General features: G+C 46.6%; 11 protein-coding genes and 7 non-coding genes across 21 annotated transcripts; 7 read left to right on the top strand and 11 right to left on the bottom strand.

Annotated features, from left to right (window-relative positions):
- Positions 1–507: 507 nt before the first annotated feature.
- Positions 508–12,081, top strand: LOC125165617 (uncharacterized). The gene is made up of 7 exons (XM_047858697.1): positions 508–549; positions 2,699–2,830; positions 2,934–3,340; positions 4,239–4,403; positions 5,653–5,748; positions 11,130–11,173; positions 11,849–12,081. Exons 1-6 carry the CDS (start codon positions 508–510, stop codon positions 11,170–11,172), a joined length of 885 nt encoding a protein of 294 aa, XP_047714653.1. The 3' UTR covers position 11,173; positions 11,849–12,081.
- Positions 3,371–3,444, top strand: TRNAI-AAU (transfer RNA isoleucine (anticodon AAU)). The gene has a single exon. It is a non-coding gene; the product is annotated as a tRNA-Ile (tRNA).
- Positions 9,745–9,818, bottom strand: TRNAT-AGU (transfer RNA threonine (anticodon AGU)). Its single transcript has one exon. It is a non-coding gene; the product is annotated as a tRNA-Thr (tRNA).
- A 2,111-nt stretch (positions 12,082–14,192) lies between the features above and the next one.
- Positions 14,193–14,265, top strand: TRNAV-UAC (transfer RNA valine (anticodon UAC)). Its single transcript has one exon. It is a non-coding gene; the product is annotated as a tRNA-Val (tRNA).
- Positions 14,266–19,497: 5,232 nt separating this feature from the next.
- Positions 19,498–19,569, bottom strand: TRNAH-GUG (transfer RNA histidin (anticodon GUG)). Its single transcript has one exon. It is a non-coding gene; the product is annotated as a tRNA-His (tRNA).
- An 8,856-nt stretch (positions 19,570–28,425) lies between these two features.
- On the bottom strand, positions 28,426–29,666 carry LOC125166601 (histone H2A type 1-E). The gene has a single exon (XM_047860521.1). The coding sequence runs from the start codon at positions 29,664–29,666 to the stop codon at positions 29,280–29,282; it is 387 nt and encodes a 128-aa protein (XP_047716477.1). The 3' UTR covers positions 28,426–29,279.
- A 296-nt stretch (positions 29,667–29,962) lies between these two features.
- On the top strand, positions 29,963–46,882 carry LOC125166610 (histone H2B type 1-K). 2 transcript variants are annotated; one of them, XM_047860533.1, is made up of 2 exons: positions 29,963–30,381; positions 46,572–46,882. In XM_047860533.1, exon 1 carries the CDS (start codon positions 29,992–29,994, stop codon positions 30,370–30,372), a length of 381 nt encoding a protein of 126 aa, XP_047716489.1. In that variant the 5' UTR covers positions 29,963–29,991; the 3' UTR covers positions 30,373–30,381; positions 46,572–46,882. The 2 variants fall into 2 exon arrangements, with proteins under 2 accessions (XP_047716489.1, XP_047716491.1); XM_047860535.1 differs by lacking the exon at positions 46,572–46,882 and adding an exon at positions 40,759–40,894.
- LOC125166620 (histone H4) lies at positions 32,802–33,115 on the bottom strand. Its single transcript, XM_047860544.1, has one exon. It carries the CDS (start codon positions 33,113–33,115, stop codon positions 32,804–32,806), a length of 312 nt encoding a protein of 103 aa, XP_047716500.1. The 3' UTR covers positions 32,802–32,803.
- Positions 37,402–39,730, bottom strand: LOC125165619 (histone H3-5-like; the record flags this gene model as incomplete). Its single annotated transcript, XM_047858698.1, has 1 exon — positions 37,402–39,730. A coding segment is annotated over one exon (381 nt), but the record flags the coding sequence as incomplete, so codon positions are not given.
- Positions 39,729–40,454, bottom strand: LOC125166596 (histone H2A type 1-H-like). The gene has a single exon (XM_047860516.1). It carries the CDS (start codon positions 40,445–40,447, stop codon positions 40,055–40,057), a length of 393 nt encoding a protein of 130 aa, XP_047716472.1. The 5' UTR covers positions 40,448–40,454; the 3' UTR covers positions 39,729–40,054.
- Positions 40,781–46,882, top strand: LOC125166607 (histone H2B type 1-J). 3 transcript variants are annotated; one of them, XM_047860531.1, is made up of 2 exons: positions 40,781–41,164; positions 46,235–46,882. In XM_047860531.1, exon 1 carries the CDS (start codon positions 40,781–40,783, stop codon positions 41,159–41,161), a length of 381 nt encoding a protein of 126 aa, XP_047716487.1. In that variant the 3' UTR covers positions 41,162–41,164; positions 46,235–46,882. The 3 variants fall into 3 exon arrangements, with proteins under 3 accessions (XP_047716487.1, XP_047716485.1, XP_047716486.1); XM_047860529.1 differs by having other exon boundaries at positions 46,572–46,882; XM_047860530.1 differs by lacking the exon at positions 46,235–46,882 and adding an exon at positions 42,681–44,494.
- A 14,940-nt stretch (positions 46,883–61,822) lies between these two features.
- On the bottom strand, positions 61,823–61,904 carry TRNAS-GCU (transfer RNA serine (anticodon GCU)). The gene has a single exon. It is a non-coding gene; the product is annotated as a tRNA-Ser (tRNA).
- A 5,833-nt stretch (positions 61,905–67,737) lies between these two features.
- Positions 67,738–67,809, bottom strand: TRNAP-CGG (transfer RNA proline (anticodon CGG)). The gene has a single exon. It is a non-coding gene; the product is annotated as a tRNA-Pro (tRNA).
- Positions 67,810–82,889: 15,080 nt separating this feature from the next.
- LOC125166580 (putative vomeronasal receptor-like protein 4) lies at positions 82,890–83,848 on the bottom strand. The gene has a single exon (XM_047860487.1). It carries the CDS (start codon positions 83,791–83,793, stop codon positions 82,891–82,893), a length of 903 nt encoding a protein of 300 aa, XP_047716443.1. The 5' UTR covers positions 83,794–83,848; the 3' UTR covers position 82,890.
- Positions 83,849–92,020: 8,172 nt separating this feature from the next.
- On the bottom strand, positions 92,021–92,942 carry LOC125165620 (putative vomeronasal receptor-like protein 4). The gene is given in 2 exon segments (XM_047858699.1): positions 92,021–92,857; positions 92,859–92,942. Coding segments are annotated over 2 exon segments (921 nt in total).
- A 14,348-nt stretch (positions 92,943–107,290) lies between these two features.
- On the top strand, positions 107,291–108,276 carry LOC125165622 (putative vomeronasal receptor-like protein 4). Its single transcript, XM_047858719.1, is given in 2 exon segments — positions 107,291–108,221; positions 108,223–108,276. Coding segments are annotated over 2 exon segments (930 nt in total). The 5' UTR covers positions 107,291–107,345.
- A 4,002-nt stretch (positions 108,277–112,278) lies between these two features.
- TRNAS-GCU (transfer RNA serine (anticodon GCU)) lies at positions 112,279–112,360 on the bottom strand. The gene has a single exon. It is a non-coding gene; the product is annotated as a tRNA-Ser (tRNA).
- An 11,102-nt stretch (positions 112,361–123,462) lies between these two features.
- On the top strand, positions 123,463–124,427 carry LOC125166579 (putative vomeronasal receptor-like protein 4). Its single transcript, XM_047860486.1, has one exon. It carries the CDS (start codon positions 123,463–123,465, stop codon positions 124,420–124,422), a length of 960 nt encoding a protein of 319 aa, XP_047716442.1. The 3' UTR covers positions 124,423–124,427.
- Positions 124,428–129,019: the final 4,592 nt, after the last annotated feature.

Consider the following 129,019-nt stretch of genomic DNA (forward strand, 5'->3'; position numbering starts at 1 on the left):
ATGCGAGTCGCCAATTTATATAAATCATACCAGATTTGTTTACTTTTCTTATTTTTCTCATGTTCCTTAGAGGTCAATGCTCACATTTGTGGGAATTTAGGCTAAGCCATGCGAAAAACCCTGTGAAGACGTACTAGAAATCTTGCCTAAAACTAATGTGAATATGTGTTCCATTTCCTTCCTTGAGGTTGAAAGAAGAAATTGGCCATTCGTTGTCCCATTTGCAAAAACTGGTTGAACAGCACCTTATTGTAGGTACAGTGGGTGCTCTGATGGTGGTAAAAGGAAGCAAGAAAAGTCAAGGAGATGAGGTAGAAATAGAATGGTAACGCAGCTGACGGCGCAGAGCCTGAAGCAGGGCTCGAACCCACAAGCCACGAGATCATGACTTGAGCCAAAATCAAGAGTCGGATGCTTAACCGACTGGGCCACCCAGGCGCCCCTCAACTTGTTCTGATGCCCGCATTCAGACTCCACTGGCCTCCGCAATTTATTAGTGGTTACAGAATGAAAATCCTGCACTCCACAGTTTCCAAGAGCAAATTGAAGGTACCTTCTTGAGGCCACACTGGGAGTGATTTTTCATACCGACTTTTACATAGACCAACCCTTCACATTAGCATTTCTCTACAGAAGACCCCACGGTCATCTCCTGACCTCAAAATCCTTCTTTCCCAGTTGACTTCAAGGTTCACATTTTCCTCCATTGCTTGACTTCTAAACTTGAGCATTCCATAGTATACTCTGTCAAGCTAATCTTCAACATCGCTGGTGACAATACTCTCCAAAATTACAGAAAGAAAGGGAGAAGGGTTCTAACACAGGATATTATTCTCTTTAACCGGATGTGCTATGAACCCAAAATACGGAAGTTTTCTGTGATGCACAGTTTAAGAGCTTTCACTGGGCAATGCTGCTAATCTGTCCTGATCATTTGCATAGAAAATACATCAGCGTCAGACCTGAAGAACAAGAGAAGATCCTTCTTAAGGTAAAACAAAGATACTGCCTATGTGGAAAAGACCTTGCCTACACTTAGACAACTAATCATATACCACGGGTGTTATTAGATTTGAAGCTCTGGGAGGTGGGGGGGAGGGACCATGTGTGTCTTTGGGCCATGTCTATGGGCTGCCATCGTGAAGACTAGACTGGATCTTGGCAGGATATCCATAAACATTTGTGAAATCAGTGAACAATATTATAGGTAACTTTCTGAAATGTATCCTAAACTCCACATGACGCAGGCCCTCCCAGGCACCCAGAAATCTCACCCAGAAGTCTAAGTAAAGCCTGGCAACGCACCTGTAAGTGGCCAGCCACTTCACTTCTGGAAGTTTCCATGGCAACATGTATATATTATTTCTAATTTTTCCCAACTTCAGTATAAGGACAATCATGGCTGTCTCTTAATATCCATTGAATAAATGATGCGTGATGGAAAGTTCACTCGAAACAACACGCAATCACGTGGCACAAAGCAGGCCCTCAAATGATTCCTTTCTTTATTGAGAGCGGCCAGGCTGTTGCCATATATATTTTAAATGAAGTAGTTTCAAGGATGACAAAGCAATTTTGGCACAGAAATCTAGGCATGTTTGGTCAAGCTATGCAAAGTTGCCACAGTGTCTCCCTCTTAAACCTGCTAATTAGAGCAAGCCCATAGTGTCTCCTTCTCAGCCTGCTTATTAAACAGGCCCATAAACTGCAGAACATCAGGTTTTCTGAGCCCGTCAGGGAGTCAACGATACAAAAGAACCTGAGGAGACTAAACTCCAGAAAGAGGCCTTTGCAGGGTAAAAAAGGCCTCTTATCCCTGGCAGATGGGCAGAGGCGCAAAAGAAAACTGTGAACACCTGACCAGGAGAGACTGGGAGAAAATCTAAGGGATTTTTAAAGTTTGTTGGTGGGCTTGCTTGACCCAAGCAGAGAATTCCACGTAGCCAAAACCACTGCCAACTGTCTCTGTGGGAGAGCAAGCCAAAAAGGGGCCGAGGGAAAAGGCTAGAAAGTGGAGAGAAATATCCACTGAGGCCCCCCACCCCCCCGCTTGGGGCAAAGTCTCTAAAGTCAGAGAGCAGGGCAGGAAAGCTAAGGGCAACAGATCTAAGGCACTTTGTATTAAACAGCCAAGAGCCACGGCTGAGAGCTGAGAGAAATCTCTCCAAGGCTCTCTGGAAGGAGAGAGATCTCCCAGGCACCTCTCAGGGTTTGGAAAGCCAGGGGTGCGGTAGTAAAGCACAAAGAGAAGAGAAGGGACCCCGGAGAGCAAAAAATCCTGGTTTTTCAATTCAACTTCCACTGATTCTTTACTACAGGACGAAGCAAATGAAGACAACTTACCAGTTCAGGTGGAGGATGCGGATTCAAAGTTAAAGAGATGCGCCAAAGATAAGGAGCATGCTCTCACAGCTCTTATTTTTAAAGTAAAACCAAGATGTATAAATTGCATGATGGAAAGTAGTTGATCCGCCTTGTTGAAAGCTACAGCTCTCCTTTCTCAAATAGAAAAAAAGAAAAAAGTGGCTTTTGAGTCTTACTCGGATACATGTGTGTATAAAGTGGGTCAATGAATTTGAGAAGCAACAGAGAGTAGGAAGTTAGAAGAGAAATGGGAGGGTTGTAGGGTCCAACAGAGAAAGGAGGACAAGCAGAGGGTGGATCTGCGGCTGCGCGGCTCCCTGACACCTGCCGGCAGGTGGATCCGGATCCAGGCGCGCGCTCCGGGGACAAAGGTTTCCCGCCTCCCTTCTCGGAGTTGATCCACGCGGGCCTGAGCTCCTCTGCTCTCTCAGGCCCAGCTAGCGGCCCAAACTACGAACTCGCCCTGGTCTCGACTTCTTTTGTCATGGATTTGGGGTGTCTGAGTTCTCTGGGGACGGAGAAGGGTCGGAGGCTCTCGAGAGGGGGCGGTGCCTTCCCGCCGACGCCAGCCCAGCACTCGGGCGCCACCGCGCGTCCCGCGGGCCGCCCTGCAGCTCCGGCTCCGGGACACCATTTCAGACTCGGGGCCGCGCGCCGCGGGGTGCGGGGTCCCGGGCCCCCAGGGTCTGGGCGGAGCCGACCTGCTCCAACCGTTCCCGGGAGCCGGGAGTGTGCGCTGCGCGGCGGCGGCTCCGCGGTCGGCCCCTCCCGGGCTGGGTAGGAGAGAGGAAGCCCCGCTCGGCGCCGTCTATGTGCTTCTGCAGTTTGGGAAGGACCGGGTTTTCCCGGGAAGGAGCCCGGCTCAGCTGTGTCGACCCTGGGACGTCTCCTTTCCCTTTCTTTCTAGAAGAAACAGCGTGTCCGAGCCTTCCGTAGGGAAAGGCGCTCGTCACCCTTGGTTCGTGGTGACTTTAAAGTACGTAAGTAAAGGGAGCGCGCCAAGGCGGGCCGGTTAGCTCAGTTGGTTAGAGCGTGGTGCTAATAACGCCAAGGTCGCGGGTTCGATCCCCGTACGGGCCACGCTGTGTGCTGTTTTTCCTTTTGCGGTTACCCCATCACGTGGAATCTGCAGCCCTTACAGCTGTTACGGAGAGTTCTACGCCGCCACTGCCGAGCGGTGCTTCTGGAAGCCTTGTTTTTGTGAAAGAAGCAATGGCGCCCGAGAGTCCGGCTGGAAGGGCTTGTAAAGGAACGGAGGGAGGGAACGCGGGGCGGTAGGGACGGTCACAGGGCCTGCGCTCCTCGGGAGAGCCTGCCCTGCGGCAGTCCGGGCTTCCGGAGGCGCTCGCCGCCGCGGCTGCTCCCTCCGTCCGGAGTGGGGGCCGCCCCGGACCCCCGGAAAGAGCAGGAGCTCGGGCCCAGGCCGCGCACGCTCGGCGGGCGCGCGGGAAGCCTCGGGCCGCCTCGGGTCCTAGCGCCCGCCCGGTCCTTTTCCGGAGGTCCTGCCCCGGGTCCTAGCGCCCGCCGATCTTTCCCGGAGTTCTTTCCACCGGCTTCTCCAGGCCGCTGGCTCTGCCCCGCTGGCCGCCCACGTGCCCTGCGCTTCCCCCTGTGGCCGAGTTCCGGGCAGCCACGAAAGTGACATGAGCCATACTGATTAAATAGCAACGTAAGCAGTGCCTGGAGCGAGGGGCCGGGGACGTTAGGAGATGCTCAGTGAATCCCAGAAAGCGGGGCTTCGTCTGTGTGGTCGGTGCTGCACCCTCTAGGTCAAGAACAGTGCCGGGCGCAAAGCTAAAGGCTGAAAAACCTATTTTAAAAAACTAACAAGGAATATTCAGTACTTCATTGTATGTGAAATACCGCACCCACAGATGTGAAGTACGAGGACTCTTCAGGCCGATGCTGAGCTGGGCGGACCTGCGCTCGCCCACAGCCTGCGAGGAGACTCAGCCCCGCGCCCACAGCACGGAGCCCGGCCCTTCTACCCCTTCCTGCGAGCCTGATGAGCCTCCCGGTTTCCGGCTGGCTCGGATAAGGTAATACCTTCTGGTATCAGTAACTACATGGGCTGCTTCTCGGGTCACTCTGCCACCTGTCACCACTGTCTCCCCTGTGGAAGGAAGTGCTACCCTCCCTTTCTTGTATATTCTCCTCTACACGTGCCTCTGTAAATATGAACATGCATTTCTCTCAGTGTGGCATAAAGTGTTACATTGTGGGCACTGTTTTGCATCCTGCTTTTTCCTACTCTCTGTGTCTTGGAGCATCTACACAGAGCCGGCACATGGCACAGCCACTGTTAGACGCTATTAGGACACAGCCCATTTTCAGTCGAGTTGGTCCAGCTGGCCAGAAGCTGAATGAGAACTTTTCAATCCATTTCCCCCCTGAGTCGGGAGGTACACAAGCAGGGCTGGAGAGAGGACGGGAAGAGGACAGCTTTCTTCCATTTTCTGTGATAATGTGGATAAAACACTTTCTGTGCGAAACCGTAGGATAGAGCTCCAAAGCACACCGTTGATCGAAGGAAATTTTGTATAGATGTGTTCAAAGGTAATTTTTTCAGGAAAAGTTAAAACGATGAGTCAGATAGATAGACAAATGAGCATGTTGCTAGACAATAGGATATTTTCAACTGTTCCAGTTCACAAAAGTGAAGTCTACTAAACTGTTACAACTCCTAGCATAGATCCTTAAGAGGAAAGAGAAAGGGCTTCTTTGTAGATCTGGAAGGTAGAATCCTATAGCAGCTGCACACTATTCCAAACAAAGACTAAGTCATCCCTCAGTCGGTCCTATGTGATTCTTGTTCCACCAGATCTTGAGTTAACAGGGTGTCAGGGTAAATGACAACGTTTTTCTCTGTTTCTGTAGGGAAAAGTGCCCTTGTCTCCCCTCCCTGTCCTATGCAGGGTCTCCGTGGACACCTAGTCAATCTGAGTCCTTACTGGAATCTTCAGAATAGAGACAGATATCTCTATGGATTAAGTCCAGTCTTCAGTGTTTACAGTGTAGAGTGTCTCTAAGGCTGTGGGCCAGATAGCCTCTAGATAGGTAAAAATGTGCCTCCAGGATCAGCTCAGGGGTCCGTCATGAGATTTCCGGGAGACCGTCATAGGGTGCAGCCACTGGCTTCTCAAGGAGATACAGAGAAGTTCCTATTCTTTCTTCAGCTTTACTATAAACAAGGAGTGAGATTCTGACATGATTTTGTTGTCACTTTGGTGCTGCCACGTACATAACGCGAACACTTAGTAAAGTGTGTTCTCTCTCTTCTCTGATCAGGAAGCATCTTTCTGCTGGCCGAGTCCCTTCATCGCCCCAGCACAGTTTCCAGAACTCAGGGGGCTTCTGGAGCAGAATTCTGGAACTCCAGGCTCGGTAGGACGGTTATGGGCGCAATGTTGTTGAAGCCACGCCATCAGGAGTCTATAACCAAGCACATCTGCTGGCGTGGTCTTCTCCTGTGAGGCTTTGAAGACTTGTGCTTTGTCGAAGATAAAGCTGGCCTGCGGCTGATTGCAGACGCTTTCGGGGAAGTGGAGTAAAACAGAATGACTCTGTGTAGATGTCAGAAGATTTAAAGGGGCCGTAATTAATTTATTACTTAACGATTTTCAAAAGCAAGAGATCTGGTGAGAATTCGTAACGAGGAGACCGCCACTAAGGAGTTTTGGTTGTTTCTGTGATACAAAAACGAGATGAGAAAGCCAATCCAAAATAAGTTTCAGACAGAATAGCTACCGACATAGTGATCTACCATAGTTTCAAAGGAGATAGAAAACACCGCATGGGATTTATAGCAGTGGATGAACGTAATTCCCACAGAGAAAAAGTCTTGAAACAGACATATAATAATCCTGAGACCTAATATGCTGCAGATATACAAATCACATAGTAAGAATAATATATCAACAATATGAGACAGTTGTGGTAAGTCTGGAGTAAGTTCTACATATTTAGACATTAATTAGACTCCATAGGCAAGTGATGTAAACCCCATTTGAAATTCAGAAGCCCAGAAGATGCTAGAGTCAAATTAAAGAAGTGGCGACCAAGTAAACGTTTAAAAAAATAGCTAAAATTCTGACTGATGACAACTTCACTACTGTTGTCTAATGTCAGAGAAAACAGCACCAGGACTTTCTATGTTGGTGGAAACATGTCATGGGCAGTAAGAGCACTGATAAGTCTCCAGGAATTTCCCATTCGGTGTACAATTTCTGAAATATTTATATTAACGTCTTAGCCATGCAAATCTGACTTAGGGAAGCCTAGGCCTTTCTCCTCCTCCTCCTCCTCCTCCTCCTCCTCCTCCTTCCTTTCCTCCCCCCCCCCCCTCCTTCTGGCATCCCTTCTGATTTTCACCTCTTCCTGTGCAACTCATCAATAATAGCCTATCAAATAGCCCTGGTTCTCTTCATTATCTGCCTTTTTGCAAGGGGACAGAAGGCATCGTTAGGATTTTCCAGGCACCTTCGGGGACGTCTCAACCACAGGTGTAGGTGGAAACAGTACCTTGAAAGTTTTAGTTGACATTTAGGATTCGATTGGGGGAAGGCAAAGGTTAAAACCGATCAGAACATTTGAACACTTAGGAGAGGAAACAAACCATGATTGCTGGAGAACTTACGTGGTTATTGGTTTCAAAGTTACAATAAAACAGTTAAAACTAAGCACAGAAGGTAACATGACTGTAAACGACATTATTCCTATGTAAGAAACCTTTGTTTTCTTCAGGAAGCACGACACAATCAGTGTAAACTATAAAGCTTATTCTGCTAAAAAACAGAATATTTGCTGTCGGAGAAGGTTACACAGGGGAAACAGAAAGAACCGGTCATATTATGGGTGAGGGCACCGAGCAGTTAACCAAAGGAACAAACACATCAAAGTGAAGCAAACCTTCCCAGATTTTGGTATATTCCGTGGCTCTTCAAACTCAGGTATTCTAAATGGGGATAAATAAAATTAACCTGCCAATTTTGCCCATCATTATGTTCTTCCACACCCTGGGACAATCTGACACTGTCCTGGCTTCAGGAGTCCACGAGGTTGGAACTGATTTCACACCATTGCTGAGATGTTACCAGCGTGGATTGTGTCCGACTGTGCGATCTCCAGATGCGCTAAGAAGTACGATTTTTTAAACTGCGTGTTGGGATTGTTTGTAACGGAACAAGCATTTCCAGTCAAGTTCGTATTTTAGATACTTAAACCTTCAAGATGTAGTTTATTCAACTGTTTACAGTGTTTTTCAACTGCAGCCTTCCAGCGTAAAGGGCCCGTGAAATCCCGGGCTTCTGACCTCCCTCCCAGGGGAACCGACTGGAACGCTGAAGAACGAAACAAGAAACAGGAGGCTCTCGCGATCTAATTGATCCTCAGCGTGAGAAGTGTTCTGCCCGTTCCAGAATGTACATGTTAGGTAAACGAACAAACAGATCCTTAAAAGCCATATTTCAGGATTTGATTCACAAGTCTGTTTAAAAACCAAGGCCGCTGCTGGTAAACGGTCAGATATTCTTACTTCCAAATATTTTTCCTTTCGTTTGAGGCCTTTTTGTTTGTTTATTTTGATCTGACTGTCTTGCTTTCTCGGATCTGTTCTAATTGTTCTCTCCCTAAGATTTCCTGTCCTCTCTAAAAAAAATCTTCACTGAATCTGTTGTCTTGCAAACCTTGAAACGTTGGCATCCTGCGTTCTGTGTCGTCTTCTGTCGTTCCTCCAGACTTCCTGCCTCCTCCTGTCCTAAATGTGGCAAGCGAGAGAGGAGAGACGATTCCATTTCCTTACCCATCAGCCAGGCCGCGAGTGGGGTCTGCCGATGAGCTAATATGGAGGAGGCCTCCCTGTAATTGTCGTGACTTTGGAGCATCGGACAGTGTCACGTGGGCAGAGTTTGGCTCTCGGTTTGTGAGTTTGACTTCCTACTTGTGACACGGATTGTTCGGGGCCACTTCCTGACATACCTGTGGCATACCTGTCCCTCCCCGCCCAAGTTTCTGGTAGGGAACAGGCAGGAGTGACACTAATATGTGATGTCTGGGTTCCCAAGGTGTTTTCAGCCTTCACTGGATCGGGTTCACAAGCAGCAATCCTGCAGAATTAGAGGTACTTGAGGCTTGTGACTGAGGTGGGAAAGATAGTGCCCCGCTGCCTCTCTGAGGTCTTCGCCGAGACCCCGGTAACGAGCGAGTAAGAAGGAAAAACCGACCGAAGTTTGTTAAACCGTTTGCCCCGGGTACAGGTGGGGACACCCGGGGAGAACAAGTAACTGTCGCCGTGGCTTAGAAGTCCAGCTTACGTGGCATCTTCAACAAAGAACAGTGGATTTGTGGTGAAGTCATGGAACAAAGGAAAGCGTGTCAGGCCAAGGGCAGAGAGACAGGCCAGTCAGTAAAGTTTGTTATTTGATTTCCAGGCTGTTGGGGTCTAAGGTTGTCTGGGGGTGAACCTCCGTCTTTCCCCGCAGAGAGGGCACAAGGGTCTCTTGTCAAACTTCTGTCCTAATTCCTCTCTCTTGCTTTCAGCTCACAATAATCCTTGTGCCCAAGTGGCATATTTGGGGGTGGCCTAGTCCTCCACCTTCGCTGTCTTGTTTGTTCACATTCCTTTGGAAGTTGGGAGGGGGGAACTGCTATGAATAAACGATGAACTCAGGGTTGCTGCGGTGTGAACGGGACGCCGGGCGCCGGGCTGGGCCGCTTGCGCTAGGTGAAGAGACAGTGACTCTCAGGGGACCCTGGTCAGAACCTTCGAGATCTCTACATAAAACAGAAAAGCCCAGTGCGCAGGCCAGGGCTCCGTAGATTCAGGAAGGCGCCAGTCTGTTTGTGGTTTATTTCCTCCCCGAGCTCCAGTCTCTCCCCTTTGCCCAGAACATGCATCTGATGCACAAAGGCGGCGGTTCCCGGGCCCGCACAAAACCAAAGTGGCGAGGGTCCAAGCCTGGCCGCTGTTCTCTTACTTGATCTCAAAAAATAAAATCGGAGTCTGACACCCTGGCTTATTCCCATGGACAACCACACTCCCTCAGCTGAAGATGTCCCAGGTTCAGAGATCTGGGACCGAACCTCCAAGCCACAGTGTGGCGCATTGCTTTCTATCTCTACTGCAAGGCACCTGTCACTCAGTTCTTAACCCAGTCTTACCTGCCATCCACAAACCCGTCACTTTCTATCAACTACAGAAACCTTCCTCATTTTCCCTTCACCCCAGGCCCTCATAATGGGATTGCAGTGGCCTGGCAAGAGACTCTCCTCGCCTGGAATAACAATTCAGCGCAGGCTTACCCACCACACAGATTCTTTAATGCCTCTCTGAGGTATTTAGTGGCACCTTCCACCATGGAAAAACAGAAAACTAAACAAAGAAGGCCCCGCTGGGATTCGAACCCAGGATCTCCTGTTTACTAGACAGGCGCTTTGACCAGCTAAGCCACAGAGCCCCTTTTTGAGTTTATGTTCAGTTATATCATATTTATACCGTTTTCTGTGAGTTGTAGCAACTTGTCAGAAACTCACTTGATTTTGTGACCAAGAGACGATATCTGTGTTTCCGAGCGTGTACTTAAACGGAAACCTCCAACATTTAAAGAAGATGCATTCTTCAATGCAAGAAAGGTTTAAAATTTTTCAAATTAAAAATGGGTTAAATTCCTATTTCATGGCGACTCTCGCCATCTAGAGGACGCGTTGGTTATTGCAACACATTTTAATTTTGTTTCTTCTTTAAATCCTTTGTCCGCAATCGGGAGTCACTAGCCGGTCAAGCCCTTTTCTAGGTATGGGCGATAGAACAGTGAACAAAAAATAGACAAAACTTCCTTTTCTGACAGAATTTGTGTTCTAGAGGGAGGCGAAGAAAACACGTTCCAACGATTTGCCCCAACCCCTACCCCCCCCCCCCCCCCACCCGCCAGAGAGATAAGGGGGGATGTAAGAACGAATCCGACTACTGCCAGGTTACAAACCCACAGGGCGACCTTCTGAGCTGATTTCCTGCACTGGAGCAAGACTGTCACGCGTCGCTCTGTTATGTCTAACTTGGCTCAGGACAGCAAGCGGAGATGAGCACACACCGAGGCAGATTTGGGGCCGCCCTGCTTCCAGCGTGCCCAGACCAGCCACTGTCAGGCCCTTTCTTTCCAAGACAGTCTGGACCCCAACAGATCTGTTGCTCGGTGGGGAGTTCCGCAGGAGGACACTTTACTCCTGGCACAGTCTCGTTCCGTTCGCGGATTGACCCGCTGGGTTAAAACCGCCTTGGTCTCTGTCAAGACAGAAGGACTGAGAAGAGGGTACGGAGAAGGAGAATCCGGGGCAGAGTGTGACAGATAACCCCCACGGGATGCTGTGGGATCTGGGCTTGGCGCAGGGTGGGGGTCTTAGCAGAGTCACACGGCCTGTCCTGCGCCAGGTGGACGACAGCAGAAGGGGACTGTGGCACCTGGGGCCCGAGTGCGGCTCAGCGTGGAGAGAGCAGGTGGGGCCGTCATCCTGAGACGTTTAGATGCTGCTTTGTGCGCTCTGAGCGACAAGGGCACGTGCGTTCCTGGGCAGCCACAAAGGGCAAGACGCTGCAGGGGTGACAGATCACTTCGGAGATCTCCTGGGGACAGGCAGATCTCTGTACACCTGCTTTCCTCTGGACACCAGCCCCGCCCCCCTGGCTCTCTTCCCAGCCAGCCTAGCCTGTACCTAACCCAGTTGGCCTTTTCTTGTGTCGCTTGAGGGTTATGCTTTCCCTTCGTCCCCAGGTCCTGCTGCCATTCCTCTCCCGGTACCAGCTCGTTTGTTTAAGGTACGGCCATTTAGAGGTGTATTTTTTGCAAAGTTGAAATTCCGTGCACATATGTTACACGTTTACATAAATGGCATATTATCTAGTTTTATGCCTTTCAAAAAGATTATGACTAGGTAAGCCAATTTGACAACAAATTATGTTTAAAAAAACATACTGACTTCAAGATCCATCAGAGTTGTCCTGTGCTCCGAAGTCGTTGCTTCTAATGCCGTATAAATTCCCATAGTGGGTGCTCCCACTGTTTCCTCTCTTCAGTCCCAGTGATGGACTCACCCAGGTTGCCTCCACTGCCCCCCACAGTTTCCCCCCCCCCACCAAGTTCCAAATAACACCGCCTTTTCATCCACCCCCTTTACATACGTGGTGCAGAGTTTCACTGGGATGTGCGTGTAGGAGCAGAATGGCTAAGTAATCCCAGCGTGCTCTCCAGCCCACACTCCACCGCTCTGCACGCCCCTTTATCCTGGTCTCGACGCTCAGCACGAGTCAGCTTTCTACTTTGTAATCTAATATGTGTAGAGCGATGCGTCTCATCACTGTTGCCTCAAAGTTTGCCTTTATGTTTTCTAACGATTTTGAGCATTTGCTTATATGTTTGTTGGCCATTGGCATGGACTCATAATCCACCTGTGTTCTTACTGAGGCTGATGTATCTTTCATGTTGATTCGCAGGGGCTGTTGGTGTATCGTGGTTATTAGACCGCTGTGAATCTGGGATCTGGAAAGATCGTCCCCCGTTATGTTACCCACTGGCCTGTTGATGGAGGAACCTAATGGCGGATCCTTACTTTTGTTAAGGGTTTGTCTCCCCCCCCACCCCCCCCACCCTCCCCACCCCCGCCCCATGGTTTGCCCTTTTGAGGTTAGGCTTAAAGGGCCTTTCTCTGTTACTAAGTTAAAAACTGTTCTCCTCTCTCAACAAAAAATGCGTCGATTTTCTTTTTCACGTTTGAGACGTCGATCCATCTACTTTTCTAGATAAGTGTGTTGGTTTTTTATGACAATCTGTTGGAATTGTGTCTTCCAGTTCTCAAGAGTTTTTTGGTTTGGTAAGGGTGCCCAGCAGGTGAACTTGCTCACTTAGCGTCCCACGTTTCCTTTCTCTTAGCTGCTTCACGTTTCTTATGCAATTACGTATTTCATAAAATTATGTGTTTTTCCTGTTACAACATATGTCTGCACACACAGTACAAGTCATAGCATGGAAAGAATCTATTTTAGTTTATTTTTATTATTTTTTAGAAGTTTATTTATTTATTTTGAGAGAGAGAGAGAGAGAGGGGGGCAGAGAGAGAGAATCCCAAGCAGGCCCTGTGCTGTCAGCACATGGCCCGATGCAGGGCTCGATCCCACATACCGTGAGATCATGGACCTGAGCCAAAATCAAGAGTGAGACGCTTAACCGACTGAGCCACCCAGGCGCCCCTGTAAAGAATATATCTTAGTAAAACACGGTTTGAATGATATTTTATGAATTTCCCAGCAGACAACCTTGCAAAGATTTGGTTTTTGTTTATATTCTTGTAAGCCTGGGCCGCAGTTGCGTAGACCTCTGACGTCAATCGCAGGCTCCCGAAACTGAAAACAAGTATTTTGGTTCCTGGAAGGAAAAGATAGGAGGATCCCAGTTCTAAGTTGCTGTGACGGATGAGTGGGTAAGGTTCTGAACTTAAAGTCTGCGGGGGTCCAATCCTTACTTGTGGCACATAATCTTGTCTTCTAATTGGTCCTTTTCAATACGGACTGGAAACCCCTCTTACTGGTTCCGGAAAACCTATGCATCTCTGGTTTTGTTCTCAGGCTCTTTGCTTATTTTTCTCTCTCCTGTAATCCTGCACCTCAGGACAAGAGCTGGGGGCAAAAATCCTGCTAGGCAGCGTTTAATGGGGGCACGACTGGATCTTTGCATCGTGGTCTTCGCCCACCACGGATTCGGCCTAACCGCCTCAAGTCCATCAGCGTCTAAGTCTGCTGTAATTTGATCCTAAGCAGAAATGAAAACTGAGAAGAGCCTGGACAACACCAAGGAACACCCGGGATTACATGGCCCACACACAGCGTCCTCAGCCTCGTGGCCCTCACCGGTGACTTGACTTTCAAAAGGCTCCCAGCCCTTCACTGAGGCTCTGGAGAGTGGGGCCTGGAGTTTGCCCGGAGACGGTCACAGCCGCATTGTGTCAGAAGAAGGGAGAGAGAGAGAGAGAGAGAGAGAGAGAAAGATTGTATAAGGGAGGTAAACTTTCTCTTCTAAGCTTTTAGGGTTTCTGGCCGGGCCTACAGATTAAACTGATATAAAACAGGTTGATAGAAACACACATTTCACGAAGGAATTTTGACATGGGGGGGGAGGGCTCACACAAAGTCTCAAAGCAGTTAGAGCCCGGTGCTCACGTGCTAGGTTGCACGCACGTTGGGAAAGCCGGGCAGGAGAAGGGGTCTGGGCCTAGGACAGTGAGCCGGGGCCAAGTGAGTAGCAGGTAAGGGTTGGTTTAACCGGGTTCGGTGCAGATTTCTCCTGGCCTGGTCTCGGTGATCAGAAGGGCCCTTCCCCCTGGGACAGGGAGGGCGCCTCTCACCTGGCTCCTTTACCTCCTGCTCTCAGGAGGAAAAAGGCAAGCGAGAGAGTTCTTCCTTCCCCTCCTGTTTTTCCAGCGCCTTTAACTCAGAATAATCAATATGCCAGACATGCGTACTTGGGGGTCGCAGCTCGAAACCAGGCGCGTCTTGAACCAGCGGAGGAACCCGGAGTAGCCCAGGCGCGCCCCGAGGGGACACCAGTCGAGAACGCTGCCGCCCCTGGTTTCTTCTCGCGTGTTCCCACGGGACTTGGCTCGAGGATGGTTCAAGCTGGGGCGCGAGCGGGACGCGCCGGGGGCGCAGTCCGGGCCGCGACTCCCTCGGCGCGGACGGGCTCGTTCTCTTTCCGGGGCGGTGGGGGGACTAGAAACGGTTTTCCTTCGACGTGTTTGCTCGGAAACTTTTGTATGCAGAGACCTGCAGGCCTCTGCCGGCTTGCGGTTCCATAGTGTAGTGGTTATCACGTCTGCTTTACACGCAGAAGGTCCTGGGTTCGATCCCCAGTGGAACCAGCTCCGGTGGCGCTTCTTTTCCGCGCCCGGTCGGACGCAAACCGAGCGGGCATGCCCTTCAGCTTCAATTTTAGCGGCTTGTTTTTTTGTTTTTTTAAACTTTAGGCTTTGACAGCGCCGATGGAAAACCAGAACCGCGGACCGCTTGGGAGATTCACCTTCATACATCGCTCAGCTGGAGGCGGGTGCAGCAGCGTCAGGGGGTCCCAGAAAAAGAGTCTCGTTTCCTGCCACGTCCAGCCGCCGTCAGAGGCAGAAAGGAACCGGCGTCCGTGAAGCCCGAGTTTTCTCCCCAAGACACCGAGCGCCCGATGTGCAGGGATTCCTAAAACCGCAACCCTGAGCGAGGGATTCAGGTCAGCAGTGCGCAGCCTGGGCCTCCGGGCCGGGGCGACCCGCCTCCCGGCCGCGAGCGCCGGACGCAGTAGGGGGGGGGGCGGTTCTGCGCTGCAAACAAGGGACACCGACCTCCCGGGGCCTCCCGGGCCGGCCCCAGCCCTTCTCCACCACAGACACCCGGAGCTGCCAGTCCCCTTGCGAGTGCTCTGCTCTTGACCAGGCACGGAGAAGCCAGCGTTGTTACGTATTTGAAGACTGTTACAGAAAGGGAATAAAAGACGGGGGAGAAGAGCCGAGAGGATCAAGGCTAGGATAGAACCATGCGGAGAACAAACGGATATGCCCAGAGAGGTGGGAGACCGCACCGAATGCCGGAACAGGCCTGTCGACACGGGGAAAGAGGCTTCTGTAAAAGAAAGGGGTAAGAGCAGAAATGAAAAATCCACAAAGCGGATCATAAAGTGTGGTAGTATCCTGGAAGATCAAAAACATAGTGCTGAAGGAGAGAGAAAAAAAATAAGTATGATAGAGGGAAAGCCGAGGATGTGCAAAATTCCAGTAATATTACTTCTAGAAATAACAGGGAAAATGCAAGGAAGAGAACCCCCCCCAATCCGGTACACATCCCAGCCCTACGCAAAAAATTCTAGGTGGTCAGGGATCACTGAATATTCAGTAAAAAGGATAAAAATAATCTGATACTTAACTACTGAGGAAATAGAAAAGAGCCTAAAATATTCCGGGGGGGGGGGGGGGAAGAAAACACAAAGTAGATCCGTTGACAGACTCACTGACTTTTCAAGATGGAGGCCAGAAGCTAGAAGACAGTGAGGCAACGGCTTCCAGTCTTCAAGAAGACCAAATCCACCCTAGATGTCACGTGAAACCCAAGTATCCGTCAAGTATGAGCGTGGGAGATGTTTTCAAAAGTGCTTTGCCCTGTGAAATTTACCTTTACTCCTGCCTTCCCCAGGATCTAGGTAAAAATGAAAATGCAAGTTGAGAAACAGGGAGACTGGGGATACAGAAAGTTCCAGATGCAAATGTGAGGCAAGAGGGGGGTGGGATTGCGGGGGTTCAGGAAGGTCTGGGGAGGAATTCTTCCCGGAGGTGCAAGGCTGAGAGAAACTGGGATGTGGAGAGACACCCTCGGAAGAGATTTCAGTAACTTGTGCGTGAATTTGGGGTTGAAATAAGACCTATAGAAAGCCGTGCAAATAAAATTAAGGTCACTCATTCCTTGTGGGAGGAGCAATCATGGTCTGTTAGGACGATTTCAAACTGGAAGGGAATATATAAGAATTGAAAAGGAATACATAAGGAATCATTAGTTGCAGATAATACGATATTATCCATAGAGAAAACAGAGGATCGAGGAACGTTTAAAGTCAATACCTGAGTTTAGCACGCTTGCTACTTTGCGTAATTTTAATTCAGAAACATACAGAAAATAAGGCCTAAAAAATTATACCCAAGAATGAATCTGACAAATTATGGATAATGTTTACACAGGAAGAGTCCTAAAATATTATGGAGAGATATGAAAAACTGCTTAAGTCACCACAGAGAAACACTGTATCAAGGGGAGAAAATGCTTTATAAGGGAAAAATACGAAGTCTCTTTAAAATTATATATATTAAATGAGAGTTCCGTCAGAACTCCAACAGATCCTAATACTTGGAAGAACCGGAGAGATTTAGCCAGCTAAATCATTTTTTAAAATGTTTACTTACCTATTTTGAGAGAGAGAGTGGGGAGGGGCAAAGAGAGAGGGAGCGCGAGAATCCCAAGCAGGCTCTGCACGGTCCGCGCAGAGCCGGACGTGGGGCTCGATCTCACGAACTGGAAGATCTGAACCAAAGTCAAGAGCCGGCTGTTCAACCGCTCAACCGACCGAACCACCCAGGCACCCACGCCAGCTAAATCATTTTTAAAAAGAAGATAAAGAAAGTAGGACGGCTTCCTCTCGTAAATACTAGATGTACCGTAAAGGATAACAATATGCACGGCATTTTCGCAGAGATCTAGAAGTAAGCCAGTGGAACAGAACGGATGGCACAATATCGAGGCCAATAATGAAACCATCATATCCGACGTGGGCGGCAGGGCGGGTCCAGAGGGCATGTCCACTCTTCATTAAGTCTTCCTGACTCCATTACACGTGTTGGGGAAAAGTCCACACTTCAAAATGTATGTCGAAGTTCATGACAGGCGGATCAAAGGTGAAATACGAAAGCTGAAATACGAAAAGCAAAGCGTTTAGGCATTTTAGCCACGGCGGTGGAGGAGGATGGCTAACAATTCTACCGAGAGCTGTGAGGCAGATCGATGTCTCTCTGTCCCTTGAGCCCGCTCTTACCTGTTCTGTTCAGCTTAGGGCCTGCTGCTGTCCCTCTCGCCTTTCAGCCTCTGTCCGGGACCGTCTGTCCTGCCCCGGGCCTCACACTTAGAGGAAAGACTGGAGGCCGGGCCTTGGGAGGCCCACGCGGGTGACGTTCGGGTCAAGTGTGGGGCGGCCTCTGATGTGTCTGGACGCGGGCCAGGAGCTCGTGCTCACTGCCCAGCTGGTCCCCAGGCGGTACCTGTATGCACGCAGCTCTCCTGCCCGGGGTTCTTTGTGAGGCCTGGCTATTCCCTTTTACGAGTCTAGCTAAAGCCTGCCTAGGGCCCTTCAGGAAAAGCCCTCCGCCTCTCCTCTTGAAAAGCTTTCCAATCTGAGCAGCCGTGTTAGCACGAAGGAGGCGCTGGTGCGGCCTACGTAGAGTCTAGAGTCGGCCTGCTGCCCTCTTGGGAGAAATGGCCCCTGCCCTGGGCGCTCCCTCTGATTTCCGCTCACAGGATAAAAAAGCTTCTTGGACGTAAATCTTTCCTTTTCCTGATTCCCTGACTTGTGGCCACGCTTCCTCTGATCTGCCTCCCCCCAGCCCCCCGACCTCGCTGCGTGCTTTCCCCGAACGTATATAACCTACTATGGCAAACGTCTTGGCCACGATCGGCTTTACCCGCGGCCTCCCCGAGATCTTGAAATAAACCTTAATCCTGAGGACGGACAAAGAGCTCTTCCTGCTCTTAGCTTCTCCCCATCAAAATGGCACGGCGCGGCAGTCAGGCCCCTTAAAAAGATGCTGACTTTGGCTCCGGTGTCCGCACCATCAGCACCGCGCGAAGCCCTTCCTCCGCGGAGGTCGCGACGCGCTTTCTTTATTTGCCAATAATGACAACGGCTCGTTGGGTCGCTTTGGGGTTTGTGCCACCACACCCGTCATGCCCTTATATCCTCAGAACAGTTGTAGGAAGTGGTAATTCTCCTTCGCTTCCCTTGAGAGAGGAGGACGATGGGGCGCAGAGAAGTTTAAAAGCCGGACCGTGAGTGCCGTCGAGGAGGGCAGTTTCCTGTCTGCAGACGTGGCTGGCACGCTGTGTAGGAGGCTCCCAGACCGATATTCACGCCTACGTAAACGGACTCCCTGGACGAGGCGGTTTTTATCACCCCCCGCCGCTCGGTTTAGACCGGATTTGCCCCTGAGGTTCATTCAACGTTACACAATAGAGCCATGAGCAGAGCATCTAATATATCTAATATAAATCCAATATACATCTAATAGAAACACGCGCGTGGTACCAGGTAAACATACGGGACACGCCAAGCGAGCTCTGGCCTTTTGAGCAAATCACAGAGCGTAGGTCTTCACCCCGCACTCACCTGGTGCTACAAGAGAGTTCGGGCCCAGACCGAGGACACTAACCCTCCTGCTACTAAGAGGTGGCCTCTGGGCCACAGCCCATGACCACCTCCTCGGGCCACTAAGAGCCGGAGAACATGTGTTCTGGAGAACTTCCGGACCAAGCCGTTTGTCTCTGTTCTCAACCAGTCTCCTCGTTCACTGGTGGCGAGAGAATCGACAGGAGCTGGTCCTTCTGGGTCAATACGCACTTGACCCCTGTCCTCACCATGTAAAACACGCGCTTGATCCCTGTCCTTGGCCCTGTAAGACTGAGTGGAAGTAACACACGTAACAGAGAAAACTGAGAAGATGCGGTACGGGTGACCCTGGGTGACTGGTATGACTGCGGTCGGGCCACTGGGGCTGCCCGTGAGGTGACCCCGGCAGTACAAGAAGCCTCAGTCACAACGTCTCAGAAGCTTTGTGGGTGCGAGCGTCAGATCCTCCGTCACCTAGACAGTTGGGGAAGGAACGGGGGCCACTGAAGCCTTAGGAAGGGAAAGCTTTTGGAAATCGGAGATCTTCATGCGGAAATTGCTAAAAGCTGCTACAAAAGTATGACAAAATAGACAGCAAATAGTATTTTTTTGAGCGTTCAAAATCCACAAGGCCCAGGAGAGAGGAGATGCCATTTGTGGGTTGTCGAGCTCCTGGGAGTTCTTGGGGGCTTGGGGGTCTCCTTCCAGACACCTCCACCTCAGCTCAGCTCTCCCCACACCCGCCTGACCTGTCCACCTGCCCCTTTCTAAATCATTCTGGAAACGGGAGAGGCTAGAGGTAGGGGTTATTCTTCTGAGCCGTATTCCCCCCCTCCCCAATTTTCTCCAGATGATCAGAAGGTCACAGTTTTTCAGCCCTGGCCCAGCCACCATACTCAGCAGGCGTGATTCATAATCAGACCTTTGTCCCTAGGGAAGACTGCCATCATCAACCTGGGTCTGCGTTTGGACAGTCATTTCCTCCTGTTGAAAAGGAAAAGGTTTCTATGTGTATTTTTGTCACTTCTTGGGACTTGCAGCCAGTGCCCACAGGGCCATGGGACTTGGGCATGGTTGGGGAGAACAGCGCTAAAAAGAGACAGGGATGCCCGAGGCCGGGCTGGTGGTGAAGGACACGGGTCTCAGGCGTCCCCTGGTCGCGACGAAAAAGGCGGGCTCCACACGCTCCTGCCGTGACTCGGATTCGAACCGAGGTTGCTGCGGCCACAACGCAGAGTACTAACCACTATACGATCACGGCGCGCCACCGCGGGCCACCAGCTCCCGGCCCGAGCTTCCTCCTTTGTCAGCAACGCCTACCTGTGTCGTCGGGAGACACCTGCACTGGGCCGTCCGTCCTTTTTTTTTTTTGAATTGCTCACCCCGATGACTGCTCCGCCCTCCCCGCTCGGATACTGTGCTCTTGGCGAGCAAACCGAAGGGGAGGAACATTAAGTTCCGCCACATGGACGTGGCCGACCCTGGCCCCTCGCCGGCGGCGGGAACGCTCGCGAACGCACCACTCCCACGTCCCCGCCCACGCGGGTCTCTGCCCGAGTTTTACGACGCGTGGTCCTCTGCGCTCTGGCCGCAGGCTGGAGACGTGCTGCCTCGGAGAGAGGCATCCTGGGGCCCCTTTGTGCCCCAACCGGCCAGAATCTGCGGGGCCCGGCGCGCAGTCCGGGTCTGGGGTCCCCGGAGCGCGCGGCTGGGTGCCGCCCGGTGCACCTGCCGGAGATCGGGAGGGCCCGGCCGGCCTGGGCCCGCACCCCGCGCTGCCCGCAGGGGCTCCGGCCTCGTTCCGGCCTCTTCCTCCTGCCTGCCCGGCTGCCAGAACCGGGACCCGACTGCGCGCTGCCGGCGTGGACCGGAAGCCCCTCGAGACGGCCCTGCCCCCTGGCGGGCTGCCCTGCCCTCTGCCTGCTCTTCACCCGGTTGGCTCCAGTAGCTTCAGTTCGTCCGGGAAGCTTTCCTGACCTCCCCTCTCCTCGCGACACATTCCTCCCAGTGCAGGTTATCCGTGGCGCACGGGGATGCTCCAAGAGACTCTTGCAAACCTCATGAAGAGTACTACACCCGGGGACTTAGAGTAAGGCCATGGCTTCTTCTAATGACAACGATTCTTTATGTAAAAGTAGCCTCTGACACCTACTGAGCCATTATAGTCACTGAATGCGTGACATTGGGACACAAAGTAGATATGTGTCCACAGATATTCCCCAGGTGTTCTATGATCTACTGAATCATACAACTGGGTACTCACAGTAGCATCTTATTTGAAGGTGAAATTCTATAGATAAGACCAGAACTGAGATGGTCTGGGGTGCGTGTGTGATGCAGTCTGAACTCCTTTGGTATCTGTTCCTACTGCCGGGCTACGTCTCCTTCAACCTCCTTCAATAAGGTCGTGGTGAACTCCTTAAGACCAGTTAACAGAGGATTGGCAGTCATGGCCCGTTTCGATTGGCTTTGCAGAGCATTCTAGCACCAGTAGGATTGGATGGCTGTGCATTGTAAGTTACAACTCAGCCCAAGGGTAAGGGAAATCCTGTCAGCACAGCACTGGGTGTGCATCCAAATGCATTCGAGTCACCCCAAAGTGATTACCAGAGGGCTCCTCCCATGAAGGCTGTTAACCATCAGGTGGAAACGGTGACCTCTCTGTGGGCATCAGTTAACCTCTTTCCCCGGCCAAACAGCGGAGGCAAGATTCTCCCTGTACAGAGTTGGGCAGGTTCAAATCAAACGCTCACCAACACCCAGCTGAGTGGGCCACCATCACTGCTGACTGTCCTGCTTGCCAACGGCAGAGGTCGCTGCTGAGCGTCCTTACCGGGTCACTTTCGGGGCTCCATCAAGTGGCCACTAGTTAGCAATTTGATTACACCAGACTCTTCTTTCACAGAGGAAGCACTGATTTTTCCTTACAAGGTAGACACCTATTTGGGGCCTGAATTTGCTTTCCTTGTTTATATGTTTCAGCTCCTACCGCCCACAGGATACCCTTCCCGTCATCACCGAACCCCAAACAGTGCCTCTAAGTCGGGCACATACTTTGAGTCAATGGCCTTGTACCCATGGTATTCACCGGTCATAACGTGCACGCATCACCCAGAAGCTAGTGGCTTGATAGAACTGTGAAATGGCCTTCTGGAAGCTCATTATGCCACTAACTGAGATGAGAATCTTCAAGTTTTTGTCCTACAGGGTGTTCCTTCCAACCGTGCCTTAAGACAACGGGCAACACAGAAAGCCATGCCCTCTGTATTCAGAATACACGGATCTGGGAATCAAGGGGTCAAGGTGAGAATGGCCCCTCTCATTGTTACACCCGGTAATCCATTAGGAGAATTTTGTATCCTACCCCTGTGAACTTCAGCTCTGAGGGCTTGAAGGTCTTCATGCCCAATAGAGAAATGTGTCCAGGAGGGAGCATTGTCAGTTTTCAAATTAATTGATTAGTCAATTCCAACAAATTTAAAGGCTGAGAACGGCCTCTGCGCATTTTAGTCTCTCCATGCCACTGAACCAATAGGCAGAGGAAAGAGTTCCTCTTCTCGCTGGGATGATTCATCCCAATTTCCAGGAAGTAATTGGGTGTCTGTTATCCAATGGGGGCAAAAAAGATACTACTGGAACCGAGAGAAGCTTCTAAGTATTGTTTGCCACCAGCCCTGGGCACTAAAAACATTGTGGCGGAACAATTAAAAAAAAAAAAAAGACTTCCAAGGACATGGGTCCCACGGGAATAAAGGCGTAGATTTTACCCCATGTGTGTAAGAATGCGGCTAAGGTGCTCGCCGGGTGATAAGGAATGAGTTTTTAGAAGGAAGTGAGATGGCTAATTTAAGCCTCCTGATCAGAAGCAGGATCCCTAGTAGCTTTGTATGATGTCAGCTGATTATTTCTCACTTTTTACCCCAACACCTTCTAAGAAGGTGGTAACATGTTAAATTTAAGGTGGGTCTCTGAACAAACTGAAACTATCCGGTGAGCAGGCTGCCAGTTCACCCTCCCATGTTGGAAATACAGAGTTTTCATGTGGGAAAGGACAAGACGAAATGCCGGGGAACAAGGGGAAGGGCTGGGCCAGACAGTTGCTCTCCCCTCCTTCACCGGCAGGGAGGCTGACCTCTGAATCGGCCAATTCAATCTTTGCCCTCCGGCTTCCCGGCTGGATTTGGCAGTTTAGACAGAGGAAGGAGCACCCTTTGTCTCCAGATTCCCTTTCCTCCCATTGCCCTCTGGGGCTGGGAGGGTGGGGGGTGGTGACGGCCTCCATGGATCAGCTTCTCTGTCCCTTGTGACTTCTTAACACCTTGCTCCCTGCTCTTCACACGCCAATGAGACGATATCAAAGTATTCAGTCTGAGTGTCCTTTTTCTGGTGAAACACTAGCTGCCATACTGACCACTTTCGGCTTACATGCTAGTGAAGTTTACAGACATTAAACACAAATACAAATAAGATATGTGTTTGTAAAATATGGTAATTGATAAGGAGTTTAAGAATCTGGTCTAGTAACAGCGAATGGCTGCAGAACGCGTAATGTGGATCAGGATTCGGGGAATACGTCACCAAGAGATGAATTTTTTATGAAAAATGACATAAAATAATAGTAGGAAAATAGGAGGTTGGGGCGCCTGGGTGGCTCAGTCGGTTGAGTGTCCGACTTCGGCTCAGGTCATGATCTTGCAGTCCGTGGGTTCGAGCTCCGCGTTGGGCTCTGTGCTGACAGCTCAGAGCCCGGAGCCTGTTTCAGATTCTGTGTCTCTCTCTTTCTCTGACCCTCCCCTGTTCATGCTCTCTTTCTCTCTCTGTCTGTCTCAAAAATAAATAAATGTTAAAAAAAAAAATAGGAGGTTATGCAAAGAGTGACCGGATGGACAAACACTCTGGGCCTTGAAAACAGCACATGTAAAGGTCCTGAGGCAGGAAGAGCCATCACCTATTTTAGAAGCTGTAAACAATCCCTTGTGATTAGAGTGTTATGAGAAAGAAATAAAGCAGAACAGAAGTCGTGGATGTAGAGAAGGCCATGCATGGTGAACCCTTTGCTTTATGAGTGTGTGTCTGTTGTGTCTTTGTTCCCACCTCATGCTTTTCTTTGTATCCCGAGGGCTAGAAGACTAGAGATTATATTTTTTTCGATTCCTTTGTCAGCAGAGTTCTGGGTAGTTTCTGCCAGGGGGAGGCAATGGGAGGGAAAGAAGCCAGGAAGAAAGGAGAATCTAGTTGCTTCTGGCAATGGTGCTGGTTAGGTCTTGAGTAGGGAGGTTGAGGGGGTTGGGGGGACAAGATCACTGTAACACAGCATTCCTTCCCTTGGGAAAGGGACGGAACAAGCAGAATACGATCTCTTTGTGCAAACTGATCTCCTGAAAGGACATTTTGGAAACTGACTAGAATGTTCAGAGAGGCTTCTGATTTATTTAGCGACAGTGCCAGGCCAAGTCAGAAGGGCCCGTCCCTGACGGGGCTTTCTAATTCTGATCTGATAGTTTTATTAATTCATAAATGTTTCAAGCAAGCAGAGTATGGGATGCAATGATTTCTCCATAAAGATACCAATTCGTTTAGCAATCCTACCATGAGTATAATGCGGTTAGCTTTTGAGGGGTCAAACGATATTAATCTGCCCAAGCAGTTTTGCCCTCAGAGTTCTTTTGGTATTTTCCTTTGTGTTATTCCAAGGGAGATCTGGGATCTTAAATTTATATGCCGATGGCCGGTTGTGAGTGTAGGTATCATTCTTGTAAATGTCAGAACTCCTATCAGGTGCTGAAAATAGCACACATGGGGGGCGCCTGGGTGGCTCAGTCTACTGAGCGTCTGATCAGCTGAGGTCGTGATCTCACGGTTCATGAGTTCAAGCCCCACATCAGGTTATGAGCTAATAGTGCAGAGCCTGCTTTGGATTCTGTCTCTCTCTCTGTGCCCCTCCCCTGCTGGTGGGCGCTCTCTCTCTCTCAAAAACAAATAAACATTAAAAAAATTAACAGCACACATAGGGTTTAGATTCCCCGATAAGTGAAGCAACGTCAACAAAGTCAGCCTGGTATAAAGTTATATTCTTTTGTCCTTAGTCAGGCATCCCCATTATCCATAACCACGTAGATCTCTGAGATTTTGTCATTATTAATTGTCTGAATCATGTAGTTACTTTGGGGGATAAATATTAGATATTTTGCTTTGATATTAAACATTAGATCTGACCTTACAATTGTTCCCTATACCCCATGTGTTACAACAACTCCATCTAGTAATAGGTGTGATGAAGGAATAAAGAATAGAACGAGGAAAAGGATGTATTAACTGTGATCCTCGTTTTCAGGAAACTACTACTGTAAACATGACTTGAATAATGAAATCTAGTTTGATTCTTCCTCATTTAAAAACATATATTTATGAAGCCTGTTTATTTATTTTGAGAGAGAGCGGGTGCGAGCCCAAGCAGGGAAGGGGCAGAGAGGAGAGACAGAATCCCAAGCAGGCTCCGTGCTGTCGGTGCAGGACTTGAACCCACGGACTGTGGGATCACGACCCTCTGGGCCAAGATCAAGAGTCGGACGCTTAACCAACTGTGCCTCCCAGGCGCCCCTCATGTGGTGTTTGTTAATGCAAATCTGACCATCTACACGCTACTCCTCTGCTAAAATCTTTCAACATGTCCCTTCGAACCTTCTCAACCAAGGTTTGCACACTTTAGACCAAAGTACATAAGACCAGGTAGTTACGAGAAGAGCAGTTACATACCGGTTCTGTGTTGAGGTAGATGATATCTTGATTTACAGATTTATCTTTTACCAATTGAGAATCTGATTGAATCACACTGTACTTTCTTGGCTTACGCTGTGGGAGCCTACACCGTAGGCTGGCGGCTTAAATAACAATGTCAGAGCAGGCATTTAGTTCGGCTGTTACAGGAAGCCTGGAGGCCAGCACGGAGGAGGCCGTGCCCAGCTGTGGGGAAGGTCAGAGGCCTGTCCGGGCCGCACTCCTGAGAAGCCCCATCCCACCAGACGGGCCCACGATGGCGGCGCCATGACAGGAAGCCCCTGGGCAAGTGAAGAGGAAAGAGTGGGAAACCAGCGTGTCTGTCCTTGAATTCCTTCTGACGAGACCAGGAACCTTCCGGGACTCCTTTGGGTCTGGCTTGAGTCGAGGCCTCAGAGCCCAGGGTCTCCCCAGTTTCCCCAGCAATACATTTATTTGTCGCAGTTCTGGAGTCTAGGAACCACAAGATCAAGGTGCCGGTAGAATCAGTGTGGCTGAGGGCTGACTTCCTGGCTGGTAGAGGCCATCCTCTCACTGTGTGCTCACTGTGTGCTCACGTGGGCTGCGGGGAGGCAGGTGTCCTGGTCTCTCGCTCTTTTTTTTTTTTTTTTAACGTTTATTTATTTTTGAGACAGAGAGAGACAGAGCATGAACAGGGGAGGAGCAGAAAGAGAGGGAGACACAGAATCTGAAACAGGCTCCAGGCTCTGAGCCATCAGCACAGAGCCCGACGCGGGGCTCGAATTCACAGACCGTGAGATCACGACCTGAGCCGAAGTCGGACGCTTAACCGACCAAGCCACCCAGGTGCCCAGGCACCCCCCTCTCGCTCTTATAAGAGCAGTAATCCCATCCTGGGGATTCTACCCTCATGACCTCATGGGAAACCAGTCACCTCCCAAAGGCCCCACCTCCTAGTACCATCCCATTGGAGTTTAGGGTTTTAGCCTAAGAACTAGGGGGTGAGGGTGAGATACAAACACTCAGCCCATAGCATTTCTTTTCTGGGTTGGAATTAGAACAATACCCACCTCATCTGTACCCCAGAGTGGTCTGTATGGAATCTCCCTTCCATGTTCTCTTGAAAGGCTCCCTCTCCTCCCCTTTGGGCCTCAACTGTTCATTCTGAAGCTTCCACATCATGGTGTGAGGCTGGATTATTTCCCAGTACCGGGAGAGCGAGGTGATTGGCTGGATCTGGAGGAAGGAGGGAGGGCCAGTGGAAGATCCTCCGTAGTCCTTATAATTGTTTTTTTTTTTTTTAAGTTTATTTATTTAATTTTAAGAGAGACAGGGAGGGAGGGGCAGAGAGAGAGAGAGACAGAATTCCAAGCAGACTTTCTGCTGTCAGTGTAGAGCCTGACATGGGGCTCGATCTCACAAACCATGAGATCGTGACCTGAGCCAAAGAGTCAGATTCTCAAGCACTCAACCAACTGAGCCCCCCAGGTGCCTGCCCCCCCCCCCCCGCCTCCCCCCACCCGGTAGTCCTTATAACTGTTTTATATCACTTTCCCTTTGCGGTGAATCAAGCATCTAATACAATCTTACGGGAGTAGACAACATTAGTAAAGATTTTTTTAGAAAGTCTGTAGATTTTCTCATTTCTCTAAGAAGAAACCACATCCCTTTTGAATTCCCCAATGAAAGTAAAGAGGTGATACCAGCCATATGTGTTAAAAAGTAAGTTTTACAAACACCATCACAGACATTACTCACCGTCAGAGTTTACATGCATGTTAACGTATGTCAGAGACATACAAATGCGGGGCGCAGACCCCCTCCGGGGAAGCCTTGCTGTCCAGCTGCAGAGCGAGTGCGGTTACAACAGCCTCCGAGCAACTTCAGGGTTTGCCCGAGTGACAGGACCTGACCCGGCTCAAGGCCGCGCCCTCGTCCAGGGCAGCCTGCAGCCCGCACAGAGCAAAGCGGGGCCATGCAGACTGGGCCGGGGGGATCTTTGCCCAGTGCAGGACATCGCTGACGGGCGGCTCGGGGGTCTGTGCCCCCACGTTTGTCTGGCCCGCGGCACGGTCTGACCCTCTGTCGGGTCCTAGTTCCTCTTCCTCCTGTCACAGCTGTTGGTCCTTAATAACATCTTGTACCCAGACTCCACCTGGGCATCCGCTCCCGGAGAACCTCACCTGCGTTGCTCTGTCACCATAATCTTTGTCCTGGGCCTCTGGCATTTTATTATTGCTTTATTCAGTAGGGCTTCCACGAGCCAAGACCAGGACCAGTGTGGGGGCCCCGGGAGGCCGCCCCAAATGGACCTCTATGGCGTATTGATTATTTTGAATGGGAGCTTCTTGGGAAGCAGCAGGTGCGAGGACCTCACACCATCTTCGGTCCCCCGGGAAGCAGGGAACATCTCCCTTAGGAAAGGTCACCTCCCAGGACGGAAAAGTAAAAGACCACTTATCACCAGAGAAAGTGAATTGAGAGTAACAAGCCTTGTGACGTCTCTCACCAATCGACTACCTCAGCCCAACTTTTACTTAAAATTTCTTACTAATTATAAGATTCCCAAACATCTGTTTTCTTTACCCTGTCAAATCCTCACTTTTTGTTTTTTGTTTTGTCTGTCTCAAGTGGATAAAAACTGCCCGCTTTACTGTCTGTTCAAGTGTCAATTTCATTATTGGGTCTCCCCGCGCACGTCACAAAACATTTTTTTCCTCCTCCTAATCCGTCTCATGTCAATCGAGTTCTTAGCCCAGCTCGAAGAAATCTGGACAGAGGAATATTTCTTCCTTCCATTCAGCAGCAAACAAATCTGTGTGTACTGAATTATCAACTGTGCGCTCTTAACATCGCTGTTTGTGACCACACGACAAATTAATACTTTTATGGTATCTCTCTTTTTTTTTTTTAAGTGGGTTGGGGTCCACAGATTTTGACAACTTTGATTTGTATTATCAAATTGATTACCTCAGAGATCAGGATTGCTACTGCTTTTGATGACTCATCCACATTAATCCACATACTCCAAAGTCCTACGTTATGCTCCCCCCGCTTGCTTTAACACGGTAGTCTTCTGGGCCTGCTGGCTGTTCCCAACTAATGCCACACACGTGTTCTGTCTTAAGGCCTCTGCATGTTCAGTTCCCTCCACTTGTAATTCTCTTCCTCTAATATCTACCTGGCTCATCTCTTTTTTAGATCAACGTAGGTCTCTGATCAGATACACCTTTTTTTTTTTTTTTAATTTTTTTTTTCCAACGTTTATTTATTTTTGGGACAGAGAGAGACAGAGCATGAACGGGGGAGGGGCAGAGAGAGAGGGAGACACAGGATCGGAAACAGGCTCCAGGCTCCGAGCCATCAGCCCAGAGCCTGACGCGGGGCTCGAACTCACGGACCGCGAGATCGTGACCTGGCTGAAGTCGGACGCTTAACCGACTGTGCCACCCAGGCACCCCCAGATACACCTTTAAAGAAGTTATCTACACTTACCTTCGATCTAAAATAGGGGTCCCCATTATGCTGTGTAGCTGCTCTATTTTCTGCACAAGATACTTGACACCTAACCTATTGTATAATTGTTTGTCTCTCTTACTGGAGTAATTTCCACGGAGGCAGATTTTCTAGGTTGCCTCCGCTATTGGGTCCTGAGCTGCTGGAAGAGTGAATCAAATGAACACATGGGCTCCAAAGAAATAGGACCAAGGATTTACCAATGTGGGATTCAGTAAGTTCTGTGTACTTTCAACCAGTAAGTCAGACTATCTTCGGAATGAAATCTTAAAAGGGGAAGACCACTAAGAATTCCATCACCTGATAATTTAGAGCACCTAAGAATCAGAGTGTCCTTTTCCAGAACTCTTCTAGTACACTCATACAGCTAAATTTCTTCTGGAAAAGTGGTCACTGCATCCCGCACTTTTGGCCGCCTAAAACTGGTAACGGATAACGTAATCAAAACGGGTTCAGGAATTTGCCCGACTGGCTCCATCTGAAACTTCTAGACAAGCCTGTCCTAAACCCGCTACCCCTTATCTCCAGCTTGTCCTTTCTGTAGGTCAGACTACATGTAGTTATCGCCCGTAGAAAGGACACTTTGTCTCCCACGATTAACGAGGCCTTACAACAGTCACCAAAAAACACAGCAGATAGTGTGCACCAGCTTTCTCTTTGATGGCTTAAGTGGCTCTGAAAAGAGCCTTTGTTTGGCAACTTCCCTAACCTTACTCCTTATTTGGCCTTGTGGTGGCTCTCGGTCTTCTTGGGCAGCAGCACGGCCTGGATGTTGGGCAAGACGCCGCCCTGCGCGATGGTGACGCGGCCCAGCAGCTTGTTGAGCTCCTCGTCGTTGCGGATGGCCAGCTGCAGGTGACGCGGGATGATGCGCGTCTTCTTGTTGTCGCGGGCCGCGTTGCCCGCCAGCTCCAGGATCTCGGCCGTCAGGTACTCCAGCACGGCCGCCAGGTACACCGGCGCGCCGGCCCCCACCCGCTCGGCGTAGTTGCCCTTGCGGAGCAGGCGGTGCACGCGGCCCACCGGGAACTGCAGCCCGGCCCGCGACGAGCGCGTCTTGGCCTTGGCGCGAGCCTTGCCGCCCTGCTTCCCGCGTCCAGACATGACGGCCCCAGATGCACAGAGGGTACCTGATACAGCCAACACCAGGCCGGCACTTTTTATAACCCTATTGAGCGCGAAAAAGAAGACCTTGCATTGGCTAAGCTGGTGGCTTTATTTCATCCAATGAGAATGAAGCTTTGGGAGTCTCGCGTTGCGATTGGGCAGAACTAACTGCTGACGTCAAGTTGACTAGTCACCAATCAGACCCAGGACTGTAACTTGCACCTTATTTGCATAAGGGCTTCTACATAAAAAGGACAAGTTGCGCTTTGCCCCCAGTATAGTTTTCACTTCTCTTCTCAGCGCGTCAGGTTTTCTCTCGGCCATGCCTGAGCCAGCCAAGTCCGCTCCCGCCCCGAAGAAGGGCTCGAAGAAGGCGGTGACCAAGGCGCAGAAGAAGGACGGCAAGAAGCGCAAGCGCAGCCGCAAGGAGAGCTACTCGGTGTACGTGTACAAGGTGCTGAAGCAGGTGCACCCCGACACCGGCATCTCGTCCAAGGCCATGGGCATCATGAACTCGTTCGTCAACGACATCTTCGAGCGCATCGCGGGCGAGGCGTCGCGCCTGGCGCATTACAACAAGCGCTCGACCATCACGTCCCGGGAGATCCAGACGGCCGTGCGCCTGCTGCTGCCCGGCGAGCTGGCCAAGCACGCCGTGTCCGAGGGCACCAAGGCCGTCACCAAGTACACCAGCGCGAAGTAAAGTTGCCAAGTAAGAGTATTTAACCCAAAGGCTCTTTTAAGAGCCACTAACCTGTCAATATCAGAGCTGTAACTACATGTTTAGAATCTAGGCTCGAGTTCAGGCGGTTTCTTTGAGGCAACCATGAGGATTCCATTGCAGTGAGTAATGCTTACTGTGCCCGTAACCGCCTCTGGCAGGAAGGAAACCGGATGTGCTGTGAGTTGGCTCTTGCAGGTTTGCAGCAAACATCCTAGTATGCCCCTTAACGGGAGAGTAACACAAGTTTGTATACGTGTGTTGTGTGAACTAAAAATGATTCCTGGCTGTAGCGCGAATGTGGATCCTTTGGTTGTGAGCAAGAGTGGCTTCCTGTCGATCCTAACAGCCTATTGTCTTGTGACTTTTCTCCGTTAGGCGTTCTAATCTTTTATCGGTAAGTTCAGTCCCCACTGGTCTTCCAAAGCCAGCCTTTTACCTCCGGTTATCGCATGTCCTAGGCGGTACGATATAATTAGAAAGATACTGTGTGCCGGAGGGGACGTTAGATTCGTAGAGCAGCGCTCTCATCCAGCTTAGGGGAAAAAAAGTTGGCCTCTCCGGCGCATTTGGGGCCGGGACAGTGCCAGACCACCCTGGGGGAGAGGTATGCAAGGCAAAGATAAGCTTACCTTTTCTCCTGAGTAAAGAAATGGAATACAAGGACTCGCAATAATGTGGCTAGCTTACTGGTTTGTCATACTGCCAGAGAGAGAAGGGACAGGTAAGGGCATATAAGTAACCGTTGGAATCTCGTGCCTCTACTGATTTGAGTAAATTAAAGTCTGTGCATCTGTTCGCCTATCTGTATGAGAGCATTGATCTGAACTTCGTGAGTTATGTGCTCTCCAGGGAGAACATGAAGTCTGTGAATAGAGATGATAAAAGTGACTTTCTTAGGCCCACAATCGGATCTACTGTAGAAGAGATCGGAATAACGATCAGATGGGGATAGTCACGAGCTGTCCCTGTACTTGTCCTGATACACGTCTGCCGTTTCTTCATCATGGGACTAGGACTACAGCCGACTCTTGGTGATGGCTTCTCTAGCCGCGCTAAGCAGAGAAGAATGGTTAAAAACATTATAGGTTCGTGTTATAGAATATATTTGTGACTTGGTTATTTGACTTGGCTGGCAGTGCCTTTATTTTGCCATTTTAAAATGAGAATAATAAAACCGACCAAGATTACGTGAGAGAGTCCACGGAAAGTGTTTACCACAAATTGAAACAAATTATAGGCAGGATTTCTTCTCTTTCACTCTACCTTTTGTCTTTCATAATGGCTTGCAAATTTTAGGCATTCGGGCCATCAATCATGGCTTACTAAGAGAGTAGGACGATCAGTTGCCAGTAATTTCAAAAGTTTCCATCTCCAAGCCCAATAATGCCATGAGCAGCCTAAATTTCGTCCACTTGTGCCTGCAGTTCTTTGAGGAACCGAGGGAAATAACTCCTGTACGAACAGGCATCATTTGCAAGAACTCCTAAGAGTATAAACTCAACATTATTAGACCTGACTCCAAAATAGCCCAAAATCTTGTAAGAAAGTAAACAACTTTATTACGATCAGAGAAATGCAATTTAAATACATGAGATACAATTTAGCAAATGCGGACAGGCAAAAATCTGGTCTGCCGTTAGCAAAATGTTGCGGGGGGGGGGGAGGGGGGGGTTTAGCAGGATTTGCAGGGGGGGGGGGTAGCAGGAACTCTCCTACTTGTGGAATATGGTAATGTAGCCCAAACTACAACCTTGAGAAGCAAGCTGCGCATTTCTTGTCAAGTTGAATATGCACAGATCTTGGTGAGCAATCCCACTCCTAGATAAGCAAGGAGAGAAGGCGTACAGCTGAGTACAATGCCCATTGCCGTGCTAGGTCATGGAGGCAAACACAGCAATTTAAATTTCCAACAGAGAAAGGAATGGATAAATCATGAATGTGGTCTACAGTGCAAGAGGACAGATAGATTCTCTTCTAGAGCTCTCTGCAAACAAGTTTCCTGTTAAGGGGAACATTACTTTGCTTGGCCTCTTCACGATCGGACATGAAGGAATGTATTTAAAAGATCGGTGTTAGGTTAGGTTAGTGTGGGCCTGGCTCTTAAGGCCGGACGCTTCCAGATTTCTCAAAATCTTTGGACTAAGCTAATGATCCAAAAATAACCAGATGCCGTGCAATGCCACCACGCAGTGAAAAGGGGTCGGGGGGCCTGCCCAGGTCCTGTCCCGCTGGGTCTCAACTCCCATCCTCCGGCCACGTTTAAATCCCCGGGCAGTAATAACCATTAAGCCGCATTTAAAAACGGCTCTACCGAGACCCGTTTATAGACGAGCGCTAAAGCTCTTTTAACGAAAACTTGGGGGCCCTAAAAAGGGCCTTTTTGGTAAGCGACGGGAACCTTTAAAAAACTTTAGCCCCCGAAGCCGTAGAGGGTGCGGCCCTGGCGCTTGAGCGCGTACACCACGTCCATGGCCGTGACCGTCTTGCGCTTGGCGTGCTCCGTGTAGGTGACGGCGTCCCGGATCACGTTCTCCAGGAACACCTTGAGCACCCCGCGGGTCTCCTCGTAGATGAGGCCGGAGATGCGCTTGACGCCGCCGCGCCGGGCCAGCCGCCGGATGGCGGGCTTCGTGATGCCCTGGATGTTGTCGCGCAGCACCTTGCGGTGGCGCTTGGCGCCCCCCTTGCCCAGGCCCTTCCCGCCTTTGCCGCGACCTGACATCTTCGCGAAGTCTGAGAGCAAGCAGAAGAATGCAGGCAGAGCGCGCAGCTCTCTTTTATAGGCAACCTCTGCGGACCGGAGTGAGAACCGGAAGGGCAGCGGCGGGAAGTCCGCCTGGGTTGGAGGAGGGACCTAAACCCGAGCCTCCTTTGTTCTCGGAGCGCTTTACACCCAGGACCCGGGCGATTTCCCCTCGTTCTCGTGTAGCGTGTTCCGTACCCCATCCTCATTAAGCAACGAAACTTTAACACTGCAGAGGATACACTTTAAAGAGCACAGGGAAGAAAATACTCCGTTTATGTCTCTACAAATATGCATGCCTTTGCTAACTATGTGTGTAAGACTGTGCATTTTGTAAGGTTATACGGGGGGAATAATGCTGCAAATGCTAACTTCCTAGATGTTGAACAAGATGTGCTAGTAAAACAGAATTTTAAGATCTTGCAGGTGTATTGCTAAATTCTCTTCCAGCAAAGGTGTAGCAGTTTTCAGTTTCAACAGCAGCTCCTACTTCGTCTTACTCATAATGAAGAGAGCCATTAAGATAATCTTAACTATAATAATCCAGACTTGGTTTCTTGTATAGAGAATTAACTTTTAAAAAGTTAACCAGCTAGCTAACCAGTAGAACATAGTATTTTCCCCACTGATTCGAGGGAATTAGTTGCTCATATATTGAGTACTTCACTTAAAATTATTTCTTGAGTTTTCATTGTTCCTCTGATCAGTCCACTGGCAGTGCTGAAGGTTTTATTTGTAACATTGAAAAATAGCATTTCGCTATACATTTATTATGGCAAATACTGTGTTTTCCTAACCTGAAAAATACTGAATCTCTCCATCCATCTAGGTCTTTAAGTGTATCTCAGTAGAGGTTTTTTTTTTTCCTAGATAATATATCATTTGAAAAATTTTTAAAAGCTCTCATTAATTATAAGAGCAATTAATTTGTCATTAGTGAACAAGTAACAATTCTAATGCAGGGGGAAAAAAGTACACTTTGGTCTTTCTACGAAAATCTTTATGAAAATATACTTAGCTGAAAAAATATATATACAACTTTACTATTGCTTAAATTCTGCGAAATTTTAACACTTTTTTCAGCATTAGCATGTAATCCCCTTGGTATCCAATGATTTTATTGCTATCCTTTATATCAATGAATTACTTTTAGCAAATGTTGCATTACAGTATTTCCAAAGTATTCCATTTAAATTTTATAAAAGAAATACACATAATTTTAAAATGTCATTAAGATATTTAAATTTCTTTTCTGCGTTTATGCGGCAATAAAAGAACACTTGCCCAACACTTGAAGAAACAAAACCCATTCAGCCAGGGGGGGTATATTCTATATATTTTATAAAGGGACGGATAGCATAGGTTAGTTCAAGGGCAAATGCAAATAGGAAATAAGAGGCTTAATTCTCCCTGAAGGTCCTTCTATTTTCCTTTTTCTGTTTCAGAATTTCTTGCCTTTTTATGGCTAAATAAGTCTTTTGCTGGCCCCTTAACTCAGGGACTTTCCTCAAGGATCTTACTCTCTTTGAAAGGTATCATCAGGGGAAACAGTCCTCTACTTGCCAGCTTCTTGAGAAGGAAAGGGACCCAAGTTCAGCTGTTACCTGCGTCCACACTGCAAAACCTATCTAATGTAAAGGGATGTACCCACTTAGCTACTAAATCTCACTAACAAAGTGAGGTTTCTCTGTGCCTTTGCGGTCTCTTTAGAAGATTACCTATGATGAGCATAGTATTCTGGCTTAAGGTGTGTTCAATAAAAAGATTGTTTTCTTTTCCTTCTTTTTAAATTTATTTATTTATTCATGTATTTGTTTATTTATTTAGAAAGCGAGAGCCGGAAGATAGGGTCAGGGAGAGAGAGAAAGACAGAGAGCAAGAATCCCAAGCAGGTTCCATGCTGTCAGCGCTGAGAGAGACGTGAGAACCATGAGATGATAACCTGAGTGGCAATCAAGAATGCTTAACCGACTGAGCCCCCCAGCACCCCACCCCTTTTGCTTTTAATTGTATTTCTCCAACATGAGTTAATTGGAATACATTTTACAGACCCTACTTTGTCTACTTTAAGAATCGGTCAAATTCCCACCAACCTGCAGCCTCCCTCTTTGACTTCACGGATTTTTGCCTGGCAACGCATCCTGTTAAAGTTGCCAGTGGGCAGCGATCTGAAAAGTTGGTCAGGCTCTTTATAGTTTCTGAAAGTGAGAGCGGAAGGTATTTATTTTTCTATAAACCTACAGTGTATTAGTTCATGAAAATATAATGCCATTTGGGCCGTTTTCTCATACTCACTGACTTTTATAGATCGAGATAAACTTCATTCAAATCAAGGTATTTTCCCTGTACCTTTCACAGCTGAAGGGTAGCTGAGTGTGCCTCTTTCTCGTAAGGATTATTCTGAACTGATTATTTTTGCGAAACAGCAGATACAGGAGAATGTCTGAAAATAGAAGTTACTTTATTGTGAGAGATATTTACATTTTTAAAGGAAATCTTCGTTTGTAAGTACCAGGAAGGAAGACTGGTACCTAACAAGACAATTTTAATGGAAAAGACACGTACTTTAATGTGCATAACGAACCTCGGCAGCAAACTCAGTTAGTTACACTTGCCAAATACAGCCTATGCCTAATGACTCTGTCCTGTTTCCTTTAGGCCAAATCTCTTGAGCAGACGACAGCAATGGTTTCCCAACTTCTAGCCTTACTTCTGAACTTTGTATTCACAATACATTTGTGTTAGTGAACTTCCGGAAAAAATGCAGGTCGGGTTGTGCTACTCCCACGTTCGAAGCTTCGAATGGTAATTTCGGATGATTTATACAACTCAGCTTGGCGTGATCTGACCTCTGCCCGTGACCTCTGCCTGTGACCTCTGACCACTCTGTGAACTCGCTTTCACCCCTTGGCCCCTCTGCTCTTGATCGTCCTTAAACATTCTTGATCTTAGACTTGATCTTTAAATTCCTTATCCTTTTTTGATCTTGCTTAAACATTTCGTGTATGTGACTGCCTTAGGTATTTGCATCATCTTCTTAGAATACTTTCCCAAACGCACCTGTCAGAATGGCTAAAATTAACATGAATTAATTTCTGATAAGCACCAAAGAGGTATAATCTGTCTCAGGGGCCTGTTCATCCTCCAAAGGAAGGTGAGGTAATCGGCATAATCAGACCCCCTGACTTTACCCTTAAGGGAAGGTGCTCCGGCCAGAAACAATCTTTTCTTTTCTTTTGTTTATAACTTTCTTGCCCCACCCTTCTTCCTATAAAAACTTTCCATTTTATACAGTTCCTCAGATGCTGCCCAATTCACAAATCTTCATTTAACGAAGCCAATTAGATCTTCAGATTTACTTGGTTGAATTTTGCTTTTTAACAGGTTATTGGCACATAATGGGCTATTTAACTTACAACAGTGAGTGTTTTAGGTTTGATGAAATTTGGTACGAAAACAATGTTGCAATCACCTTGAATATATATGTCTTTGTGCACTTGACCAAATATTCGGGACAAATCCATAAAGGTTCATCTAAACCAAATTTTTTTTTTTTTAATTTTTTTTTTTAACGTTTATTTATTTTTGGGACAGAGAGAGACAGAGCATGAACGGGGGAGGGGCAGAGAGAGAGGGAGACACAGAATCGGAAACAGGCTCCAGGCTCTGAGCCATCAGCCCAGAGCCTGACACGGGAGCCCAGAGCCTGACGCGGGAGCCCAGAGCCTGACGCGGGGCTCGAACTCACGGACCGCGAGATCGTGACCTGGCTGAAGTCGGACGCTTAACCGACTGCGCCACCCAGGCACCCCTAAACCAGATTTTTGACAGAGAATTTGGTCTTCTCATTCCTTACCAGATGAAAACTCAGCAGGTAAGTGGTGCAGTACTGGAGGAAAGTGACAATGTCACCAGCGAGGCCCCAAGACCTGACCTTTACTGCTCACCTGCTCGTACTGACGTTCGTCCCACGTTTTCCTTAAGCTCTTTTTTCCAGTGTGTGTCTTAATTTAGGCCAAAGACCCGAGGGGCATAGTAGCCTGTGATGGAGTTAAGATACAATACTGAGAAGTATTGTAAAGAGACAGCTTTAGTTTGCCTTAAAATTTTTAGACGCGTTCTCTGTGTATTACTTAGAAATACAATGCAGATTTAAAGTTTTTTTTAATTAAAAAAACCCCTTTTTGTTATTATTTTTCAGACAGGGAGAGACAGCGTGAGTGGGAGACGGGCAGAGACAGGGAGACCCCGAATCTGAAGCAGGCTCCAAGCTCTGAGCTGACAGCGCAGGGTCTGACGTGGGACTCAAACTCACAAACTGTGAGATCATGATCATGACCTGAGCCAGAGTCAGATGCTTAACCAGCTGAGCCACCCAGGCGCTCCTCAGGTTTTTTATGAACACTGACCTAATTCTGTACTAACAAGTACCGACAAAATATTAGCATTAGGTATTGAAAGGTGGCAGAATAGGCCACCCCAGAATATTCCACTCTGGCATAAGGTTGATTTTCAGCTGAAGGCAGTTGAGGTGAAGCAGAGACCAGAACAGCTCTTGGTCTTTCCCCCCTACCTCTAAAAACAGGAAGTAGATTTATCAAGCTGTCTCTCCTTCCCTTTCCACCAGGAAGGGGAAAGGTTAATTCCAGTGTCACAGCAGGCAGTTGGGTAGGCTCTAAGAGGATGCCTGGAGGCCAGGGCGGAGGAGGCCGTGCCCAGCTGCAGGGTGGGTCAGAGGCCTGTCTGGCCACACTCCCCTGAAAGCCCCAGCACACTGGAGGGGCCCAAGATGGCGGCGCCAGGACAGGAAGCCCCCCCAGCAAGTGAGGAGGAAAAGGCCCAAAACCCTGCTTCCAAGAAATCCCCGCCCCCAGGTAATCAATATTCCTCCTCCTAGTTAACAACTGTCAATAACTGATAGAAACCTCAACCCTGGTTCACACGTGCTCTCTCTCTCCCTTGAGCTCACCGGCTCTCACATCTCGAGTGTACCTCTCATCTACTGTGTTGTGTCTGCCCTTGAGTTCTTTCTCGGGAGGCGACCAAGAGTCTTCGGTGACATCTTTGTTCTGGGCTTGGTGGAGGTCTTAGGGCTCAGGGTCTCCCCAGTTCACCCGGCCACACCAGTAGACAGCATTCGACCCTTATCAACGGAGAAGGCAGCAACTTAAATCTGCCTGACGGACTTCATTCTTGTTCTCCTGGTGACCTTCCCATAACTGACTTCCCCTCACCTTTTGTCTTCGGCTCATGGGGGCCAAGGGCAGACCGCTCCAAGATGCGCCACTGGGCATGAAGATTATTCTGAGCTGAAGGCAGTGAAGACCCCACGGGCTCAGAGAAACTCTTGGTACTAACTACATAGAGCAACCTGAATTGGGGGTCTTTCCCAGAATAGGGTCATTGGCGGCGATAAAGTTGATCTGAGTGACCCATCCATATGGCAGGACAAACATGGAATTAGCATGCTCCTATGGCCCCCCTCCTACCAAATTTATTACTTTTTAAAATTTGGATAAGAAGTGGAATAAACATTTTTTTTGCAATGTTTGCATTTTATACCCTTGAAATATTATCCTAAGCAGAATTTCCGTAAGTGTCATCAGGCGGCCAACGTCGTCCGTGACATTCAAGAAAAAAAGCGAAGAACGTTTTTCTCCCCGTTTTTGAGATGACATCCGTGACAGGGGTCCAGTGCACAGAAAGTAGGAGGCAAGATTGTGCCCTGGGCAATCAAAACCATTGAGGGAGTTTTCCTTATTTGGTGACAACAGCAACAAAAGTAAGTCACGTCAATCAACCTCCTTCCACACCTAACCGGTCGGCTGGGCGGAGAGACCTGGGTCGTCGGGAGCCACAGCACACTCCACCTCTCCATTCAGAAGCATTCCTTGGTCAAACCATACAATCCTCTATTGATAGGATTTTCCTTACTCTACGTAGACCTTGAAGCCTGTAAGGCGGAACAGCCAGTGCGATTAACTACACTTTACATTTCAATGGCAATAGTTGTGGGAACTAACTTAAAGTGGGACAGAAATAACTACCCGGAAGCAACCAAGGGCACTGACGATTTTAGGCTCCTCCCAAACGGGAGAAACATTTCTCGGGCTCCAGAACGGTGTCCTACCTACCAGCGTAATCGCAGTATTTCATTCATTTGCCAACACGGAGGTGGTCTGGCGAGGGCAGTGCCTCAAAACTTAGGTACTGTTAGGAAGACTGGACGTGGCGGCCAGCTTTGGGATGGCGCACGACAATCGGGCCCTGAAGCTCTCCGTTCGCCTGTAGGCGAACTGCATGTCCTTTGGGCATGACGGTGACGCGCTTGGCGCGGATGGCGCACAGGTTGGTGTCCTGGAAGAGCCCCACCAGGTAGGCCTCGCACGCCTCCTGCAGCGCCATCACGGCCGAACTCTGGAAGCGCAGGTCGGTCTTGAAGTCCTGCGCGATCTCGCGCACCAGCCGCTGGAACGGCAGCTTGCGGATCAGCAGCTCGGTGGACTTCTGGTAGCGGCGGATCTCGCGCAGGGCCACCGTGCCGGGCCGGTAGCGGTGCGGCTTGCCGGCTGCTCGCTGCGCCGTCCGCCCAAGTCAGGGAGGGCAACTTTTTTTGCGCCAAATTTCATTACCCGAAAAGCTACGTAAACAATGAAGAAATCGAAAAAGTCTATCCCCAATCACCGCCATGGGCTGAAATCTACCCCGCTTTGCACGTTAGGGTCTCATCTACGGTGTCCTGCTTTCAACCCAGGACGGAGGTTCGTGAAGAGTGACCCAATTTCCCTACATCTCACTTTCCTTCCTTAGTGTCAAAGAAATGTTAAGTTCTTTTCCAGAAAAAATAGGTGGCCCTGAAAAGAGCCTTTGGGTTTGGACTCGACTTACTCGAGCTACTGTAAACTATCATATAGGCCACTACTTGCTCTTAGCCTTGTGGTGGCTCTCGGTCTTCTTGGGCAGCAGCACGGCCTGGATGTTGGGCAGGACGCCGCCCTGCGCGATGGTGACGCGGCCCAGCAGCTTGTTGAGCTCCTCGTCGTTGCGGATGGCCAGCTGCAGGTGGCGCGGGATGATGCGCGTCTTCTTGTTGTCGCGGGCCGCGTTGCCCGCCAGCTCCAGGATCTCGGCCGTCAGGTACTCCAGCACGGCCGCCAGGTACACCGGCGCGCCGGCCCCCACCCGCTCGGCGTAGTTGCCCTTGCGGAGCAGGCGGTGCACGCGGCCCACCGGGAACTGCAGCCCGGCCCGCGACGAGCGCGTCTTGGCCTTGGCGCGAGCCTTGCCGCCCTGCTTCCCGCGTCCAGACATTGCGGCTCACAAAAGCTACGCTGCGATAAACTGCCAAAACGAAACCGAACGGGGTAGCAGTTTTTATAACCCTTATTGGGCTTGAAAAACAAAAGTTTTCATTGGTTAACATTGCAGCTTCATCTTAACCAATGGAAATGCAACTTTGGGATCCTTGTATTCCGATTGGGCAGAACTCACTCCTGACGTTGCCCTGAGCGGCCACCTATCAGACACAGCACTCTAATTTACGCCTTATTTGCATATGTGGTTCTATATAAAAGGGGCGCATCACTCCCTTCTTCTAGTTTCTCTTTTGTTTTTTCCTTTAGGAGTCTTGGGCTGTTCTGAATTATGCCTGAACCAGCCAAATCCGCCCCGGCCCCGAAAAAGGGCTCCAAGAAGGCGGTGACCAAGGCGCAGAAGAAGGATGGCAAGAAGCGCAAGCGCAGCCGCAAGGAGAGCTATTCCATCTACGTGTACAAGGTACTGAAGCAGGTGCACCCCGACACCGGCATCTCGTCCAAGGCCATGGGCATCATGAACTCGTTCGTCAACGACATCTTCGAGCGCATCGCGGGCGAGGCGTCGCGCCTGGCGCATTACAACAAGCGCTCGACCATCACGTCCCGGGAGATCCAGACGGCCGTGCGCCTGCTGCTGCCCGGGGAGCTGGCCAAGCACGCCGTGTCCGAGGGCACCAAGGCCGTCACCAAGTACACCAGCGCCAAGTGAACAGTGAGTTGGCTGCAAACTGAACCCTAACGGCTCTTTTAAGAGCCACCCATATTCTCAGAGAGAGAGCTGCCACTTGCTTATTCTGTGCTGATCCTGTGGCTCATTACAGTAGTTAGTCTGAACAATCTCCAGCTTTACCTATTACAGTAACTAAGCGGCAAAACTAATACTGGGTCTTAGCCAAGCTCTGGGACTCCTGTGCAAAGTAGCAAAGGCTCTGAGCTTGTCCCTCACTTAGGAGCTAGCTACTTTCAAAAGGGCTCTGTCACCAGTTCGAATAACCTTTAGAATTAAACGATGGAAGAGAAAAAATAAGCTGGAAGCAAATTCACATACTCCCCAGTCACCCCTTGAGAACAGAGCTGGACCCGTGCCCAGGTTTCGGGGGTTGCGCCTACAGTTTGAATTTGCCGCCCTTCCTCTCTGCGCCCTGATTGGTTCTGGCATCTGAGACCCCCCCCCCCCCCCCCCCCAGCACACTCCGGCACCTAGAGTAAATATTCTCCGGCTGTCTATCCTGTTTTCATCCTCTTAAGCTTTCTAAACTTGTCAGGAGTGAGGTTTAGTATTTCCTCTTGGAATTTTCGTTGGAGAGAGGAATCTAGAAGATGTTTTCAGGCTGAGAAGTACCAATGCTGTATTTCCAATTAGGCTGCCGCTTTCCTTCTGCCATATACCCATATAATGGAAAATGTTACCATGACGAGACAGGGCTATTTGGGGGTTCGGTGAAGGCAAAGAAGCTTGATAGCATCCATCCCAGACTCTTGTAAAACGAGAATCAGTTTTTCTTTTAAAGTTCCTTTGGTTGGCGCTTAAAGCTGCTGTTTGACATTGTTGGGAACCAGTAAGGAAAAAGCACGCTCCGCGTCGGTTAGGTTGCCACAAGTAAGAACCAGCCAGCCAACAATGTGTCTCTAGATTATAATTCTTCAATATCTTGTGTCTCTTAGCTAAACAGCCATGATCTGTAAAGCAATTGGAAGCCTCCAGTCCGGCTGGTTTGGGGTTTAGGTAGTAATTTTAAATGCATTTAATTGATATAAATAAATTACCCAATTTATCTAAAACGGATCTAAACTTAACACAGCGATAATGTCTAAAACAATGTTTTGTTAGATCCAATGTCAAATATAGGCTTCTCCTTTGTTGACTCGAATCCTACTCCTGGTTCAGTGCCCACGTCAATCTGGCCTGCTCTCCGAAATTCCCTTTCCTTGTCCAGCATTTGGGAACTGCCTCCGTATAGTATAGTTAGTGAATTGCTACTAAGTGGTTTGCTGTGTGTTTCCCCACAGAAAATGTGCAGTCAAGACAGGAAAAATAAAGAAGGAAGAAAAGAGAAAGTTCTTTCCTTCATCTCCACCCCACACTATTGATAACCGAGTACCTGGAAACAACATAATTTTTGTCACTTCTTCTGCCATATGAGCCCCCTGATCCTCTCCATTAATCCGAATAATCAGATGATAATGTTCAAGCTAAATACTTTTTGTTCTTGTTGTTTGTGCTATAGGATATAGAAATGAGAATACAAAGCCCGAATTCGTGGAAAATGCAGAGGGATTGGGACAGAGGATGAGTCGTAGGCAATAGTCCATTCTCAGATGAAACTTTGTGAAAACTAAGTTTTTTTTGGAAACAACAAAGTTGAAAAGATAACCAGCCAATTTACCCTATTGCTCAAAATTAAACTGCTTAAGCCATACACAAATGAGGAAAATAAATCAAATTTTCATCTGTGGAGTTATTTGCACCTGGATGGGGTCCCCTTATAAATAAGGCAAGAGTTTAATCTTTTGCTTGAAAAACTGTTACACTTTATTTATGTATTTATATGTATTTATGTATTTATTTATTTATGTTTATTTATTTTTGAGAGAGACTGAGCACAAGTGGGAGAGGGGCAGGGAGAGAGGGAGACACAGAATCCGGAGCAGGTTCCAGGCTCCGAGCTGTCACCACAGAGCCCGATGCGGGGCTTGAGTCGTGACTGGGGCCAAAGTCAGACGCTTAACTGAGGGAGCCGCTCAGGCTCCCCTAAACTGTTATCACTTTAACCTACTTCTAACCAGCTTCAGAAGAATTGGTTCAAAGCTAACCTAATACAGTATGTCATTTACAAAAGTGTACATTGTACATGGTGTTATATCTTATCCCAAAATACACACATTTGTTGCTCAAATACTTACGGCTATTTGGCCCATCTTCCCCAGAGATCATAAACCACAATGATGCCTTGAACATTGTGTTAGATGAACCGGCTGTTTGTAAGAAATCTTTTTTCAAGCTATACTATATCAAATGATATTTCATGTTTCTACCGTGCACATATTTCTTTGTAAGCTAATCTACATCGGCTGTGGAAATCAAGACACCCATTCCCCAGGGGGTTAATAGGGACACGCTGACAAAGTCCATTGAAAGATGCATGACCCTATATCTAGATACCTATGCGGATATCTGTTCTTCAACTCTATCTTTGGTATGTTAAAGCTCATTCCATTATAACGTTTGTCAATTTTATGTTCAAGTTTTAATGATACATGGCAAATACCCAGTTCATAATAACCATATTTCCAAACTATTGATTTGAACGACTTATGCTAAGCTTTAATTTCGAAGAACCACTTTTCCTGATATTGTCCCCAAATGTTGGATATGCAACCCTGTTTAGAGTCTGCATTCCATGAAGGCCTATGCCTTCTGCCCATAAGTCTAGAACGGAATTTTTGAATTTTAAGAGCACTGTTTGGCATACCTGAAGCATTTGTTTTGCACATTACTAGGATTTTCTCCAGTCTTTGCAAATGTATTGCTTCACCCTCACTGTGGAAACGATACCATTTATTTGACATCGGGACACCAGAAGAACACGTTGTTTGTTCTTCTGCTATTACTTGTACACCATCAGATCGACAAAACTTGACGTATACATCGGTACTTGATCGTCAGGAGGAAGTGATACACGCAAGGCTCGGCCTGAGCAAGTGCTGAAGGAGGAAAACAATTTTGAGAGCAAGTAGCTCACACCCCAATCATTTCTACTTCTGAAACATAGCTATGCTTTTTGCTATTTTTCAATAGCATGAGGACTTTTCCTATCAACACCTGATTGAGAAACACTACCTAGGTTTGAAACTAGGCCCTGCCACTTGAAATTTGCATTTACACATGACTTTAATTTCTGTCGCTTTCTTCCTCATTTCCAAAGGGGGATTTGGTCGTGCTTCTCGTGAATTAATAACTTCAAAAAAAATTTTTTTTTCCGTTTATTTATTATTGAGAGATGGAGAGACACAGAGCATGAGCAGGGGAGAGGCCAAGAGATGCAGACACAGAATCTGAAGCAGGCTCCAGGCTCTGAGCCGTCAGCACAGAGCCCAACGCGGGGCTTGAACCCACAAACCGTGAGATCATGACCCAAGCCAAAGTCGGACGCTTAACCAACCGAGCCATCCAGGCGCCCCTTGTGAATTACTATGTTAACAACGTCTTGCATATAGTAAGCCTTCAACATATTTGAGCTAATACCACTGCTGACACCAGTCAAAAGGGCAGTATTAGAACGAGTAATAACAATGTCCCGCTCAAAAGTACCCATGAAAGACAACAGAAAAGAGAGGAGAGTGGCATCTCATTGTTTAGTTTTGCTGGAAAGAGAAATGATCTAAGATATCGAGCTAAACCGATGCATGTGTGTCTGGCTGGGCAAGGGTTTGAAGGGGACAAAAGTGGAGGTTTGTGGACAAGTTTGGGGGATGAGTGATATGGATGAACTCAGAATGGTCCCAGAGTGTAAGAATGACGTTGGCCCTTGTGGATGCGAACCAACAGGTCTGTCCTTCCGAGGAGGCTATTGGTACTCAGGCATACGACAGCCACCATGTGCACGTCACAAAGTTTATTTTTCTCAACACCCTTCCTACTGCCCAAGCAAGGTGGCCGGGGTGATGCTGCTGGAGGTTACCCACAAGCTCTTTGGTATAGACTTAGCTCGCCAGAGTTGACCTGGATCCTGGCACTGCTAAGTGTCCCATATGCCGGGACCGCTCTTCTTGGATCCATGTTGTCATGGAGGAGGCAGCTATTGGACTTCACTGACACAGACACTTACTCTAGATTTGGTGTGTTTCACCTTCTCTCATGCCGTCGCTGGCAAGATTATCCATGAACTTCCTGAATACTTTGTGCCTCTATCTCACAGCATTCAGGTCATTTTAGAAAAAGGGTAAGGCAATGAGAAGATGGTTTGGGACTCACCAGTCTTCAGGGGCACCACATCCTTCATGAGCACAGCCTTACCAATTACTGGGAGACTCTGTTAAAGTGGCATCTAGGAGTTTGGCAAGTTATCGGAGTCCCATTCAACTGGATAATGTATAGGTACCGAAGAGTGACAAATAGGCATAATTTCTGCCATTGCCAGAACACATTGGCCAAAGAACAAAGAGGCAGAAAGGGGGTAGTCCCTCTGCTCTTAGGGTTAATCACCAGCTCAAAAAACACCCACTTTCCATCCTTGCATCTCAGGGCTCTCTCTGTTGCGTTCATTGGATTTTCGGTTTTTTTGTTCTTAAAAGCTTTAGTACTCAAAGGAGGAATATGTCTGCCAGCGGAGACTGAGATCACACTGTTAAATTTTATGGATTTACAAAAAATGAGCCATTTCTGATATAAAGTTAAAACAATTTTAATTAGATTCACGGACTGGCTTAAGAGACATATGGGAAGGGGGCACCTGGGTGGCTCAGTTGGTTAAGCATCCGACTTTGGCTCGGGTCATGATCTCACGGTTTGTGGATTCGAGGCCCGCGTCGGGCTCTGTGCTGACGGCTCAGAGCCTGGAGCCTGCTTTGGATTCTGTGTCTCCCTCCCTCTCTCTCTGCCCCTCCCCTGCTTGCGCTCTGTATCTCTCTCTCCAAAAAATAAACATTTAAAAAAATTAAAAAAAGAGAATGAGAGAGACATGTGGGAAGTCTTGAGGACTTTGGGCTTTCGGATTCCTCTGTTTCTCAATCTTGTATAAGTTTTGTTTTCCTTCTTCCCTCCCACACCCTCTGTTTTTAGGAGGGACAGGCAGGCACCTGGAACAGAGAACGTTGGAGTGTTCTTTAAAAGGCCGTCATAAAAAAGATACAATGAAAGCCAGTCGACTTAGTCTCAGAAACCTTCAAGTACAAGTTAAACTACACTGATCTAAGTTACTACAACATTCATAAGTACACAAATAAAGTTTTAATAATTCTTACGAATGGGTCACTTGGTGAAACGGTTTTCAGATAACCGAGCTGAAAAAAAAATTGTGCTGTCTACCCGGTTTCCTCCTGTGAGATTTCACGTGTGTAGCTGGCTATTTAACCTAATCTCTGGTGTTTCTTTCCTTCTCCTTTACTGTTTTATTCAGGGTGTCTTGGTGCCACATAACTCTACAGGTGACACAGTATACCTATGGCCTCACCGTGGAACCAAAAGAACAGTGGATTCGGGATTACGAGCTATTTTCTATAACTGAACTGATTCTGCCTCTGCTCTTAGGATATGACTGAGACATGCAAAACGAGAACATCGTCACTGTCATGGAAAAGCAATATGCGGAAAAGAGTGTATTTTGGTCTTTGGTCTTTGGCCAAGGTTTACTTCTCAATTTACACGAATTAATTGAATTTCTATGTAACCATATAATAGCTGCTGTAAATATAATGGGTCAAGAAGAAATCCAATGATATCAGACCCTTATTTAAAGGCATTAAATGAAAAGATATAATACATTCATGGGCACGAAATATTAAAGATGTCAGGTCTTCTAAAATTGGCATTCACGGTAATTCCCGTCAAAATCCTAATGTCAGTTTTGGAATTTGGAAGCTAATCCTAGCATTTATTTAAAGAGCAAAATGGTAAGAACAAATCAAAACAAGACAAAAACAAACCCAAGAAGCTCTCGATGAGAGGTAGAACCTGATGTAGTGATAAAACACCTGATACTGGGTGGCAATGCACAGAGATGAACACATTTACCAACGGAATTAGATAGAAAGCCAAGGATCGCATCTAATTTTTTGTTGAACTTTCACGTTAGTGAGGAAACGATAGGCTGCTCAAAAAAAACTGATGAGTGCAGTTGGTTATGGGTGATTGTAGGAAGACCCCCTAAGTGTAAATCTTCTTTTAGAAGATCAGCTAGGAAAATATGATCTCACTATAGAGAAGGACTTCTTAAACAGGAAACAAAAGTACTAACCACGAAGAAAAGAGTATTACATTATACCCCCTTAGAGGAGGCACTTTCTCTTAAGCTATTTTGCAACATCCACGCTTCTAGGCTCTTTCTTCCTTAATTTGGGAAGGAGAAAATATTAGTGAATGTCAACTTAAAATGAAAAAGGGGTTGAAAAGTCTGTGCTGAAATCTGACCTCGATCTCACCTGAGGTCAGATTTTTAGCTTCAGACCTTCTTTTCTTCTCTCTTTCCTTCTAGTTCCTAAGTGAGCATAATAAAAGTGTTAAGGTACCTTTTCCCATTTTATCTATGGATATAGAAAACAAGTTTGTTTATTGTGTTAAAAAACTACGATTTTCAGAGGTGTTTCAATTATAAACTTAAGGATTTAACTTTTTTTCTTCTCAGATTTTTATTTAAATTCTAGTTAGTTAACATGCAGTGCAACATTGGTTTCAGGAGCAGGATTCAGTGATTCATCAATTGCATACAGTACCCAGGGCTCATCACAACAGGTGCCCTCCTGATACCCATCACCCATCCAGCCCATCCCCCACCCTCAGTTTATTCTAGATCTTTAAGGGTCTCTTAAGGTTTGTTTCCCTCTTTTTCCTTTTTTTTCCCCACTTTCCATATGCTAATTTATTTTGTTTCTTAAATTCCACATGTGAGTGAACACATAGGATATTTGTCTTTCTCTGACTTATTTCACTTAGCATAACACACTCTAGCTCCATCCATGTCATTGCAAATGGCAAGCTTTCATTCTTTTTGATGGCCGAGTAATACTCCATTGTGTATATATACCATACCCTCTTCATCCATTCATCAGTCGATGGACATTTGGGAAAGATGTTAACTTTTCACATGAAAACGTCAGTATTTCTTCGTATCAAATAACTTTTCTCCCCAGCACTTTTCGCAGAAAATGTCTACAAGCAATGACAATCCATGAGCAGTGAGAATTGCCATCACCCAGATTGTTTCTCAACCCTGTTCCAAAGAGCCAACTCGGCTAATTTGGACATTTGGTTAAGGGTTACGCTTTAAAATAGATTTGAGAGACATAGCGACCAATCGAATCCTACTTCAGTTAAAATAAATTATTGTAAAAAAGTATTTGAGGCAATTGAGGGGTTTTCTTTGTAAGCAACTAGATATTGGATGATGTTACAGATCATCACTTCTAAATTTAGGTGCGAAGATCTTGTGTTCTGTTCAACTCTGCATCTGTTGGGACTTTTGTGACAATATTCATGATTGACGTAATACGTGGTTTCTTTACACTGTCCCCCTTCCGCCCAATGTAGGCGCGGAGAGTGACACCCTGTGGGCGAGACTCTGTAACTGACGAGGACTTGTGTAGCTTCCATCCCGCCTCAGTCCCTTCCCTGCCTGCCTCCCCGACTTTTGTAAGAAGTCAGCCCGGTTAACGAAGCTATTTCTCTTTGGGACAAAGGGTGACACAGAGAGCGACTCCAGCGACTGAACCGCAGGAACAGGCAGAGGGGTAGGCAAATGGGAGGGCCTCCCGGCCAGGTCTCCTCCTCCCACCCCTCCCCCAACCACCCCCGCCCGCGCCCGGGGAGAGCGTTGGACTCTGTCGGCACCTTGTGGCCATTTTGGGTAATGCAGCTAGAGCTTTGTTTTATTTCCGGTTTCTATCCGTCCGCTGCGAAGGTTTAATAATTGCTTATATAAAGAGCACAAGAAAGAGCCCTGCTCCCACCGTCCTCCTCGACCGCCGAGCTCCCCCATCGATAACAAAGAAGCACGGTCACCAGTTTGGGGTGCAGACATCTGGAACTTCTTTATACAAACAGAAACATCAACGTGTACTCTCAGCCCCCACCCCCAACCCCCCACTTTAACTCAAATGGCCAGCGGTGATGTTCTTCTCACCGTTCTCCTGCCTACTTTTCTCATTATCTAGCTTGGAACTCTTTCCTTACTAACTAGCGCGGCTGAAACTTCTCGGCAGGTGCATCCTAGTGACCTGAGGCAGGTAACCTGAGACCAGACCTGTTCCTACACGGGAGCCCCTGCATGTGAGCCTCTCCTTCAGTTCCAATTTCTCAGGAAGTCACTCATTCTCCTGGAGCGCTAATGTCACCCTCCCTCCACAGGAACCCCCTCCTGTCCTAAGGGACAAGCTTAGCTTGATAACAGAAAGGCCTCTGGTATTTTAGGAGTCCTCTGTAGCACATCGCAGTCCCTCTGGGGGCCTCCCTAATCAGTCACTCCTTCTGACCCCAGCGCAGCTCTTTCTGTCCTGTCCCCGTGCTTTAATGAAATCACCTTTTGGCACCAAAGACGTCTACAAGAATTCTTTCTTGCCCGTGGGCTCCGGACCCACCACCACTCCAAAACTCCATCGTTCTGGGAAGCAGAGAGGAGTCAGACATCACCCCTGCTCTCAGTCTAATAGAAGAGACCAGAGGTGCCATATTCAATTCATATTTGAATTTATGAATTTGTATGTGAATTTAATATATTTTCATTAATTATGCTACGAAGTCAATACTTTAGGGGTTTTTTTTTGGTGTTTTTATTTATTTTTGAGACAGAGAAAGCAGGAGCCAAGGAGGGGCAGAGAGAGAAGGAGACATGATCTGAAGTGGGCTCCACACTGACTGCAGAGAGCCTGATATGGGGCTCAGACTCATAAACTGTGAGATCATGACCTGAGCCGAAGTCAGATGCTTAACTGACTGAGCCACCCAGGCGCCCACAAAGTCAGTACTTTAAAGTTTGTAATTTGAATTCTTAGATTTCTTTATTGATTAAAAATAATATACACATGATAAAATATTTGATTGAATCCTAGTGGCCTGGAAGAAATGGTGACAATTTAGGGCTGAAGTTGTTAATTTGTGCTTTAAGAATGCTTACAAGACGATTTCAGGAATTGCTAACAATTTAAATTTCATACGCTTGGTTACTTTTCAGAGGCTTTTAGTTTGTTTGGGTATTATGAATATAAGCTCTGTGAATATTTTTGTGTATGTATTTTGGTGAGCTTATGCATCCATTCATTTCAGGCATATAATTAGGAGCAGAATCGACAGTTTATAAGGTAGTCATATGTTCGCTTGTCAGAAACGCTGACAAATATTTTTCCAAAATAGATAATAGAGACCAACTCAGTCTTCTGTGAGCAATATAAAATGATTTTAATTACTTCCTATTTTTGCCTTTATCTTGTCAGGCTTGTTAATTTTTGTCCTTCTGGGAAGATGTACAGCGCTATTCTGTTATTTTAATTTTCAGTTCCTTCATGAGTAATGATGTGATGTACCCTTTCATATGCTTACTGTACATCGAATACTATTTAGTGGAGATTATTAATATCTTTGACCATTTTTTATTGGGTTATTTATCATTTACTTATTGATTTGTAAGGGTCTTTTCCATATGGATGTTTCCATAACGTATCATTGACCCAATGCAGTTTATTAAAAAGACAACCCTTAGACCATTTGCACATTGTTGCAGATCGGGTGACTATATACGTGTGGGTATATTTTTAGCCCAATACCAATCACCCTTATTACCATAGCTTAAGATAGGGGTTGATATCCAGTAGTCCCCCAAACTTGTTCTTCTTTTATGATGGTCTTTACCTTTTCATAAGTGTTAGATTCGGGGAGAAAAACTTCCTAATTCAGGGGTTGGCAAACAGTGGTCTGTAGACTAAATCCAGCCCTTCGGCTGATTTTGGTAATAGCGTGTTATTAGAGCACAGCTACACCATTCATTTGTGTAGAATCTGTGGTTACTTTTTCACTTCACCAGCAGAGGAGTGACAGAGATTCTACGGCCTGCACAGCCTAAAATACTTATTATTTGGCATCTTCAAGAAAATGTTTGCAAACACCTATCCTAACCCATTCTATGATGGGGGTATCATTTTGATGCTAAAACGAAGCAAATACATTACAAACAAAGAAAACTACTGACCAATATCCTTCATGAACATAGATGCAAAAATTCTAAGCGAGATTTTAGAAATTAAAATCAATTAATATATTAAAAGAATCATACATCATGATCAAACACCCCCGGTTAATCCCTAAAAATGTAAGGCTGGTTGAACATTAGAAAATCAATCAGTGTGGGGCGCCTGGGTGGCTCAGTCGGTTGAGCGTCCGACTTCGCTCAGGTCACGATCTCACAGTCCGTGAGTTCGAGCCCCGCATCAGGCTCTGTGCTGACAGCTCAGAGCCTGGAGCCTGCTTCAGATTCTGTGTCTCCCTCTCACTCTGGCCCTCCCCCCGTTCATGCTCTGTCTCTCTCTGTCTCAAAAATAAATAAATGTTAAAAAAAATTTAAAAAAAAAAATAAAAAAAAATCAATCAGTGTAATACACTGCATTAACAAACTAAAAAAGAAAATACATATGATCATCTCAATAGATGCAGAAACTCATTTGACAATATCCATCTCTGATAAAACTTCTCAGCAAACTCTGGAACGGATGTTTTCACCCTGATAAAGGGCATCTACCAAAAAACTCAACTAACTACATTCTTAAAAAGAATGATGGTTTCTCGCTAAGACTGTGAATAAGATTGCTATGTCTGCTCTCATTACTTCTATTTAATGTTTTATTGGAAATTCTAGTCAGTGAAATCAAGAAAAAGGAAAAAGAATAAGATAGAGAGAGACAGAGAGGGGGAAAGGCGGAGGGAGAGAAAGAAAGAAAGAGTCATCCAAATTGAAAAGGAAGCATTTGTACTGAATCTACAAAAACCTACTAGAACTAATGAGTGAGTTCAGAAAGGTTACAGGACGCAAAGTTAATATACAAAACTCAACTGTATTTTACTATACTGACAACAATCAGAAATTGAAATTTAAATAAATTTCATTTATTGTTTAAAAGAGGCCCAAAGGCAAACTGGTAGAAAAAGGATATCTTTTTTAATAAATGGAAAAATTCAATACACACACACACACACACACGGACAACTTGGGTCCATAATTTGCAAAAACTACCTCAAAATGTATTACAGACTTAAACATAAAGCTAAAAACTACAAAAATCCAAGAAGAAAATGTAGGAGAAAATTTTGTGACCTTGGGTTAGGCAAAGAGTTGTAGACATGACGTCAGAAATATGATCCAAAAAGGAACAAATTGACAAATTAGGCTTCTTTAACATGAAAAAACTTTGTTCTTCAAAAGACAAGAGAATCCCACTGGGAGAAAGTCAAGTCACAAACTGGGACAAATCGTTGCAAATTCACTTATTTGATAAAGGACTGTATTTAAAGCATGCTCAACATTTCAACACTGAGAGAATAAGGGACTCAGTTAAATAAATGGGCAAAAGAGATGAACAGATACTTTATAAGAAAATATGGGGCTGCAAATAACCACAGGGAAAAGGTACTGCATATCATTAGCTCTCAGGGAAATGCAAATTAAAATCACAACCAAATACCACTACACCTATTTGAAAAGCTAAAGGTAAAAAGATTAATCATGCAAAGTGTTGGGAAGGACACGAGGGAACCAGAACTCTCGTAGACTTGTGCTATAAATCGAAAATGGAAAATAATTTGACAGGGTCTTAAAAATTTCATCATATAATCTATGACATGATTCAACTATTGCACCCCTAGGTTCGTACCCAAAAGAAAATGAAACATATGATCATTGTAAGCATGGAAAGATTTTCCTTCTTTCCTTCTAGCTTCTTGGTCTCGTCTGACAATTAAATTGACATGAGACAGATTAACGGGAGAAAAACAAATTTAGTTTCATATGTGTGGGGGCCCCATAAAAACATGAGACTCAAAGACATGAGCAAAGCAGGCAGCTTTTATACCTTGTAGACAAACAATACATCTGTGAAGAATTGACAAGACAGTTTGGGTTTAGGGTGGTTAAATTCGTGAAGTCACAAGATTTGTCTATACAGCCTCCTTGACCCTAAAGTCCCATCCCTGGGTCTTCTGCCCTTCTGGTACGGGGAGGGTATCTTTCACATGGGAGATTTATTTCCTGCTTTCTGGGGGGGGGAAATGAAGGTCAGAGTGATGAAGTTTCGGAGTGGTGAGGGATTTGTGGGATCTGGAGCCGAAGGCCAAGAAAGAATTCTCGAGACGTCTTTGGTGCAAAAAGGTGATTTTATTAAAGCATGGGGACAGGACCCATGGGCAGAAAGAGCTGCACTGGGGTCGTGACGGGTAACTCATTATGTACCCGCAGGTTGGGAGGGGGTCAGGGATAGAGTAAGTCTCTAAAGGAATTTTGGAAGCAAGGGTTCCAGGACCTTGAGGGGCTAGCTGTTGCTAAGGAAACACCATTTATTACCATGTAATAAAACTTGTCTTAAGACCCTTCAGATGCATATCAGGGGGCCATAAGCTCAGAGTACGATTGCCAGCATGGATCTTGGGGCAGCTGAGATAAAGGAAATTGACTTGCAGGCTCCTCAAGGTTGGGATACTATTAAGCTAAGGTTCTCTCTTTGCCCCCAGCAAAGTGTCATCGTCAAGGCAGCTGAGCTCCTAGAGGAGGTCACTCTGCCGGTTTCAAGGACTTGTCCATGGCTGTAGTCAGTGAGGGAATTTAATTTTTCATTTGCCTTAGTTTCCCCCATCACCGTGGCCAGCAATGAAACCCCTTTCCTTCATTCTTGGGCGGCCAGGAGTGTCCGAGGAACATCACATATGTCCCACCTGCAGGCGGGGGTGCTGTAACCTGTACTTGGCCCTCAGCTCGCCCCGCGCTCCCCCATCAGTGTTCTTCTTGAACCAGCGGCTTCTCAAGTAACTTTACTCAAAACAACCGATATGCCAAAGTGGCCTATTCTGCGACGGAATATTCCACTACCCTTCACCGTACAAAGATCTGCACACACATGTTCGTAGAAGCCCTATTTGTATTAGCCCAAATCTGGAAATTGTCGAAATGGTCATCAATAGATAAATAGCTAATAAGTGAAAGAAGTCAGTCAGGGAAAAACAAGTACCATATGATTTTTACTCGTATGTGGAGTTTAAGAAACAAAACAGATGAACATACGGGGGAGGGGGCGGGGAGAAAAGAGAAAAGAGGGAAAGAAACAAACCGTAGGAGACTCTGAAGACAGAGAACAAACTGAAGGTTGATGAGGGGAGGTGGGTGGGGGCTGGGCTAGATGGGTGATGGGTACTAAGGAGGGAACCTGTTGGAATCAGCCCTGGGTGTTGGATGCAAGCGACGAATCACTGAATTCTACTCCCGAGACCGACATTGCCCTGTATGTTAACGAACCAGAACTTAAATACGATTTTCAAAATAAATAAAAAAATAAATAAATAAAAGATTCCTTACCTACCCTCCCCCAAAGTGATCAATAGCTTCCGTGTGTGCTACATTCATGTCGTGGAATTCTGCTCGGCAACGAAAAGGAATGAACAGTTGGCCAACAAAAGTGTTAGTTTCCTGCTGCGCCTGGGCGGGATACATGAGCCTTGTTAAGACAATAGGCCCCAGATGGAGTTTATGCTCAGCCTCGGATCACCGAACTGATAATTACAGTTCTAGCTCTCTCAGAGAATGGAATCGTAAACCAGTCCATCAGAAATCACCCGGTCAGCACTAGGTAGGTAGGTAATCCGCCTGACGGACCCCAGGCTTTTCTGCAAAGGAAAGTAACCTTTGCAAACCAACCTGCTCTTCTGGTAGAACTTCCTTCTTCGCCCCGCTTTCTGCCTATAAGAGCCTTTCACTCCGTGTAGCTCCTTGGAAGTCCTAGAACTTCTGTCTGCTAGACTGGGTTTATGAATCCGATTTATGAATCGTTGAGTAACACCGACAAGATCTTTAGAATTTACTTGGTGGAATTTTGTGTGACACCACGAGCTTAGTGTCTATAGATAATACACGTTTATTATCTCAGGATAGTGAATGCTCAGCTCCGGGAAAGACTTAGCCGCAGCGTCGGCTTAGCGGCTCCCAGGGCTTCCGTCCAGACCCCTGCCAGCCTGCATTCTCATCCGGGAGCTTACGTAGCGGATGAAAAACAGTTTCCCCTCTGCCCTCCTAGGTGCTGTGGCTGAGACCCCACCTGTAACAAAAGGCAGATTCACAGGAGGAAAACAGAAGCTTAATAATATGTCTACCTCATGTATGCATGGGACAGGCCCAGGAAAACTGAGCGAAACTCCCTGAAATGGCACCACCTTAAATATCATCTTCAGCTCAAGACAGAAGAAAGCAGTTGGGGGTTAGGAAGGCCAGTGAGGCGAGGTTCCCAGGAAAAACTGTAAAGGAGGGTAAGGTCGTTATGCAGATTTAAGTCGGCACCTTTTTCATGGCTGAGAGTTCTCTTCCTGGGACAGAGAGTGAGACATCCTTACAAATGGAGACCCATCAGGTCCCTTGGAGATGGAGTCAGAGGGGGCAGGAGAACAGTATTCTAGAAGGGGACAAGGAGACTTTAGGGGTGAGGGGAGAAGTTCACTATCTTTTTTTTTTTTTTTTTCAACTTTTTTTATTTATTTTTGGGACAGAGAGAGACAGAGCATGAACGGGGGAGGGGCAGAGAGAGAGGGAGACACAGAATCGGAAGCAGGCTCCAGACTCCGAGCCATCAGCCCAGAGCCTGACGCGGGGCTCGAACTCAAGAACCGCGAGATCGTGACCTGGCTGAAGTCGGACGCTCAACCGACTGCGCCACCCAGGCGCCCCGAGAAGTTCACTATCTTGATGGCGGTAATGGTTCATGTGTATACATCTATCAAAGCTCATTAAATGTATGCTTTAAATATGTGCAGTGTGGGGGGTCTGGGTGGCTCGGTTGAGCTTCCGACTTCGGCTCAGGTCATGATCTCAAGGTTCATGGGTTCGAGCCCTGCGTGCTGACAGCTCAGAGCCTGGAGCCTGCTTCAGATTCTGTGTCTCCCACTCTCTCTGCCCCTCCCCTGCTTGCTCTCTCTCTCTGTCTCTCAAACGTGAGATAAAACATTAAAAAAATTAAAACAAATAAATATCCACAGTTTGTCACATGCCAAAAACGCTTTAATAAAGATGTTTTAAACAAGTAAAAATGTCATTTCTCAGTCATAGTAAAAATATCATAGGATAGATCAAGTCTGTAATACACCTTTTGAAATTCAATCTGAAAAGCCCACAAATAAGGGACAAGAACTCTAGTTCACATATGGAAACGATGTTCTTGTGGGATTCTTTACCTCAGTGCCGGGATTTTTTGTCTCGCCGCTTCGAAGAATGAAAAGGGGGAAACAAAATGGATGAGGGAGCGCGGGGCGAGCTGAAGGCCAAGTACAGGTTACAGCACCCCCGCCTGCAGGTGGGATATGTGTGATGTTCCTCGGACACTCCTGGCCGCCCAAGAATGAAGGAAAGGGGTGTCAGTGCTGGCCATGGTGATGGGGGAAACTAAGGCAAATGAAAAACTAAATTCCCTTACTGACTACAGCCATGGACAAGTCCTTGAAACCGGCAGAGTGACCTCCCTCTAGGAGTTCAGCCGCCTCCATGATGGCACTTTGCTGGGGGCAAAAGGGAACCTTGGCTCAACATTATCCTCTTGTGAGTCTGCTTTAACATATAAAAATTCCATTGGAAACTTCCTTGATCTCAACTGCCCCAAGTATATGCTGGCAATCATACTCTAAGCATATGGCCCCCCTGATATACATCTGAAGGGTCTCACGACTGGGGTTTTACTAACTGGTAATAAATGGTGTTTTTCTCACAACACCAGCCCCTCAAGGTCCCGGAAACCTTGCTTCCAAAATTCCTTAGAGACTTATCTATCCCTGACCCCCTCCCAACTTGAAGGTATATAATGAGTTACCCGTCACGACCCCGTGAAGCTCTTCCTGCCCACGGGTCCCGTCCCCATGCTTTAATAATATCACCTTTTTTTTTTTTTTTTTTTTTGCACCAAAGACGTCTTCAAGAACTCTTTCTTGGCCATCGGCTCCGGACCACCCCACTATCACCCCTAAAACTCCATCAAAATGAGCAGCAGACAAAAGTTTATTAGACTATAAGATGAGAAAGGGAGAATAGTAGGAAAGCTGTCTTTGCAGAGAGGGGACATTTGAAAGTGAATGCCCACGGTCTATAGGGGAGGGTCCTTGTTCTATAAGGTTCTGGCTGTCCCCTTCCTTTCCCCCTCGCTCCTTCTCAGGTCCTACCCTTATCGGCTTGCTCTTCAGTAGTACATTCATGGTACCATCCAGAAGCAGCCGAATGCTACCTCTTGGAAAGATGCCAGAGAAAGAAACAAACCCACCCTTGAACTGTGGCTTCTGGGGTCTGGTTCAGCTCCATGTTGAGCAAAACCTAGTATTTAGAATTAAGTCAGGCTTTTAAATCACTGATTTATTTTTGCAGTTCTAATCTGAAGTCTTCCTTATCAGAAAAACAAATTAGAGGCGCGCCTGGGTGCCTCAGTTGGTTAAGCATCTGACTCTTGATTTAAGCTCAGGTCGTGGTCTCATGGCCATGATCTCATGGTTGTGAGATCAAGCCCTGCGTCGCCCCCCACCTTGGGGTTCTCTCTCTCTCTCTCTCTCTCCCTCTCTCTCAACCTCCCTCTGCCCCTCCCCTGCTCATGCTTGCTCTCTCTCTCTCTCTCTGAAAGACAGAAGAAAGAAAGAAAGAAAGAAAGAAAGAGAAAGAAAGAAAGAGATTTGATCATTTTCTCAACCTTATAAACTCTTGACAATATCAGAGAAAACTGGGAGTGTATGATCCAGCATTTTCGTCAATATCAATATGCTTTTCTTTTTGAACAGAGATGACACCATCTCCTGGACAGGACCGTGGTCAAATTGCAACACCCGTAGTTTCTTCGGCACACATCTCCATGGCTCGAATGTTCCCACCCTCTGCTGGGATTGCAGGCGGAAAGAGTAGATACAGAGGATCTGAGGTAGATGTGTTTGTGAAGGTGAATAAGGGGAAACCATCAAAGGCATTGAAAAGTGAAATTTCTCAGATCAAAGTCCAGAACAATATCTACTTACCACATGTTGGGGGGTCACGCGGCGAACAGTCCCGGTTTCTGTGCTAGCCCAGAAGGTGACCTCATGTCCTTCCCCCGGGGAGAACCCAGGTCTGAAGACACCAGGAAAGGTCCTTGATGGTATGTAGGCGCACTGCAAACTCCCACAGCCCACTCTGCTGTCCCTCCCACTGGAACCGCCTAGCGGAGGGGACCAGAGGTGACCAGCGGACCCGGGGCCACGAGGAGCTGAGATGAATGTCTGTGGTGGGCGCGTCTGGATGAACCCACGCCAGAGGCTCCAACGATCGCTGACTGTAGCCGGATCCAGACTCCTTCACCATAAAGAGGTAATAGACTCAAGCAAAGTAGAAAACAGTTTGATAATGACACTAATAATAGGAGTAAAACAGCATGTAAACAATCTATCATTGGCTCCGGTTCCTGTACTCATAACTTTACAGATACTAACATGTTTAATTCTGAAAAGGGCTTTTCTACTTTCCCCCCATTTACAGAGGACGAACCTGAAAGACAGAGGTGGCGGCAAAGAGCTCAAGGTCCTGCAGGCAGTAACGACCGCAGAGGTTATTAAAAGGCAGCTCAAATAGCTTCACAGTCTCCGTCTGAAGCCCTCGTTTCGTGTTAAATCCTGTTCAGTTTCATGTGCGCCACAACACAAGATTTTTAAGACTTGAACTCAACTGAAGGTTTATTATACGTTGAAGGGTCTTTACAAGGGGTTGGAACAGACGTTCGGGCGAAGAGCTTCTTGTTGGATTAATGCTTTTTTGCAGAAACATTTTCCGGTTCTGCCGAATCGACCCGACTCCCTGAAGCTCACGGTTCTTGGAGGCAACAAGGCAACGTGGGAGTTTTAAAGACAGGGGTGTGTGTGGGGGGGGGTCTTGGAAGGCCTCTTAGATCCAATACCAGAAGGAGAAGAAGGAACCAGCCTCCTGAGACCCTCAGGGAAAAGGATAGCTTAGAAGCATGGGTAAGGCAGACACTAGATTTCAGACCAGATGGCTAAAAATCCTAACCCCCCCAGCCCAGTTTATCAGCTGGTGACCTTGGGAAAGTTGAAGTTCTTTGTGCCTTGGATTTATGAAATTTTACACGGAGACCACGATTGTATCAGATACTTTTTAATGAGAATGTTATCCCCATTTGATTAGGAAGGGCTTAGCCCCGTGTTTGGCACACTTTGACCCTCGCTGCCTTATTTAGTGCGTGTGGGGGTGATTGTGTCATTTTGAATACACGTCTGCTTCTCAGACTCTGTGTCTCTGGCGTTCATCTGTCTCTGTGCCGCTCCAGGTCTATGCTAGAGTTTTTGGCTTTGAGTAGCTGTATGTGTGGTTCATGTTGTGTCTCAATAGCATGAGCTTGTGCCTGTGTTGTGGCCTGTGGGGGTCACTGTCTGTATCACCTACCGGAATGGACTTCCTTAAGACCCAGGACAGGGTTCTTACTATATTTTACTCAGGGTTCTTATGATATTATAATACATATGTGTGTGCATTATGTTAATCTCTATCACAACATATCAGGACTTCTCAACCTTGATGTTAGTAACACTTCGTGCTGGAAATTATTTGGCAGCACCTCTGGCCTTTCCCCGCCAGATGGTCCCTCTCTAGTTGTGACAACCAAACACGTCTCCAGACATGGCCGAATGTCCCCCGATGGGGAGAAATCACCTGTCACTGAGAACCACTTCCGCCCACCCTCCAGTCACCAGGGCCACGCCGGGTGAGCGGAAGCCTCAGCCACAATTGGAAAAAACGGACATATGGGCCAGAGACCAGCAGCCCCTTGGGTTTTGTTCTGCTAAAGTTCCAAGAAGTTTGCAATGAGCTTTGGGGGATGAGAATCTCCATGAGCAAGATGCTCGCAGATGTTCATATCGAAGCAGCAACGAAAGTCCACTAATTAAAACATAAGGCTCATGTCATATACTTTTGTATCATCAATGTTCAGTGAACTGGTCCATACTTTCTAATCAATTTTATATCCGCAGTAAAGTGCATGTGTCACAGGAAACCTACCTAGTGAGTGGATCATTAAGTCCTGGAGGGGGAGAGGGTGCTCTCGGATGCTGTCAACAGATTTACTCAAAAGACAGCTTCTATGCGTAAAGCAAAGGTGGGTCCTCTGTTGTACCTGGCAACTGTCCTCCCTCCTCGACCCACTTCAGGGAGCCAGAAATTAACTAAGCGGTGACTCCTGTCCAGAATGTTCACCCGCACAGTAAGAGTGCCTTTCAGTAGAACATTTTCTCTCTCCAATACAAAAAGCCTATCTCAGTTTCAACTGCCCCCACCCCGCTATTTCTTCCCCGAAAATTGTGTGCTGCGACGTACCCAGTGCGGACTGCGCATTCCCTGGGGTCCGATGGCCTGTATGCATCTCCTGATGGGGCCTCGGCTTTTCCTAATATGGCATTTCCCATAGCAAGACCATCTGCCTGTGATGTCGTCTTTTCAACTCAGCGCCCGCGTGATGAGCTATTATCAGGCTTTCCGTGACTGGTATATAAAAATCCACTGGATTTCAATGCTTTAATAAACAATAAAATTTCAAAACCTAATAGCATATACAACAACATATTCATATACGCCATATTTTACAGCCTGATTCAGATACTTAAATACAAATACCTAAAACATATCTAGTGAAATACGGGCTATATTTCTACGTAGACAAATCAGACAAGCCACTATTGAGATAAATTCAAGAAGACATACATAATTGAGGGGTCTAATATGTATTGTAAGATTCAATATTTTAAAGATGTCTATTGTATTCACACTGCTCTATAGATTCAAACATTATTAGCCAAAATTATATCAGCCTTCCCCTCCCCCCCCTTTTTTGGGGGCAGACATTTACATAACGATTCTAAAATGTGTAGGGAACTACAAAAAGGCAATTTAGAACAGGCAAATCTGGAATAGGAACAAGGGGTTGAGACTTGTTACAAAGGTCTAGAAATAAGACAGCGGAGTATGTAAATCAGACAAGTCAAGAGTAGATACCTGAAAAGAACCACACAGACAGGGCCATTCGATGTCCACGGTAAAGGTGATCTGTTTGAATAGCAATATGACTGTATTTATCTACAGGTGGATGATAGATCAATGAATAAATACTCCAATTGATTTTTCCTTCCACTGTGAATCGATATTAGTTCCCGGAGAGTTGCAGATCTAAATATAAGCGGTAAAACAGTACAGCCTTCAAGTGTTAATAAAGGGCCATCCATATCTTTGTGATTTCTAGGGAGCAGAATTTTTCACGGGTGTTTCCTCCTCTCCTTCCTCAGGGACCCGAAAGGATGCCTTCCGCGGGCACTTTATTACTCACATAAAGTATCCACACAGACAATATTGACAACCAAAGCCAAGGTGAAATTGCACGCACTCCTTCCCGCTCCCCCTCGCTAAAATACCTTCGCCGACGAGGGTGGGATTCGAACCCACGCGTGCAGAGCACAATGGATTAGCAGTCCATCGCCTTAACCACTCGGCCACCTCGTCCCGACATACCACGGTCTCCAAGTACTTTATTTCAGAGTTGACACTCGGGCGCTTCCCGGCTGTCCTGGACGCAGGGGATCCAGGAGGCGGCTCGGGGACGCCCGGGAGACCAGCTCCGGCTCCCACGCGAATGGACCACGACCGGACTGGAAAAGTCGCGACGCGAAAAGCAGGCTCAGCTCCCCCAGGAGTCGCGACGGGGGCGGAGCCGGGACGGAAGCACCTCGGCCTGGGCCTGGGCTCCCCCCGCGCGGCTGCCTGGCACCGGGCTGCGGTCCCCCAGTCCCTGCGGTCCGAGGGCGCCACCCGCCCGAGCCAGCCGCGGGCGGGGGCTCCCAGAGCCGGTCCCCCTGGTGTGGACCTCAGGGAGCCTGGCGAGTCCGGACTCCGAATTCGCGGCTAAGAAGACAGTCCGGAAGCTTAGACGACGGGCCCCAGCGGGGCCGCGCTGCAACTCTACCCCGTGTCGTCACCGCCTCGACCCTGCAGGGTGGAACTGCGCAGGGCAGAGCCCTTCACTCGCGGGGCTCTCTCCCCGCTCATCCCAGCAGACGGGCCGCGACTTCCGATTCCCCCCAAATCCCCGTGTGCTTCTTGGGTGATCTTAGGGGGGACAGGTGGCCCGACTTGCGCCTGATTTCCAAAGGCTGCGGTGCAAAAAAAAAAAAAAAAAAAAAAAAAAGTTACAAGAGTCACTCCCAGCGGGAAGATTATTTGGGGAAGCGTGCAAAAAGCTTTTTCAACTGCTTTTTAAAAATTTGTTTCACAGAATGAATACAATGCACATAAGGGAACATGGGTAGGGCTTGATTATGACTAATCAGAATGAATCATAAATGCCTGGGGAAAGAAGGCTGTATTAAAGGCGAGTCTTGCCGAGGAAGTTTTCTAGAGCTGGCCAGGAGAGAGGGTGTCCTTCACTGAGGACAGGGCCTGAGCAAAGGCCGGGGGGCCGACAGTGTCTGGACGAGTGTTGAGAAATCACTGTGGCCGGAGCGCTGAAGCATGTGTGTGACCCAGCAGGGAGAATCCTGAAATCTGAGCAGGAGGGTGGTCATGAAGATATTTTTTGTTTGTTTGTTTTCCGAGCCCAAGCAAATCAATCATAGGAAGCACAACAGGGAGTGTGGGGGGATCCTGCGGGAATGGATCCCCGCCGATTCTCAGGCTCTTAGTGTCAGGACACTCTACCTTGGGTCCCACTAACCTCTTCTTGAGTCAAGACCACTCTGCTTGCGACAGAGAAGCCTTCTCTCTTCTTACTTGAAAACAACCTTCTATTTTAGTGTTTGCAGTGCTGACCTGCTTGGATCTTCATGCTTAACTTCACCCACTTCCCTCTGCCTTGTTTTCTCCGCCTGGTCCAATTCCCGATTCGGTATCAAGAAGGATCGATTTCCCCTCTTTCCAACAAGACCTTTTTCCCTCATGGGGTATTCCTCCCCTGCCCCATTTGAACCCGGATGGATTTTTTTTTTTAATCCACACCTTTGTTCTCGGCTTCAGGCTTATTTTTATTTTTTTAATATATGAAATTTCTTGTCAAATTGGTTTCCATACAACACCCAGTGCTCATCCCAAAAGGTGCTCTCCTCCATACCCGCCACCCACCCTCCCCTCCTTCCCACCCCCATCAACCCTCAGTTTGTTCTCAGTTTTTAACAGTCTCTTATGCTTTGGCTCTCTCCCACTCTAACCTCTTTTGTTTTTTTTTTCCTTCCCCTCCCCCATGGGTTTCTGTTAAGTGTCTCAGGATCCACATAAGAGTGAAACCATATGGTATCTGTCTTTCTCTGTATGACTTATTTCACTTAGCATCACACTCTCCACTTCCATCCACGTTGCTACAAAGGCCATATTTCATTTTTTCTCATTGCCACGTAGTATTCCATTGTGTATATAAACCACAATTTCTTTATCCATTCATCAGTTGATGGACATTTAGGCTCTTTCCATAATTTGGCTATTGTTGAGAGTGCTGCTATGAACATTGGGGTACAAGTGGCCCTATGCATCAGTACTCCTGTATCCCTTGGATAAATTCCTAGCAGTGCTATTGCTGGGTCATAGGGTAGGTGTATTTTTAATTTTCTGAGGAACCTCCACACTGCTTTCCAGAGCGGCTGCACCAATTTGCATTCCCACCAACAGTGCAAGAGGGTTCCCGTTTCTCCACATCCTCACCAGCATCTATAGTCTCCTGATTTGTTCATTTTGGCCACTCTGACTGGCATGAAGTGATATCTGAGTGTGGTTTTGATTTGTATTTCCCTGATAAGGAGCGACGTTGAGCATCTTTTCATGTGCCTGTTGGCCATCCAGGCTTATTTTTTAAGTTCACATCTTTTCCCATCAAAGTTAACCACACGTTTAAAAATCTTAAGTACTTCAAAAATACGTGGCCTTCTTCCTCATCTTCCCCCCTGGGAGAGGGAAAGATTTTCAGCCATTTGGCTTTCAGTTCGTGGTGGTGTTTGCTTTTCCCGGCGTATCTCCAAATCGGATGCTACGGCAGAGATGGCTGGTTGGACATTTAGTAGGGCTCAGAGCCACCCACGAGAAGTCCGCAATGCACAACTTTCCTTGATGCTAAGCGGGGTCATGTGGCCAGTTTCGAAACCAGTGCATTCGAGAGTCGGTGTATGTGAAACGTGCAGGTTATGCCCAGCAGAGGAAAGGAACACCCTCCACTTCTCTCTTCCTACCGTGTGTGCTTGCTGGACGTGGCAACACCGCGGGAAAGAAGGAATCACGAAACACGAAGCAACCCCGTAGGAAGGAGGGAGCCACGAGGCACAATACTGGAACCAACACCGTGGGGCCAGAGCGTCAGCCTCCATTGTACCTTCCGACGATCATGTGAGAGATGAGTAACATCTGCCTCCCTCCTTTAAGCTACAGTAGGTTGAGGTCTTTGTCATAAAGCCAGAATTGTATTCTGACTGATACGGATGCTTCCTCTACTTACTGATTTTTCAAGTTTAGAATTTTCGATTGACTACTCACCACACAAAAAGGCTCATCTTGTTTCTTCTCCTTAAACACCACCGTATAGGGACAGGCTTCCGATCTATCTTTCTTCCAATTATATCATAGTCTTTTTGAATTGGTCTTCACTGCTTGTTTGTGATGACTGGTAAATATTGTCCACTGTTCTCTTATGATATTTAGATTTTTTAAATATTTGGGTATTGGAGAATATCTTTTATGTTTCTCTAACGTTCGATTGAGTGTTGGTTGGGTATGGATGCTAGGTTGGGGAAGTTTTTCTTTCCGGATTTTGAAAGCGTTCTCTGATTTCTTCTAGCTTCCTGTATTGCTTTAGAGAAGTAAGAAGTCATTTTAATTACTGATACTTCATTTGCAATTAGCTTTTTTCTCTTTCAGGATTATTTCTCTGTCCCCAGTGTTCCTAAATGTCTGAAAAATATGCCTTTGTGTGTTTCTATTTTCATTCATTGTTCTCAGAGCTCTATTACAGCATTAAATTTGCAAAATCATGTATTTCAGTTTGGGAAATTAGCTTGACTTTTTCTGTTTTGATTTTCTCACTTATGTGTTCTCTAGTTTCTTTCTTTTTCTTTTTTTTTTCTGGGACTTCTTTTACCTTGGATTTTAAACTTCCAGGGTGTTTCGTCTCCCTTTTTCCTTTTCCCCCACTTTTTAAAAATTATTATTTACACTCTGCTTATTGTTATTTAAAAAATTTTTTAATGTTTATTTATTTTTGAGACAGAGAGAGACAGAGCATGAACGGGGGAGGGTCAGAGAGAAAGGGAGACACAGAATCTGAAGCAGGCTCCAGGCTCTGAGCCGTCAGCACAGAGCCCGATGCGGGGCTCAATCCCCCCCCCCCCCATGACACCGTGAAGTCATGACCTGAACCGAAGTCAGACGCTTAACCAACTGAGCCACCCAGGCGCCCCCAAGGCTTACTACTTTTTATCACTAAATAATATTCCATTGTATGGATGTACCGCAGCTTGTTAATTCACTTATTGAAGGGCATTTTGGTTGCTTCCAAGTTTCCACAATTGTGAATAAAGCTGCTATAAGCATTGCGTGCAGGTTTTTGTATAGGCAGCAGTTTCAACTAATTTGGGGGTCTCCTAGGGAACATGACTGCTGGAGTTTCCCTTTACATATTTTACTCCGTCTTCTGGAAGAAAATTATTCCAGCTACTCCATTAAGTTTTTCATTTCTATGCTCACAATTTCAATTTTAAGAGGCTTCTGTAGCCAAGCTACTGTTTTGTACAGCATTCTTTCTCCCTGTAATAACTTTCCTGAGAAAGTTTCTTCTCTCTGCATTACATTAGCCTTTATTTTTTCTAAGTTCACTTTTATCCCTCTCATATTAGACACTTAAGTTTAGACGTCAGGTGATCTTTGGTTGCTGGGTATTGTTATAATGAGGCCCTAAAAATAAATGGAAACAGATTATGAGTCCAGCTTATTGACGATAGACTTCACTGTAAAATGACTTGCCTGTGCCGTTTAGTACCAGACAGTATCTTTAACTCACCCTTCTTGGGATAATAAAATCCCTCGAAAGAAGATTATTCAATCTCTGGTTTAGATGGCATAAAATTGACTTCCTGAATCCTGAGAACATTCTTGAAGGGCAAAGGCTGGAGGAAGTTCCTTTTGAATTGCAAACTTAATGCATGACACCATCTACTTCAAATTATAAAATTATTTTAAATTACAAATAAATTTTAAATTCATGTTTCATGTGTAAAAAGAGAATATGTTACGCACCACTTCTGAACGATGAGCTGCGTCTTCAAGCCTATTGGGTCTTCAACTGATCAGAAAGGTAACAAAAGGCCCAGTCTTTCAGAATACTGAGATGAGCTGGGCCAGTTGGGCCTTGAAAGAAATTGGAGTGGTGTGTGTGTGTGTGTGTGTGTGTGTGTGTTCACTTTCAGTTTGGGTCACAACACGGTTATTAGAAAGAAATAACTTAATTCAGCTAGCACGAGTAAAGTATCATCAATGTACCCGAGCGTTTCAACAGTTCAGAAGTGAGCGCCTCTCCTGGGGCAGAGGAGAAAGTACTGGTTAAGTTTCGGGCATGGGGCAGCGGTTGCTCCTTCTGGTTTCTCTTTCCTGGCGGACAAACCCTGGCGGGCAACATTCCCTGGAGCGGACAGGTCGGCCCTGGTTCTCCACGCTTCTATGGGAATGCTGTGCTTCGTCCCAGGAAGCGTGAACATGGTAAATATTTAGCTACTTGTGATGTGAAATTCCGTAGATACAAAAACTAGTTTATTTCTTGTCCACCACTGCGCCCCCGGCACCCAGCACAGTTGACCTGCAGTATTCGCTGAAAATTCACTCGCGGAACGAATAAACGAATGAACAACCGCGACAACGCAGGAAAAGAGCGGCAGGCGTCTCACGCCAGCAGCGGACCGGGGCGCCTCTTTGCTCCGCGCCCTGGGAGCCGCGGATGCAGCGCGTCGTGGACGCTCATCCCGTTGCCAGGCGACAACGTAAGTCAGGAATTCGCGACTGCGCGCGCGCACGGGAGCTCCGAGGGGACGCTACTCGCGCCTCCCGAGCCGCGCCAGGTGTGCGCACGCGCGTGCGCGCCCGCCGCGGCCCCGGGCTCCCTCGGTGGCGGCGGAGGGACCCACAGGCGCTGGCGGCCGGGTACCGCGTCAACGATTCGGGTGCCTCGCGTCCGGGAGATCCGGGATTCAGAGCCCAGCTCCTCCGAGAACAGTGCCACTGTTCGCAAGGTGAGAGCCCGGTCTTTTTGGCAAGAATATTTGGGAAAATACTTCTTTTCCTTGATTCTCTGAATCCAATTGGTTGAAAAGGAAGCGGGCTCGTCCGGGATTTGAACCCGGGACCTCTCGCACCCGAAGCGAGAATCATACCCCTAGACCAACGAGCCGCCTACGTGCAGGGCCTCTCCATATTTTCAGATAAGAAGAAATAGATTCCAATTACCCTCATTCTGTTTACAGAGAATTTGTTCCCCGAAACTTAATTCCCCGCCAATCACCTACATGAATGAACAGTTGGAAAGGCTGTTTGTGTGAAAGGTCTGTTGACAGTTGCAATCACCATGACGTCACTTGGTGGTAAGGCTGGTCTGTAGGAAATTTGGACATTTTCTTTTTCCTTTGCTCTACTTCGCTAAACTATTCTAAGTCGTTTAACTCATTTCCATCTAACTTTGAATTAAGTTAGGTTAGAAAAATTCTTGTTCTGGAGTTTTCCTCTTCTCACTTACTTCCTTTTTGAAAGTTGGATATTATCATTACCGAGGGGCTCCTAGACCAAAGCGTGTTTTCAAAAGCTCCCAGAAGTTCCACTGATCCGAGGTAGATTTCTTAACATTAGTGTCTCACGGGCACCAAGACGTTAGTGTTAGATGCGTTTATTAACTTACCAAAAACTTCTGGTTAAAGTCAAAGTTTACACTAGCTGGTGTATCTAAGCCACATCTTAAATCCATGTGAACCAACACGCATGCCTGGAACTAATACACATTTTCAATTTTATTTTGCTGCACTGAGTGTGATACCTTCAGAATTAAAAACAGTTCCCCTCATTAGGTTCATCCTTCCCGTTATTCTATAATTATTAGATTGGAAAAAGAAACGATCATGGTACCAAGTAAGTAAGCGTCAGAGGGAATTTTTCTGTCTTCACACTTTCAGAGTCAAAAAGATGAGCCACAGTCTTCTTGGCTATTTAATCAATGCAACTATCTTTCGATGACAACTAATATACATTTTGGGGCCTTATGATCACTTCTTTTTTTTTTTTCAACGTTTATTTATTTATTTTTTGGGGGACAGAGAGAGACAGAGCATGAACGGGGGAGGGGCAGAGAGAGAGGGAGACACAGAATCGGAAACAGGCTCCAGGCTCTGAGCCATCAGCCCAGAGCCTGATGCGGGGCTCAAACTCACGGACCGCGAGATCGTGACCTGGCTGAAGTCGGACGCTTAACCGACTGCGCCACCCAGGCGCCCCGGTCACTTCTTAACTTAGGCTCATGTTACTAAATTTTTCATCCTTTTTCCCATCTGTTATATGAGAACCACTCCGACGTGAGTTCTGTCTGTAGATTAATCTGTGACTCACTGAACCCAATTAAGTTTACATTAGGAAAGTAATCTAGTTTTGATCGGTATTCTTATCTAAACAATACATTTGGACTCTTCTAAATTTCATGATATGCTGTAGGGTATGACAAATGATTTGAGGGGACATCCATCTTAATTTTCTATGGTTTACTTTTACAGAGGTAGTTGTTTGACATGTTCTCTAACAAGTCCCCTAAAAACTTGCTTTCTCAGAAGTAAGACGGAGTGAGGACTGGACTTGGGTCCCCTCACCCCAACCACAAAATCCAGCATTTCTTGGCTGACTTCACAGAGAGAAAAAGATATGCCCTTGAGTAGCGTATCTTGCAGGAACGCAGAGGCAGCATGCTCATTGAAAGGGATGTCCGGACTGTGAAGACTGGTAAAGGTGGGGCCAAACCAGTGCGCCCCAAGATGGACCACGGTGCTAATGTTTCACCCCCGTTTCCCCCTCATTATAATACTAAAAAAAAGTACTGCCCGAGGGTGGAGATTTAACATGCTAGAAGACGCATGAAGAAGCATGACCTTGACGTGTGCAGGAGCCAAGAAATCCCCTCCTCTATGGGATTAGAAGTCATTCTTTTCCCACCTACGCCTCTTTATAAAGCTCTCTCTGAGCTCTCCTCAGAGACCCAGCCTCCCTTGTGCTCCAGCACAAGCCCCAACCAAACCCTGCCTGGATGGCCCCTTCCGCCTCTTGTCAATTTCTATTGTCTGGGGGGCGCGAGGGCCCAGTTAGGCACCATGAGTAGGCATGTTGGTCAAGGTATTGATTGTAATATTCGGTGCCCTAAAACCAGATTGTACCCCAAGCACAGGTCATTATGACTTCATCTGGTTTATGACTTTGAAACCTCTGTATTCTGCTAGAACTAAGCACAGAGCCCTTCAAAGATTTAACCATTCAGTGCAAGTAGCTGTCTCCAAATTCTTTATAGACTGGCATCCCTGCTTGCTGAATGTCTCACAAAATTTCCTCCTCTGAAAAAGGCAATGCAGGCGGATGAATGCTTAGTTTGTCTCCCTCTTGTGTCTGTCCTTAGCTTTAGAAGGTTTCGGCTTTTCAGTAGGATTGAGAGAGAGACATTTGAAATGTCAGCTCCTCGGAAAGATGGTGCATCAACCCATCTTTCTTATCAGTGTTTTTCTGAACATTTGTCTCTAATCAAAGACAAGACCCAGGACATGGCTGATATTCTTGTCAACTCTCACTCTTTATCTTCATCAGTTTTCCTGTCTTCTGTCTCCCGAGGGTTCCATCTGATTTGGTAATCTCACCCTTTATTTCTGTTTGTCTACTCCAGTTCTTCCTAAAGACCCACTAACAGGACAGATCTGGAGACAACGACAGGGTACTGATTCACCCCCTGGCCTGTTGTGCACACAGACTCCTCAGAGCTAGAACACTGCGCTGACCTCATTTTCTCCTGTGGACATGTGTCATAATTGTCCTTGGGGTTGCATTTCTTTCTAGAGTGAACTGGAACATACTTATGACTCTTGGCCGTCTGGAATTACTCACGCCTTGCAAGGGGAGGGCACAGGATGTGGCATTCATGGCTGTCCCGGACAGCCCTGAAATCAGGCACTACATACCACCCAGATTCCAAGATTACCCCAGGCAAGGAGCGAGGCTACCTCCAGGTCCAGGGCCACCAGCTACCATAGACCCAAGGACCAGAGCACTGTTTCTGTAAATGCTGTCTCTCCACTTACTTTGTTCTATCCTTCTGGGCCTCGTTTGTTCTTGTGTTTCGTAAAGTTATCTTAGTTTCTACCTTTTGATGCCTCTGTAATGCTTGCTAAGATTGTTCTTTGACTTAATGTTCTAGCTCACTCATTTGATCTTTGGGTATACTGCCCACTGTCTTATCTGATAGTCTACCGAGTTGTCGAAAAACTCATTCATTTCCCATCCATAGCCAGTGTCTCTGGCTGTTTCTTCTTCGTAACTGTTTATTCCAGCGTCAGGTTTCCATTTTCTTCCTTTGTGACTTACAGAATTTGTATCGTGTTTATTTCAAATCCTTATGCTGACGTCGCCCACACATTCTGTCACCTCTACCATAGATTTCCTCATTATTGTCATTCTAAAATAGGTCTGGCACCCTGCAGATATCTCCTGCCTAGCCTCTGGACCCATGGTCACCCTTCGTTGATAATGTTTGTATCTGGTAATAGGGGCAAAACTCCCTCCCTGATTGTGCCGATCCCAACGATACAAGGTGAGAATGCCCACCCTGCACGGTTTACCATGTAGACCACACTACCTCCCATTTGCCCCCTCCGCACAAGGAAGCCATCCACCTCTGCCTAGAAAGTTTCCTGTACCATCTGCTATGACACTGGTTTTTCTAAACTGTGTCCCAGTCTTTCCTGGGATGTATGGGAGGAGATATTGTTTGGGTTGAGAGCATGGAGTTAATCTCCTCAGAGGTTACTTTGTCTGCCTTTTAAACATGGGGTTCTTTTTTCCACTGGATACTTTTTCCTGCGCTGTCGAAGATTAGTTGGCCATGTATTTGTGGGTCCGTTTCTGGGTTCTCTATTCTATTCCATGGATCTATGTGTCTATTTTTGTGCCAGTACCATACTGTCTGGAAAATTACAGCTTTGTAATGTACCTTAAAGTCCGGAATTATGATGCTTCCAGCTTTGGTTTTCTTTTTCAACATTTAGTTATTTGGGGTCTTTTGTGGTCCCATACAAATGTTAGGATTGTTTGTTTTAGCTCTGTGAAGAATGCTGGTGCTATTTTGATAGGGATTGCATTGAATATGTAGATTGCTTTGGGTAGTATCGACATTTTAACAATATTCGTTCTTCCAATCCATGAGCATTTAATGTTTTTCCATTTCTTTATGGCTTCTTCAATTTCTTTTGTAAGCTTTCTATAGTTTTCAGTGCATAAATCTTTTACCTCTTTCGTTAGGTTTATTTATTCCTAGGTATTTTATGGTATTTGGTGCAATTGTTAATGGGATCGATTCCTTGAGATCTCTTTCTGGTGCTTCATTATTGGTGTATAAAAAGGCAACTGGTTTCTGTACATTGATTTTATATCCTGTGACTTTGCTGAATTCCTGTATCAGGTCTAGCAGTTTTTTGATAGAGTCTTTCGGGTTTTCCATGTAGAGAATCATGTCGTCTGCGAAGAGTGAAAGTTTGACTTCTTCCTTGCCAATTTCTATGCCTTTTATTTCATTTTGTTGTCTGATTACTGAGGCTAGAACTTCCAGCACTATGTAGAACAACAGTGGCGAGTGTGGACATCCCTGTCGTGTTCATGACCTTAGGAGGAAAGCCCTTAATTTTTGCCCATTGAGGATGATATTAGCTGTGGGCCTATCGTATATGGTTTTTATTATGTTAAGATATGTTCCTTCTATCCCAACTTCCTTGAGGGTTTTTATCAGGAAGGCACACTGTATTTTGTCAAGTGCTTTTTCTATATCTATTGACAGGATCATACGGTCTTATCCTTTCTTCTGTTAACATGGTGTATCACGTTGATTGATTTGCGAATATTGAACCAGCCCTGCAGCCCAGGAATGAATCCCACTTGATCATGGTGAATAATTCTTTTAATATACTGTTGAATTCGATTTGCTAGTGTCTTGTTGAGAATTTTTTCATCCAGGTTCATTAGAGATATTGGCCTTTACTTCTCCTATTTAGTGGTGTGTTTGGTTTTGGAATCAACGTGATGCTGGCTTCATAGAATGAGTCTGGAAGCTTTCCTTCCATTTCCATTTTTTTGGAATAGCTTGAGAAGAATAGGTATTATCTCTGCTTTCAATGTCTGGTAGTATTCCCCTGGGAAGCCATGTGGCCCAGGACACTTATTTGTTGGGAGATTTTTGATAACAGATTCAATTTCTTTGCTGGTTATGGGCCTGTTCAAATTTTCTGTTTCTTCCTGTTTGAGTTTTGGAAGTATGTGGGTGTCTAGAAATTTGTCCGTTTCTTCCAGGTTGTCCAATTTGTTGGCATATAATTTTTCATAGGATTCTCTAGTAATTGTTTGTATTTCTGTGGTGTTAGTTGTGATCTCTCCTGTTTCTATCATGATTGTATCTATTTGGGTCCTCTCTCTTTTCTGTTTGAGAACTCTGGCTAGTGGTTTATCAATTTTGTTTATTCTTTCAAAAACCCAGCTCTTAGATTCATTGATCTGTTCTACTATTTTTGTGGATTCTATATTGTTTATCTCTGCTCTAATCTTTATTTCTCTTCTTTTACTGGCTTTGGGCTTTCTCTGCTGCCATATTTCTAGTTCCTTTAGGTGTGAGGTTAGGTTCTGTATTTGGGACCTTTTTTGCTTCTTGAGATAGGCCTGGATTGCAATGTATTTTCCTCTTAGGACTGACTTGGCTGCATCCCAAAGGGTTTGGACGGTTGTGTTTTCATTTTCATTTGCTTCCATGTATTTTTAAATTTTTTCTTTAATTTCCTGGTTAACCCAGTCATTCTTTAGTAAGATGTTCTTTAACCTCCATATGTTTGGAGGCTTTCTAAATTTTTTTCTTGTGGTTGATTTGAAGTTTCAGAGAGTTGTGATCTAGAAATGTGCATAGTGTGATCACAATCTTTTTGTACCTGTTGAGGGCTGATTTGTGACCCAAAGACAGTCTCTTCAGCAAATAGTGTTGGGAAAACTGGACAGCAACGTGCAGAAGAATGAACCTGGACCACTTTCTTACACCATACACAAAAATAAATTCAAAATGGATGAAAGACCTAAATGTGACAGGAAACCAGCAAAATCCTGCAGGAGAAAATAGGCAGCAACCTCTTTGACCTAGTCTGCAGCAACTTCTTACTTCACATGTCTCCAGAGGCAAGGGAAATAAAAGCAAAAATGAACTGTTGGGACCTCATCAAGATAAAAACTTCTGCACAGCAAAGGAAACAACAAAACTAAAAGGCATCTGACGGAATGGAAGAAGATATTTACAAATGACATATTGGATAAATGGTTAGTATCCAAAATCTATAAAGAACTTACCAAACTTAACACCCAAAAACAAGTAATCCAGTGAAGAAATGGGCAGAAGTCATGAATAGACACTTTTCCAAAGAAGACATCCAGATGGCTAGCAGACACAGGAAAAGATACTCAACATCACTCATCATCAGGGAAATACAAATCAAAAACACAATGAGATATCACCTCACACTGGTCAGAGTGGCTAAAATTAACAACTCAGGAAACAACGGATGTTGGCAAGGATGCGGACAAAGGGGAGAACACTCTTGCACTGTTGGTGGGAATGCAAACTGGTGCAGCCACTCTGGAAAACAGTATGGAGGTTCCTCAAAAAATTTTAAAGCAGAACTATCCTATGACCCAGCAATTGCACTACTAGGTATTTATCCAAAGGATACAAAAATGCTGGTTCAAAAGGGCACATGCACCCCAATGTTTACAACAGCACTATCAACAATAGCTAAATTGTGGAAAAAGCCTAAATGTCCATCGACTGATGAGTGGATAAAGAAGATGTGGTGTATATATACAATGGACTTTACTCAACAATCAAAAAGAATGAAATGTTGCCATTTGCAACAGCATGGATGGAACTGGAGGGTATTATGCTAAGTGAAATAAGTCAGTCAGAGAAAGACAGATAGCATATGATTTCACTCATATGTGGAATTTGAGAAACTTAGCATAAGACCAGAGGGAAAGGGAAGGAAAAATAAGTTACAAACAGAGAGGGAGGCAAACCATGAGAGACTCTTAAATACAGAGAACAAACTAAGGGTTGCTGGGGGGGGGAGAGGGGCAGGTGGAGATAGATTAAATGGGTGATGGGCATTAAGGAGGGCACTTTTTGGGATGCGCCCTAAGTGTTATATGTAAGTGATGAATCACTGGGTTCTACTCCTGAAACCAAGACTACACTGTATGTCAACTAACTTGAATTTTAATTAATTAATCACAGAGTTCAAGTCCTAGACGGAGTGATAGCAGGTACCTCAATTACAACTTTGAATTGTTTTCCACCACTGAACATTCGAAGAGTTTTTTGAGACACATAGTGACTACAACATCATAAAACTCCAAGGAAGTGGTTTTCTTTCTATCCCTACTTCACTTTGTATTTCTTGATTTTCATTTTGGGTATTCTTCAAGAAATGTACCCAGTCTCCTCTTGTCTCCAGCCTACTGTGTTACCACATAGCTTCCGAAAGTGGGTGATAAAGGTGAGAGGCAACAATGGAAAAACTCAAATCTCCCAAATGTATATATTAAGGAATATCTTTAGAATTTTAATACTTTGCAATAATGGAGGCACCTGGGTGGCTCAATCGGTTAAGCATCCACCTCTTGATTTCTGCTCAGATCATGATCTTGAAGTTCGTGTGTTGGAGTCCCACGTTGGGCTCTAGGCTGACAGCATGGAGCCCGCTTGGGATTTTCTCTCTCTCTCCCTCTCTTTCTGCCCCTCCCTTGCTCACGTTCTCTCTCACTCTCTTTCTCTCTCCCCTCAAAGTGTATGAAAAGAATAAATACTTTGCAGTAATGAATTGAGTGTTCCCATTAATGAACTTGGTGTCACAAAACTGTCCTTTCTCTTAATTACAAGTCCCAGCCTCTTTATTCACACTGATTTCATCTGTTCCAAGTTTCATGTGCATTTTGCTCTCTGGCACATAGTTTTACCTTAATTGTCCCTGGGCTGGCAGGGAACCAGGGACAAGGGTAGTCACTGCTAACCCTGTGTTTAGTTTGCCATGAAGTCAGGTATGCAGAATTCATGCATGTTTCAGGGAAACAGCAGTTCATCTGGAATCAAACACGTGTGTTGGTGTTAGTTGGCAACCTCAAGAACTTCCTGGGGATAATCTGAAACAGGGCCCTCTGAGGAGGGCAGGGAGAGACTGAAGAGAGAGGCAGTCCACTCCAGGTTGGTAGGTAGCAGTTCTAGTTAGCAAGAGAATTTACATACTAGGCTTGTCTTCAGTGGTCTACGACAAGAAGATCCCTGCACCTGCCTGCCAAATCTTAAAAGTTTATATAGAAGTCCTAACTGGGTTCAGTCACATATAGTGTCTAGGTGGCCTCAACACCACATCACTGTCTCAAAGCTGTGTCCTTGAGGCAGCTTCTGGAAACAGGGAAGGCAAACAGAACACATATTCCAAGGACAGGGGAAGGAGTAAGGAGCTCCCATCGCCAGGGTCCCAGCTCACAAATCAACCAGTGGTCACATCCTCTCAGTGACCTGCCCAACATTTGGGAAGAATCCATTTAGAGACAGCAGTGGTTCAACTTTCAGCTCATTGTCAGAATAGGGGTCCAGAGTTCTAATTAGTAAATCATGGAGTGGTCTTTATTCATTTCCATAAAATTAATGAGTGATTACGGGGTACCAGACTGTGAACTATGTGCTCCTGTTTTCCTTTGTAAAGGTCATGATGTCATTAGTATCATCCCCATTTTTCTGAGATCTAGTGTATTTTACTGGCAACTTGGCTAAATTTTACCACTCAGGTTTTTATAACAGCCTGATATGGGTTATAATGCACTGAAGAAAAAGTAACATTAAAAAAAAATCTTTAAATGTTTATATTTGAGAGAGAGAAAGAGACAGAGGGCAGGTGGGGGAAGGACAGAGAGAGAGGGAGACACAGAATCTGAAGCAGGCTCCAGGCTCTGAGCTGTCAACACAGAGCCCTACACGGGGCTTGAACTCAACAAGCCATGAGATCTGACCTGAGCCAAAGTCGGACGCTTAACCGACTGAGCCACCCAGGTGCCCCAAGAAAAAGTAACATTAAAGAGAGGCAGAATTTTATTATTTTTAAGTGTATTTATTTTTAGAGAGAGAGAGTGTGTGTGTGTGTGTGTGTGTGTGTGTGTGTGTGTGCATGCGTGTGAGCAGGGGAGGGGAAAAGAGAGAGAAAAGTATGAGCAGAGGAGAGGCAAAGAGAGAGGGAGAAAGAATCCCAAGCAGGTTCTTGTGCTGCCAGCACAGAGCCAGACCCGGGGCTCAAAGTCATGAAACCATGAGATCACAACCTGAGCCAAAACCAAGAGTTAGATGCTCAATGGAATGAGCCACCCAGGCACGCCCAGAATTTTGTTATTTTGATAAAAACACTTACGTGATACATAGCATCTTCAGTCAGCAGCAATAGTCTCCAGGCATATGAATATGCTCAGAAAGAATTTCCATAGTCCAGGCATTTTAAGTTTTATTTTCACTGAGGTAAAATATACATAAAGAAAACCACATATAGCTTACTTATATAGCCCAATGAATCTTTACAAACTGTACATGTCTATAAAACCACCCCCCAGATGACAATGTAAAACATTACCAGACATAAGCCAGGAGTGTCTCCCATTTCTCCATTCTACTCGCTCCCAGAGAACTGACTGTCCTGACTGAACAGCACAGATTAGTTTTTCCGTCCACTGCCTGATTGCCCTCATTCTTCTTCCCTTCCAGCCATGCTCTCATCTAACTTCTTTCAGTGGGAAAATGTACAACCAGCCCCTCTTCTGTATCTCTCATGTTTCCAGCACTGCTACCAAAATAAATTTTGAGATTTAGATTATTTGATTTGAAAACAGTAAACTAGTGGAAGGGGAGATGGGCAGGATTCTGTGATGAGTCCCATGATTCTTTTCTCTCTGGTGTGCAGACCTGGTGTAATCCTCTTTCCTAGAATCCGGGCAAGACCTCTGGATATGGTGGGATTTCACTACTGTGGGGAAGGAAAAATTCTTCCTCTACCCTTCAAGGTCTTCTGGCTGGCTTAAGAGTTAAGTTGACGTGAGACAGATTAATAGGAGAAACCAACCACAGTTATTACATGTGCCTGGACTACCAATAATAAAATTAAGACCTAAAGAAATGGCCAAGGCAGGCAGTGTTTATACTTTTTAGACAAAGAAATAATACATTTTTGAGTAATTGACAGGATAAAACAGATGTTTGGGAACTTTACTTAGTAAGGAATTCTAAGTGGAATTTGGGCTGAGATAGTAGATTAGTAAAAACCTAACAGCTTTCTCTGCCGTTTCTACAGCTTTCTCCACTCTTAAATTTTCCATCTCTGGTGACAGGAATTTCTTTTTACTTCTTAGTATATGGTGGGTATTTTTCATATGAAAGATTTATTTCCTGCTTTCAGGGAGAGAGCAGAAGGTCTGAGGCCTATGCACTGTCTGTTTCTCTAATAGCTTTAATTCAGAATAATCAGTCTGCCATTGTGGTACATTTTGGGACAAGCTGGCCTTGGCCCCTACACTACCATGATTGAATTATATAACAAAATGGAAGTGATTTTTTCAGATGTAGTTAAGGTCCCTAATCAATTGGCTTTGAGTTAATAATAAAAAACGAGAGACCAAGCCTTGCAGATGCTACCACCTTGGAGCCATCTGTGTGGCCCAGCCCATGGTCAACTCCACTGTGTTCTTCAACATCACCCCGGATGGCAAGCCCTTTGGCCATATCTCCTTCGATCTGTTTGCAGACAAAGTTCCAAAGACAACGGAAAATTGTTGTGTTCTGTACACTGGGGAGAATGGACTTGGTCATAAAGTTTCCTGCTTTCACGGGATTGGTTCACGATTAACGTGCCAAGGTGGTGACTTCACACGCTATAATAGCACTGGCAGCAAGCCCACTTATGGGGAGAAACTTGATGAGAATGTCATCCTGAAGCATAGCGATCCTGGCATCTCATCCGTGGTCGGCTGGACCCAACACGAATGGTTCCCAGGTTTCGTCTGCGCTGCCAGCAGTGAGTGTGATGGTGAGCAGGTGGTCTTTGGCAAGACGAAAGAGGGCACGAATGTTGTGGAAGCCAGGGAACACTTTGGGTCCAGGAATGGCAAGAGCAGCAAGATCACCATTGCCGACTGCGGACAAATCTTGTGCATTTGACTCGCATTACATCTAAACTGCCAGGCTGTTCCTTCTGTCACTCAGGGGAGCAGTCCTTCACCCCCATCTGCTCAAAACATCCTACAATCTTTGTGCTCTGGCTGCAGTTCCGTGGGTCCCCTAGTTTCCTGATTCCCCTCCAAGTCTAGCTGGATTGCAGAGCTACATTTATAATTACAAAATAAAAACTAAACAACAACAACAAAAGAGAGAGTGACAGATTATCCTGGGTGACTCTGACCTAATCAGGTGAGCCTTTCGGAAGAGGGTCCAAAAGAGACATATTCAGAGTAGGAGAGGCTCTCCTGCTAGCTTTAAAGAAGTAAACAGATATGATGTGAACGGCTTATGAAGAGGGTCACGTGGCAGGGGGTGTCCTCTAGGAACTGAGGGTCTGCATTCTAAAACAACAGGGAACTGAGGTTTGCCAGCCATCAAGCGAGCTAGGAAGACCTCATATGAGACCGCAACCTTAGCTGACATTGTGAATTGTGTCTGGTAAGACACTAATCAGAAGAGGCAGCTAGGCCATATTCCTGACCCTCTGAAACTATGAGGTAATACATTTGTGTTACTTTAAGTCGTTAAATGTGTGTTCATTTGTTATGCAGCAATAGAATACTAATATACCAGACTACATGGATGTGGTGTTTCTTGACTGAAAGTCATTCAAGTAGGTATTTCATTTCCCCTTCTGGAGAAAGAATCATCACCATATGTGACGCTCTTGATATGTCCAGTATGAACAAAAAGTGGGGAAATGAACAGTGGTTTGTTATGGTGGCTCAATCAGTTGAGCCAGTTGTGAAATACTAGTTTTTAAGCTGTCACGGATACTTAAATATTTGTTCTTGGCAATCTAGCCAAAGTGGCCCATAGCTCTCATTTAAAACTTCTCTCACTTTCCAAGATCCTTCTTTCAGTTTAGTATCTGACTCTATTCTCTTCTCCTCTGTCCATGCTTGCACATTACTTGCGTTTCTTTACGTTTGCTCTATTGAGCATTATGGATAAGAATCATTCTTCTCACTTACTTGCTACACCTTATTTGATAATTGGACATTCATTCATTTATACATGTGTTCAATAATTATGAACTTTTACTTTATTCATTCAAGGAAATAAGACGGGATGAAAATAAATAAATAAAAGGGGTGCTTGGGTGGCTCAGTTGGTTAAGCGTCCGACTCCTGATTTTGACTCAGGTCACGATCTCACTCAATTGTGAGATCAAGCCCTGCGCTGGGCTCCACACTGACAGTGTGGAGCCTGCTTGGGATTCTCTCTCGTTCGCCTTCCCTCTCTCTCCGCTCCTCCCCTGATCACACTCTTTCTCAAAATAAACATTTTTTTTAAAAAAGAAAATAAGTAGACAAGAAATAAGATCTTATACTGTGTTCTTTTAAAATATCTAAGTCTCTTGTTAGCTATCAAGTTTTCACTCCTCTCTTTTTATTTCTTTCAATTTATTTTCTCAAGAAAGAAGCACATTTGTGTAATAGAAGTTTTCACATCTCAATTTTAGTCATTTCCACAGTGTCCTTGAATATGCTGTTATCCCCCATATTTATTGTAAATTCATAACTACCTTTATAGCCTTCATTAAATTTGGTATGACACGAAGGGTCAGATTTTCCATTAGGGGCTGATGGTAGAGATGATCCAAATACGGTGAACATGACTATGGCAGTCCAAAATCCTATACGGAGCAATGAAAATCTTGGAATAGATTTTAGAGCAAGATAGGTTTTAGGGCAAAGCCACATGTATTTCAGAAAACATTTCATCTGTATTTTGGAAACAGTCCCAAGATAATTTGTGGCCCAAGCTGGAGATAGGTATATGGAAATGGATCTGAAGGGTGTAGGATCAAGGTGAAAAGAGTGTAAAGATGGATAAAGCCAAATGTATTGAGATAGACTCACTCAGCAGAAATTATGAATTGAATATTTTAGCCTAAGTGGCTAGGAATGGCTCAAACAGTTTGAAAGCTTGGATGACTGAAAGATGAACCCAAACGTGGCCCACACTAAATGAAGCTGAAATGCCAAGAACTTCTTAGTATGCTGTAGAGGAAGTTAACCCAAGATTTGGGATTATTGGAATTCTAAAGTATTTATTATGTAAGATCTGCTCATCCAAACCAGGAGGGTTCCAGAGAATATGCCTTTCACTAGAGCTGTGACAAATAAATTCATGAGTATAGCCCCAGCATCCTAGAAGAGCTGTGTTGACGTTCTTCCCTACAAATAAGAAATTACATCAGAAGTTATTGTCACTGAACTGAAATGCCTAAATATAGTGTGAATAATTTGAATGCAGAATGACAGGTATGGACATTAATCAAATAGTCTGACTCACAGAGATCTTTGCCATTGACTAGTTGATTATGGTTCTCTAGAACCAATGTATATAAGAGGTCAACTCAAGTCTTTCTTGATCTGAAAAAGGAGAAAAACTCCAGGCCTTGTGAGTACAAATCTGACTTGAATCCCTTGCACATCATGAATGGTCATGGATCCTTAACCATTCCCAGACTGGAACCAGTTCAGTCACCCATGGCACCTAAATGATGGGAGAGACAGATCCCCAGGAAGAAACCCTGCTACATTGCCAAAGAAATACACTGATAATCTTCCCGCCGGCCATCCTGAAAGGAACATTCAGTCATATACTATGGTAACTGTGTAGTAGATGAGGGATATAATCATCTTTTCAGAGATTCATGATCATTGGGTCTCAACTGACAATAATTCCCGGAGCTCCAAAGTCTCACTGGGGATCGCCAGTTAGAGAAGGAGTTTAGTAGGGTGACATGATCAATGAAGTTTTGTCTCAGGTGCACGGTTTCTTCTAAGAAATCCACTGTCATTTAAGAATCGTTGCTTTCCAGTGGGTAATCCATCATGTAACTCTGGTTACTTTCAAGACACTTCCTTTGTTTTAATTTTTACAAAAAAAAATCTACAAATAGATATGTGGTATCTTATTGATTTCCTATGTAAATTAATGTAGAACCACATTATTTTGTGACTCTTTCATGGCATACTAGGATGAGGCTGGTTTTATTGTGGCAGTGTAAGGGCACTAACCAATGTGTCTTGCAACAAGTCACAAATTATTTTCAAAACAAATTATAATTCATTTTTTAAAAATACATACTCAAAGATTTAACAACTCCGAAAATATAGAAAGATGTAAAAGGAAGTTCCAGTTTTTGCTTCACTTACCCAGTTTCTCTGAAACCAGGTAACACTCTTTTAAGTGTCTTTTGAACTCTTGTAAAAGATGGAGATAAGGGCGAGTAAAAATATTACAGTCCATTTTTTAATACCATTGCTCTTGAATTACTATCTCTTATTAATTACAAATACACTTTGAATATTATTCCATAACAATACATTTTGAACTCACCTGTTCTTTCACAAGCTCAACAAAAATTCCTTTGTATGGCTGGATCCTCTAGGATATTTTCACATACCCAGCAAAACAGCCCTTTTTGGCTAGATATTTTAGTTGATGTGTTTAAAAAATTGCTGCAGTTTGTAATAGTTTTTAGGCTACAAATCTCCTACGAGCAATATTTATCTGCTCGATCCTCCTAGAAGCTTATAAGTCAAAGAGTAAGTACACAAGCTTTTTGATGGAATTTGACAGATTCTTTTCCTTCCTACAGGAAGCGTGATAGTTAAAGAGACATCTTATAAGAAAGAAAGTGGAATTGGCTAACTCTTCCCGAGGGTGGCAGGATGGACATGAGAAGAAGGCTGAGTCCCCAGAGGTTATTATAATCTCCTTCTTTGTCAGCTCATGGCTACTAGTCACCAGCTTTGTTGTATAATACGATACTTTAATTTGTTTAAGCCAGGCTTCATTTTTTTTTTTTTTTTAATGCTCAGCCATAACATGTCTTCTTTCAAACTTGCTACCCAAGGGATCTGTGAAAAACCAGGCATTTTTCAGGATTTATTGAGTATGCCAACATCCACCCTGATGTCCGTCTCTGTGAATCAGCACAAACGGGCTGAGAATTGCATAGCCAAGAGTTAGAAATTCTTGAATATTTAATACGAAAGAAGCATTCTCTAAGGAGAAATTTAAGCCCAGAGAAAGAATACAATCTGTCCAATAAAATAAAAGAAAACAAAGCATCAGAAGGAGAACACTGTGAGCGGCTCTTCTCTCGGCGGGGGGGGTCTGGTGGAGGATCTTGGATTTCTGAAGGTAGAGGACGTGTCTGTGGTGCTTGTGGAGAAGAAGCACCAGATAGGTGCTGGCCCAGCCCATGAGACTCAGAAACAAGAAATCCCGCAGGGCCATGAGGATGGGAAACGTCCACTTCATGATCTGGCTTCTTGGGAGGACGTAAGAGCAGCTATTTCCGTGGCTAGCTTGTGACCTGTTTAGGCTGCTCGTGTTTCTGACGTAGTAGAGTAAGTTCATGCTGACCAAGGAGTTGAGGACCCAGAAGAAGAGGCAGAAGGGAAGGATGTGCCTTGCGGATGCTGGCTTGAAGCCGGCGGGCACGGGGGCTCTGGGGCTGATGGTGGTGGCCTGGACCACGGCGAGGAAGCTGCTGGTGGAGATCGAAAGGCCCCGGGCCACCCTCTCCAGAAACACAAACGCTTTACAGCCCGTGTCGCCCAGGACGTTTCTCACACCAAACATCGCTATTGTTTTCAGCGTTACCTTGGACAAAAGTATCACGGTATTTGTAAAAACCAAGTGGATGCTAAGAAGGTGTACAGATTTCGTCGCAGTGCCCGAAAAGAAAGCGCACGTATACTTGACAAACACAGAGATGTTCCCCACGATGCCGGGTCCGGTGAGAAAGAGAAAAATGGTTGCCCGGATAGTGTTCAAAACCATGTTTTTGCTTCAAGGGCAGAGAAATTTGAATCCAGCAAGAGGCTTTCGAAGAAAGCTGTGGGCCCAGGTGGATCTGCGAAGAAAAATGCACATCAAAGGGCTCCTCCGGTGCACAGAAGACAGTCACGGTGTATGTGACAGAGCAGATTTCTGTCCAAAGAACTCTCTTCCTTTCCCCATGAGTGCTCTCGGCGGGTCATTCTATGTGGCTTCGGATGCGATCCTGAGAATCAGAATACAGAATCTGAAGCGGCAATCCGGATTTTGTTGTCTGGCTCCACACCGGCGAAGACAAACTACGTGCTCCAGAGTTTATGTGTCCCCGATACGTTCGATCCCAGCGTGTGCTGAGCGGAACTAAAATTTGCCCCAACCGGACGTCCCCCTGTGCTTTCCAGTTCTTCGCGTGACATCACCATCAGCCACCCCCAGGAAATCTGGGTCTTGCTCACCGCCCCACGTCCCCACACGAGAGCCTGAAAACCTCCCGTTGCATCAGTGTCTTCTCTAGCTCCCACATTCAGCCTGTCTCATCTGAACCCCTGAGGTTCAGCAGGCATGACGAATCTCATTCTGACGAGGATAACAATTTCCTGGTGTGCCTCCCGATGCCAATCTTTATACCTCTGATACACAGCCCTGAATACTTCCAGAGTTGTCTTTGAAAACCCAAACTGAGTCTGTGACTTCACTGCTTGCAAGTTTTCACCGGGTTTTCCTAGTTTCAACACCAAATCAGACGGCGTAGCCTTTGGAGATGGGACCCCAACTTTTAAAGCCGGATCAGCCAGAGACGTGCAGACATGGTCCGTGGGCTGGACGAGCTCTGATGGGACCTGATGCAGTCTGGGCAGGGCCCGGGGGGTGGGGGGGTGGGGGGACCTTGGAATGCTGCCCGGCAGAGGGGCAGGGGTCTGCACAGGAGGTCTGAGTCCCGCTGAGGACACGGAGGAGACCCCAGGGGAGGCCTGGGTCCCTTCAGGGCGTGTTACTGGCGCCCGGGAGGGGGCGGTTAGGAGAAGCCAGCTAACGAGGAACTGGGTGCTGTCCTGAGACAGGGGCGGTTAGGAAGTAGGGACTCCCAGGGGTGGGCAGGGTAGCCAAGTGGGCTGGGGCCGCTTGGGTAGGAAAAAGGAAGCACAGCCACGAAGGGTGATGGCGCCGGTCACACTCGCTCAAGAGCCCTGGGGGAATCCGTGTTTGCAGGGAATTGAGCGGTCAGCTGTCCCGCGGCTGTCCTCCCGCCCCGGTTGACAAGGGAACTGAGGCGCCTGCTGTCAGTCCCAGCCCGCCGGCCCCCTTCGCGCCTGGGTGAAAATGCACGCTCTCGCCCCCAACCTCTCCCACCTCCCTTTTCACCCAGAAGTGGCTAGAACACTGCTGACAGCTTCCCCAGACAACATAAACCAGGAGGTCTGACTGAACCGCGGGGCTTGCACGGGCCCTGTGTGCTTGGAAAGGCGGCCCGCAGGCCTTCACCCCGCTCCCTACGCTCCCAGTCCTTAAGGGCTCGGACGACCGTGGCCCGGAAGGCGTCTGGCGGCACGAGCTGCATGAACTTAGGCTTGTGTCCGGGTTTGGCACCAGGAGGCGTCACGACCCGGGGACCTCGGTCGTGGCCTTTGGGCCCCCGCGTCCTCCCCCCCACGGACACGTGGGCAGACCGAGGCCTGCGCCACGTTGTCGGAGAAAGCGTGGCAGGATCCCAACTGCCTCGCACCTCGTGAAATAAACGGCCCGCCTGATGGCAGGAACAGCACCTGAGCCAACCTTCTGGAGTCAGAACAGATTCACTGTTTAGTCCAAGCCCTGGAATCTGTTACAGTGACTGCACTCAGCACAGCTCAGTGCCCCGCCGTGTCCTCATCAAATAGGTTCCCGTTTGGTTTTGCTTCTCTCGACCCAGAGTCTCCCAAGTTTGCAGCCTTCTTTTCATCTTCCCCAAATTTCAAAGCTCTGAATCAGAGTTGGGACCGGTGTCTGTGTCACCCAATCAGCCGCTTCTCTTCGTTTCCGACCGAACCCTGGCAGAGGAGGGAGGGACGGTGTCCCCCCAGATTCGTTTTGGGAAATGTCTAAGGAAACGATTTTCCCAGACACCTTTTCCCTTCAGACAGGTGCGTAGAGCCCCTTCTGGACCTAACACCTACCCGCTGAACCAAGGAGGCGCATCCCTGTCGGCTGGTGTTCTCAACTAACAGATGAGATCAGCGCTTTCGGCTACAGACCTCTAGGGTCCAATTGCAGGGGATTGCCTCGGACCCCCACCTCACCACTTGGCAACCTGGCAATGAAGAAGTGGGATTTCGCCAACAGCCACTGCAACGGCCACCCTGGTGGCTGTTAAGAGTTGCCCCCCGCAAGCCGGCGCCCAGGGGCGAAGCAGTATTCCGAATTAAGCCCGGTGTTTCCCCATCGTTAAGATCCCACAGCAGTGTTTCCCTGTACATCCCACCGTGGTCCTGAATAGTCTGCCTTAGCGCCTTGAACAAGCGTCATTGAATATTCTCTTCTTTCACATTACCTATAGGTGTACCAGGAACCTGCTAAAAATACTTATGTAACATGTGATTTACATGTGATAAAAAGCCTTTTGAGATAAGCACTATTTTCGTCCCCAATTTTGAATGAGGACACGCAGGCACACATAGATTGCATAAGTTGCGGGGCACCTGGACGGCTCAGTCAGTTAAGCGTCTGACTCTTGATTTCCGCTCAAGTCATGATCTCCCAGTTTGTGGGATTGAGCCCCGCATCTGGCTCCTTGCTGATAGCAAAGGAGCCTTCTTGGAACTCTCTCTCTCTCTCTCTCTCTGCTCCTCCCCTGATCTCTCTCTCAAAATACATAAATAAACTTTAAAAATGTCGCACACAAAAAAGACTGCATACGTTGCCCACTGAGACTTCTAAGGGCAAAAGAAAAAATAATAATTTTCGCTGGTGCAAAAGAGAGACCCCACCCTTCCCTTCTCTTAAGAGTGTTTTCTTAAAAAAAAAAAAAACTTATAAATTTTTCCTCAGCCCCTTTGAGATGTATGTAAATTTTTTAAAAAGCTAAATAAAAAGCTTACCAGTTTTCCAACCCAAGAATGTTTTTGTCAAGGACCTGTGAGCCACCTTTTGAAACATAAGCCTGAAAGAAGACAGTGCCCTTGTCACCCAGTTGCTATGGGACATTAGGAGCCCAACTTCTGGGAGGACCTTATCCCAAATTGCAAAACTACACCCTGTCATCAGAATTGAGAAATTTATTTATTTTCTCTTCAGATGAAGCCAATTAATTTACACAGCATCATCCAAATCACCAGGTGACTTTAGGACGAACTATGTGTGACAAATGGTGCTGGCCAGGCTTCTCACTGGAGGGCAAGCTATCACTTACCTTGAGATAAGATGTATGTGATGGGTTGCACCTGCTTGGCTCTATAAAAAGTGACCTTTTGTTTTCTCCCATCCAAGTACCAACCAGACCCGACTTTTGTTTTCTGTTCCTGCAGTCTCTTTAGTGGATTGTCTGTGGTGCACAGCACATTATGGTTTCCTGTTTTCTCAACAATGAAATTGTTTTCCTTCCCTTTTACTTTTTATAGAGAAGTCTTGTGGTTGGCTGGAGATTTTGTGGCTAATTCTCTTTCTCCAACACCCATAGATAGTAAGTAGCTGAACCAAGGATTGAACCCAGGACTCTAACACAAGAGCACAAGCTCTTAACTCCCGCCATAGTTCCACTGGAGTCAGATGCTTAACTGACTGAGCCACCCAGGTGCCCTGGAAAATAAAGGCTTAAGAAGAGAACATCTTCAGGACCCAGGGCTTAATAGAGACTATAACAAAAATAAAGAGGGGTGCCTGGGTGGCTCAGTCAGCTAAGTGTTGGACTCTAGATTCAGCTCAGGTCATAAACTCATGGTTTGTAAGTTTGAGCCTTGCATCAGGCTCCATGCACACAGACAGTGTGGAGCCTGCTTCGGATTCATTCTCTCTCTCTCTCTCTCTCTCTCTCTCCCTCCCCCCACCTTTCTAAGTAAATAAATAAATTTTTTTAAAAAATAAAGACTTTTGCTCTGTGAAAGACTCTGCTGAGAAGATGGAAAGACATGCCTTAGACTGGGAGAAATATTTACGAAGTGTGTATTAAACAAAGGATTGTTCTAGAATGTAGAAATAACACTCAAAACTCAAAAGGGGAAAGATGAGCAATCCAATTATAAAATGTGCAAAAGGCATGAAATATTTCAATGAAGAGGACAGACAGATGGAAAGCTAGCATGTGACAAGATGTGCAACGTCACCAGTTTCCAGAGAAATACACATTAAGATGAGATATGTCAGAGAAATGAAAATGTACGTGCACAAACGCTCGTACACAAATGTTCACAGCCAGTTTGCCTTGAATGGCGAAAAGCTGGAAACAACCTGGAAACACCCGGAATGCGCCTCAATGGGTGAATGGTTACACAAAATGAGGTACATCCATACTATACAATAGGATTCAGCAATAAAATTAATTACCTGCAGCCCGTGGCTGGCTCACTCGGTGGAGCGTGGGACTCTTGATCTTGGGGTTGTAGCTTCGAGACCCCTGTGCTGGGTGTAGAGATTCCTTTTTTAAAACTCTTTAAAAAAATTAATTAACTATTGATGCATGCCACAATTTAGATAGATCTCAAGGGTACTATACTGAGTGGAAAAAAAAAACCTCTAAAGGTCAATAATCCGTCATCTATCTATCTATCTACCCTTCCACAACTTTGTTTTGTACGTTTGAATAAGCAATGCATTTGCTAGGGTTTAAAGCTGCATCTATAAAGAAATAAAATAAACAATCCTCCCCCACCCCAGTCCCAAGCTACCCCTTCCCCCACTAACATCAACCTTTCACCTTTATCCCGTGGGCCCACCTGGAATTTCTTCATACAAATGGAACATACAAGTACAAACGTGTAACTCAAAAGGCCTGTGGTCGCCCCTTCTGCGCATGTTTACGTCCATCGCCCCGCCCCCCGCTGGTGAGTCCCGGGGCACAGTTGGCTTGGCCCCCAGGCTGCGTCCCCCGGCCACGCCCACTCCTGCACCGGGAGCCCCAGGTGAGCTGAAGGTGTGTGTTGTCTGTTGTGCCCACGTGGCCTCCCTTCTCCACATCCCCCCTTCTAACCCGGCACGTGGGATGCAGACCCCACCGTGTTCGTTGGATTGAGCCAGGTAGAGTGGGAAGGTCTGGGTTATCTCGAATAGCAGAGCTTAGAACAGCTTTTTTTGTAGTTACGGAGCCAAGAAACACTGGGGGAAAGAAAAAAAAAAAAAAAAAGAGGAATTAGAACAGGGATAATGTGTATGATACTGGAGATTTCCATAAGGGGCGGTCTCCTCTGCCTACGCCTTGTATCAAGGAGTTCTCCCTGGTTTGGGCCAGAAAAGATCTTTCCTTTCTCAAGTGGATGCAGTTTCTCATAAAGATGTATATAATTAACATCATTAAATGTTTCCTATATTATGTATTTCAAATAACATTGACGATAGTGTAGCTTTGTTGTTCGATTTATCTGTTAAAGTGAGAGGTCTTGGGTTCAAGACCTTATGAGATTCAAGTTGTATTTAATGGGATTTTCTTTGCTCCTGCCTCCTTTCCACTCTGGCTCGGGTTCTCGCTCGCTTGCTTGCTTTCCTTCTTTCTTGACGAGTCTTCACTGCCTTCATTAGGTGGTTCCACAAGGGACTTGCCAGCATTCAGATAATCAACAAGCTCAGTAGTGTCTCCAGGGGTCTCTCATAAGATGAATCAGAATGAGTGGTAGGTTAGGGCAGCGGTTTCCAAGTTCTGTTTGTGTTTCCCCTCTTCGATTCAATACTATTAGAATGTTTTTAAAAGTTCATAAAGCTAATGAACAAAATATGTATGTATGCCAGCGCTTTGTCTTGTTGATGTTTTTGTTTCATGCCTTCAGGTGTGTGTGCAGTGATATAATTCATTGTAGTTTTGATCTGCGGTTCCTTCAGGATTAATGATGTGGTGCACCTTTTCATACATTTACTGGACATTGAATACCATTTAGTGGAGGTGGCTGTTCAAGCCTTTGCCCATTTTTATTGGGTTGTTTATTTTTCTTTATTGACATCTAAGAGTCTGCATATATTTGAATCTTTTGTCAGTTATGTGTATTGTGCATATCTTGTCCCAATCTGTGGTTTCTCTACTCAGCTTCTTAATGATGACTATTGATGGATCGAAAATCCTAATTTTAATATTGTCCAAATTATAATTCTTTTTAGGGTTAGCCTGTTTGACATCCTGTTCTTTAAAAAAATATCTGTCTACTCTGTCGTCATAAAGATATTCTTTTACACTTTCTTCTAAAAGCTTTATTATTCTACATATTAAAATCTTTATTCCATCTCTGTTTGTTTGGGTTATGTAGGTTAGGAGGTCAGGTGCATTTTTCCATGTGGATATTTCAGAAACCCAACATAATTCACTTAAAGTCCATTTTTGACCCACTGCACTGAAGTGTTGCCCTTATAATAAATCAGATTATTATAAATATGTAGTCTGGGCTTAGTCTCTTGTTCTATTGATCAGTTTTCTCATTCTAGTAGGTCCTTTATATTTTCACATAAACTTAAGATAAGCATACGAGTTTATACACACACACACACACACACACACACATTTTGGAATATTAATCCAAATTGCACTGCAACTTAAAGAGTGATTATGGGGGGAGGGTGCCTGGGTGGCTCAGTTGCTTAAGCGTCCAACTCTTGATTTTGGCTCAGGGCATGATCTCATGGTTCGTAAGACTGAGCCCTGCGCCAGACTCTACCCTGCCTGCTTGGGATTCTCTCTCTCCCTCTCTCTCTCTGCCCCACCCCCCCTTCTCAAAATAAATAAATGAACTTAAAAAATTTAAAAAATTTTGGGAGAATTGACACCTTAAACATATTGAGTTTTACTTTCCACGAACGTAGGATTCTTATTTATTTATGTAGCTTTAATGTATCAATGGTTCATAGTTTTCAGTGGAGAAATAGCATAAGTGATTTGCTTGTTTTCCCTTATATAGTTGAGGTTTAAATTTTTAGTAAAATTTTCAATTATGTATTGCTAATAGGTAGAAAGCAATTATTTTTCTATTGACCTTCAATCTATTGAACTTACTAGTTTCACTTCTTTTTCATTCTTTCCTGTTTCCTACACACACAATTTTATTAATGGTGAGTAAAAAAAAATTTTACTTATTCCATTTTCTTTTCTTTTCTCTTCTCTTCGTTGTTTTTTTTTTTGTTTGTTTTTGTTTCTTGTTTTGTTTTTACCTTCTCACAGGGTCTAGAGTCTCCAGAACAATGCTGAGGGGAAATGATGATAATAAACATCTGCCTCATTCCTAACCTCGGAGATAAGCATTTAAAATTTCCATATTGAATATGACGTTAACTGTGGTTTTCCTGTAGCTAATGTCTATCAATTTAAGAAACTTGCTTTCCCTTATAATTTCCCTGAGAAGTTTTATTTATATTTTTCATGACTGGGTGTTGATTTTTGTCAAGTGTGTTTATGGCTCTACTAAAACGAATGCATGTTTTCTTTGTCCTTTGATGTCTGTATGAGATTCATTATTTTCCTCGGTTTATTGAATGTTAATCCCTTCTTGTATCTCGGGAATAAATTACACTGGAGCATAATATATTATCCTTTTTATGTATTGTTGGGTTCTGATTGCCAATATTTTGTTTACAATTGCTGCATTTATATGCATAAGCAATGTTAACCTATGATTTTGTTACCTTGCAATGTCCTTTTTCAGATTTTTGTATCAAAATCGTGCTGGTCCCTTCAAATGAGTTTGGAGGTATTCCTGGGATTTTGCTGATGGCCAAATAACTCCCTCGTTTAACTCTATGTAGGCTGGAAGTTGGCCTAGGATGTTTCCATCCAATCTTTTCTCCTCTGTCCTTCACTCAGAATCATACTTGCATCTTGATTGGATAGCTCTTGGGCCTCCTGGGCTCCCTCCACGTTTTCTCTCCCAGTCTGTTTGCCCTGGCAACTTCCCTGCATATTTAATTTGGTCTTGGTGTTTGCTTCTCGGAAAACCCAGGCCAACACACTATTTTTATAATACGCTTCTAGTTTAGGCTGCACAGAATTTTTGCCATGCAAAAAATTTCACCACATCATCTACCTGTAGCTACTAACAGAATCAGTATAGAAAGCAGGTTTCCCCACATCTCAGCGGGCACTCCGGCGGGGAGGCTGGCGGGAGGCCCTGCTGATCAGCACAAAGGGGCTGAGACTGGCGTAACCGAGCGTTAGAAACAGTTTCGTATTTAACGCTGTGTGGTCATGGGTCAAGAAGGAGCCGATGCAGAAGGAGAAAATGAAGTCTGCCCAATAAAAGAGAAGGAAGCAGGCCATGAGGAGGAGGGCACTCCGCGTAGCTCTCGTCTCTGGGCTGGAATTTCGCTGGAATCCGGAGCTCCGCAGGTGGAGCACACTCTGGCGATGCTTGCACAGACGGAAAGCCATGTACCCGCTGCTCCAGCCCATGAGGCTCTGGGAGATGATGTCCCGCAGCGCCATGAGAGTCAGGAAGAGCCACCTGACGATCAGCCCCGAGGGCAGCATGTGGCAATAGGGGTGGGAGCCAGACGGTGTGATCCCGGACCCGTTCGTGCTCTGGGAGGCTGTGATGTAGGAAAGCAAGTTGGAGCTTATCAGGGAATTCACGATCCAGAAGAGGAGGAGAGAGGGGAGCACTTGCCGCGCGTCGTGGGGCTTGAGCTTTCTCCACGAGGAGGTCCTGGGGCTGATGGCGATGGCCTGGACCACGCTGAGGAGACAGGTGGTGCACATGGACAGGCCACGGGCCACTCTCCCCAGATAAAACACAGTTTTGCAACTGGCACTATCTAGAAAGTTACTGACATGAAAAGCTGCTGTTACATCGAAAATGCCTCTGGCACAAAGTGTCATGGTATTGCTAAAAGCCAGGTGGACGAGGAGAAGGTCTGTGGACTTTTTCTTAGGACCCATGACAAAAACGTACACATGGCTCGCAAACAAAAAGAAGCTTCCCCGCACAGCCAGGTCCAGTAAGAGAAAGCAAGATTGTTCCCCGGATGCAGTCAATCCAGTTTATCTTCCACCTCATGGACAGTACAGGAAAAACCTTTTGAGGAAGACAAACAAGTGAGGACGGCGAAGACAAATATGTTTTACGGCCATGGCCTCTCTCCGGTTGACTGAAGGGGACAGAGAAGCGGAAATACCGCAGTGCGTGCATGGTCCTGCCTATGCGTTCTGCTCAATCCACGCTTTCTCTGCCCTTTACGCTTCTGCAGCAGCATTTGATTTGTAGAAGGGATGACTGTAAAGTCTGCATGTCCCACATCACACACGGTCCACCCGATTCCCTAACTTTACCTTCTGAACGCTCCACCTGTCCGTGCGCCTGCGACAGTGTTCCCCAACCCGCGGTCAATTCCTGCTTTGTGACGCTGCCTTTCACCGTCCCTCACGTCCGATATCCAGCCAGCTTCACGTTGTAGGGCGCATCGTGGGTCCTCCCCACCCCCTCTGGTAGCCTGTGCCTTCGTGACTCTACTGCTATGAGCCCTGGCTGGAAACAGTTGACCTTGTCTGGAGAATTGCCTCTGGCAAGAGAAAGCAACCTCTACCAGGAGGATACACACTGCCCCCACCCCTGTCCGGGCCTTATTCAGAGAACCTAGGCCGGTTACCGCCTGCGGGAAGGAGCTCGGCCACCTCCACATGTGGGGTGCTCCGTTAGGCAGATTCATTCCGTGGTCTCGTAGGCTGGACGTGGCTGATATGTTCTGATAACTAAGACCACATCTGGAACTTGTTTTCACCGGTTCACCCCTCCTTTATCTTCACTTCCTCCAACCTCCCACCCCCACCCCCGCAATAAACCCTGTGAACAGAATTAAACTTTCAGAATCTGCTTTGAGGAGATCCAGTTATGGCTAATGTCGTACTGATTATGTTTCTTTTTTTTTTTTTAATTTTTTAAATTTAAATTCCAATTAGTTAACCTAAGTGTAGTCTTGGCTTCAGGAATAGAACCCGGTGATTCATCTCTTACGTATGACACCCAGGGCTCATCCCAACAAGGGCCCTCCTCAATGCCCATCCCCCAGTTAGCCCATCCCCCCACTCACCCTGCTCCAGCAACCCTCAGTTTGTTCTCTGTATTTAAGAGTCTCTTATGGTTTGCCTCCCCCTCTGTTTGAATCTTATTTTTCCTTCCCTTCCCCTATGTTCATCTGTTGAGTTTCTCAAATTCCACATATGAGTGAAATCACATGGAATCTGTCTTTCTCTGACTGACTTATTTTGCTTAGCATAATACCCTCCAGGTACATCCACGTTGTTGCAAAAAGCAAGATTTAAATCTTTTTCATTGCTGAGGAGTATTCCATTGTGTGTGTGTGTGTGTGTGTGTGTGTGTGTGTGTGTGTGTATGTGTTTATATACACACCACATCTTCTTTACCCACTCATCAATAGATGGACATTTGGGCTCTTTCCATAATTTAGCTATTGTTGATAGCGCTGTTGTAAACATTGGGGTGCATGTGCCCCCTTTGAACCAGCATTTGTGTATCCTTTGGATAAATACCTAATAGTGCAATTACTGAGTTGTAGGGTAATTTTATGTTTAACTTTTTGGGGAACCTCCATACTGTTTTCCAGAGTGGCTGCATCAGCTTGCATTCCCACCAACAGTGCAAGAGTGTTCTCCCCTTTCTCCACATCCTTGCCAACATCTGTTGTTTCCCGAGTTGTTAATTTTAGTGATTCTGACTGGCTTGAGGTAATATCTCATTGTGGTTTTGATTTGTATTTCCCTGATGATGAGTGTTGTTGAGCATCTTTTCATGTGTCTGCTGGCCCTCTGGATGTCTTTTTTGGAAAAGTGTCTATTCATGTTTTTGTACACTTCTTCACTGGATTATTTGGTTTTTAGGTGTTGAGCTGGGTAAATTCTTTACAGATTTTGGATACTAACGCTTTATCTGATATGTCGTTTGCAAATATCTTCTCCCATTCCGTCCGTTGCCTTTTAGTTTTTGTTGATTGCTTCCTTCCTTGTGCAGAAGCTTTTTATCTTGACGAAGTCCTAATTGTTCACTTTTGCTTTTATTTCCCTTGCCTCAGCGACACATCCAGTAAGAAGTTGCTTGGCCGGGCCAAAGACATTGCCGCCTGTTTTCTCCTGCAGGATTTTGATGGTTTCTTGTATCACATTTAGGTATTTTATCCATTTTGAATTTACTTTTGTGTAACGTAACATTTGTCTAACCTGACCATTTTCTCCGTCAGAAGTGCTACCCTGATATCTCATACTGTGGTTAGTATATTTTCCTAGCTCCTGACTCTTCCCTAAAAATAGGATTTTCCCTATTCATTTTGTGCCAGTTGAGATTTCAAATCAGAAGTCTGTTTCTTTGAATCTCTATCTTACAGTCCCTTGATGGCTTTGCATTTAGTCCAAGCTCAATTGCCTTCTCTTGATCTGTGCAAAGCTACCTGCTTGACATCCTTGCTTTCGGATCCATCTTGTAGGAAAGTGCTAGCGTACATTTAACTCCTGCAAACAAACTGAATCTTGGCACTTATCTGACCCACAGGAATATGCACAAAGTCCCTGTGCCTCACCTGCTACCACCCTTCTTATCTCTCACTCCTGTCTATTCATCAGAAACCAGCTGCTATGGACTGAATGTTTGCGTCCCCCACAATTCAACCTAAGAATGTGATGTGATGTGATGTGATGTGATGTGATGTGTTATTAGGAAGGGTGGGGGGACTTGGGAGTTGATTAGGTTTAGATGAGGTCATAACAATGGACAGGATTAATGCCCTTGTACCAGCATTCTTTACATTTGTAAAATTATGAAGATATTTCAAAATTTCTAGAAGAATATCTTTTTTAAATTAAATTAAATATTAAACAATTTAAGTCAACATATCTAAATATCTTTTCGTTTTTCTGTAAAAGAAGCCCAAAGTAGATAAAACTGTATTTAGTAATTACTGTTGGAATATTTTGTCTTGTTTGGAAACGATCTAGCTTTCTAATGGATTTCACTTAATTTACCATTTAACCTAATCCAGCAAAATTTTAAAGTTTTAGGTTACCAAAAAGACTTAGAAAAATCAAGTGGACATAAATGTTACTGGAAGGCTTATTTATAACAATGTATCTTCCATTTACTTGCTTTTAAAAGTTATATGTAGATTACGTGCAAAAACCTCACTAAACATTAGGCAAAATCAGCCATTATCTTAAGCTATCACATTCTGTTTGTGGTTCACAGGTCTCCTAGGAGACATGAACTTACTTGGCTAGTAAACTCAGAATAAATTTTTTACATTTAATGTCAACAATTCTAAAGACACGTCTGTTTTAAAGAAACCATCAGCCTTAAACTAGCTTTTTTAAATGGTAGTTTATTTTTTATTTTCATTTCTTGAGGTAGAGAGAGAGAACAAGCAGGAGAGTGGGGCAGAGGGAAAGAGAGAATCCGGAGCAGGCTCCACATTGCATGGAGCCTGACTCAGAGCTCGATCTTGAGACCGTGAGATCGTGACCTGAGCCGAAATCAAGAGTCGGACGCTTAACGGACTAGGCCACCCAGGTGCCCCTAAACTAGCTTTTATATCAAGTATTTTATTAGATCACGTGAACTTGCATAGCATTTGGGTTAGTTTCTACCTTTCTGAGTTTTAGAATGCCCAATTTTTATGAGCACCTGACTTTAAATCAACTAAATAGAGCTCTTTTACAAATCAATTTTAGCAATACCATTCGGGGATAGAAAAATATCTCACATAGACAACAACGGTCCTACCGTCATTGGATTGCTTAATATTGAAAGGAAAAAGAGGCATCTGCCTGAGTTGAGATCAAAGAATAAAGAACAGTAGGAAACAAAACTAGAATTACCTTCATTATTCCAACCATAAGATTTACAATGTTAAGGTATCAGTGTTTTCAAGATTTATTTCCTTTATAAGCCTGAGACCCAAGGGCTGTGCCAGGCTCAGCGGTGGGAAATGATAAAAGCAGCATCCCGGAGACTGCATTTAAACCCTGGGTGTGCACCCCAATCTGGCTGTGTCTAGCTCTATGATTTGGGGAGCCCGGGTTTTCTCTCTCTTATATAGTACTTGCTAAATGGTTCAGTAATTGGCGACTCGCCGCTATAACAAATATAACACTGTAGCAAATAAATAGGATGAAACCATGGATATGTTGAAGCGTTTGGTCAGGACCTGGGACACGTTCGTCAGGCGCATCTCGGTTCACGTTAGTGACTTGGTCTTGCTTCCAGGCGCTGCTCCCCTTTCCCTCACTCTTTGTGACCATCCCCACTCTGCTCCCCTGATCTCTCCTTTCCAGGCCGGCCCGTCCATTTCTACCTCCCACCTGACGGACCTGCCCAGTCTCCCGGAGACTGGGGCCTGGATCCCCCGGCGGCCTACCCGGCCTCGTTGATCCGGGACGCACACTCGTGCCCGGACTCACACCCGCTAGCTTTGCGGTCCGCCGCTCCCACCTTCAAACCCTGGTTCCTCCGCTCTCCCTCTACATGTTCCGTGAGCTCCCTAGGGCCCCACGACCCCCATCTGTAAAATGGGACCGATGCTTTGTATCGGACTGGTCTGTTGGGAGGACTGAGTGAGCGTCACTGCCTGGAAACGACTAAAGAGCAATTCCCTAAAAGACACCCATTAGGGTCATGCGCGCTTTCCTTCCACCCTTTGTGTCAGTGTCTCAGCAATTCTAAGAGTCTACTGTGTTAGGTTTTGAAGCTACTGTGCTGTTTAAAAGAAAAATGCAGAATACATGTGACAACACTTGGAATTCTAAATCTTAGTAGAGCAGGCAAGCGTGCCCAGTGCCGAAAAGGCAGAACTAACGGGCACAGAGCCCCTCTGCCGGGAGGGGACGTGCACACAAGCTGAGAGAAAACCCCAGAGAGAGTCAGTGCGTGCGCGCACACCCGGGTGAGCCGCCCTGGGCGTCCATCTGACGCCCCCCCCCCCACCCCGGGAGGAAGGGGCAGCTTCGGGCACAGCGTGGACCCCCGGGCTCACCTCCTGTGCAGCACAGAGAAGCCGCGTCTCCCGAAGGGCTGGGAGGCGGCCAGCTGTCCTCCCCCTGGGTCTCGGCCGCTCCTGCCGCACAACCGACCCAGCAGAGAGGCTCCGACTCTCCTCTCCTCTCGAGCCTGTCCGGCCCCGCCCTGCCCCCCAAGGGCCTGTGTCCGAAGCCAAGGCCGGCGCCCACCCGTGGCCGCCAGGGGTACCCACCTCGTCAGCTGCACGCGGCCCTGCTCGGGGAGAGGGTGTTCTGGCCGCAGCGCCAGCCGGGCCCTGTTATACCTCCCCGGGTCCCCGTGCCCCTGGCTCAGGCGCTGAGATCACGATGTCAGTGTCAAGGGCTCCTTGTGCACCAGGTGGGTCCCCGGGGCCCACTTCTCCCCTCTCCCTGATGCTCTGTAATTTGCGGAGCCGGGAACCGTCCTCATGCAATTAGAGTGAACGCACTGCAGGCTGAGCGCTGGTGCAGCTGGGGCCCTGGTGGGGGGGCTCGGGGTCCCCGGACCTCATTAGGGCCTCCTGCCACCCCCACCCATATCCCACTGGTCTCCACAGCTCAGGAACAGACACCTGAGAATCACAAGTGCTCACTTCGTGAATAGTTTAAACTGCACCCACACTGATAACAGAAGATCACTGAGGGGTAGGGTCAGAATCCCCACTGCCCCCCCCCACCTCGTGATAGACGGGGTCCAGAAGGGAGCAGGAGGGGGACTCCTGGGGTGCTGGCTTCCTGATCTGGGGGCTGGTCGTGGGCTCTGAGTCAGTCCATACAGCTCACTGAGGTGCTCCCTTCTGAGTGGGTTCATTTCTTTTGCAAGTTTGCCTCCAAATGGTGTCGGTGGCCCAGAAGGTCAGGTCCTGCGGTCATGGTCCAGACCCGGGTCTGAGTGGGATGAGCGTACCCCCCACCCAGAGTTGTTCGGGTCCCTAGTGCCACTTACAGAGATGGCTCCTTTCTAGCTGGTCCATTCAAGCAGGGGAGGGAAGCTGATGTGACATTCACCCCCGCCTCGTGGCACAGACGGGCTTACATAGTCCTTCTCCGCAGGACCTGGCCGTGAAGGAAGGCCCGGGACTGACAGGTGCTGGCTGGGCCCCGGAGTGAGCTGGGTTCCCGTCAGCTGGGTGAGGTGGGGGTTAGTGGAAGGAGGGGAGAGGTGAGGGCGCAGAGGACACTGGGGGTTTTCCATCCCTTTGGGGAGGACAACCCTGGGAGCACCTCCCGTCCTGCTGGGCGCTGCTGATGACACACGCTTTGCTCGCTTACGTTGCTTTTCATCTCACTTACACGGCTTTTATTCAGTCCTTCGGGTCCCTTAGTGTAACCTTTGTGCTCCCTCCAAAGTGGGGTGCGCGTGAGTGTCTGAATATCTTCTCGCAGACCGTGTCTGCTGTTCGCAGAGCTCCCGTCGGCACAAGGATGCAGACGGGAGGCACTCTTTGGAGAAAACGCCAGATTGCTGCAATTTTCGCTCAGCGCCTGTAAAGAGAGGCACATGGTAATGAATTATACATCAGAGTACTTTATATAAGTTATTTGACCTTCATGAAAATGGGAGAAATAAGTTGGATGCTGAGGCTGGAGGGCTTAAGTAACTCCCAGAGGGCAGCCAGTAGGACTCCTACCCAGATCTCTCATAACTCATGCTCGTCCAAAAGCCCCCTAAGTAGGGCGCCTGGGTGGCTCAGTCAGTTGAGCGTCCGACTTCGGCTCAGGTCGTGATCTCACAGTTTGTGAGTTGGAGCCCCTCGTGGCTCTGTGCTGACAGCTTGAGCCTGGAGCCTGCTTCCGATTCTGTGTCTCCCTCTCTCTCGGCCCCTCCCCTGCCCATGCTCTGTCTCTTTCTCTCTGTCTCTCAAAAAATAAATATTAAAAAAAAATTTTTTTAAAGCCCCCTAAGTAAGGAAAACAGCAAGCTACAGACTGGTAAACCGTATCTACAACCAACTATGCTGAATCAGTATTCAGAATATATATGAAGCCTTGCTAAAATAAACAGGAAAAAGACAAAAGAAAAAAATGGGGGCGGGGAGGAAGAGCCATTCTGCAGAAGAGTAAAAACCTGAATGGAATATATAAAGATGAGGACACACTCGGGCTCAGTAGTTTTATGGCAATGTAAATTAAAACCACACACAAAAATAATATTTTTCTCAAATTTAAAGGGACCGAAGACCAAGTGTTAGTGAGCATGTGGGACACTGGGGATTTAGGGCTGGTGGCTTGCTGATTGGAACATGTGTGGAAATAGTTCGGGATTATTCCTTTTTTAATGTTCATTTATTTTTGACAGAGAGAGGGACAGAGCATGAGCGGGGGAGGGTCAGAGAGAGAGGGAGACACAGAATGTGAAGCAGGCTCCAGGCTCTGAACTGTCAGCACAGAGCCCGACGTAGGGCTCGAACTCACGAACCATGAGATCATGGCCTGAGCCGAAGTCGGACGCTTAACCGACTGAGCCACCCAGGCACCCCTGAAATTATTAACCAGGAAGTGTGAATAACTCATGGCCTATGACTCAGCTGTTAAACGACCACTGCCATATCTCACTGTTACCAGATACCTTACTACTCTACGACGTATACCTTAGAATACTAGTTTTTGAAGTGTGGTCCTGACGTGGGGTTCAGAGATCTGAGCATCACTTGGGAACTGGTTAGAGATGAAAATTCTACGGCCCGTCCCAGACCTACTGAGTCCGAAACTCTTGGGAGTGTTTCCCAATGATTTGTGTTTTAACAGGCCGTCCAGGGAGCGCTGAGGCACTTGGTACTTTGAGAGCCACTTCTGTAGGGTGCGTCTGGCACGTTTGTGCAGGACACAAGGCAGTTAGTAGAGTTGCTTTTAGGGCAAATGAATAACAACCAACAAGAACTAGAAATAAATCTAAGCCAGTAAGAGAATGAATAAAGACGTCGTGATACATTCGTACAACTGAATATTTGACAGCACGGGGTATAACGAATTGCGCCTACAACCACAAGACGAACAAGCGGGAGAAAGTTAGGTAAGTTAAGGTACAATTTTAATAGAGTTTCAAACAAGGGAAACTCCATGTGTATTGTTTTGGGATCCATGCATATGTAACAAATGAAAATAAGCAGGGAAATATTATGTCTTACCTTTTGATATTTATTTCTAACCTAACTATATTTTTCAGAAAATACAGTTTTAACTATACTGTTAAAATATTTTTTGAGACCTTAGGGCCCCGTAATGTTTTGCACACCTTCTTTTTTTTATGTTTATTTAGTTTTGAGAGAGAGAGAGAGAGAGAGAGAGAGAGAGGCAGGGAGTGGATGGGGAAGGGCAGAGAGACAGGGAGACACAGAATCCGAAGCAGGCTCCAGGCTGTGAGCTGTCAGCACAGAGCCCAACGTGGGGCTTGAACTCGCGGACCTCGAGATCATGACCTGAGCGAAAGTCGGATGCCCAACTGACTGAGCCATCAAGGCGCCCCTACACCATCTTAATAATACACATTCTCTTTAATTTTAGGATGTAAGAGTCTAAATATGTTTTAAATTATTATGTTGTTCTAAATGTTTACTAATTTCTGGTCTTATTTACCTATCAATAAGTGAAAAAGGTATGTTGAAATTTTATAGTGGTGAATATGTAAATTTCTCCCTGTGGTTCTATCACTTCTGTTTTCTATATTTTAAGATTATTTTAATAACTATATACAGTTGGGAATTCTTTTATTATATGATTTGGAACTTTTATCACTATATGGAAACCCTCTATGGTCAGCAGGAATGCTCTCTTGCCTTCATTGTTTTGTGTCGTGTTAATATAGGTCCTCTTACATTCTTACTATTTTCATTAGTCAAGGTATCTTCTTCCACAATTTTACTCTTAACCTGATCTGTCATTATGTGTTGGATAGGCCTCTTAAAGAGGGAAAAGGGCAGTATTTGATATCTAATTTCCCCTAATGCAATAGTCATAGGCAGCAAAGAATAACGTCTTGATCTACGGCCTCTGGAATTACTTTTCCTGAGTTTGATGTCGGCTTCCGCCAGCGGCCAGCTCTGAGACCTTGGGAAGGTGATTTACTGACTCGTTGCTTTCTCAAGAATAAGTCAATGAGAGCAAATTAAATTGTTGAATGTTTGTGAAACATATAAATGTTTGATGTTTCGGAGAGTAAAATCTCTCCCAGACCGAGAGAATCAAAGTCAGCTCATGCTGAAAAAAGAGAAGAGCACTCATCAGGCTTTGAGGACGCATGTAGGCAAATCAGGCTGCAAAGTGTACAGGCAGGACCATTTCTTCCAAGGTCACAGAGCAGCTGAACAACACTGTAAATGCCCCCTCTTGAAATCCCTACTGCTTTCATACCAATGAGGCCCCAAACCAGTTTTTTAATTTTTTTTTTAATGTTTATTTATCTTAGAGAGAGAGAGAGAGAGGCAGAGCGTGAGTGGGGGAGGAGCAGAGAGAGAGGGAGACGCGGCATCCGAAGCAGGCTCCAGGCTCTGAGCGGTCAGCACAGAGCCCCACGTGGGGCTCGAACTCACGAACAGTGAGATCACGGCCTGAGCGGAAGTCAGCCGCCTAACCGAGGGAGCCACCCAGGCGCCCCACCCCAAAGCACTTTTGATATATCTGTTTGTTACTGGGGATCCCCCATTGCTAACCCACCTTAGATACATGACTGCACCCAATTCTTACCTACTGCTGGCTTCTCCGAATTACTAATCCCATCTCAGAAACAGGAACTGATCCTGCTTCCCCAAGCCCCTGCTCGGACTCCTTTAGCCGAAACCCAAACCTGCCCAGAGATCCTTCCCATATGAGAGACCATTCCATGGTTGGGCGTTAACATGTTGTTATGGTACGCAGTGATCTACTTGGATTTCTTTGATTTGTACTCTTCCCGTATTTGTGTTTATCATTCCTTCTGCTCTGTCTTTTCTTCTTTCATTTCCCCTGTTATTCTACTCTTCTTTTCCTCCACCCACCCACGTGGTATACATTTTGTTCAGTTTTTTTTTTTGCGTGCTTATTACTGAAATGTCATCCCGCATGGTTGACTTTACAGAGCCTGAAGTCACGGTACTCCGTAAGGTTCTCTAAGCATTACAACACTTTGAAACACTGGAAATCTAATTGCTTCTTTCTGCGAAACTATTCCTATCCAGTACTTTAATTCCCATCTTTTCAGTCAAAAAGGAGACATTATTTATCTGATTCACCATCATCTTATACTGGCAATATTTGCTTATGTTTATCTATTTAACGGTTTCTTTTCCTTTTTTTTTTTTTTACTTACACTTTAGCTCTCCTAGGTTTTTTTTTTTTAATAATTCCTCAAGTATGAGCTTGAAGATTCCTTAATAAATCTTTCTTAGTGGCAGTATCGCCCTATTTTGCTTCATCTCACATTATATTTATTTGATCCTTATATGTGAGAGACACATTTACTTTGTATAACCCTGCCAGTTGACAGCATTTTTTTCCCCCAACAGTGTCAAAATATATCTTCTCACTTCAGACTTTTGAGAAATCTATGCCAATCTGCACATCCTTTCCTCAGAAATCTTTTTTTCTGGCTGCTTTAAAAATCTTTTCACTTCTGTGCTATGAATTGCCCTACAATGTGTCTGATGCGATCACTTTCTGTTTAACTCGCTAAGAATCTGTATTTGTGGGCTCCTAACTTCTCTAACTTCTGAAAAATGATCAGTCATCTCCCTTCCCCCTCCCTTAAGTCAGTGGTGTTTAGCCAGAATTCTCCGCCCCCACGGAGAGGTACTCAATTTTTTCTGGTTATCTTCAAGTGCACAGGAGGTAGATGTGCTAATAAATGCCTGCTTGTTTCCTCTTGTTTGTCTTGTTTTCTTTTGTTTGTCTGGACGTCTTCCACGACAGACGTCTTAGCTTGGATCTCAGAGAGGTGGAAGGAAACTCACCTCCCCACTAAAACACAGTGTGCCTAGGCGGAGCGTGGTGACTCCTGTCCTCTCCGGATCATGCTTGTGACGCGCGCAGAAAACAGAATCTCCATCCCAGCCACCCTTTGTTAGATCCCTGTGCATAAAGGACACCGCGAGAAAGAAAGGAAAGAGACTTCTATGTGTCCAGGAGCCGGTCCCCATTCTGATTCACAGCCTTGGAACGTAGGGGAGGCGAGGAGGGGGCCAGAAAAATGGGAAAGGCTGGATACAGAAGCCTGGCTGTTGTTCATTTTCCCGCGGCACAACCTTCCTATTAATACAATTAAGCCTCATTAAGACTGAGAACATTTCTGAGCCACACACTTGTAATTGTGGAGGGAGACGCACAGCTATACTTCAGGGACCGAGATTCCGCCGAGGGATTTCTCCGCCCGAGCGGGCTGACAACTTTGGAAATTGAGGCCTCGGTCAGGCTGTAGGTTTGCCAAGAGCTCCTCAAACCCAGAGGGTACAAATATGGCTTCGCGGGTTCACCTGCCAGAAGGACCGACCTAGAACTTGACCGCACAGCGGGTGCGGGTGAGCACAGCCGACCGGTTCCTCCAGTTCGCCCTGCGCCCTACAGAGTCCGCCTCGGAGGCAGGGACGTCGCTTCTCTCTGCGACCAAGTGAGGGAGCTCCCGAGAGGGCTCCGGGAGCCTGACCGCCCTGACCCGTCAGACCTTTCCCAGGTACGTTCCGGGGCCAGAAAGCGGGTGGGGCCGCCTTCCGCAAAGGTGCCTCCAGACGCTTTTGAGTTCGGGGTCTGGTACCACAGGACACTCCGCGGTGGGCCCCCACATCGGGCTCCCGCTCTCTTTTAGCCAGAAAGCAAGCAGGTGTGAGGGTAGTTCGGGTTTCCAGGAACAACTCTTTCTTCGGCCTCCACGCTCACCCGTGTTACGACTCTGTCCGCCCCGTCAGCGTTTACAACATCTGTACCCGCGTCTGGTGCATCTGTGTTCGGCAGCTGAGCCGGCCTTGTCTCGGCCAGCGTGCTGCTAATCCCCAAGAGCATGCGTTTCACTGCGAGCTTGTCTTCCCGCCTGCACCCTGCGGCCTCCCCATCTATCATACGTTCTACCGCAGGTGTATGTCAGCTTCGCCCCTGGGCTTGCGGGGACACCTCTTAACAGCCACCAGGGTGGCCGTTGCAGTGGCTGTTGGCGAAGTCCCACCTCTTCGTTGCCAGGTTGCCGGGTCATGACGTGGGGGCCCGAGGCAATCTCCTGCAATTGGACCCTAGAGGTCTGTAGCCGAAAGCGCTGATCTCATCTGTTAGTTGAGAACACCAGCCGACAGGGATGCGCCTCCTTGGTTCAGCGGGTAGGTGTTAGGTCCAGAAGGGGCTCTACGCACCTGTCTGAAGGGAAAAGGTGTCTGGGAAAATCGTTTCCTTAGACATTTCCCAAAACGAATCTGGGGGGACACCGTCCCTCCCTCCTCTGCCAGGGTTCGGTCGGAAACGAAGAGAAGCGGCTGATTGGGTGACACAGACACCGGTCCCAACTCTGATTCAGAGCTTTGAAATTTGGGGAAGATGAAAAGAAGGCTGCAAACTTGGGAGACTCTGGGTCGAGAGAAGCAAAACCAAACGGGAACCTATTTGATGAGGACACGGCGGGGCACTGAGCTGTGCTGAGTGCAGTCACTGTAACAGATTCCAGGGCTTGGACTAAACAGTGAATCTGTTCTGACTCCAGAAGGTTGGCTCAGGTGCTGTTCCTGCCATCAGGCGGGCCGTTTATTTCACGAGGTGCGAGGCAGTTGGGATCCTGCCACGCTTTCTCCGACAACGTGGCGCAGGCCTCGGTCTGCCCACGTGTCCGTGGGGGGGAGGACGCGGGGGCCCAAAGGCCACGACCGAGGTCCCCGGGTCGTGACGCCTCCTGGTGCCAAACCCGGACACAAGCCTAAGTTCATGCAGCTCGTGCCGCCAGACGCCTTCCGGGCCACGGTCGTCCGAGCCCTTAAGGACTGGGAGCGTAGGGAGCGGGGTGAAGGCCTGCGGGCCGCCTTTCCAAGCACACAGGGCCCGTGCAAGCCCCGCGGTTCAGTCAGACCTCCTGGTTTATGTTGTCTGGGGAAGCTGTCAGCAGTGTTCTAGCCACTTCTGGGTGAAAAGGGAGGTGGGAGAGGTTGGGGGCGAGAGCATGCATTTTCACCCAGGCGCGAAGGGGGCCGGCGGTCTGGGACTGACAGCAGGCGCCTCAGTTCCCTTGTCAACCGGGGCGGGAGGACAGCCGCGGGACAGCTGACCGCTCAATTCCCTGCAAACACGGATTCCCCCAGGGCTCTTGAGCGAGTGTGACCGGCGCCATCACCCTTCGTGGCTGTGCTTCCTTTTTCCTACCCAAGCGGCCCCAGCCCACTTGGCTACCCTGCCCACCCCTGGGAGTCCCTACTTCCTAACCGCCCCTGTCTCAGGACAGCACCCAGTTCCTCGTTAGCTGGCTTCTCCTAACCGCCCCCTCCCGGGCGCCAGTAACACGCCCTGAAGGGACCCAGGCCTCCCCTGGGGTCTCCTCCGTGTCCTCAGCGGGACTCAGACCTCCTGTGCAGACCCCTGCCCCCCTGCCGGGCAGCATTCCAAGGTCCCCCCACCCCCCCACCCCCCGGGCCCTGCCCAGACTGCATCAGGTCCCATCAGAGCTCGTCCAGCCCACGGACCATGTCTGCACGTCTCTGGCTGATCCGGCTTTAAAAGTTGGGGTCCCATCTCCAAAGGCTACGCCGTCTGATTTGGTGTTGAAACTAGGAAAACCCGGTGAAAACTTGCAAGCAGTGAAGTCACAGACTCAGTTTGGGTTTTCAAAGACAACTCTGGAAGTATTCAGGGCTGTGTATCAGAGGTATAAAGATTGGCATCGGGAGGCACACCAGGAAATTGTTATCCTCGTCAGAATGAGATTCGTCATGCCTGCTGAACCTCAGGGGTTCAGATGAGACAGGCTGAATGTGGGAGCTAGAGAAGACACTGATGCAACGGGAGGTTTTCAGGCTCTCGTGTGGGGACGTGGGGCGGTGAGCAAGACCCAGATTTCCTGGGGGTGGCTGATGGTGATGTCACGCGAAGAACTGGAAAGCACAGGGGGACGTCCGGTTGGGGCAAATTTTAGTTCCGCTCAGCACACGCTGGGATCGAACGTATCGGGGACACATAAACTCTGGAGCACGTAGTTTGTCTTCGCCGGTGTGGAGCCAGACAACAAAATCCGGATTGCCACTTCAGATTCTGTATTCTGATTCTCAGGATCGCATCCGAAGCCACATAGAATGACCCGCCGAGAGCACTCATGGGGAAAGGAAGAGAGTTCTTTGGACAGAAATCTGCTCTGTCACATACACCGTGACTGTCTTCTGTGCACCGGAGGAGCCCTTTGATGTGCATTTTTCTTCGCAGATCCACCTGGGCCCACAGCTTTCTTCGAAAGCCTCTTGCTGGATTCAAATTTCTCTGCCCTTGAAGCAAAAACATGGTTTTGAACACTATCCGGGCAACCATTTTTCTCTTTCTCACCGGACCCGGCATCGTGGGGAACATCTCTGTGTTTGTCAAGTATACGTGCGCTTTCTTTTCGGGCACTGCGACGAAATCTGTACACCTTCTTAGCATCCACTTGGTTTTTACAAATACCGTGATACTTTTGTCCAAGGTAACGCTGAAAACAATAGCGATGTTTGGTGTGAGAAACGTCCTGGGCGACACGGGCTGTAAAGCGTTTGTGTTTCTGGAGAGGGTGGCCCGGGGCCTTTCGATCTCCACCAGCAGCTTCCTCGCCGTGGTCCAGGCCACCACCATCAGCCCCAGAGCCCCCGTGCCCGCCGGCTTCAAGCCAGCATCCGCAAGGCACATCCTTCCCTTCTGCCTCTTCTTCTGGGTCCTCAACTCCTTGGTCAGCATGAACTTACTCTACTACGTCAGAAACACGAGCAGCCTAAACAGGTCACAAGCTAGCCACGGAAATAGCTGCTCTTACGTCCTCCCAAGAAGCCAGATCATGAAGTGGACGTTTCCCATCCTCATGGCCCTGCGGGATTTCTTGTTTCTGAGTCTCATGGGCTGGGCCAGCACCTATCTGGTGCTTCTTCTCCACAAGCACCACAGACACGTCCTCTACCTTCAGAAATCCAAGATCCTCCACCAGACCCCCCCCGCCGAGAGAAGAGCCGCTCACAGTGTTCTCCTTCTGATGCTTTGTTTTCTTTTATTTTATTGGACAGATTGTATTCTTTCTCTGGGCTTAAATTTCTCCTTAGAGAATGCTTCTTTCGTATTAAATATTCAAGAATTTCTAACTCTTGGCTATGCAATTCTCAGCCCATTTGTGCTGATTCACAGAGACCAACGTCAGGGTGGACGTTGGCACTCTAAATAAAGCTGGGACAACTCTGTTTTTTCACTGATGCCTTCAGTAGGTAGGGTCATTTGAAATAACCATTAGTCTTCCTGTGCTGTGTTTAAAGATAAAACGGAACATCGCTTCTGGGCCTTTTGGCTAAGATCAAGCGTAAAAATACAACGGACGTGGGGAACTTGAACGTATAACAGATATATTAAAGACATAATGGAAGTTATTCTATTCGCATACAAGAAACCGGAACCTTCGGTCCTGAGCTGACACAGAAGCCTGTACGACAGGGACTGAATCATTTTCTCATTTTCCATCTTGTCACCCTCAAGAAGTCACTTCAAGTCTTATGTTGGCAGGGCACCTGCGTGGCTCAGTCAGTTAAGCGTCTGACTATTCGGCTTGGGTCATGATCTAGCGGGTCATGGGTTCGAGCCCCACGTCGGGCTCTGTGCTGTCAGCACGGAGCCTGTTTGGGACTCTCTCTCTCCCTCTCTCCCTCCCCTGCTCTCTTTCTGTCTCAAAATGAATAAATAAACATTACCAAAAAATTCTCATGTTTGTTAGATGGCTCTTTCACCACGACCACTCCAGGAGTAAGAACCGAGCAAAGAAAGCAATTTGGCAAATTTAATCATAATTACCAGGTAATGTACCCTTTGTCCCAATAATTTCTCTTTAGCATCTGATCCTATAAATATAATTGTCTGCGTGAGGATTACACTAAGAAAAATAGACATCCCAGAGCTGTTTTTAAAAAAACAACTTAAATATGCAACCAAAGATTCTATGTTTCTAGTCAGTTGAAAGCATTCATACATCCATAAATATCCATCCTTCCAAAGGGATGGAATTTTATGAAATTCATGAAAAAGTGAGCAAGTGCTAAATGTGCTGATAGAGTTTGACATCTATGGTAGATTTTAATCAATAAAAGAAAAGCAATTTCAGGGCAATAGCATTCACATGGGAGTAAAATGTATTTAATTTGGTGTTACACACACGAAATATCTCTGGAAGAATAAAAAGTAAACTATAAGAGTGGTTACCTGTTTTGAGAGAAAGCAGGTAAGTGGAGGCATAGTATGAAGAGTTTCATTTTATATGTTTCTGTGCTCTCTGATTTGCTACTCGTGGGAATGTATCTTTTTACAGGAATAAAGAAACTAAGTTTGAAAACAATTTGCGGTTTTAGTCCTAGACATCATTTGTTAGCGGCCTGGTGCCCTCACGACGCAATCCGTCTCTTTATTACCAAAGGGCACAAAGTAATCTGGCTTTCCATTAATTAATTTATTTAAAAAAATTTTTTTAATGTTTATTTATTTCTGAAGGAGAGAGGGACAGAGCATGAGGGGGGGAGAGGCAGAGAGAGGGAGACACACACACACACACACACACACACACAGAATCTGAAGCAGGCTCCAGGCTCCGAGCTGTCAGCACAGAGCCCGACGCGGGGCTCGAACCCACGAGCCGTGAGATGGTGACCTGAGCCGAAGTAGGACGCTCGACCAACCGAGCCCCCCAGGCGCCCCTGGCATTCCACGAACTCAGATGAAGAACTTAGTTCTTGATTTCTCAAACTGGAATTAAATATACATATCTGGGTACAATGCGTAGGTCTGGCAATAAGATTTCCGATGAAGCCACTTTGAAAAATATCTGGTATTTTTTATTTCTCATATATGTGTAGAGTGCAAAATCTTCGAATTGATATAAACAGGCTCTCACTCCATGTTAAAGACTTCTGTTTACCATATTTCAATATTGTTTACGTATGCATGTGGTTATTTTATTCCCATACTAAATAATGGCGATTGCCTATGCCTACTTCTTTGGGGCTTCATTACACCACGTCCACACAGCTTCAATAACTTACTTCTGTTATTATGTTACACTGCAATTTTTTTTTTTTGAGCTTACGTTCCTGACAGTATTGTGAGTGCTGGAAGGCTTCTGTGCGGAGCACTTGCTAAACTTCCATGCTTCCCAGATCTGTGTAGAACAGAGGAAGCTTAGAGCCTTGACCAGCTCTCCAAGGACAAGCGTGTGGGCCACGACGGATGACACGGCGTGGCAGTGAGAGACGAGCCGGGGTCCCCGCTCAGAGAGGTGTCTGTGATGCCCGGTCGCCTCTGGTGCATTCGGCCTGAGCCCCAGAACCTCTTTCGTCCGTTCCCTCCCTGTCTTTCCTTGGATCCCGTCCATTGTGACTTGGCCACCACTTCCCGCTCCCTCGGCGATGCCCCTAGCACTTCCAGTGGCTGGTTTTGTGGACGTAAGCCCCAGGCCAGCCTCTGAGACTGGCCAGACAGGAGCACTTTGCTCAACTAGCCAGAGCCAGCCAACCCTCGGCCTTCCAGAAGTATGCACACCAGAGAATGAGTGGGTGAGCCAAAATGGTACGTCCCACAGGACGGGCAAGTGCGTAAGATAAAGTTCTCTTCCACTTGCTCTCTGGGACAAGCATTAAGAGAACTCAGAGGATAAGAATCACTTGTATGAGGTTGAGGGATGAAGGACGAAAACCAAGGGGAAACAGGAAAGGAAGGTCGCAGTCGGCAGGTGCCGCCACCTCTGGGTGGAAAAACCCACGGCTTCACGGCGACACGGTCACAGCGCACCCGGATGCTATGTTCACTCACAGTGCTACCGTGCAGTGGAGTACCTTAATTTGAGAGGAAAGACTTTTCTTCGGATCGGTTTTCCAGAGACGACTGGATTCTCTGAAGCCTAGTGTTTCATCAGAGAGTCCTAAGATCAGATTTCCTTTCCCATTGATGCATTTTCTTCTTCTCTTTGCTGTAAAGAACCAAAGGCTCTCAATGTAGTCACAGACAGGCCAATGAAGGTTTAGGTGGTAACTTACCAGGGGACGTGGAAGAGATATTGGCGAGTTTGTTTCCTGATGATAGAATAGTTGCCCGTAAGACAAATTGGAAGGAGCAGACAGAGAGGAGGCTACGGGCAAGGCTAGACGATAGAGGGGACTTTTGAAGATCTGAGATAAGCCTGCAAATATTTTTACATTATTATTTCCAATCATCGATGTGTTTTTAAATGGCTATAATCAAATGTCTTTAAAAAAAGAAGAAGAAGAAGAAGAATTATTACTTCAGGGGGCTTGGGTGGCTCAGTACATTAAGCATCAGACTCTTGATTTCGGCTGAGGGCGTGATCTCACGGTTGGCGAGTTCAAGCCCCGAGTCAGGCTCTGCACTGACAGCAGAGAGCCTGTTTGGGGTTCTCTCCCTCTCTCTCCCCCTCCCATGTTCTCTCTCTCTCTCTCTCAAAAAAAAAAAATTAAACATAAAAAGATTTTGGAAAATTCTTGAAGATAATAGTTTTTAAACAGAAGGCAATGTAATTGTAAAAACGAGTTGAAATTTGAGGGGGAAACATTTTCCTAAATGGATACACCTCAAACGTCTATCTAGAACCTATATTCTATCGTTCTCTAAACATAAAATACTAAAATAATACTAGATTTCCATTGTATTGAGAATCTGGCTTACTCAAGTATGAGCACTAACACTGTAAAATGAAACAAATTTGGAAACTGGTCCATTTGGAAATTGGTCAATGGCCAAAAAAGATTCATAAGGTTCAAGCCTTTGACCAATCAATTCTCCTAATTATGAATGGGCTAAAAACAAGAGCTCTTCAAGGAATATGGCTAAATATCAAGAGAATATATTAGACAGGGTGAAAATGAAGAATAATGTCCGCTCTAAAGAATTAAGGTCACAAATGCAGGAATACTCCCTTAAAGAAGAAAGGGGTAAGTGGCAGAATTTATACAGTAAGGGTAAAGACAACCTTCTCCAGGGGAAGCTCAAGAACAGCGGGCAGATTGCTTTCTTTTCAGGCTTATTTATTTAAGTAATCTCTACACCAACGTGGGGCTTGAACCCACGACCCCAAGGCCTGCAGCCCCCTGCTCTGCCACTGAGCCAACCAGGCACTCCTCGGACTGGCACTCGAAGGGAGCTGGCCCCAAGCTGGAAACGCCAGAAGGAGACTCAAAAATAATCGTAAATCAAAAGCACGCAACCGACGAAGGTGGGACTTGAACCCACGCGTGCAGAGCACAATGGATTAGCAGTCCATCGCCTTAACCACTCGGCCACTTCGTCCCCACGCGCTGCCGTCTGGGGGGCTTTACCGCAGAGTTGATACTCAGGCGCTCCCGGCTGTCCTGGACGCAGGGGATCCAGGACGCGGCTCGGGGACGCCCGGGAGACCAGCTCCGGCTCCCACGCGAATGGACCACGACCGGACTGGAAAAGTCGCGACGCGAAAAGCAGGCTCAGCTCCCCCAGGAGTCGCGACGGGGGCGGAGCCGGGACGGAAGCACCTCGGCCTGGGCCTGGGCTCCCCCCGCGCGGCTGCCTGGCACCGGGCTGCGCCCCACCCCCACTGCGGTCCGAGGGCGCCACCCGCCCGAGCCAGCCGCGGGCGGGGGCTCCCAGAGCCGGTCCCCCTGGTGTGGACCTCAGGGAGCCTGGCGAGTCCGGACTCCGAATTCGCGGCTAAGAAGACAGTCCGGAAGCTTAGACGACGGGCCCCAGCGGGGCCGCGCTGCAACTCTACCCCGTGTCGTCACCGCCTCGACCCTGCAGGGTGGAACTGCGCAGGGCAGAGCCCTTCACTCGCGGGGCTCTCTCCCCGCTCATCCCAGCAGACGGGCCGCGACTTCCGATTCCCCCCAAATCCCCGTGTGCTTCTTGGGTGATCTTAGGGGGGACAGGTGGCCCGACTTGCGCCTGATTTCCAAAGGCTGCGGTGCAAAAAATGTTGAGACTCATCCCTAGCGAGTTCAAGCAAAGGGTCGGGGTGGGGGAGATTTTTCAGCTGCTTGTTTCCTAAGCGCGGGTGAAGGAACAAAATAGGAATTAATTCTGACTAATCAGAATGAATCATAAATGCCTGGAAAAGGAAGACAATATCGAAGGTTAGTATTTATTTTTCTTTCCAAGTTTTTACTTAAATTCCAGTTGGTTAACAGTGTGAAATAGTTTCAGGTGTAGAATTTAGTGATTCAACAGGCACATACAGTACCCAGTGTTCCTCACAAGTGCCCTCCTAAATCCGAATCACCTATTTAACCCATCCCCGCCCCCAACCTCCCTTCTGGTAACTATTGGTTTGTTCCCTTTAGTGAAGAGTCTGTTGTTCATTTTTTTCCTCTCTTCCCTGCACCCCATGGCCATTGGTTTTATTTCTTAAATCCCACATATGAGTGATATCATATGGTATTTGTCTTTCTCTGATTGACTTATTTTGCTTAGCATAATACTCTGTCTAGCTCCATCCACGCCATGGCAATGGCAAGATTTTATTCTTCTTTATGGCTGAATAATAGTTCATTGTGTGTGTGTATATACATATATATATATATACATTCATCAGTCCATTCATCAGTCAATGGACACTTGGGCCATTTCCACAATATGGCTGTTGTAGACAATGCCGTAAACATTGGGGTGCATGTGTACCCTTGAATTTTTGTATCCTTTGGGTAAACACCTAGTAGTGCAGTTGCTGGATTGCTCAAGACTAACCTTCAGAAAATAGAGTTACCTTGCAGCCTCTCTGGAAAACAGTAGGGAGGTTCCTCAAAAAAACTAAAAATAGAACTACTCTATGACCTAGCATTACACTATTAGGTATTTATCCAAGGGATACAGGTGTGCTGTTTCGAAGGGATACATGCACCCCAATGTTTATAGCAGCCCTACTGACAATAGCCAAAGTATGGAAAGAGCCCAAATGTCCATCGATGGATGAATGGATAAAGAAAATGTGGTGTGTGTGTGTGTGTGTGTGTGTGTGTGTGTGTGTATATATATATATATATATATATAAAATGGAGTATTACTTGGCAATCAAAATGAATGAAATCTTGCCCTTTGCAACTACGTGGATGTAACTGGAGGGTATTATGCTAAGCGAAATTAGTCGGAGAAAGACAAATATCATATGACTTCACTCATATGAGGACTTTAAGAGACAGAACAGAGAAGGGAAATAAAAATAATATAAAAACAGGGAGGGGGACAAAACAGAAGAGACTCATAAGTATGGGAAACAAACTGAGGGTTCCTGGAGGGGGTGTGGGAGGGGGATGGGCTAAATGGGGAAGGGGCACTAAGGAATCTACCCCTGAAATCCTGTTGCACTATAGGCTAACTAATTTGGATGTAAATTAAAAAAAATAAAATTAATAAAAAAATAGAACTACCCTATGAAGGTTAGTCTTGAGCAACTTTTCTAGAGGTGGCCAAGAGAGAGGGTGTCCCAGACTGAGGAAGGGTCCTGAGCAAAGGCAGGGAGATTTGCAGTACGTAGGGGACTGGCGAGGAACCCCAGGGAGTTCATGCTCTTGGGTCACACCTCCTCCAGTCCAGTATTTGCCTTGGGGACTACTCATTCGTATTGAATTGTTTTTTATTTAGAGATTATTTCAAACAGAGGAAAGTTATGAGGATATGGTTGGAGGAATAGATCTAATTTTATCTTTTTTCCAAATAATTATAGCATTGATTCAAAGGCCTCTATTAAAACCTTTTTCTCTGCGATTTGAAATACCAGTTTTATTTTATAGTGAATTTGTGTATGTAATTGTATCTATTTGTGAAATTTCTATTCAGCCCATTGTCTGCCTATCCAGGCCCCAGTACCACACTGTTGAATATAGATGTTTCATTGTATACCTTAATGAAGAGAGCCAGTTTCCTTTAAAGGTTTTCTTTTGGGTATTTTCCTAGATATTCCTGTGTCTTTATTTTTCCTCATTAACTTTATGATAAACTTTTCTAGCTGCATTGGTAAGTTCATTGGACTTTTTAAGTGGGGTCACAATAAAGTGACAGATAGCCTTCCTCGAACTTTCTGTGCTGCCGTCATGGTGCCCCCGAATGTCCTGGCAAATGCTCACAAGACAATCTCGAAAGGAGAGGCAGACACCAGGTCCTTACTAGGCCCTGCCCCAAAGTCATTGTCCAGTTTCTAACTGTGATGGGTAGTTACACTGGCGAACTTGAGATCACTGATGCGTCACAGAGCTGCGTGGAGAGCCTGCGAGGGTCCTGGAGCCCTGTGCCCTGGGGTCTCCTCTCCACCCCCCACCCCCAGATTCCTCGAGGGCGGGAGAGACGCGGCCCCAGCACAGTCAGTGGGGAGTGGAAGGGGGATTGGGGGCAGGGGATGCCAGCTTCAGTTGCCGCCCCAGAGGGAAGCCAGAAGGTCGCAGCCCCGGGAGCTGTCACCGCGCATCCCCAGCCTCCTCGTCACGTGTGTTCAGGTGCCTTCTCCTCAAGGCCGAAGGAAGGTGGGTGTTGTGGCCGCGGGCAGGGCTCCTCTCCACCCTCGCACCAGCCTCCCTGGTCTTCACTCTTAGGATGCGAAGACCTTATCCAGGCTTTTCCACCTGTCCCGCTGGAGCTTAAACTCTCCCCACACTACAAACCTCAGCCTGCGACTTAGCCTGTGTCAGGTTCCAGGCAAAATAATTTCCTGGACGAGGAGCCCCTAGTCCCCTTCCAGAGACTTGCAAGTCCAGGGATAAAGGTGTTAGACCCTCAGTAACTGCAAACAGGGCAACAACTCGCTGAGCCATGTGACCTGTTGAGCCCTTGTTGAGATAAGGTCAAAGTCAGGTCCTCGCGGATCGCAGCTCTGTGTACACCCCTGTGAACTCCCAGTGGTACCCCCAGCTTAACCCAGCTTTGGGAAACCACCCGGGGGCCCCTGCATGATGTACTTAACACGCAATCTTCTCTCAGCCTCAGGTGTACAACATAGTGATTCAACACACAGCATTAACTGATTACGTTCACCATGGTCTCGGGGCACGGTTCTCGGAACCCCGAAACAATTACAGTGGTGACATCATTGATCACAGATCACCACAATAAATATAATAATAATGAAACGTTTAAAATATTGTGGGAATTATGAGGATGAGACACAGAAACGCAAAGTGGGCAAACGCTGTTGGAAAAATGGCACCCACAGACTTGCTCCACAGCGGGTTGACACAAACCTGCAATTTGTAAGAAATGTAACAAAGTGAAGGTCAATCAATGAGATGGGCCTGCAAATAGGACAGCTCCACCATATTGTGATCTAACTACTGCTGAATGTCCACCGCAAGTACTTTTTAGTCACCCCCATTTTTTATATCATAAATATACGATATTTTGTTTGACTAGTAAGAATCTTGAAATCTGAAAATCATGAAAATTTTCTTAATGTTTATTTATTTTTTGAGAGCGAGACAGAGACAGAGTGTGAGTGGGGGAGGGGCAGAGAGAGAGAGGGAGACACACAATCTGAAGCAGGCTCCAGGCTCCGAGCTGTCGGCCCAGGGCCCGATGCGGGGCTCGAACTCACAAGTTGTGAGATCATGACCTAAGAAGTCAGACACTTAACTGACTGAGCCACCCAGGCACCCCAAAATCTGAAAATCATTTAGATGTGTAAGATATCTTCAGCTCATTTTTATTCTCAGCCTGGCCAGCAAAAAGGATGAGAGAGGAACAAGATATAACCATAAAGCTTGAGAATCTGTAGGCAAGGTATGCTTCAGGCAATATGTTTCAAATATAGTACAAAGAAGCAGTAATGAGCTTTACCAGTTTTTTTTTTTAATAAGAAGCTTTTGATAAAAATCATTTGAGAGTATGTCAAGACCCAGAGAGTTAATAAGAATCTTTAGTGATAAAAAAGAGCTTTTCATTTCTGGGCAGAAAATAATTTATCTATTTTAACAGGAATACAACCTATAAAGTAACTTTACTCTTTCTCTCACTCTCTTTTTTTATATTGTCCTTGTACAATTTGCAGTGAAAGATTTATAAGCTTTTTTAAAAACTAAACTTCTCAACATTGAGTCAACTTTGATATCTTAACATGCTCTATTGCTTTTAAAAATTAGTATTATTTGGGGTGCCTGAGTGGCTCAGTTAAATCTTGATTTCCGCTCAGGTCATGATCTCACAGTTCCTGAGATCTAGCCCAGAGATGAGCCCTGCATCAATCCCAGCAGTGTGACAGTGTGAAGCCTGCTTGGGATTCTCTCTCTCCTTCTCTCTCTTCCCCTCCCTCACACGCACACACACTCTCTGTCAAAATGAATAAAATTTTTAAAAATAATAAAAAATAAAAATTAGTGTTATTTGTATGCATTATAGACGCAGACAAATAAGGTTCACGTCAATCAAAATGTCCTTACATACGGTATATCCTGACATTTTTCTTTTATTATCTTTTTTTATGCCGGCACAAGAAAAAAAATTCCTTTAACATAAATTTAGCACAAAATGAAGGATGAAAAGACCACACGTCCCTCTCAATTCACACAGAAAAGACATTTGACAAAATTCAATACTCTAGAATGATAAAAAAAAAAAAAGCACCTTAACAAACTAGAAATAGGAGGAAACTACTTTAGCATAATAAAGGTCATATATGAAAAACTCACAACAAACAACATACTCAATGGGGAAAGACTGAAAGCTTAACCTATGAGATTAGGAACCAGATAAACATGTCTGCTTTCATCACTTTTATTCAACACAGTGCTGGAAGTACTAGTTAGGCAACAAAAAGAAATAAAAAGCATCTAAATTGCAAAGGAAGAAATAAAAGTATCCCTGGGAACAGACTATAAAGTTTTATTTGTGAAAAACTCAAAAGACCCCACAAATAATCCTGTTAGAACTAATGGGTATGGCAAAGTTGCAAGACACAAAATCAACACACCAAAATCAGTTATTTCTATATACCAACAATGGACAATACAAAAAAAAGAATTTAAAAACACAATTGCATTTCAAAGACCATCAAAAAGAACAAAAATACTTAAGAATAATCTTAACCAAAGAGGCAAAAAGTTCATACACTGAACATACAAACAATGCTGAAAGAAATTAAGGAGACATAAATAAGTGGAAAGACATCCCATGTTCATGGATGGGAAAACTTAATATTGTTAAGTTGTCAATACTACCGTGAAACCAACAGATTTAACGCAAACCACATCAAACTTCCAATGATGTTTTTCACAGAAACAGCAAAGTACAACCTAAATTTCGTATGGAATTTCTAAGTACTCCGAATAGGGAAAAGCTATTTTGGAAAAAGGAAAAAGACAAAGTTAGAGATGTCAGACTTCCTGATTTCAAAACTGATTACAAAGCTATGGCAATCAAACAGTATGGTACTGGACTAAAGACAGACATATAAACCAATGGAATAGAATAGAATAGAGAAGGCAGAAATGCACTTTCACATATTTGATCAAAAGATTTCCAACAAGAGTGCCAAGATCATTCAATGGGGAAAGGACAGTTTTTTCGGCAAGTGGTGTTGGGAACACTGGATATCCACATGCAAAAGAAGGAAATGAGACTTATCTCACACCACAAACAAAAATTAACTCAAAATGGACCTAAGACCTAACTTTAAGGGCTAACACTACAAAACTTACCAAAAAAATAAAATAAGACAAAACTCCATGACACTGGATTTTGCAATGATTTCTGGGATGTGACTCCAAAAACACAGACAACAAAGAAGACATGGAAAAGATGGACATTTCTCCAAAGAAGACACACAAATGGCCAATAAGCACGAAAAGAGGCTCAACATCACTCAGCAACAGGGAAAAGTAAATAAAAAGCATCCTAGCATACCATTTCACACCCATGAGGATGAGCATTACTAGAGAAAGAAAAATTAAAGCAAAATAGTAAGTGTTACACTCAGACCCGGGTCTGGACCATGACCGCAGGACCTGACCTTCTGGGCCACCGACACCATTTGGAGGCAAACTTGCAAAAGAAATGAACCCACTCAGAAGGGAGCACCTCAGTGAGCTGTATGGACTGACTCAGAGCCCACGACCAGCCCCCAGATCAGGAAGCCAGCACCCCAGGAGTCCCCCTCCTGCTCCCTTCTGGACCCCGTCTATCACGAGGTGGGGGGGGGGGGGCAGTGGGGATTCTGACCCTGCCCCTCAGTGATCTTCTGTTATCAGTGTGGGTGCAGTTTAAACTATTCACGAAGTGAGCACTTGTGATTCTCAGGTGTCTGTTCCTGAGCTGTGGAGACCAGTGGGGCGGGGGTGGGGGTGGCAGGAGGCCCTAATGAGGTCCGGGGACCCCCAGCCCCCCCACCAGGGCCCCAGCTGCACCAGCGCTCAGCCTGCAGTGCGTTTACTCTAATTGCATGAGGACGGTTCCCGGCTCCGCAAATTACAGAGCATCAGGGAGAGGGGAGAAGTGGGCCCCGGGGACCCACCTGGTGCACAAGGAGCCCTTGACACTGACATCGTGACCTCAGCGCCTGAGCCAGGGGCACGGGGACCCGGGGAGGTATAACAGGGCCCGGCTGGCGCTGCGGCCAGAACACCCTCTCCCCGAGCAGGGCCGCGTGCAGCTGACGAGGTGGGTACCCCTGGCGGCCACGGGTGGGCGCCGGCCTTGGCTTCGGACACAGGCCCTTGGGGGGCAGGGCGGGGCCGGACAGGCTAGAGAGGAGAGGAGAGTCGGAGCCTCTCTGCTGGGTCGGTTGTGCGGCAGGAGCGGCCGAGACCCAGGGGGAGGACAGCTGGCCGCCTCCCAGCCCATCGGGAGACGCGGCTTCTCTGTGCTGCACAGGAGGTGAGCCCGGGGGTCCACGCTGTGCCCGAAGCTGCCCCTTCCTCCCGGGGGGGGGGGGGGGGGGCGTCAGATGGACGCCCAGGGCGGCTCACCCGGGTGTGCGCGCACACACTGACTCTCTCTGGAGTTTTCTCTCAGCTCGTGTGCACGTCCCCTCCCGGCAGAGGGGCTCTGTGCCCGTTAGTTCTGCCTTTTCGGCACTGGGCACGCTTGCCTGCTCTATTAAGATTTTATTTATTCTGATGTTTTCCTTTTCCAGCCCCCCCCCCAAATGATACAGTACATTATTATAAAGAATTTTTTTTTCTGAAGTGTGGGGACACATAGGAATACTAATAGTCATTTTTAGAAAATGATTCTTTAATACTTTCTGGGCACTGACATAGCACCAAATCCTGAGCTCGTTTACTCCTCAACTACAGAGTACAAAGGATCATCCCTAGTTTTTACGGGTGAGAGTTCTTGGGCTTGGAGAGGCCAAATTACATGCCCCAAGTCACCCAGACAGGAGCTGGGAAGGCCGTAGTAAACTCAGATCGCAAAGCTTGTTCTTGTGACCAGCGGTTGCCCTACTCGGATGGAACCGTACTTCTCCGGCATCTGGAACGTGCATAAGCGTCCCTACCATTTTCTACAAAACACAAAACAGAGCCAACCTTGACTTAACTAAAGTCACACAGACTGCATTTTGTTCATTCGCAAATGATACAAGTAAGAAGCGGGTGAAAGCTGATTCACAGCTGTTTGTGCAGAAGCGGTGAGGAGGACATTCACGTCTTTGCCTAATCAATGTACAGCGTGGCTGGACTTTCGTCCACTCAGTGACAATGTCCACAGTGATAAGGGACCATTAAAGTCTACTGAGCTTGGAAAGATTAGAAATCTGAGTCTCCTGTAAAATGTTAAAGCCGATCTTCTTGTGTGGGGGGAGAAAAAAAATCTTAAGACGTTCATTCTTTTTTTAAAAAAATTTTTTTAGGGGCGCCTGGGTGGCTCAGTCAGTTGAGCGTCCGACTTCAGCTCAGGCCACGATCTCACGGTCCGTGAGTTCGAGCCCCGCGTCGGGCTCTGGGCTGATGGCTCAGAGCCCGGAGCCCGCTTCTGATTCTGTGTCTCCCTCTCTCTCTGTCCCTCCCCCGTTCATGCTCTGTCTCTCTCTGTCTCTAAAATAAATAAAAACGTTAAAAAAATTTTTAAAAACAATTTTTTTTAACATTTATTTATTTTTGAGAGACAGAGAGAGACAGCGTGTGAGCGGGGGAGGGGCAGAGAGCGAGGGAGACACAGAATCTGAAGCGGGCTCCAGGCTCTGAGACGTCAGCCCAGAGCCCGACGCGGGGCTTGACCCCATGAACCGTGAGATCGTGACCGGAGCTGAAGTCGGACGCCCAACCGACTGAGCCTCCCAGGCGCCCCTAAGTCATTCATTCTATTCATTAACAGTGTGTTTTTGAATTAGTAAACAAACAAATGTTCTTGTCATCCAAAGCTCTATTATGTAATGTACCTTTCATTTATGAAGCTGCAAGCCGTGTTGACTTAACTGAGGCAGGGGAACAAATAAATTAATCTTTAAGGAAAAAAGAAGCTTGTGAGAGCTTATTAAAAAATATATATGTAACCTCCGTCTCCAGTACCCTCCAGATCATATATGTGTGCAGCTTTTCCAGTCTACTTGGGATGCCCTTCAGCAAAGCCAAGACAAATTCTTTCTTTCAAAATCTGTTATCGGTGTTTCAGAGAGTAGAGAGGTGTATCGAGGCGGGGCGGGGGGGGGGGGGGGTTGGAATCCAGGCAGAAGTAGGTAGACACAGAGATGCGGGAAGGAGAAATGTATCATAATGTACAGGTCTCCCAAAGGATGACGGATGTCATTCACTAAATCAAGGGAGGCTCTGACATTCAACTCGCCCATCTGAGGACACACTGAAGTCCCTTCTGTACGTGCTATCCGACGTGGGTTGACTTCTCCATCTCAGCCATCTCTCCAAAGTGGCTCATGAAGCCGTCTGTGCGATTACCAGGCAGTTTTACAAGCATAACCATACGCCTCATTTCATCCTATTTTCATAAACGACTTTTTGAGCGGTTGATAGCCGATACCGTGCTGGGTCCCGTAGGGACTCAGTGCGCAGACAGCACCCTCTCAAGTGCTCCGCTCCCCAGTGAAGGAAAGAAACAGGTAAACAGGCCAGGGCAGCGGGCCCCGGCGAATTCAGGCAAAGGCACCAGGCGATAAAATTCCAAGCTGCTGTGTGACAGACGGGCGGCAGTGAGCTGGGTGAAGGGGGTGGCCGAGGGCAGGAGGGCCTCGGCATCGGAGTTTACGCACACTTGTGGGGGAGGGTCGAAGGCAGTTCAGAAGTGAATTTGGTGAGAAGGACAGGAGGCCAGATTGTGGAGGGCAGACACGTTTAGAAGGAGGTTGACAGGTGAAGCCACGTACGGTTTGCAAGAAGTGAAGCAGAAGGAAGATTGATGTTTCAAGATCTCATTTCGACTACGATGTAGAAAGAGAATAAACAGAGAGAGTGATGAGCGGGTTCTGTAAATCACAACGTGAGACAGTGGTGGAACCTAGGCCCGCAGGGTGGGGGCATTTCTGATTGAGAAAATCACCACGTTTGACAAAGGGGAAGAGGCTGAGTCCGCACGACGTGAGCCTTTGGCTGGATCCCATGGGGCCAAACCTCTTCCTCTGATGAATTGCTGGGAGAATTTTCCTGATTTTTGATTTTGATTTGCTTTTTGATTTTGCCCTCAGGAGAAGTGGAGAGTGGGACCAGCACAGGCAGGGAGGGGGGCAGGGGGGTATCCCACCCATCTGGAAAGTCCAGAACACCAAGGTCACCAGAGTTAGCCCCCCTTGAGGAAAGGGGACCGGGCTTTCCTACCGCCCTTGGAGGAAGTGAACAAGCCGCTAGACTCCCCTGTGTAAACACTCTCATTTAGCCAAGTACAATTCTTTGGAGACACTGCCACTATTCGCCCAGTATTCACAGTATCAGAGCAGCGGTGAGTGTGCTCGGGAAGAGCACCTGGGGGGTGGCGAGGCGGGGCAGGGGGTGGGGGAGGGAGCACCAGCACACTCCTAAACAGTGAGATCATTTCTTGGGAAGGAGTAGTGAAGGAGGAGGCATCCAAATGATGCTCAGCATTACGGCTTGGAAATTGACTGAGTGCTGTGGCCCTTCGCTGAGCTATTGCCCGGGAAGCATATCGCCACGGCCATTTGATACACGAGGGGTACGTGTACAGGGATAGAAGGACCTCTGGGAATGGCAGGGGGACGCTCTAGCGTGGGTTATACGAGAGATGTTCAGGCTGGATGTTTAAATTATAGGTGTCACCATCTTCATATCAACGGACACAGGAGAAAAAAGAAGAGAGAGCGGAGAATGAGACCGGAGACGTGCGAGTGACAGAACCATATACATCTACACCCTTCGGAACTGAAAGTGTCCTTTTCGCTGGAGTAGACCCAGAAAAGCCCCGGACCTAAACTATGTCATCTTCACTTCTTCGTGTCTCTCCCAAGTCCTTCCTAGTTTTGTGCGTGAAGTCAGAAGATGATTTGGAGTAAGGTCATCCGGGGAATTACCTTGCTTTCTCTTACTGGACCCGGAATTGTGGGGAACCTCTTTCTACTTGCGGGACATGCGTCCGCTTTTCTCACGAGACCCGAGAAAAAACCCATACACCTTATCCTCGCCCAACTGGCCTTTGCAAACACGATCATTCTTTGTACCAAAGGGAGCAAAGATATCACCGTATCTTTTCATCTCAGAAATGGCCTAGGCACTGCTACTTGCAAAACTGTGTTTTATCTGGGGAGAGTGGCCCGTGGCCTGTCCATGTGCACCACCTGTCTCCTCAGCGTGGTCCAGGCCATCGCCATCAGCCCCAGGACCTCCTCGTGGAGAAAGCTCAAGCCCCACACCGCGCGGCAAGTGCTCCCCTCTCTCCTCCTCTTCTGGATCGTGAATTCCCTGATAAGCTCCAACTTGCTCTCCTACATCACAGCCTCCCAGAGCACGAACGGGTCCGGGATCACACCGTCTGGCTCCCACCCCTATTGCCACATGCTGCCCTCGGGGCTGATCGTCAGGTGGCTCTTCCTGACTCTCATGGCGCTGCGGGACATCATCTCCCAGAGCCTCATGGGCTGGAGCAGCGGGTACATGGCTTTCCGTCTGTGCAAGCATCGCCAGAGTGTGCTCCACCTGCGGAGCTCCGGATTCCAGCGAAATTCCAGCCCAGAGACGAGAGCTACGCGGAGTGCCCTCCTCCTCATGGCCTGCTTCCTTCTCTTTTATTGGGCAGACTTCATTTTCTCCTTCTGCATCGGCTCCTTCTTGACCCATGACCACACGGCGTTAAATACGAAACTGTTTCTAACGCTCGGTTACGCCAGTCTCAGCCCGTTTGTGCTGATCAGCAGGGCCTCCCGCCAGCCTCCCCGCCGGAGTGCCCGCCGAGATGTGGGGAAAGTACACCGTGCACCACCTCCTCCAGGAGCGGAGCGTTAGATTCGCGTTAGGGATCGCTTCTGCCTTCGTGCATCAGAGCATCAGATCACTCGAGGCTTCTACGAGCACATTTACTTTTTGCTCTAAAGAGAGGCCCCGTACTGGGCAATCGGGGGCTTGTTCGGGTGTTGCAGGAAGTGGGAAAGAGATTTCTTTCCAGCCTTCGATTCTGCCAGCCCTGTCACGTGGCTCTGACGTTCTTGCCTGAGCAATTATTGCCGTTGCTTCAATATGTAGTCAGCACGCAAAGCACGGTGCGCACACACACACGCACACACGCACACGCACCCCCTCAGGGGCTGTGTTCCCCAAAGCCCTGGCCCCCAGTGCTGCGCTACGTGTACGGCGTGTGTGTGTGTGTGTGTGTGTGTGAACGTGAATAAAGGAAACCCCAGTTTAGAATGCAGCACGCCCCTCCTGCTCGCCAAGGAGGACCCCGCCGCGCCCGGAAACGATGCACTAACCACGCTGGCAGCCAAGGAGAGACCTCCGCGGCCTCAAACTCTCGTTCTTCTCCAGTGAACCTCTGTGCACATCAATCCTCCCCGGTTTGCTCCTAAAACCTGATGAAGCCAGCCTGCCCCTTGTCTCTCCGGACGTGCCGCTGGTGTTCCCACAGTTTGCTGGTCCCGCGTTGTGATTCCTGGCTTTCCCCACATCAGCCCATTTTGCTAATAAAATAACCGGCCGTTTTGATTTTTGAGGTCGCCATCCCTTGGTGTCGGAGAAGTGGGAGCCAGCGAAGAGCCCTCACAGCTCCAGGGCTGGCGAGCAAACAGGTGCCGACACCCACCGAGCCCACTGAGCTCACTGCTTTCTCCCAAGCCTGGAGCGTGAGGTCAGTTTTCTCCTGCACTGCAGCTCTGCTCTCCTTGCATTTCGAGCTCTCCAGGCTTCAGGTGGAATCTGCTTAAGAGCCTCGTCCTCTTGGTTTTGATAAAGGCGTCACTTTTCCCGATGAGTACTCTTTTGTTTCTGTTTTCTGGAGCTTCCTTCAGCCACCCGCCCTGTTCAAAAGGGGAGAAAACACATTGACTGCTGGTGTTTTACAACGGCTATCACAGGACAGGGTCCTCATCACTACGACATCTTAGCGAATCCAGAGGTCAGATCGGTTCCGTCTACCTGGTCCCGGGGCCCGGCTCTTGTGCCTTTTGGAGGAAATTCAAAAGTTTTTGAATAATGTGGAATCACAGAAACCACTCTGAGGAATGTTCCAACTGGATAAGGTCACTTAAGAAGGGTACTTACAAGCAAAGGCTTCAAAATCCAGAAAACAGCTTCATTGCCAAAAAGCTGATAAAAAACAAAAGAGACATGGGGTCCCTGGGTGGCTCAGTGGGTTAAGTGGCCGACTTCGGCTCAGGTCATGATCTTGTTCATGGGTTCAAGCTCTGTGTCGGGCCTGGAGCCTCCTTCGGATTCTGTGTCTCCCTCTCTCTCTGCCCCTCCCCTGCTTGTGCTCTGTCTCTCCCCCTCAAAAATAAATAAATGTTAAAAAAATTTATTGTTTTTTTTAATATTAAATTTATTGTCAAATTGGTTTCCACACAACACCCAGTGCTCATCCAAACAGGTGCCCTCCTTCATGCCCCTCACCTCCCCTCCCCTCCCTCCCACCCCCATCAACCCTCAGTGTATTCTCAGTAAAAATTTTTTTAAAAAATGAAAAAGATACAAGAGGTACCTGATTCAAAAGATTGACATAACTCTTCCTGCTCCCTTCACCCTCCTTGAGTTCTCACTCTACTAATCTGCTGTCTGAACTGCACTGACAGGACCATGAACCAAAGTCGGCCAAATTAATCACCTTATAGACACCCCCACATCTGCTTTCCACGGTCGCACTTGGGCCCCTCCCAGAACTGACAGAACTGAGGGATTTTCTGGTAAATACGTTATTCGCTTCAACAATCAAGCTGAATCTCCGGTAGATAACAGCGTCTGCAGAGGAGGATCCTGGAAGCCAGTGTTTGATTGGTAAATGGTAAAAAAAAAAAAAAAAAAAAGTAACTGAAGGTTAAAAAAATGGTTAAAAAATGGTAAATGAAGGTAAAAAAAATGGTTAAAAAAAGTTCTTACCAGAAACAGCTTTTCTGAATCTCTGTCTATAGTGCCCAGTTGAAAAAGGAAAATCAAATTTCACATTGTCCCTCCTTCCAAATCCAAACCCATTGGTTATTGCCTTCCTCATTCTTATTTTATGTTCTGAGGAGTTGTGGCTTCCCGCCTCTCTGCTTGAGACTTGTTGGCTCTTTCTTTGGCTGCCTTTGGGAGTGGGTCTAGATCTCGGGAAGGTAGCATCCTGTGCAACCTCTTTGGGGCCCCCACTTACATTCAGAGGGGGTTATTCAATACTGCCAGAAATATTTACTGTTTGTTCAAGCTGAAGACTGACAGCATATTTAAAAGAATTTTCTTTTAAGTAGATCTGTGGCCGAAACGTTGGCCAGATTGGAAGCTGATGGTCAGAGCCCGATAGGAATTCCTGAAAGTCTCCCCCACCCCACGTTAAAATTAGAACTATGTACCCAGAAAGGAGCAAATGGTGGATCATGAGGCTGGAGACACGGATCTGTGATGTCATTTAAGTTACGACCCGGTTCTTTGACAAATTGAGAGCAATCGCCCTTATCTTAACAACTCTTATAAAATGAGAAACCGTTCTAGAGGCAGTTCAAGTTCTCTACCCGTCTGTGCCTACCGGCCCAAACCTTCCCTATTTATCTCAAAAGGCTTATAACCTCTTCAAGAAGTCTTATCTACATCATCCCCAATTCCTAAGACTGAAGGAAAACAGGGCCAGGCGGCAGGCCTTTTAAAAATACAAATGGGGGCGCCTGGGTGGCGCAGTCGGTTAAGCGTCCAACTTCAGCCAGGTCACGATCTTGCGGTCCGCGAGTTCGAGCCCCGCGTCAGGCTCTGGGCTGATGGCTCAGAGCCTGGAGCCTGCTTCTGATTCTGTGTCTCCCTTCTCTCTGCCCCTCCCCCGTTCATGCTCTGTCTCTCTCTGTCCCAAAAATAAATAAACGTTGAAAAAAAAATTTAAAAAAAACCTAGAACTTAATTTTCTTTCGTCTGTTAAAAAGACAAAGTTTATTGAACTATTGGTCTGCTCTTGGTAAGAGATCATAAAAGTTTTTTTTTTATGATTTAAAGTTATCTGCCTAGAAAATTCTATGTTTTGCCAAAATATTTTCCTGTGTTTATCAGGTCTTTGATTACTTAGGAAAATAGAGCCTTCTCAATATTAGAAGAGCTGATTTTTGCTAACAACTGTATAAGCCCCTGTATTTCCCTTTAAAATCTTTTGCTGACACTTGGATTAAATAGATAACAAAGTATTGCTTCACAGTGACCTATGATCCTATTTGATCAAGTGCTTTAAAATCTTTTTTGATACTTTTCTCAAACTTCCCCAAATCAACTTCTAAATGAATCTTTTGACCTGGAAGAAACTCTGAGATTATTTCCAGAGTTTTGATATTCTGACTCTTGATTTCAGCTCAGGTCACGATCTCATGGTTTGTGGGATCGAGCTCCTGGACGGGCTCTGCACCGAGAGCTCAAAGCCTGCTTGGGATTCCCTCTCCCCCTCTCTCTCACGGCCCCTCCCCTTCCTACGATCCTGCTCTCTCTCTCTCTCTCTCTCTCTCTCAAAATAAATAAATAAGCTAAAGAAAAAAATGTTTTTAATGATTTTAAATGATTCTAGAGTCAGGCCACTGCCCAGATATCACACTCTGGAGGATGGCGAGCTGGCATCATAAACAGAAACCTACGGTACAGAAGTGGCCGCTAAAAATACTTGTCTTATCTGTGACAAACGCCAGAGGCTCTGCTGATTAACATATTAAAAATTGGTTTTCTTTAGTGAAATTTGCCCTTGTTAATTAATTAGGATATCAAATGTGGTCTTAGTAGGTAAATTAGTTGTGCCCAAGAACTGTGAATTAGATATTTAAGAGATAGCATCCAAAGATAATAAGAGTTAAAGGAGCCCTGTGGTCTGTTCTGGTTTTCCTGACTCTGATAGAAGTTTGGCTGAATTCTGCCTCTGAAAAATTATTGCATATGCCTCAGGCTAACTTTTCATGAAAAGTAGTTTTGGGGGGGGCGGGCTGGGGATCAGGTTGCTGGTTGACAGAGGTGGAAGGTGGGGGTGGGCAAAATGGGTTAAGGAAGTTCAAAGGTACAAATTTCCAGCTATAAAATAAATGAGTCATGGGGATGTAACGTACAGAATAGCGACTATAGTTAATTCTTCATTGCATATATGGAAGTTGCTAAGAGAGGGAATCATGAAAGTACTTATCAAGGAAAAACACTGCACCTATGTATGGTAACGGATGTTCACTAGACTTATTGGGGTGATCATTTTGCAATATACACAACTATTGAATCATGTTGTACATCTGAAATGAACTCACTGTTGTATGTCAATTATACCTCAGTTTTTGAAAGGTAGTTTTGGAGCTACACAAACAAGGAAACAACAACAAAAACACAGGAACTTCGCTGAACTTACAGAACAGATCTGATGACTCTTTCCTGCTTGCTTCCCAATAAATGATCATATACGTGCAGAATTTCGTCG

This window comes from Prionailurus viverrinus, chromosome B2, assembly GCF_022837055.1.
Source record: "Prionailurus viverrinus isolate Anna chromosome B2, UM_Priviv_1.0, whole genome shotgun sequence".
Taxonomy (NCBI): domain Eukaryota; kingdom Metazoa; phylum Chordata; class Mammalia; order Carnivora; family Felidae; genus Prionailurus; species Prionailurus viverrinus.

Coding starts and splice junctions, on each gene's coding strand:
- LOC125165617 (XM_047858697.1), top strand. CDS start 508: ATGAAAATCCTGCACTCCACAGTTTCCAAGAGCAAATTGAAG. Junction 2,831..2,933: donor CAAACTACGAACTCGCCCTG/GTCTCGACTTCT, acceptor CGCCGACGCCAG/CCCAGCACTCGGGCGCCACC. Junction 5,749..11,129: donor ATTCTGGAACTCCAGGCTCG/GTAGGACGGTTA, acceptor CTTCGTCCCCAG/GTCCTGCTGCCATTCCTCTC.
- LOC125166601 (XM_047860521.1), bottom strand. CDS start 29,666: ATGTCTGGACGCGGGAAGCAGGGCGGCAAGGCTCGCGCCAAGGCCAAG.
- LOC125166610 (XM_047860533.1), top strand. CDS start 29,992: ATGCCTGAGCCAGCCAAGTCCGCTCCCGCCCCGAAGAAGGGCTCGAAG.
- LOC125166620 (XM_047860544.1), bottom strand. CDS start 33,115: ATGTCAGGTCGCGGCAAAGGCGGGAAGGGCCTGGGCAAGGGGGGCGCC.
- LOC125166596 (XM_047860516.1), bottom strand. CDS start 40,447: ATGTCTGGACGCGGGAAGCAGGGCGGCAAGGCTCGCGCCAAGGCCAAG.
- LOC125166607 (XM_047860531.1), top strand. CDS start 40,781: ATGCCTGAACCAGCCAAATCCGCCCCGGCCCCGAAAAAGGGCTCCAAG.
- LOC125166580 (XM_047860487.1), bottom strand. CDS start 83,793: ATGGTTTTGAACACTATCCGGGCAACCATTTTTCTCTTTCTCACCGGA.
- LOC125166579 (XM_047860486.1), top strand. CDS start 123,463: ATGATTTGGAGTAAGGTCATCCGGGGAATTACCTTGCTTTCTCTTACT.